This window comes from Leiobunum rupestre, chromosome 3, assembly GCF_980474605.1.
Source record: "Leiobunum rupestre chromosome 3, qqLeiRupe1.1.hap1, whole genome shotgun sequence".
NCBI lineage: Eukaryota > Metazoa > Arthropoda > Arachnida > Opiliones > Sclerosomatidae > Leiobunum > Leiobunum rupestre.
Genome location: NC_143386.1, coordinates 16,280,685 through 16,424,863, shown reverse-complemented (window position 1 = coordinate 16,424,863; position 144,179 = coordinate 16,280,685). Strand labels below are relative to the sequence as shown.

The 144,179-nt window shown below is 35.4% G+C and overlaps 2 protein-coding genes and 1 pseudogene across 8 annotated transcripts; 2 read left to right on the top strand and 1 right to left on the bottom strand.

Moving 5' to 3' along the window:
• Positions 1–25,873: 25,873 nt before the first annotated feature.
• On the top strand, positions 25,874–56,652 carry LOC149949688 (uncharacterized). The gene is made up of 44 exons (XM_090167874.1): positions 25,874–26,191; positions 33,042–33,233; positions 41,676–41,710; positions 42,128–42,190; positions 43,100–43,144; positions 43,223–43,291; positions 43,438–43,533; positions 43,597–43,641; positions 43,709–43,762; positions 44,331–44,384; positions 44,449–44,502; positions 44,581–44,634; positions 45,126–45,179; positions 45,239–45,283; positions 45,350–45,403; positions 45,692–45,790; positions 45,846–45,944; positions 46,366–46,410; positions 46,477–46,575; positions 46,646–46,753; positions 46,885–46,938; positions 46,998–47,105; positions 47,315–47,359; positions 47,434–47,487; positions 47,553–47,651; positions 47,788–47,949; positions 48,012–48,209; positions 48,269–48,322; positions 48,400–48,561; positions 48,807–48,914; positions 49,088–49,141; positions 49,198–49,251; positions 49,392–49,499; positions 49,558–49,611; positions 50,088–50,195; positions 50,958–51,065; positions 51,137–51,244; positions 51,307–51,414; positions 51,561–51,830; positions 52,169–52,586; positions 53,202–53,305; positions 53,460–53,531; positions 55,006–55,227; positions 56,432–56,652. The coding sequence occupies exons 1-44, from the start codon at positions 26,092–26,094 to the stop codon at positions 56,576–56,578; spliced, it is 4,443 nt and encodes a 1,480-aa protein (XP_090024000.1). The 5' UTR covers positions 25,874–26,091; the 3' UTR covers positions 56,579–56,652.
• A 4,543-nt stretch (positions 56,653–61,195) lies between these two features.
• On the top strand, positions 61,196–63,329 carry LOC149949687 (cytochrome P450 3A41-like; annotated as a pseudogene).
• A 29,212-nt stretch (positions 63,330–92,541) lies between these two features.
• On the bottom strand, positions 92,542–109,281 carry LOC149949686 (uncharacterized). Of its 7 annotated transcripts, none has more exons than XM_090167871.1 (3): positions 105,574–106,527; positions 98,431–98,500; positions 92,543–92,960 (listed from the first exon to the last, which is right to left on the bottom strand). In XM_090167871.1, the coding sequence occupies exons 2-3, from the start codon at positions 98,454–98,456 to the stop codon at positions 92,597–92,599; spliced, it is 390 nt and encodes a 129-aa protein (XP_090023997.1). In that variant the 5' UTR covers positions 98,457–98,500; positions 105,574–106,527; the 3' UTR covers positions 92,543–92,596. The 7 variants fall into 7 exon arrangements, 4 of the variants coding, with proteins under 4 accessions (XP_090023997.1, XP_090023996.1, XP_090023999.1 ...); XM_090167873.1 differs by lacking the exon at positions 105,574–106,527 and having other exon boundaries at positions 92,545–92,667; positions 92,731–92,960; positions 98,431–98,817; XR_016479828.1 differs by lacking the exons at positions 98,431–98,500; positions 105,574–106,527 and adding an exon at positions 109,207–109,281 and having other exon boundaries at positions 92,542–92,960.
• Positions 109,282–144,179: the final 34,898 nt, after the last annotated feature.

The window sequence follows — 144,179 nt, the reverse complement described above, 5'->3', positions numbered from 1 at the left end:
GTCGATGAAGAAATAAAGGCTCTTTCACCACTAGAATGTTTTTTTAAAACAGATAAAAATTTATCGGTCGAATATGATTTAGCCTTTACTATCATTGATGAAAAGGTATTGAGCATCGTCACCGGAACGAAATCTCAACAATCGTGTCCCATTTGTGGAGCTACCCCATCTCAATTCAACAACATTTCTAACTACACGTTCACCCCTAAACCTGAAAACCTCAAATACGGAATAAGTCCACTTCACGCGTGGATACGATGTCTAGAATTCTGCCTTCACCTTGGCTATCGAAACTGCAACGGTTTAAGATGTTGGCGCGTAGACGGGGACGAGAAAAAGCAAACCTTTCAGAAGCGTAAAAGAGAAATTCAAGAGAAACTGTTGTCCCAATTGGAAGTGGGTCTTCCAATGATGGCAACACAGCACGAAGAGCGTTCAACGAAAGGAACCGTCGAATATTTGCCGACATTTTAGGATTGGAGCACTGGCTAATAGAACAGCTGCACGTAATTCTCGTCGCAATATCATGCGAATTACCAGTAGACGAAGATAAATTTGGAGAGTATTGTAGAGGTTTACTTCACACATACCTTGAAAGTTACGGCTGGTACTACATGCCTGTAAGCGTGCATAAGCTTCTGGTTCATGGAAAAGACATAATAAAGTCTTCTACTCTACCATTGCGATTGCTCAGCGAACAGGCTGCAGAATCAAAAAACAAGATGTATCGCCAGTATAGAGAGTTCCATGCTAAAAAAACTAGCAGAAGAGATAACCTACTTGACATCTTCAACCGATCTCTAGATTCCTCTGACCCGGTAATCTCAGATTTTTCGCTTGTTGAAAGAAAGAGAAAAAATAAAAACAAACCACTACCTTTGGCTGTTATTCTTTTGTTGAAAGAAAGTGATCAAGTAGAATTTTTGCAACCGCCATGCGCTAATGCTGGTGAAGAGTTCGACATCGATTTGGAAGATTCATTGGATTTACATGCGGATATGCAAGGTCTTGGTCTTATTTTGGAAAATGAGGAACATTTTTAAATAATATTTACTTAATTTTACTTATATCACTTAAAAACTTAACTCGTGCAAATAATGAAAGTGTATTTTTATTTATTATTAATTTTACTTGTTACACGAGTATTTTTTGTTTCCAAAAATGAAGTATTCATTTCATTACTTATTTCAACGTAATTTGTTCAAAATGCACAATACAAGATAATAAATGTGTGTTTTTTCAATTATATTGATTCTTTATATAATAATCGGCAAATGGTACTTTCAATTTATTGTAGGTTTCTGTTCTAAACTTGCTAAACAAAGGAAAAGCAAAAATTAAAATGATTTAGTTTTGTTTAATTTAATTTATTTTTTGCCTTCATGAAACGACTGTATCTAAAATTTTAAATTGTATGAAATTACATAGGAACCAGACATGTGAGACAATCTAAATCAATTTCTGCGAGAGCATGCGCACAGCAAAATCCTACTAACAGGAGGATGAAATAGAAGTTTATCAGGCGTAGAATATTTTGTAGTGGAAAGAAGGAAAACAAGATGAACAGAGACCTGGCGAAATTGCGTTTTCAAAAAATGTTTTTTGGAGTTATAAAAATGTATATATCTTGAAAACTTCGCGCAACTTCACACTCGGACTTTTTGCAAGTTATAATGCGGACCTTATTCTACTAAATTATGATGATTTTTTCTGTAACTACTTGCAACATTTTGGAAAAAGGCCGTTTGAATATGCCATATTTTGATCAAATTTGAACCTTTGAGCGCATTTTACAGAACTTCTGTACAACCGATTTTCACCGAATTTTAAATTTACGTTTAGCAGAAGCCTTTACACACATTGACTAAAGAAATTCCAAAAAAATCCCAAAGGGGAACGTTTGGCCCCCTGGTGGCAGTTACCAGAATATAAGTTATATTTTCGGACTGAGCTAAAAACAGTGATCAATAATATATACACATTCATTATATTTTGTTGAAATTTAATTTTGGCACAAAAAAGTCGATTTTGAAACACTGTGCGATGGTTCCAATTTCACTCGTGTAGCGAAGGTATACGACCGCCGCGAAACTCTTTTCGCTCGTGTCACAGAAGCACACTAATTCCCGTTTAATTATTTTCCCAGAGGTTTCGTCAAAATAGCAGCGAGGTACCTTGATATTTTTCAACTCTGGAAGCTCCCTGCACCATTGCGTGAATTTCGAAATCGTGTTTTCCGCTAGGACGTCATCCCATGAGAGCTTCTTCTCCTTCCAGAGTTCTTGAAAAAGTAATTTACCTCGGATTGTATAAGGCGCTATGAGACCCAATGGGTCGTAGATTTTGGCTACGGTTTGTAATATTCCTCTTTTAGTATTCAGCCCCTGATTTTCCGTAATTGACGAAGTGTTAATACACAGCGTGTATGGCTCTGTCTCCCAAAGTAATCCTAAAACCTTGACTTCCGGTTTGTTTTCCCCTTGATGAACACCGTCACCCACCCAGGCTATTCTTAATTCTCCTGAATTGGTTTGAAACTTTCGAAGATTCATCTTCGCCCCTTTAAATATATCTCGTGACTGTAGGGACAGTTTTCTCGCTTCTTCTACCGTGTTTCCACCTCCTAGAAGGTCGTCTACGTATTCATTCCTAATCATATTGCAAGCATCTGGGTATTCATTCTCATTTATCTTTAAATGATAATCCAATGTCGCGTTCAGCAAGAATGGGGAACACTGAGAGAAAAAAGCCCTGTTCAAATTACATTAAAGTGTTGGAAGCAGGGGATGCCAAGACGTTTCTGTCAATATAACAGCTTATTCCGTATTATAATATTACAAGTAATTTTATGTTAATTTAACATGATGAAATAGCTGTAAATAACCCAGTAATAAAGTCTGGCAAATCAACATGAATAACAGTCTGGAGTACGTGAACCTTATACGTAGTTTTATTGGCATATTAAAGTTGGTTTTACACATCCGTCGGTAGAAAATACTTTTTACATCTCAGTAAATTCGATAAGTAGCAAATAATTAATTCAACAAACAATATTGTAGAATATACACTGACGCGTTTAGTGAAATTTACGAATATGAAACGGAATTTTTTACGTGGTAGCTAGAAACAAAACAGCTAATATACCGATCTCACATTTATCAATAAAATATAATTACAGGTTATCCGAACAGACAATTCGGGGCTAAACGGGTCAAATCTCTCAGAGAGACCCGATAAGCACAACTTGTTCTTGAATCTTAATGGCTCAGCTTATGTTCAGTCCTTTTGGACTAGTATTTTTTAAAGTTTCATGCTTAAGGTTGATTTCTAGTATATAGCTAAGGTAGCCTACGTAAAGAGACTATATTCCAAAATATAGCACCATTATAATTTACATGCTTACGTAATCACTGATACACAGCTATTTCACTAGTAAAAATGATTTTGTTTAAAAAATAACCATAAAATCAGAAGAATGTTTTACGAGGCAACTGGGTTTTCAAGTTTTCCAGATAGGTACGAATATAATAGTGAGCCTCTCTGGTTCAAGAGAAATCGGGCCAAGACTTTGGCCTCTCTATTAACCAAAGTAAATAATCGCGTAAGTATTTAGTATTTTACCGAATTGTTTATTGCTGTAAATCAATTCGACAAACGACTAATATTAAACGCTCGCTCTTTTCCGAAAGAAACACTCGCTTAGGTTGTATCAAATATCTCATGGTTTTTTATATTTATTAATTTTTCTTACTTATTTCGTACAATTTGTATAACGTTTTAATTAATATTTAATTAAAACCATTTAAGGCCAATATTGGATGGCTATAGCCACAAAACATATCATGACTCTATCATTAATAGATTTCTAAATCGAGCTATTGAAAGTCAAAGTTTAGTCAATGCCTGCCTTGGGCAGTGCACCCAAAAATATAACTTTGGGAAATGTCGGAATTGAAAACATTTCTTTATCACTTCTTGGTCTGCAGGGTGAAGGATTATCCGAGGGGCTAACCACTCTTAGAAAGTCTGTACACCGGATTACGCTTAGATTACCACTGCCAAAGGCAGGGACTTCAAAGATTACGCGTAGTCCCATTCATACAGTCAAAGTTACGGATCTGTACACCGATTACGCGGAGTGATCAGCCCCTCGGGATTATCAAAAAAATTGCCATGAATTATGCCTAATTAAATTTATGGTATTAACTAACCCTTGTAAGTAGATGAAGGGTGATCGTACGCCCCCCCCCCCCCCACAGCAATGAACAAATAAATACAAATGTTTAAAACATTTGTGTGCTTGATGAATTATATGTTTGAAGTTTGTAAATTGAAATTATTGGATTCCAGTATCTACAGCGTCAGATATGCTAAATGTTTTTAAAGAACTTCCATGTTAATCTTACTGAAGCTAGCCGTTTAAGTACATATCTGTTATTCACGTAAACTTTACGTAATGAACTGTTAATTTTACACTCTCGGTGTGTGTAATAAATACAGCTGCAAATATTCTTGAACATTTTTACAATGTCCTTCTGTACATTTTACAAGACCAACCCATTTTTATAGAATACAGGCCATTTATGTGCTTATGTTCCTGTATAAAATAAAGGATACGTGTAATTTGTACAGGATTATTCTGTACAAGTTGTACACACACGTTTAATGTAAATATCTTCTGTTAAATTAAAGGATAACAGTAATTATCACAGGATTATTCTGTGCAAGTGATATACAGACGGTTCAAGTAAAATTATCCTGTTAAAACTAGGGTTTTTTTTTCTCTCAGTGAACAATTAGCCCCGAAAGGGACTCTAGTTATCCGATAAGTATCAAACACTGTTAAAAAAAATTGTTCTAATTTGAACAAATCGCCGTTCAGAAGGTTGTCCCTGGAACAGAACGTCATTTTGTTCTAATTTGAACAAAAAATATTCGTTCGATAAAGAACGATGGTTGATGGTTCATTATTGAACTTAGATGTTCTATTTTGAACAAACCTTCTTTGTTCAAATTAGAACATCATTTTCTCGTTCGACTTGGAATGCTTTATCGTTATCCAATACAAAGGGTACATAATGTTATGGCTTTCAAAATTATAGCTCATGTCTCCTGCCGGCGGTTCATCATGCTAAATTAATAAAAGTAACCTAACCTAACCCATTGTCCACCGAAAAGGAAAACCAGGCCTACACCTAGATTATTTGAATTTAGTTCCAACCTCAACTACAACCACCTTGTTAAGCTTAAAATATCTACTACGAAAGTGATATTCGTAAAATAAATAAAACCTTTTCATAGCGCAAAAGATATTACATTCTATTCTCAGCCGAGAACGGGTAAAAATTGATTTTAGAATTTATTTCTATGCTGAAAACGTCAAACCAAATTGCAGTATATTACGAAATATTTTCTGTAAATTTTCATTTTGGAACTTGGTCAATTACATTTTCGAACGAATTTCGTCTACCTTGCCAATCAAATAAAAATATATATGAAAAAAAAATGGTGCGTGTCCTATAAATTCGGACCTTTCACAACCATTTTTCGTTTTCCACTTCGTTAGGACACGGAGGTTATTTATATCGTTATTTGTCTGAAGTTTCTTTTCAATAGGTGGGGTAGTTTCTGAGAAACAGCGTTACAGACCTAACGCATTTTGAGTCGCTAGTGAAGGAGCTACGCTCCAACAATGAAATTGAATCTTCGGTAAATTTCAAAACACACTGTACATACAACTTCATTACAACATGTTCTAACTCACCCTGTAAATAAATTACTACGAGTAATAGTTTAATCAACCAGTACACTAACTTGAAACCACATATTAATGTACGTAAAAAGTACCTATAACAAAGCGCACTCTAAACCACTCATTTATTACTTTATGGATGTTATACTTGTTTGTTACATTTTGGCCATACGAAGTTTTCCGCAAAAGTGTCACACTTATTTGATACTTTTGGCCTTACGACGTTTTCCACAAAAATAGTGTCACACTTATTGGTTACTTTTGGTCATACGTTGAAAATGTCACTCTTATATGTTAGTACATGTACATGAAACCAACACAAAGAAATCCATATAGGATTGTGTGTAAAACCTGTTCTAAGGGGAACGATCTCCTAGCTATTGGAACGAATCTATTCTATTGTGTAGTTTACAAGCCTTCCTCCAGAGGGCGAAAGAGCATTCGTTCTTATTTGAACGAAATAAAATATCTTGAACACACCGTTCTCTGTTACATACCTTTAGAACACTATCGTTCATTTTTGAACAGACTGTTCTAAGTTGAACGTCTTGTGAACGAATTTTTTTAACAGTGAAGTCATTTTCATTTTCTCCGGACTTCCATAGAAATCTAAAGGCATCTCGGTCTTTCGGATCCAGTAAAATTTGCAGGAAAGCTTTTTCCAAATCCGCGGTGAAAGCGACAGGACTTATCCGGAATCTAACCAAGAGGTTCAATAAATCCTGATTCATATTAGGTCCAAATGCGTGTGACGACGGGTCAAAAACTACTCTAACGCGTGTAGTTTCAACGCCCTTCCGAATTACCTCTTTATGTTTGACTTCCAGGGGAGAGTCACCTGATAACGGCCATCGACAACTTTTACAGTTTCCTCAAATTCTTTTAAAACCTCTACATCACCCTTATCGGGTACCATTTCTCGCTCTTTCACCCCTAGAGTTTCTAATTCCCAAAAAGCTCTGATATTCGAGGAGAGTTCATTTTCTACCGTGGCCATAGTCATCGAAATTGTCTCCTGAATGGCTGTTGATAGAATTAAAGTGGAAGAATTCCCTTGCAAAGTCCACCCAAACATCGTTCTCATGGCTAACAAAGCTGGGCTTAACCTTTTGGTTTCACGCTCAATGACTATAGTCCAATAATAATCGCTGCCAATTAGGAGTCCAATTTTTTCATTTTCTAGACCCATTTCCCAACCTTGGTCAGCTAAATCTATTCCCTGTTTTTCTAATTTCGATTTAACCTCTCCTCCCGGGTTTCGGCACCATTAAATGTGTTGAGAAACGTAGAAATAGTAAACCCAATTAATTTTTATGTCGGGAAATAACTTCGATTTCAAATTGGATAAAATACAAAACGTTTAATAACAATCTCTCGCTATATGAGACTTTCACAAACAAATAAAGCATATGCCTTTTCTTCGAACTATCGTTCGCCTATCCGCCACAGTATTTTTTCTACATTCTTCCGAATTATGATTATTACGCCCACAAAATATGCAAAATTTCCCATTTTTCGTAAATGAAGCCAGAGCCGCAGCCGTCGGTACCGTTTCTCTATTATTCCTATATTCTCTGTCCTTTCCTTTATCGTACTTTGACGAATCCTTTTGCCCAACCGTAGGGTTACTATAAGCGGCTGCTTTTTCCCGATATTTTATCTCCCTTCCCAAGAATTTCATCATGTCAGCAATCTCCCAGTTTTCTTCCTCGTCCTCCCATTTTCTATTAAATTCTAATCTAATTTCGGGGGAAATCAATCTCAACATTAATGGACAGAGAAGTGTTCCGTAACTATCCTGCCCAAACTCCTAGTGGATAGCTATAAAAAATCAAAGTTCCGAAGTAGGCGAAGCGATTCCGTTAGGAGGTCCGCAAAACAAAATACAAGTTTAAAAGAAAAATATAGCATAATGTTTATTTTGGTTTTTTGATTTCCAACACTCTTCAAGGGTCTCAGCCGGAGTGGCGTACACCTTGTCCTTGACGAAGCCCCAAAGAAAGAAATCCAACGGAGTCAGATCGGGCGACCTTGCTGGCCAGTGTACGGGACCATTTCTCCCTATCCATCGTTGCGTAAATTCGTTGTTTAGGTAATCTCTCACGGCTCTGTGGTAATGAGGCGGGGCACCGACTTGCTGAAACCACAGTCTTTCTCGTTGCGCCTACAGCAGTTCGTCAAGTTGTTGTTCTAGCTCATTTCTCCAGAAATCTAAATAACTCTGGCCATTTAGATTTTGCGGTAAGAATACTGGACCAATTAACCGGTGACGGTGCTCATATCCCCAGTGTGGATTTGTGTCTTCCCAAACATGATTATTTTGGTGATTTTAAGGGCCGTCTCTTGCAAACGAGGATTCATCCGAGAATGTTGCGGAGGAATTGTGGGTCGTCGTGCACTGACTTTAGCAGCCAGTTTCAAAAATCCAGCCGTTGTTGAGCGTCTCCATCTCGTAAACCGTGGTGAAACGGTTCGGCACATTGGCCAGCAAGGTCGCCAGATCTTACGTAATTTAAATCGCCATTAATAATTTAATTAATTAATTTAATTTCTTCGCCATTGTCTCTTCGATTTTTCAGCGGTGTTTATTGCATTAAACACCAGATTAACAAATTTCTGACTTTCATAAAGTTACACTACTCCGATCCTAATGGAATTCAAAAAAGTTATTTTAGCTTGTCACTTTTTAAAGTCGTATTTTGTCAGTGAAAAAGACGTCTATTTTATCGCGCCAACGCTACTTGTACGTTTTCGGTGACGCTCTACAATTTTCTCATTGACAATTTTCTTATAGCACCTAGCGGTTAAAATTAAAATTTCAAAAAACGTTAAAATATTTTTCGATTGGATGAAATTTTGGTAGAAAGTGTCCCCCGGCACGTTTAATGTACAATACAAATTTCAACTTTCTAGAAAACATAGTTTTTGAAAAAAAATCACTTTTTCGACCAAAAAAAAACCACCCTGTATAGTAACATTGGCCTTATTGATTTAATGTTGCTGCTGCGAAAAGATTTGGACATGAGGGTAAATTCTACGAGGGAGCCGGTTTTTAAGCAAAAACTGAACTTCTACGTATTTTGTGACATATGGGATACATAAAAACAAGTTCAGCAACCGTAGCTTATTTTATAGAAAGGCCTATAGATTCTTTTACGGAGAATATTCGTGGGGGAATCCATAGCTTGACTACATGGGGAGGGGACCCGTTAGGGGAAAAAATTCAATAGTGGAGGCAGAGGTAGTACGGAGTTTTTCGTTGAAAAAAAATTTGATATTTTTCCAAAAAAAAAAATATTTTAAAATATAATTTTGAAAAAAAAAATAATTTTGAAAAAAAAATTGAAAGAAAAAAAAATAATAATTTTGAAAAAAAAAAATAATTTTGAAAAAAAAAATAATTTTGAAAGAAAAAAAAATAATAATTTTGAAAGAAAAAAATAGTCGTGACACTCTAAACTGAGGGGGAGAGTTCGTAATTTGTAACTTATGATGACCTTGAAACATTAGTTCAAGGTCATTAAAAATTTATCTCGAGAACCATTAGGATTAGGAGAATGGTTCCAATTAGAAAAATGCCCGCCAAGGTTTTTATTTTAAGTCAAATTACCTTTTACCCGAGGTAAATAAACCAATAAGACTCCAAAATAAACGTTAAATAATTGATTTAAGACGTACCAAGTATTTTTATTAACTTTTTTGAGTTTAAATGTTTTAAACACAAAATAATCTAACTAGTAATTGAAATAAATTGAATGACCTTGAAATAATTAAGGTCATCATAAGTTACAAATTACGAACTCTCCCCCTCAGTTTAGAGTGTCACGACTATTTTGATCCGTTAGATCTGGTAGTTTTCGATTTATAAGCCCTTAAATGTCGTGTCATGATTAGAATATCACACACGACCTTATGGTTTTTGGTCTAACATTTCTCGGCTTCCCATTGGTCAAATTAGATCGGGTCAAAGCTGGTTAGACTTAAAATTAAACGTAGAACACATTTCTAATTGGAACCATTCGTCTAATCCTGACGGTTCTCGAGGTACAATTTCAATGACCTTGAAGACCTGGTTCAAGGTCATTGAAATTTTCATTGTCATTTGTCCCCCTGCACCCTCTATGTAACCTGCAAATTTCAAATTCTTAAATAAAACACATTTTGAGTAATTGCCTCTGTATCGATTTTTAGTTAACACCATGTATATTAATATCGAGCTTCTTTAGGTTTCGTCGAAAGGGAGCGGTGTACAAAAATATGCATTGAATTCACAATCAAAATAATCCCATGACAGTATTAGTAGTCCCTGCAAAAAAAAAATTGTTTCAAAATTAATTTTTTTTTCTTTCAAAATTATTATTTTTTTTTTTCAAAATTATTTTTTTTCTTTCAAAATTATATTTTAAAATATTTTTTTTTTGGAAAAATATCCAATTTTTTTTTTCAACGAAAAACTCCGTTTTTTTTCTTTTTAATTTTGACCGGGATGGCGTGCCATAGAGAGGCAACGCGGCTTTTGTGCTAAACACGTTTGTTTCATCTTATAGGTTTTAAAGTGCTTAATAAATATATTTTAATCAGACTATATATAATAACCGTACACCAAACATAGACAGCCGAGGTTAACCAATAATATTAAATTATGTTTTTAATTACCTAAATGCAATAATTACCATAGCAAGTTTATTATTCCAATCGAATAGGACCCTTCGACATTCAAAATCTCATTTTTGACGTTTCATGGTTTTTGGTCACGTGATTAAAATGGGAAAGAAAGTCAGCCAATAAAAGAGGATCTCAATCTCGAAAAATGATCAAGTCAATCAATCAGTAGTAGTGTAGTGTATGTTTGAGCAACAAGGCGAACCATGGGAGCCTTTGAAGGTATATCGGTACTTACAATTGTTAGAGGACAGAGATATGAGCTTTGAAGGTATATCGGTACTTAGAGGACAGAGAACTGAGCTTTAAAGGTATATCGGTTGTTAGAGGACAGAGAACTGAAGATATTTAAGACATATATTTGTTTAATTTAGTTACATTCTGTGATTACATAATGACGTATAAGATTTGCGTGTGATTTGATTTTATGTTATTACACTAACTCATATCTCAAAATGTCATTTAGCGCCCCTTTGAGTTTTTCTGTATCCACCACTGCAGCGAAATCATTAAAAAGCCCACAAACAATGTAAACAAATATAATACAGTAAAGACACCAAGAGAGACCAGAAACTAAAATATATTTCTTTATACTCTTTCATTGAATTTCTGCTAGAAATCATTCATTGAACAATAATTACCCTTGGATTTTTTTAGAAAATAGTAAAATAGTACGGCGTCGCGCCGAAGAAACGTCGGCGGCGGCGTGGCGCGCCGAAAAATCACCTATCGGCGGTGGCGCGCCGAAAATAAGGGAAAAGCCGGCGTGGCGGCGAGAACAGCGGCGGCGTCGGACTCTAGCTCAGGCTCGATCTGGTCAGTTTTAGAATTGAACGTGAGCAAATTCGGACATCTAACTGACGACTTCTCCCACAATGGCATTCTTTCTTATTAGAGCATTGCCTGTATGTCTGTATATAAATCAAAAAGTTATAATCAAAACTAGATAAATATTTACCTTATCTAATTTAACTTTTTATACAACTAGCGTGTCCGTCTGTGGGTGCGTGTGGCCTGCGTTCGCATTTTCGGGGCAAAGGGTTATCACTGCGTACGCAGTCGAACAACCGTTTTAGCAGTTTAAAGGTTGGCAAAACCACCGTGTGACGGTAAGCGTTAACGGATAAATTTGCGACTGCGTTGAGTTTTTTTTTTCGTTAACGGCCACCGTCGCTACGTTCGTTATTGGTGCGCATTCTCCAACTCCTTCTTATTGACTTTTGGGACGACCGAGTGCTGAGTGTTATGTCAACCTCTCAACTTCCAATGGCAGGGTTTCCACCAATTGTTTACGGTATTCGTCTTAGCATCAATTTGCGATCGCATCGGGCGGGATTTGAACCACAGAACCACCGACACCTGGTACACTTCATTGAAAATTAGACCTTCAGCTTTATCGGAAGCGTATTTAATAGAGTACGAAATTTTGGTTTAATTGAAATAGAATTGAAATTGAAATTATTGCATCGAAGAAATTCTAATTTAGCGTTTTCTCTATTGATTAAAAACAAATGCGCCACCCAGGTTTCGAACCCAGGCCAATCGGCTTGGCAGTCGAGCGCTCTACCACAGAACCACCGATAGCTGCTCAGCTTCACTGAACATAAGACACTCATCGTAGGCATAATAAGTAATAAAGTCTTGAATTTTATTATGAATGAATTTATGAAGGCCTAATCTGAATTTATGAAGGCCTAATCTGGTTTTTTTACGAATGAAATTATGTTGATTTAATCTTGTAAATATTTATGAACTAAGTTTATATTAAACTTTATAACTAATTTATGAATTAATAATTTAATTGTAAAATACGATCGTGACGAAGAATCGAACCCAGGTTGTCGTTTTACCGCCGAGCTACTGACTTCCCTGAAAACAAAACACATCACAGGCAAAATATTGAAGTAAAGGAACCGTTATGATACGGCAATTTTTTTATTTTGGTGAACTTGTTTATATTATTATAAATGAATTAAACTCAGTGGTTTCGTCTCAATTATTTTAGTTAAAATTAATATTTTATACCGGGCGGGATTGAACCGGGATTACGTTTTAAGTAAATAACTCTGAATTGCGGTCGTTTCGAGAAATTAATACCACTAGGGACAATTCTTCCGATTAGAGGTATATTTTGGCTTGCCAACTTGTTCATTTACGTACTTATGATTCTCAAAAAGCAGTTTTCTACCACCTCGTTTACTATCAATCATGATTAAATCAGATTTACTCAAAGAAGGTACCATAAAGCGTTCGCACGTGCATAAGTTCTCGGAACTGGACTTCCCGTAATCCGTCAATTGTTCGCACCGAAGAAAATTATTAGTATCTCACCCCCGACCCCCCTAGGTGATCAGAAAACCGGAGGCGAACATCTTCGAGGTCCGCCTCCGGTTTTTTCGTCCGTCTTTTCGCCGAGCGTTCGGACTGACAAATTGCTCAACTAGGAGGGTTATTTGACAATCCTAGGTGAGCATTTTTACAGTCCGTATTTTAAGGGATTATTTTGATTAGATCTTGATCTTGATTGAATGATTAAATCGCGATTATCTTGATTTAATTAGTTTACTTTGATTATATAACGTATCCAAACCAGTAATTATAATAAAATGGTAATAAATAATACAGTATTATCTTTCAATAGTGAATCTATTGACATAAGCAATGGTTCCAGGGAATTTCACTTCCTTGATCAACGACGCACCCCTCAGATGATTAAATCCAATTTATTCATGATTATATTGATTAAATCCGATTTAATTAAGATTATATTTATTAAATCCGATTTAATCATGATTATATTGATTAAATCCGATTTAATCATGATTATATTTCAATTTTCTTGCTTTCAATTAGTTGGTTTCAATTAAGTGGCCCAATTAATTGTATAGTGTGAACTGGGCTTTATACGCGATGCTTACAACGTATGGCCTGAAGTAACAAATAAGTGTGACACGAAGTAACAAATAAGTGTGACACGAAGTAACAAATAAGTGTTACACGAAGTAACAAATAAGTGTGACACGAAGTAACAAATAAGTGTGACACGAAGTAACAAATAAGTGTGACACGAAGTAAAAAATAAGTAAATAAGTGTGACACTTATCGGAGGCCGTTCTATTCGCGGCTTGGGCGTGGGGATTACACAGCGTGGGCTTCTGGCATTCAGAAGGTCGCGGGCTTTAATTTAAAAACACTCTATAGTAAAAACGTTTGTACTATAGAGTGTTGTTAAATTACATTTTAAAGAAACCAATTTAACACTGTTCAACCTGTATCATAGGTCGGGGGGCTCTGGGCTTCAAAGATCGCCAATGCCCTAGGTTAGGCTGGGGCTCGCGAGTGCAGTCGCTCTCTTTTGTAAATTAGAATGCCGATCTCTCCTTGATATATAACGGTTCGATTGATAGCCGGGCAATGAAATAATATTATCGCCTTCTTGGCGAACTTGTTTATTATTTTATTGCAGACTTTTTTAATTATATATTGCTCTATTTATTGATTATTTTATTGGAGGCACCGAAACATCCTAGACACCGAAACGTCCGTATACCTATTAAATGGTCCAGTTTGAAGAAATAAGTTAATGAAGGATCTCATACATAAATCATTCTTTAAAGGGATCCCTCACTCACAACAGGGGAAGGCATAGGGGTCACACAAAAACTGGTTTTGAAGGACACCGCCAATCTGGATTTTATTTTACCCCTCTGCCTCCCCCTGTTGTGAGTGATGGATCCCTTTAAGTTTGGAGTTAGGGGTTTCTGGGGAATACACGTACCGTCAACGTATAAAGCAATATTGTTTGCGCCAAAGATGTGAAAATTAAAAGGGGATTTCGAATAATCTCCCAAATAAGCGCTTTGTTCTATTAATCCAATTGCGACTTTCTTGGGAATTTGAGAATTAAATAAATTGTCGCGTGTAGACCGAATAGAGTAGGTATTACACTCACTAATAATTTAATAAGTGGATACTTCATAGAGCCACGTTCCAACGCTTTTGCGTGTGCGAGAATAATTTCCAGAACGACGCTGTTTATATTTAACGTCGCCTGACGAGTGAATGCAAACCTCGTTCGGATTTTTGATAAACCTTAATCTGAGATTAAGCATATTCGGTAGAAAGCGCTATTGTTGACACATATCGATATGAATGGTTCCAATCATATATCAATTGTATCTTTTTTTCGAAAAGGTCATTCTTTTCCGAAACCCTTAGTTGCTTGTCAGCACGTCAAATTTCCCGGCGTTGTCTTTGTAGAAGAGAGAACTAGTCAAAAAGCTTTCTTTAGCCGGCCCTCCAAACGTTAGTAGAGTTTGAATCATAATTTTGTACGAGTAATTCTGGGCAGATGGGGTGACCGATCTCTCATTCATAATTAAATGAACTTCGCTGAATAAGCTGTGAAGGAACATGTTTACGGGACCAACGGTTTCTTTATTGTAGCCGGGATCAGCACCACCAGATTTCACTACTCTCACTTGCACGTGGAGGAGTGACTTGGACAGATCTAAATAAGTCTTGGAGTTTCCGGGAATATCGAAAATAATGTTCGAATTTTCGTGCGCGTTCGAGACTGGATTGAATTCCAGCCATTCTCCACTGACGAGTTTGTGCATTTACCAGACTGATGATGAATTGAAGCCATTATTTTGAGAATATATCGGAATGTTTAGTTGCGCGTCTCGCTCGCTTCTTAGCCGTGACTGAACTGACGAGTTGAATCTATCTTCGATTTATCTTTAAACCGTTTCCAGACTTTTCTTGTTTCACCATATTCTTTAACTCGGAAAACGTTTCCTTCCCGATAGTGGTACCGTGATTGTTCAATGAACTTCTTATCGGAACACCACTAGCAACATCGTCCGCGACTCTAGCACCGTTTTTCAGAAACTTTTCCCCAAGAATATAGCATCCCTTTTTAAAATTTCGAAAAGCAGACACCAGTATATTTCCGAGTCCATAACCGCCTTGCGTTGACGAGCCTCAATAGAATTGGTATGAACCGTTCTCAACTTGCCATCGGTAATAGTTGTCAAAGCCGATGGTATTATTCGAACCAAACCTTACTTTATTTAAATAATACTTTTCGTAATCAGAATTGCCTTCTCTGAATGCGGTTTTCATGGTGCACATGGGTCAATATCTAACTGAGAAACTAAGCACTCGGGTTTCCTATTATAACGGTGTCCACGTTCGTCTCGGTCTAAAATGTAGAGTAATATCAGAAGTATATAAATTAAACAAGAAGGGTACTACTTAGCTTAATTTTTAGCCTTCCCCGTGCATTCCACGAAATTTTTAAGCAGACGTTTGGCAGATGACGGTAAAAATAGAGGTCACCAATGAGAATAGAGTAAACACGTATGGCGTCACCTGATACGAATTTTCACGCTTTCCGGGTTTTAAACATTTTGTAATAATTTTAAATGTCGTGTTACTTAATTTTAATAGCAATTTATATTTTAAAGGTTTTATTGTCATGGTGTTTTATTTATAATTGAATTTAACCGGGAATTTAGTGTTATTTCTAGGTAATCTCTATATCGTGGTCAAAACCTTGGTGGTACCGTGGTAGTTTATAACCGGTTGAAACTAGTTGTTAGTTATCATGAAAATTACGTCTAAATTAATTATGTCGTGTGAATATCTTTCAGTGAAAAATATCTTTCACCTAGCAGATTGCTTAAGTCTTCTAACTTATTTTCAGCCTTTAACCTATCTATTAAACCACGACGAAGACCAAAGACATCAGTTGTAAAAAATTCATTATTATAATTGACTAAGTCTACAAAAAATGTAGAGCCTAATTTGTTTTGTCAGCTATATATATCTATAAAAATATTACAATTACTTTAATATCTTGACCAAATAACTATAAATAAGAAAAAAATACCTTTACATATCTTTTTCCAAGTTCTAACATATCTCCAAGGCCTACTACGACTTTTCTAAATTCCATGGGGGGGGGGGGGTCCGCTAAAAAAACGATCCATCGACAAATCGCCTTTGATCTTATGTACCTAGTAAAGTAACCAATAAAGTCACATAATAAAACTAATATAATCAGCCCAAGGCACCACCTTAGGCCCAAGTCATCTAGCGACTTATAATGCCTTTAAACAGGTGGCCGGGTTACAATGCATAGGAGGGTGGTGGCAAGCCCTTCATGCAACGCGAGCCAACAGCTCCTGAAACTAACTATTACCGTTAACCTCGCTTGATCATTGTAGTCGCGTTACTGAACTATTTCCATCCGCGCGAAAATGGGAAGGCAAACCAAATTACATGGCGCACGAAAATTCCAAGTAGTACACTTCTTGTTTCATTTACATACTTCTGGTAATATGAACCTTTCCTCTATCGAACTGAGCTGGTACACCCATTTCTGACAAAATGTGAATTTCCATGGTTTGAAATCTGTTGCCACCAAATGTAATGCGGTGTCGCCGTCTTTACCCTAAACGCTCACAATTCTTAAAAGTGGTGCGTTACAGTCGCCCACAGCACGAATTTCGACTATGTCGGATTATACGAACAAGGAATGAAGACCCACATCCATATCGACGGTATATTTAGATAGCGTATCCTTTTTTCATAATTGTGAAATCCTCTACGGTATTTCTTGTAAATCCAATTATTGTCGCTAGGTCCCCGTCATTTTTAAAAATACCTTATTTTCCTATTTGACGTGAACCTTTCTCAAGTGTTTCACGTATTTAAACTTAAAGCTTATAACAGTAGCGGGTTTATTATGAAATTCAAATTTCAATAGATCTAGAGGATCCGTAACGCATTCGTAATAGCCTTTAGGCACGTCGATATGGAGAGTTACGATACCATTGTCTCTTAGATTGTTCCATTTTCTCGGAAAACTAATCTCGGCTAGACCAACCTCGTAAGAACCGTCGAGTTGAACCCATTCCGGGAGATACGTATGGAACATGCTCATGGTATTACCCTCAAAGAGCTTCGTAGATGAATCCGATGGTCTCGTAATGTAGAAACTCATACTACTATAATTTATTTGACCCAACTGTCGAATGAGGGTGGATATCCTTTCCAGCTCACTAATTAATTTCTCAACTTGACCATTGGGAGTCCGTCTGCTTCTCAAAACCTTCTGAATTATAATTGAACATTTTTCCATCTCTTTTCCGACTCTCTGTATTTCCTCCTTGTAGAAAACGCCCGAAATGAGCTCGGAATTGAGATCACTCAGCTTATATACCGGCGGATGTCTTGGAATTCTTTCCACTACACGGAATAATTCTTCCGTCCAATATTCCAAATACCCCTTTTCGAATGTTTTCTTATTTGTACTCATTCTAACAATATCTCCGATATCAAAAGGAAACGAAATAGGTGGAGAAAAATTAATCCTCCACCGATTGCCGTTTAATGTAATGCCCGTGAGCGCGTTTTAAATGTCCGAATAGCCTTGAAAGTTGGTGGAATGCTTTGGAACTCTGTTCGAATGCCCATCAAAGTAGCCCGAATAGCCTTGTCGGCAGTCAGAATTGTAAATTCTCTACTCTGTTCTGCCAGTGTTCCGTTTACAAAACATTAATGAGAGCAGCACTGCACGCTATTAAAATAAATTAGCTATCAATTAAATTGTTTTCAATTGACTTTTTATTACAATAATGAAGGTTGGAATTTTGTTTTAGGCTAGGTATTGCACGGAAAATGGTTTCTTGTTCCTTACCACTTAGCACTTACTACAATCTAGGAGCAGCAAACACAGCACCCCACACAAGGAGAATGCAACCCGTCAAACGTCGTACATTTTATTGTGTACAGTTTTCATTGGTTGGACGCTTTAGCGCCTTCAGCCGTTGGAAGGGGAAAATCCCGAAGATGCCTTCCCCCTTTCCGTAAAACGCTCAGCGTAAAGGCTCGTACAATGACATTTGTACACAACACTGCGATAGCGTGTTTAAAGGTTAGCTTCGTTCTCTTTATGTTTGCTGCTCCTAGCTACAATGTAGAAATGTTCGTTATTTCCTTAGATACAGTAATTTACTAAATATTTATCGATATGTATGAAATTTTGTAGATAACTGACACAATCAAAGGAAGTAGAGTCAATATTACTTGTCACTACGAGCAATAAAGTACGGGTTTGTTTCTATAAATTAGTAATGGTAACAGGTATTGGTGGAGGAAATCAAGCCAGCGCTAAGCGAAATGTAAAACAAATACCACATGACGCCCAATTTAAAACTTGTTAAATCATCCAGTATCACGCTTTTAAAATTTAAAACACCTTTTAATTAAGTTAAAACACTTCTATTTTATGAACTTTTTCAAATGTTATATTGGTTGATACACTTAATTTCATCATACCGATAACAGTATTTGCTATAAAAATGTAAGAAAAATGGGGTTCCTTATATTTATATTGAATTTTATCAGAACAATAGTTAACAAGTTACGACGGTTTAAAACTTAGATAACATATATTATCCATGTATGATTAATAGAAATTAAAAGAGGTGATTAATTATGTGGGATTTAACCTTTGGATTAAAATCAGGTTGCTAGAGACCACTTATGTCAATTAAAAAATATGGTTACAATTAAAACATTAGGTAAATAAATGTATTAATTTAAAAAAAGTTAATATTTAATATTTAACTTTATTTCATTCTGTTTTGATTTGAGGTATATGTTTTGCTTACTGTAAACTGGTGTAACTAAAGTCCTTGGCACCCGACTGCCAATTGGTTTTTGAGGCCCATGTTGATTATGGAAATAATCTTTTGGGGGACCCTTAACCTTCGTGGCCCGCCTTCTCTGATGACCCGTTATTTACGCCACTGACAGGAAGAACATAAAGAATGCTTAAGTCTATCGATCAAGCACAGAAACAACACTACATAGTAGTACATAGTAATTAGGTTAAAAAATATGATTAAAAAGTGTGAAAAGTCATATTTGTCCCAAGGGGGTGGAAATGGGAAAAGCACTACTCAGATAATTTTTAACTTTTTGGATTTAGATTAGACCATCCTCCACTAGCTTTTTGCAAAAATTCAGTTTTCTTCGAATATACGCAAGATGCAAATCGAGATTTTCCTTGATAATATTTTATATAAACTCTGTGTTGGGGGTGATTTCCAAAATTTATTACTGGCACAATAATAACGGGATTTTGAAGATTGATGGCTTAAAAATGGCGGATAGTTTATGTACACTGGGAAGCAAAATTTTAAAAGATTTTAAAATCATTTTATAGTCTATTATTTTAAAAATAATCAAATATTTTTTAATTTTCTATTTAAACGCGAAATTTCTGATATTATTAGCCTTCATATAAAATATCAGTTATCGAAATTGGTAGAGTGGCTCAAGCGCCAAATTAGCCGCCTACCTCCGCCCACCCTCGCCCACTGAACCACGATAGAATCAAATTCAAATCAAATTAATTTTTTTTATTTATTTAAAAGTTCCATTAGTTGTAAATAGAAAGTCATGTTTTTGCTAAGCCTTAATATTTCAGAAAAAGCTACTTGGTTAAAAGGAAACATTCGTTGCATACCGTACAAGTTAAATGTTTCCATTACTCCAACAAGCACTATATAAGCACTAACTGGCAGGTCCTAGCTCTCGGAAGTATTATTTCTTGGCAATTTCCTTGAAGATGTTTTATATATCTAAAAACTATTTTTTCACAGATATTATTAAAATTTGCCAAAACACCTCTAATGATGTATCTAGTAGGTTTTAAATGTCTTATCGTTTGACCTAATAAATAAATTATTCTTTGCTACATTGAGTAGTGCAACCTTATAACTTAATTTAGAAATGGCTCCGCAAAGGCTATTTTAGATAGTACAAACTGGTTTTAGTTAATTACGTGAAAATTTACCTTTTTCGGTAGAACACATTTTATTTGAAGGCTCTAGAGAACGCTCTACAACTTTCTCATGGAAACGTTTTGTCTGATACTTATCGGTAAAAAATTATTTTTAGAAAACTACGAAATCTTTTTTGAACTTAACGAATGAAAAAGTTTTCTTGCAAATAAATATACGCTGAACATTTCAGAACTATTTTATATCATATTGCGATATTTTGAAAAACATTTTGATCACGTAGGTCATATTTGCTGTATAAGAAATAGCAATCTTCTGCAATTTAGAAAATGCCAAATTAAAGAAGGAAATTATATTTTATTTTCTGTTTTTGTAGGGGAATAAAATTTATACTATCGTTAGACGCGGCTGAAGAAGGACCATGGTCTGAAAGCTCCCGATAATTTTATTCAAAATTAATTGTACCATGAAGTAGCTGAACTTTTATTTCAAAACTTTTAAATAATTTCAGTAAACCATATTAAAGAAAGAAAATATATAAGATATTAAAGGATTTTGGCGCCTATTTCTTATATCTAGCAATTCTTATAATATCAATAAACAGATAAAGGTTGCTTTAGAAAACGTATAAGATAAAGTTGTAGGAGTGTAGATTGCAAATAATAAAGCAGGAATCCATACCTCTACTTGGAATGCTTATCCTGCCGTATCGCGTATTGTAAGATAACTCGGCTTTGGCCCCACCTACGAGAGAAAAATCCTCTTTGCGCTCACTCCCCTCTCACGTTGTTGTTTGTTAAGATAACATAGTGACGTCAAAAAAACCGTCAGTCACATCGAGACGAAAACCCGAGCGAAAACCTGCGGCGACAAGCATTCCAAGTAGAGGTATGGATTCCTGAATAAAGATACGCCCACACTCCTACAATTTTCCCCTACACGTTTTCTAGCGCTAAAGAAATTTAAAACTTAACCTACAAATGTTTTTCAATGTTCAAAATTATTTGCTCCCCCTGGTAGTATTTGGAGGTCCCAGAACAGGGCAAATCCCCTAGGCCGCTAAAAATTGTATGTACATGTAGGTACTTTAATTTAAAATCTTTTTAAAAAACTCGTTGAACAAATTTACTCGATATACAAGGTGTTTTTTTTCTCGGAAAACATTATTTTCAAAAACTATAATCGCTAGAATATTGAAATTTTCGTGGTTCATATTCATGCCGGGGGCCACTGTTTTCTGAAACTCATCGATTTCTGAAAATATTAACACAATTTTAAAAATATTATTTTGCACCACTAGGTGCTAGATCAAACTTGGGAATGAGGCAGTTGTAGAGCGTCATCGAAAACGTACAAATATCGTTAGTTCAATGAAAAATGAAAAAAAAAAATGTCCGAAAAACACGACTTGAAAAATTGACAAGTTGAGCAAGCCAAAATACACTTTCAATTTTTTTCTATTACACAATCATTGTTTCAAATTGCTTTTCGGATATCAGTTAGCTATTTGTTTTACAAAAAATTATTTGTATTTTCATTGGTTTTGTGGTTTTATTTCCCTTGAAACAACACTTCCTTAAAAATAAGTGTTGAAAAGTTAGTTCATGAAATAATTAAGGAAAATGGAAATGATATTTAATTTGATCGTATATTGGAAAATCGTTTATTTAAAATTTTTATAAGTACGGTTCAATTATATCCCCCCTCGGGCTCCCACACAGGCTTGGGCTCGAACTATCATGTTATCAAACGCACGTTCCATCATTTCTAGGCCGGGAAACTTCACGGTAAGCATTTATTATTCGTTGACGAAATTCCTCTTGACTTTGAACCGGAGTTCCGTAAACCCTTTCTTTGTTAAATCCCCAAAGGAAACGATCCCACGGCGCAAGATCTGCGGACCTTGGTGGCCTATGAACAGCACCGTTGTTCCCGATCCAATGTTGAGGGAACTCGTGGTTTAGGAAATTGGTCAAGTCCTTTTGATAATAAGGCGGGACACCATCTTGTTGAGAGCAAAGTCTTCACTGTTGAGCTAAAGGAAGGTCGTTGATTTCTTCTGCAAGTTTGTTCTCAAAAACAAAAGTAGGTAGCTCTGACTGTTGAGGTTTCGAGGTAAAAACACTTGACCAATGAGGCGATTTCCCAAGAGTCTAACCAATACGTTAAAGCGTTCAAACTGCACTCGGGGATGCTGTGGAAATTCCCAGTAAGGGTTTTTGTCCTGCCACAGGTGATTATTTTCAAGATTCAAAGGTTTAAAATGAACATTCATCTATATTGAGGACAAATTTGGGATTGTTGTCAACAGCATTGAGTAACCAGTTGCAGAAGTCGACTTGTCTTTCGAGTTCTCCATCTCTTAATTATCACTTGCTGTGGAACAGCTACTGCGAGTACAGTGTTCTCAAAGTCAAAAAAATGTGGTTCCAAACCACGAAACCTAGGTTTTACATTATCATAACGCTCAAAGTCATTGACCGCTCATATTACTGTGCTAACCGATAGTCTCCTATTTTCATTTTCGTTCTGCACAATCTCGCACACCGTGGTTATATTTCTTCGACTCTCTCCATAACACAAACAGGGTTGACGAAAACATGCTTTAATTAAACTAAACCACCTATAAACTTTTGAAATAAAGCAACGTTTAAACCATGGGTTAAGCCACCCTACCGTGCTAAATTTTTAGTAAAAGTGTGCAACCGCATAAAATTGAAAGTGTATTTTGGCTTGCCTAACTTGTCAATTTTTCAAGTCGTGTTTTTCAGTTAAAAATTGGCATTTTTTCATTGAACTAACGATATTCATACGTTTTCGATGATGCTCTACAACTTTCTCATTGGAAAATTTGATCTAGCACCTATAGTGGTAAAATAATATTTTGAAAATTGTGAAATTTATTTCAGAAATCTATGAGTTTTCAGAAAACAGTGTCCCCAGGCATGAATAACAAACCATACAAATTACAATATTCTAGCGATTATAGTTTTTGAAAAAACTATTTTTCGAGCCAAAAAACTACCCTGTATATTTTCCCCGTACAGTATATTTCAGATTTATATCTAATATCTATGTATAAGACTTCAATAAACAGTGTATATGTATGGTCGTACTCTACGTAAATATGGATCAGAAATTCGATTCATTAGATATTCTATTTTATGTAATTTGAAACTACGATTTTAATCCCATTAATTAAATCGTATGCTCAATAGGCACTTCAATAAAACATATTCAAGGAAATTGCCAAGAAGTAATATTTACGAGAACAAGTCATATTTTATATAGTGTTTGTGGAAATAATGGAAACTTTTCACATGTGTTCCCTTTTAACGAGGTAGCTTTTTTTGACATATTAAGGCTTAAACAACTTTCCCTGATTTTTCAGGTAAAGTTTTTTAATGCGCCTGAACAGACGCGAAACTAGTCGTCGGTAAATATTTTTATTATTCTTTTCTTACCCTATATATTATTATACTATTAGTACTTAAAATATTAAGGCCAAGCTAAAAGACGACGTTCAATTCAAAGGACAGTGAAAAGTTTCCATTATATCAACAAGAACTATATAAACAGTGACTTACGGGTCTTCACTCTCGGAAATATTACTTCTTGGCAATTTCTTTAAAAATATATTTTATTGAAGTCTATAATTATTAAAATAATTAAATTATTTCCACCCTGGGCCCCTGACGAGGTAAGCATGGCCCTGGACATGGCATACCTCGCCTACACCGCTACTGTTTCTAGCTTTAAATAGATGTAAAGAAAATATCCTGCCTACTAACAAACAACCATGTGTAGCAGTGTTACTGGTTATGTTTTGTATAAAATGTTGCCAGCCACAATTTGTCGCGAAACAAAGCCAATACGGAACTATAGGATTTTAATAAAACGGTAGATAAATATTTGGGGATAGCTATAATGTTAACGACGCATCCAGCTCTAATAAGGATGTGAGAATTTTATAATTCACAGTACGTACATGTTGAAGCGTAGAGCCTTCACAGTACACTCGAAATGTAAAAAAATACCGTTGATAATTGATTGCCTACTTAACGGAGCAGTCTTCGGATTGAAAAAAAAATTCGGCAGAGACGTTGGAGTGCGTCAACCGAAAATTCCCATAAGCGTCTTTCAATCTGGGCCCTTCTTTTCGCCCGCAACGACCCTCGAGATCCGTGAAAAAATAAACATAAGGAATCGCCTGTAATCTCTGCGAGAACAATTTTAATTTCTGTACAGACACGCACGTCTTAAGAAGAAAAAATCAAGGTTTTTTTCAACTCCCTCACATACGTTGGAATTCGAATGGTAAAGAAATTAACCACTACGACGTCAAAATACCAAAATGGAAAAGCGAACTAGCAATATTCCACGCGAAAAAGTCATAATCGAGCTATCTTGATAGCTCTCGTAAGAAAATATATATTTTTTTAAATTTGATATCGGCCACTTTAATTATATATTTTCAAAAATCTTAATTATAAATATATATATAATATATAATTTTGAAATAATAAAGTCTGATTTTCGTGCTGATTAAGGTTTTTTATGGTGATATTTGATATTTTAGTATTGAATTTCGTGCTAATTTAGTTTTATATTAATTTAAAATTGATATTATAAAGTATGATTTTTATGCTGATTTCTATTTTTTATTTTTATTTTCGATATTTTAAAGTATTCGATATTTTTAAGTATTTCAGCTTTTTATTTAGATTTTTGGATACATTACTGAGTTTTTTACTGATTTGGTATTTTAGTCGATTATTGAGATTTTAGGGTAAATTTTAGTGTTGATTTAATTTTTGATTCATATTTGAAATTTTAGTACTGAGTTTTTTACTGATTTGGTATTTTAGTGGATTATTGAGATTTTAGGGTACATTTTAGTGTTTATTTCGTTTTTTCTATGTTGATTATTGAAAGTTGGGAACTGACTTTCTTACTGATTTGGTTTTGGATGTTGATTTTTAAAATTTTACGTCTAATTTTTGTGATTAATTTGTTTTAATTAATTAATTTTCCTTAAGAGTTTGAGAATTTCAAAGTGATTTCAAGATTTCTTGGTTTTGTAAAGTGTATGGAATTTTAACGAATTTTCCAACCAATAGTAATTAGGACATTTCGTTTTGAAGTAATCTTGTTTTTCATTCAATGAATGTTTGCAAATTTCGCAAACAGGAAAAACCTTCGCAAACCATCCATGAAGAACGCGATAGCCGAAAAACATATATCTTGAACTATTCCACATGTCGATATCATAGGCGTTTAAGCGATGCAAATTTTTCTTAAGCTTTGCCTTCTGGTAGCGCGCGCGCGCGAGAGAGAGAGAGAGAGAGAGAGAGAGAGAGAGTTCGGCGCGTCCAGGGAATGTGGCGCTCGTATTAGATTTCTTTTTACAGTAGAAACGAAAACGTTTGAAGGCTGACGCAGAAGGAAAGCAGAACGGAGGGGCCCCATCTTTAAAACCCTGTGATGTTATTAATATAATTTTTTTGTCACAATCTGGAGTGCGCGAAATGAGGGGTGATATCTTAACGCGGCCATTTTTTTTTCGCTTCGCTCTTAAACGAAATCTGCGTGGGCCGCCACTATGTGCCCTCTTCCAACAAAAGTCAAAGATCTTTTCTCAAAGTGTCCAAACGACTGGGAAGAGTTGTGCTGGGTCGGCGCGGCTCTTCCGACTGTAGGTCACTAATGCGAGACAATAACGCGTCGCGACTCTGAGTGCGTTGCTTCCCGGGCATGTCCTCCTGAACGACAGGCCGAACCATTCGCGTCATCGTCGATCCGTTGATTTTGTTACAAGTACTTGAACTTTCGTCAGCGCGCAAATACCGGATTGATATGTCCGGTGTTGAGGTTTTCGCGCCTTTCTTGTGCCTGCATGTTTTGTTTGTGGTGCCCTTCGTGATAGCCCAGGATTATCCAGAACCGAATGGATTTGGTAAGATATTTTATGGTGACTACATTGATTTGGTGATAACCAGTAACGGTTCCCCATTCTTAGTATCATTATTCAGTCCCTTAAGGCTTGGTACAAAAATAAAAAAGGAGGTATAAAAATAACTATTTTTTAAATTTGCAATTCTGACCATAATAAATTAAAAATGAAAGAAAAGAAGTTTAAAAAATTAAGTATCGAGTGAGCCTAATGAAAAATACTCAAGAATTTGTTTCAACTTGCTTAACTCTTGCTCTTGGGTATTCGCGACCGAAACGAGTCTAGGTGGCATAGCGGCGCTAGCTTCTCCGAGGTTGCCGCCTATGATCTAGCGTCTGCACAATTTATTCATCAAATAGCCGAATTAGTGTTTTCGAGCACACCTCGAAGACAGTCGGAGGTGGTCAGGCAGCCCTGAGCCCGGAATTCCAGACGGCGCTAGCTTCTAACGCTTTTTTTGGCAAAATAAATTTGGAAGATGGGCTTAGGGCTAAACAATATCGCGAGTTAGAAGGAGGTCGAGATCATCCTCAGATACGAAAACAGTATTCAAATCGGTCTCGGGCTCGGGCTCACCTCAGATATGAAAACTACCAAAATTAGTCTCGAGCTCGACCTCAAGTTTTATGTCGAGCTCAAGGTTGAGCTCTTAGTACGTTAGTTTTTTATACGGGCTCGGGCTCGACCTCACGTGTTGTGAATCATGAAATGGGTTCAGGCTCGAGCTCGAAAGTAATTTGTATTTTATCAGGGGCTCAAACCTTATAGTTTTGGTCAATAATTTGACTCACGAAGGGATTTGACTGGGAAGGTTCATGTTTCATAGATGGATGTGATATATTGTAAACTTCTTATTATAGTAACGTTAGATCAACGACATTATCAAGTATTTTGGAATTTGCCCATTGCACCAATTCACATTGCAGTCGAATCGAATTATTTCCATAAAAAGTTTCTGGTGTTTATTGAAAATTTTAGCTATAGTATTGTCTATGTTATAAATATAGATCTGTATCTCACACATGTATTTTAAATAAATACTGTGAGCCTCAGACGAGACCGATAAGTTTTCAAGTTAAAGCCGAGCCCGAGAGGAGGTATTGTGGATCGCATATTGTAACTAGTGAGCCGAGTCTGAGCCCCTGATAAAATACAAATTACTTTCGAGCTCGAGCCTGAACCCATTTCATGATTCACAACACGTGAGGTCGAGCCCGAGCCCGTATAAAAAACTAACGTACTAAGAGCTCAACCTTGAGCTCGACATAAAACTTGAGGTCGAGCTCGAGACTAATTTTGGTAGTTTTCATATCTGAGGTGAGCCCGAGCCCGAGACCGATTTGAATACTGTTTTCGTATCTGAGGATGATCTCGACCTCCTTCTAACTCTCGATATTGTTTAGCCCTAAGCCCACCTTCCAAATTTATTTTGCCAAAAAAAAAGCGTTAGAAGCTAGCGCCGTCTGGAATTCCGGGCTCAGGGCTGCCTGACCAACTCCGACTGTCTTCGAGGTGTGCCAGTGATGCCAGAATGGAGCTCGAAAACACTAATTCGGCTATTTGATAAATAAAATGTGCAGACGCTAGATCATAGGCGGCAACCTCGGAGAAGCTAGCGCCGCTACGCCACCTAGACTCGTTTCGGTCGCGAATAGGTGTATAAACACTTCTCTAGTAAGAGATGTATGCTTCTGGTATAGTTTTTGCCATTCCCATGCATGGGTATATAGTAAGAAGTAACATTTTACAACATTCTTTCAAGTAGTTCGTTATTCCGCGTGGTTTTACTTCAGAGAATAATAAAATTTGTAGGCCCACAATGACTGAAATGGGTGGAAAGGGATTTCTAGGCCCCGGGGTGAATCTAATCTACGTTGAGCGCCCTTATATGAGGGGTGCTAGGGGATGTTCAATGTCCCCAAACGGGTACTTAGCTAATCCCATTGACTAAAGAGCTACTACAAAAGAAAAAATATCGATTTCGGATTGAACAATATAATAAAAAGTGTAAAAACACTATACCCACTCCAAAATAATTAAAGAATACCTTATAGTTTTGGTCACACATTTGACTCACGACGAACAGGTTCTAAGGTTAATTAAAAATCTCTAATTAACCAGGATGTCAAAAGGGACTTTTAATTTTGTGTTCAAGCTTAATTTTGTAGAAATCCAGCGAGTCTTTCTTAAAAATTCAATACGAATTTTTGGGAAGCTATTACTTGTTAGCTGTGAAATGTGACGTGACGTCAAGGGTCTCTAAAGATATTCGCCATTTTGGGTGGTTCATTAGGACCATGTACTCTTAAGCCTAGTTTTTTAAGATGAAGAATACCTTGAATTACTAAATCAAAAAATCTTCTGCTAACATGCGCTATGCCTAGTGTTAAGGCTGATGGTAGAAATGCGAAATTCGTTGATGTAAGTTTATTTCATACTCCCTTTAACAGTTTTCCACAAATGTAAAAAAATCCAAGTCGATACTACGCTACATAATATTTATCTTCTACTCAACATAGGTGGGAAAACGAAATTCGATATTTTCTGTGTATTACAAAAAAGAAATAATCGAAATCTAGAAATTGGGTTCTGAAAACGTGTATCTACTAGCACGGAAATATTATAAACCTTTTTCATAACTTCTATGAAACGAAAATTTAAGAAATATTAGGGCCTAGTGTCGTGCCTTGGCTATTAGCTTAACTGATTATTATTATTAAAGAAAGGGGTAAGGGATAAATTTTCTTTATAAAGACCCAAAAAATTGGCCATACGTGGGGGTTCGTCAACGACTTAAGGGCACTTCATGAACCATCAAACATAAATGTAAAAAATTGTGTAGGGAATCAAAACTATGGCAAATGTAATACAAATTCTATGAACTAGAAAATTAATACAACGCATTAATTGGTTGTTTCTAACAACTCGACTGTGAAGCGTGTCTCAAACTTTCACCTCAAATACAGTATGTCTGAGCACATATGGAAATTTAATATTTCGGCCCCGTTACAACTTACGTTAGTAAGTCGGTTATTAAGTTTAAAGTTTAATTCAAATTCGATAACGATGACAAACATTTCGCCATTTGAATCTGCAATAAGGAAGCTTCACCTCGAAAATCTCAATTAACGCAAGAGCCTGTGTTCTATTAGAAATAAATTGAGATAAAAGTGAAGTTAGATCGAGTAGACGAAGAATAAATTGCCGAATTTCAATAATCACACCGCCATCTACCGACTTTAAATGAACTAATTAATATGATGGTGCATATAAGTGATTTCCTGTATTACCAAATATACTCGTGTATGACCCTGGTGATGTATCAAGTATTTTCTTCAATACTTTCGCCTCGCAGCAAGAAGAGCCGGGTTCGATCCCAGCTTGTGGTACTGGGTGAAAACTCGGAACAACTCCTTCTGCGTTGAGTTTGCAAGTTCTCTCCCCACTGGTCTAAGTGGTTTTCCTCCGAGTCCTTCGGTTTCCCCTTCCATAAAAACTTGTTGAGGTTAACGATAATAGTGAGTGTAGGTAGTTGTTGACTCGCCTGGCATGAAGGGCTTGCTACCACCCTCCTACGCATTGTAACCCGAGTTAATGCTTTTAAATGTCGCTTGATGACTTAGGCCTAAGGTGGTGCCTTGGATATTAGCCTAGCTGCTTATTATTACTATTATCTTTTGTTATATGAGAACAAGGTAATAATTGATAATTCACGAGAAATGTTGGTAATAAAAGGGTCATATTTGCATACTTACACGTGATATCTCTAAAAGCTTATTATGATTATTTGATATTACACCAGAATACGCGAGTAGGTCTCAACAGGGCTGCTTACGTTGTTCACCCTTTTCGATGCTATATAAAGAAACTATTACGTAACAAATAGGTCTTTCTATAAAATACGGGAGGTCTTTTGTAAATGTTTTTTTCTACGTCACTAGCTATAGTTATTGACAGGAATCCATAACGCTACATGGAATGAGTATCTCCCCATATCCCCTGTGGTATTTTGTGGCGGAACATTGTGGGAGGGGCTAAAAACGCTTATACCGCCTTAAATGACGTCAAATTCAGTTACAAACAAAGGCTTATAAGCTCCGCCTACTATGTTCCGCCACAACGGCGGGGAATCGAAGCCGTTATTCATTCCAAGTAGCGTTATGGATTCCTGTTATTGAAGATAGAGAGCACGCGCTCGAGTCGATAAAGATTTTGAAATTTGAAGTCCACGTGCGAAACGCGCGTGCCAATAAAGTACTAATAATCTTACGCTCGTGACACAGAGAAAAACATTTTATACTTCTAACTTTTTTATTGATTTATTTTATAGAAACACCCATTTATAAACTGATACTAAAATTTGCCAGATTCCTAGCTACGACCAGGTTTCGAGTTAATATGAATCATTTACAATTCTTACGCCAATGCCTCGTGATAAATTAAGTCGCAATTTTATTAGCACCTGGTTTCTTAATTTGACATTTCGATCCATTTATCAATTAAATTCCTCGTTCAAAATGGTTTCAGCGTAGCGGTGCGGCGCCAGTAATAGGCAGAGTAGGGCTTATACTACTTTAGTGATAGAAATAGCCTTTAAAATTTCAAATAAGGGGCCCAAAAAAGATCTAATATGGGGCTGTATGGGGCTTCCAAAATCAAACCAAACTCCTAAAATATCTTGTTTAGATTACCGGATATTCTTATCTATAATCTCCTGATGTCTGCTGCTGCAACAGCTTGTGGGCTTGATTTAATTTATTATAAAGCAGAGTATATGACGACGTAATACGCTGTGTGGACCAAAGTACAGTGTGTCAGAATTTATAGCCTGGTGTACCTAGTAGCAGAGACCATACCACCGGAGGCCTATCATCATAGTGCCCTACGCCAGCGTCCACCTAGCCCGGACAGGTTACAAATCCAGCATGGGTAGCAGAACCCTACTACTGATGGTCGCACCTTTGACGCAAGCCACTTTGCCCAAGTAACCCGGCACAGCTGGCACCGGAGAACCCGGTGGGCCCCAAAAGGCCGGGAAACAGGGCCGCCGTGCCCGCATATGGAGGCCCGCCGCCCCACAGCAGGCTACCCAATCCGCCGAGGCAGCCAGTTTGCCTGTTCCCTCTCCGTTAGCCTGAACCGAAGTTCAGTATCCAGCCCAAACCTGACCAAAGTCGGAGGTGGAGATAGGACCATTTGATCAGAGCTAACATCTCCCAGTGCGCCACCACCCTTATGGGTTACAAGAGCCGGACCCCGACTCCCCGGTAAAGCCACCAGTTATTGCACACTCTAACCCATTTAGGGCCTGGACCATAGTACAGCGGTCTTTATAATTGCATCGATAACAAAACAAACGTGCAACTAAACTATTGTCCATGAAGGTATTTCGTCGTCTTTTAAATAAGGCCTCTTTGCCTACCTCAAAAATTATTCGTGAGCCGCCACTGTTTCCTAGATATCAAATGCATAAACTTGCTTGTAGCTGAAGTGTAGTTTGAATTCCTTTAATGACATTTAAATGAAAATCATAGTTCCATTACTAAAAACATATGGGGAATACCTATGGTATAAAGGTTTTGTGCTCTCAAAGCAGGTAAATATTTTAATTTCGATCGTCCTTAGTCGTAAGGCCGTATTTTTGGCGTACATTTCCACCTTCGGATCATACATCGTAGCGAAAGTTCTAATTATCAAATTATTCAAATAGGATCGAGATCATACATCTTGTAACTCTGCTAATATTTATATCAGGTAAATATTGTTGTTCTGGAACTAAAAGTGTAAACCTTAAATTAAATTATTATGGTTGTGATAATCATTCCATACAATAAACTAGTGCCCAGCTAAAATTTGGGCATCACTTTCTATACCTTTTCAAAACAAAATGAAAACAGGAGTAATAGGTTTTGGTCGTCTGTAAATTCATAATCGTCTGCTTGGTAGTCGCGTTTCTGCGGCGTTGGTCGATTGGCCCAGACAAATGGTTTGATTTAGAATAAAAGGTGTACCTTTATATTACCAGAATACGTGAAAAGTATCTAATTGATTTATTACCCCGGCTATGTTGCACTAATTATTCGCCAGTGCAAAATAGTCTTAGTCGATAGCTACGCAGAAAAATTTTCGTTTTGAAAACGGAAACATTTGAGAGAGTTGGCCGTTTTCGGGGTTTTTTCTGTCACCGACCCCGACCCCGACTCAAATGTCACCCCGTACGATCACTACACTAGCTACCCTACTTCGAAATCCTAGATTAGGCGAAAAGTATTCACCTAAATATGAGAAAGTCACAATGCATAAATTTTCATTTATATACTCTGAATATTCCGACCGTCATAAATATGTCAAGGCCAAATATTTTATATCTATGAAATCAGGACCATTTGCTAGTGTCATTCGTTTCGGAGTTTTATCATTCCTATAGGGACTTGGTAGCATAACGTCACGCCGTAACTTTGACTATGGCCACCATGCTGGTATGCTTTTTTCCAATTGGAAAAAGTATTTGTGAACTATTATATACGTCATGATGCCAAGTAAATATAAGCAGAAAGTGCACTGTATGACAATATTAGCCATCTGGTTGGCTTTGTAGTCGGAGAAAAAAATAGCTTTCAGTAAATAATTCAAAAGGCGCAAAGGAAGGGCTGACACAATTTTGGGTCTTATGTAACTTTTGGTCGTAGGTTTACATCGAATGTTTTGAAATTTTCCCAATTTTTTAAACAATTTGGTATCAAATTTGATCTACCATTTTCGTAGTTTTCACTGAGCTCGTTTCGCTTTATAATTGCATCGCATATTCAACTACATCTTCGTTTTAATATAACCACTTTTACTTTTTTGTTAGGCTCCGAAGACCCGACAAATTGTTTGTTCGAAGGAATAAAATATTTGGACGGCGAAGAGTGGAGCCCGGACGCTTGCACGTCTTGCAAATGTCTGCTGGGAAACACCATTTGCGACACCGAAGAATGTCCCGACGTGGCCTGCCAAACTCAAAAATATGTTCCTCTAGGAAAATGTTGTCCTGTCTGTGCTGGTAAGTTCAAAATGCCTTATATACAACCCAACCATAACGATACCGTTGTTCCAAAACCAGGTATCTTAAAGTATGGAATTGAGTAAAACCAGAAGTTTATAATAAACCCTTTCGGGGGAAGTATTCAACTTCACTTTATTTGTGATACATCATTCCGCGGCACTTCAGGGGTTTTGCTTAAACGTGGCGGAATACAAACAGAGCCTACTCGCGGTTGGTTATAATCCTACGCCACGAGCGTTTGCCGCCGTTATCCATTCCGTCGTCCGCTTTAATAAACTAGACTTAGTAAGGAACGTTTACAGTACAGTGAGGGTTTGACGGGGTTTTTTTGGTTGCAGTAAACTTTTTAAGGTATGTTATTGCGATTTTGTAGAATTTTTTAATACTAAATGAGATATTTTTTTTTATTCAAGATTATGGAGGAATCAAACAATATAGAGAACTTTATGGAATGTTTTGAGTATATATTATTTAGCTGTAAAAGCCAAACCTTCATGTTTAATATTGATGTTCAAGGAACTACTATTCTGGAATTGCATATAAATTTATAGATACTCTGTGTTTCAAAGCTCTTTTGCAAGCTTTAAAGGGCCCGGTGCAGAGACGTTTTGTGATTCCTGTTAATTTTAACAGGATCGCAATTTAGCGATTCAGATTGCGAGCTGTTTATTTTGCGATCCTAGCAATCCAAATCGCGGTGCAGAGACGTTTTAGCGATTCCTGTTAATCGGCGACGCTGTTATTTTTCCGAATTTTTATACCCAAGTCACGGACCAATAGGAGAGCTTAATTTTTGAAGCAAAAAGCTATCACGTGGTTATGGTTGGCTTGCATTTTGATAATGGAAGATTGGCTCTTCTAATTAATTAGAACAAAAACAGTTCTTCGAACTGAAAAAACAGTTTAGAGCTCGTTAAATGTGCAGCCTTAAAGGGACATATATTATTTTTATTGTTGATTAATATATCAAATTCATTTAAAGTATTAAAAAATATTCCTGTGAACAACAGAATGACGTCATTCCGCCTTTCAAATCACAGTCCACTGCTCCTCCAATTTTTAACACAAAATCTTTGATCCAATTTTGCCCACAAAGGTATCCATATTTATATTTATTTTCTTCCCTACACATTTAACATAAAAAATTTAAAATTTATTCTTATTATTATTTTATTTTTGTTGCAGATTATTGCAATAAATAAATAATAAATAATAATAAATTTTAAAATTTTTATGTTAAATGTGTAGGGAAGAAAATAAATATAAATATGGATACCTTTGTGGGCAAAATTGGATCAAAGATTTTGTGTTAAAAATTGGAGGAGCAGTGAACTGTGATTTGAAAGGCGGAATGACGTCATTCTGTTGTTCACAGGAATATTTTTTAATACTTTAAATGAATTTGACATATTAATCAACAATAAAAATAATATATGTCCCTTTAAGGCTGCACATTTAACGAGCTCTAAACTGTTTTTTCAGTTCGAAGAACTGTTTTTGTTCTAATATATGCCCATTTATGAGACGTGGTGCTTTACAAGAATTACATCCCAATTTTATAATTTGTTAAAAAATTAGTGCTTTCTATAATTAAAAATTAAATGTTTGTAGTGTCTCTAATAAAAGTGCCGAACTAAAATTTTTAAAAAACTAAATTTAATTCAAATTAATATTGAAAATATACAAAATGTGTACAATTAAGTATATTTCAATATCATTCATCAAATATTATGTTATAATATTATTTGGGGAAATAATAAGGGGTGATCACACTTACCCCCTGATCACACTTACCTCCATTGACCCTATATTAGTTCAACCACATAAAACTTATTACCTTTGCTGCGCAAATACTCTGCCCGTTGTTTTGCCTCCTTGGCATTTCAAATTTTAAAGCTCGAAAATTATTAGTTGTCAAACTTAACAGCCGTCAAAAAATTAAACATTCAAAAATACTGATAGTTTAGTTTAACCAAAGATAATACGTATCGTGTATTCGATATCACGGTGCTTTTACATTGACTATACGCACGGCCAACTTTGATCACGCGCTGTTCGCGCTACTACGGCCAACACATTCGTCGAAATTCCGCGAGCAAGGATTTTCCCCCTATAAACTGTACTATAATGTGTAGGAGTTCAGCGCCACGCTCGGTGGTTATATTGTCTTCAATGTAAAAACTATACTAAAAATAATAATCCGCTAGGGGCGCTGACGTCATACACATCTTTTTCTCATAGGTTAACACAGAAACGTCAACGAATGAGATGGCCGCTGTAGCGCGAGAGATCAAAGTTGGCCGTGCTATACGCCATGAAGCTGTTACCGAATTCCAGGCGAAATGGCGAAAAGTCGGGCTGCTAAATTATGGCAGTGACAATACCCAAGGCCCAAAATTTTTATTTCAATCGATTTAGAATTACCAAATACCGTAAAGTGACAAAACTTAGGTTGAAATGAAATCCAACTATATTATTTACCTTTTATCATCGAAGATTTGTTCGTTTTAAATCATTATGTTTAAACATGTTAGAATATGAAAATTAACATTTCACGCGGGCAGCCGGGCACGCGGCATTAAAACACCCGTCAAAACCAAGCCGTGTCGGCAAGTTGGCAACCAGCGTTGCCAGATCGAAAATCTGAAATTATCGTATCTAGGCCAAAAAATTATCGATTTTCCTGATAATTATCGTACATTTCTTTTTGGCGATAAATTTTAATTCATACATAAATGCGTTGAATTTAGATGATTTTTAATGCACTACAGGAGTTTTATTTCAGGGAAATAAACAAAATGTCTATTATCATTATTAACTGAACTTAATATGTTAAAAAATGTTTTAAATGTTGAGGTAATAGCTAGGAGTAATAAACTCACACTCTGGACTACGCGTACAGAAAATGTATATCATTCATTTTTAAGTAGAAAAGTTATATAAATTAATAATAAAATAAAAATCGTTCGTAGGTTTTTAAAAAAATCTAAAGATTATCGTACATTATAGTACGTTGAGGCAGAATTATCGAAACAATGGTACGATATCGTACGCCATGAAGATTATAGCACGCCCTTAAAATTTTGATTAAATTATCGCACTGTGCGATAATTATCGTACGTCTGGCAACGCTGTTGGCAACATTTTTCTGACTTCCACCCGTTCCCGTTGCGCATGCGCGCCAATCTGAAACTTAAGAGGGAAAATGGATGCCTCGAAACCGTAATTTCCTGGCTTCAAAAACTCAGGGGCGTAGGAACCGGGAGGGGCAGGGGGGGGCAATGCCCCTCCCTAGAATTTTGCTGGGAGGGGCAACTAATGTTATTGCCCCCTCCAACCTTTGGTCAGTTGAAATCTTCAAAAGGCTCAAATTATCATTTTAAAAGCATATACAGTTTATAGAACCTCAACTGTCAGTCTTTTCCCGCCAATTTACATAGTAGTAACAAGTACACATGCATTCGGAGAAGCTACACTCCATTAAAAATTAAAAACCATTCTCCAGACCCCTTTTCGTTTATCTTTGCCCCCTCCTACTTCTAGAACGTTCCTACGCCCCTGCAAAAACTTATATTTTCTCGGCGTTATTGATTAAATTATAAATCGTGAAAAGACGGGCCTTTGAAGTGAAACACACTGATTTTAAATCCGTTTACAGAATTAAAATACGAGAAGTGGTTGAGGTTAGAGCGCGACCCAAAAAAGGCCTAAAAGTCACTCAAGCTGACTTGACGTCTTCCACGACCAAACCGGTAAATTGCCAATATACGCGCAGCAGAGGTGGAAACGGGGAAAAAAGATGAGCTCTAAATATACTCCGCGGCCGCGGAGTATAATAATTTCCTTACTCAAATTATATTATTAGGTTTTATAATTTTTATAGTTAAATCCGTTATTTTATTAAAATATATTTATATAATATAGCCACGAAGGGAAAGCAAATCAGTTTCTGAAGAATGAAATGTTATCCAATATCTTTTTTAAAGCCATAAAATAGTGCATGAAAATTAGTTTCTTCTGATTATATAATTTTCTTACTCTTATTAATGCATTTATTACACAGTTTAATGGTTTTGTTATTTAAGAAATATATTTTTATAATATGGTTTGTACACCAATAAAATAACGAATGAAAATAAGATTAATTAAGCCAACATTTTCCGAAAAGAATTCCGTTAGAAAATGAGCCATATCATATGGTTTTTGGTAAAATATTTATTTCAAAACTTAGCTGATAGCAATTAAAATAAATCTAGTTATAAAATAAATAAAAAAACAGCAATTTCACGAGTGTACAAAAATTGGTAATTGTCTAAAACAATTAATTGATCACACGTAAAAAAAAATTATTTTTGATATAAGTTGTTGTACTACCTAATTATCTGGCATTTACATAGCCTAGTCAAGGTATAAATTGTAACAAATGATATAAGCGTGTAAAATTAACTGACAAACACTTTTGCGGTACTACACCAAATTGGCTCGGTAAGCTCTTGATGCATGCCAAATAAACTTGACTATTCCAATACATCTTTTATCGCAACTCCTAGTCTACCTGAGGAAAGGTTTCTTCTTAGTAGATGAATTGGTATAAACGCTGGTTGATAGTTAAAGATCTTTGATACACTGAACCAATTCACCATAACATTACTGACTCATTAGTTAAAACCCAGTGCATACACTACCAGCAAATAAGGATCTATAAATAAACCAAGCATTAGAATACACCCAAAGAAGTAATGTATAAGATTCCCTATTATAATTTATTGTAAGAGTGGCTGGCTTATTTTAGTGTTTCGTAAATAGTGATTGTGGTTAGGCCTTGGCTCTGACAATAATTAATCCTTTTTGGTTGATGTATCTAGGAATATAATACTGCGTACCTGGAACAGAAATTTGTATTCCCCCACCACTGACTCCCCGTTTTAGCTTCGGCAACGCGAGAACTATATAATTTCGGACATACGACGTTAGCGCCATCCTAAAAATAGACGGAATATTTTGTCCCAACAAGTTTCGTCTGCTTTGCATTCAAGCTAAGCATAGAAACTACATGAGCTAAGTTATAACGATTTTTCTTTTTGAAAAACGGATATTCTACCAAGGATCGTATATGTTAGAAGGATAGGTAGCCCTCAGGCCAGCCCGTGTTTTCAAAACGCCGGCAGCGTCGTCCATATTAAGAGAGCCTCTAAACGTGGGACATCTTGTTTCTATTCCCTCAAGGACAAATTTTGGCGATGCTTCCTCCATGTTTTGTCCTTGACGGAATCTAAAGACGGATTCTCTATCGCGCATGACCCACCGACGGCGCTGCCATTTTTCGTCCCTCGCCTCATATCCTTCTAACATATAGGGTCCTTGATTCTACGAAGCTTTATTTCAGAGATGCTTATTTAATTTGAAGCCAAACTAAATACATCTTTACGTTTAAACATGGGAAAATATTGTAGTTTTGACAATTGTCGCAGTGATTCCCGACTGGCAGTAATGATAATCCAAACGTGTTGAATTATCAGCAAAGTTTCCCCAGAATTCAATGCTTAAAAAAGGTCATAATGAGCCCCAAAAATGGAAACGTAACAGTGAAAACTGAAAAAATTAAGCGCTTTAGAAGATTAATAATTGAAAATGAAATGGAATGATTAATTTTTCACTAAAATTTTAATTGGTATTAAAAATATCTCAAATAAAATCACTTCTTTAGTAACAAATTTTTTGGTTTGTGCACTTTAGGAACTTTTCTCTTGACTATTTTGGGCTGCTCTTTACATTTTTTGCAAGATGACTGGCTTTTCATTTGTTTTCTTAATGCTGCGGCTTTGAGACCAGTTTCTGTACTTCAGATTTCAATTTCCCTACAAATGCTTTTCAATGTGTCTCTGGAAAGTTCGCATTGCGTTCCCCACAATTCAAACCAGGTATTCAGCAGGTTTTCATCCTCCTAGGATGTATAGGTTCTTCTATATTTTTAGTTCGCTTGCCACTAACTGATTTCTTAATTGTTGATTCACGAATCTGAAATGACTAATTTAAATTATCTTTTATATAAAAATTACATTGTGTTTCCTTATTAACACCACTGCCAACTCCGTAGATTCCCGCCATTTTACTTTTAAGAAAAAAATCCTTCAATTTCGACCTCTGGTACTACTTTTATTTTAAAAAAACGTCATGATTTTAAGAACGAACGACCGTAGTGATGCGCGGTTTTTGAACTGTCGCGGAATGATGTATCATTAAAATAACATGGGCTCAATGGGAAGTTGAATACTTCCCCCGAAGGGGTTTATTATAAACTTCTGGTAAAACATTATCTCGATATTGTAATGTAGTATATGGCTTGAGTGTAGTTCAGTTACTATATGCGTTCATATTAAGTGAAGAATAAAAGAACGTCGTTATATTTGCATATATAAAAATATTTTATTTAATAATAAAAGCAATTAAATACCGTCTGACTGGTTTCGTCGGGCTTAGCCCTTCATTGTCGGAGACAAAATCTTCCAATTTAATTACAACCTATATATATAGCCCGACATTGTACTAGAAAAGTTTTTTACAGTTGACCTTTATGGCTTTGAGATCTCGGGGGTAAGTTTTTTTATATAAAATATATATATTTAATAATTGTGATTAAGCGCCATCTGATTTTTTTTGTTTTTAGTGGTTTTTTTATGTACTTAAAAGAAAGATTTATGAGGGGAATTTAAGTCCTAGGAGCAGGGTGTGTTTCAAATTTTGTCAGTTTATAATTACGTTCCACACAACGGTGTCAGAGGGTCTCTCTTCCACATGTTCAACTTTTTTCCTCGAGCCAGTTCTAGAACGCCAAACTTTTTATTGAACTTCTGACTAATGTATTAGACCTAATCATTTGCCCTTTGCCTCGTCGCCATAAGCCACTGTTATATTTTCACAAGTTGATCTATAGTATTCAAACTGACTATAACTGAGTTTCAAGGTTTGGTCTGACCGTTGCTCTAGTTAAACTGCCGAGGAGTATAGGACCGCTGCGTGATCATTTTTTCTTTAGTTCTTATATCGCCTACTTTCAGTGGCAGATTATCCAATAGGCACACTAGGGCCTTTTGGTCTCTGGGGTCATTGAAAACTACATAGCAATAAAATTTACAAAAAACCACTTTAAAGCGCCGAGGGCCTCAAAGGAACATAATCTGTCCCTGTGTATTTTTCTCGTTAGCGGCGCTATCTGTTCAGGTATGACGTCAATTCTACCTCCCTTAGAAGCTATTAGAAACTATTGCGAAAGGCAGTTATAAACTTAATTATGATCAAATGTATACTAAAAATTCCATGCTTGTCGGCGATTCAGAGTGTACCCAACCAAAACCTATGTAGAATAACCATTATGCGGAAAATTAATTAGCGGATATTACATAATAGGAAAAAAAGATATATATTCAAGAATAAGGGTTTGCTTAAATAATAAAAATATTGATAAAAATGTTTTTCTATCCACCACGAGCTCAAGCTCAGTTTCTGTCGTATAAAAAACCACTATTTTATAGAAATGTCAATAAGCCCTTCAATAAAACATTTTCAAGGAAATTGACAAGAAGTAATGTTTACGAGAACAAGGACCTGTAAGTTAGTGTTTAAAAAGTGCTTTTTGAAATAATGGAAACTTTTCACCAGTACGATATGCAACAAGTTTGAACCAGGTAGCTTTTTTTTTGACATATTAAGGCTTAGAGTTCTGTTTAGAGGTGAAAAGGTTCCATTATTTTAACCAGAACAAAAACGGTAACTTGCAGGTGCTGGCTCTCGGATATATTACTTCTTGGCAATTACCTTGTAGATGTTTTATTGAAGCGCCTATTAAAAGGATCCCTCACTCACAACAGGGGGAGGCATAGGGGTAACATAAAATCCAGATTTGCAGTGTGATTCAAAACCAGTTCTTTTTTGACGCCTATGCCTTCCCCTGTTGTGAGTGAGGGATCCCTTTAAGTGGTTCTGAAAAAGAAATTAACGTAATACTCATGGAGGTTTGTGGTTTTCAGCGGGCGGCCCAGCACCGAGGGGAGGTCACGCCCATAGCTCAAGATGTCTTTTAACGCCCCCCCCCCTGAGTTTTTTCTGTATCCGCCACTGTTTAAAGCACGCTAGTTGCAGATTTGGCTATAGCTACAATCTTTTTCTAAATGTTTCTTTAACATAATCAGAGAGATAATAACTATGTTGGGACGATTTTTAGCAAACCAACTCACGCTCTATAAGTAAGTTTCTTCCCCCTTAAAATAAATTTAACGCGGTATATCATTGGTTCCCTAAAACTGACGTCTTTAAGACGTCATTCAAGCGCATGCCGGTGACGGTTTTCCTGAAAAATCTCTACTTAGTTGAATTAAATAAGTTCATTCTTGGTGGTACTGAGGCTAATTTAGATTTAAAAAATTTTCTTAAATATTTCAGACGACGAGAGAATTACTCCAATCAATAGACCATCTGTAAGTACACGTTTCTATCTTTCCTATTTATAATTGTAACGTGAAGAACTTTAAATTTAAAGGTGTTTTGTCTACATAAGAAAATTTCGTGCCATCTACATTTATAAAATCGAACTAGAGATGCTTTTGAATTCGTCTGCTTGACTTAGTATTATTCTATCAGTTACTAATCTATTGAAAGAAATGAAAGCATACGAAAAAAGAGCGGCTTGTTACATTTTTCAGTACTATAACCAATATTTGTATCTATGCACTGCACCAATATTTAAGTTCTTATCTTTTAAGTGACATATATTATGAATATCTAGTTAAAGTTGGTAACAATTCTTCATTATTCTTTGAAGAATAGCTAGAATTCCTACCTTTGGTCTTTGCTTTCATTATGCCTTTTTAAGTGTTTTCTTAAAATAAATACAGATCCCACCGGACGTAGCATCGGCAGAACCAGGATACACCGTCGTTTCTGTTCCCGGTGAAAGAGTTCGTAACACTTTTTTTTAATTTAAACCGAATTTGAAGAAGAAAATGCTCTAGTTTATGAATTTATCGCGTTGACCGCTACGTGAATCTATGTAAACTAAAAAAGGCTAATTTAGAAAGTGACAAATAAGAAAAGAAAATTGTACATTTCTTGCTGTAACTAACAATGTAAGTGGGGCCCTAAATGGGTTAGAGTGTGCAATAACTGGTGGCTTTACCGGGGAGTCGAGGTTCGGCTCTTGTAACCCATAAGGGCGGTGGGGCACTGTGAGACGTTAGCTATGATGAAATGGTCGTATCTCCACCTCCGAGGGTCCGTGCAAACTGGTCACCCCGGCGGATTGGGTAGCCTGCTATGGGGCGGCAGGCCTCCGTATTAGGGCACGGTGGTCCTGTTTCCCGGCCTTTTGGGGCTCACCGGGATCTCCAGTGCCAGCTGTGCCGGGTTATGTGTGTGCCCGTCGTTCCATTTTAGGAGCTCTCTCCAAAGGGTATGACTCTTTACCTACGTAGGTAGGGTGTCGGCTGGAGATTCTACAGCATCCACTCTTACTCCCACTGCTGTGTGCGAAGTGGGAATTGGTCCACCCATTGCTGCACCTTCTGCTGGGTTGAGTGGCTTGCGTCAAAGGTACGACCATCAGTATCACTAACCGTGCTGGATTTGTCACCTGTCCGGGCTTGGGGACGCTGGCGTAGGGCACTATGATGATAGGCCTCCGGTGGTATGGCCACTGTTGCTAGGTACACCGGGCTTTAAATTCTGGCACACTGTAACGTGGAAATAAAATTCACTACCTACAAACAAACAATGTGCTGCTGGTCATGGTTTGTTAAAAATTGTGAAGCCCATATTTTGACTCGAAAAAGTCTATATTTTAGTTTGAAACTGATCGTTCTATTTTGAAGGGAGGTGACGGAGATCCAGGGCCACGAGGGAGACCAGGGTTACGGGTGAGCTCTCACTGGATGAAAAGAGTTTTTCTTACAGTGAAGCTCTGGTTTTTTAATTTTAATTTCTCTGATTTTAAGGGTGCAACTGGCGAAACTGGATTTCATGGAGTTCCGGGAAACCCCGGACCACCTGGACCACCAGGAGATGTAAGTTAATGCTAGATCTGTTAACATTATGTTGTGCTTAAGGGTCATGATGTTTCTCTATGATATAAATTAAGACTACACGTTATATTTATTATTATGTTAAAACTATAATTCAGCTTGTTAATATTATTATTAATTGTTGTCAGATGTCATCTTGGTTTCAGCAACTGGCTTTGCAACAAGGCGTTGGCAGTGATAAAGGCCCTCCACCTGATTCCTTTCAGTTTATGCAAGCTTCTGTGGTAAGGAAATCATGTATTATCCATAGCAGTATTGGTATCACCTCAATGTTACCGTCAATTTAGGGGCCCGTCGGGCCAAGAGGATCACCAGGAACTCCAGGAGTCGCCGTAAGGATTTATCTTTAATTGTACTTTCAATGAAAAGAGGCACTTTACCGAATGCATTATTTTTTAGGGACCTCAAGGCTTTCAAGGTGTCAGAGGAGAGTCAGGAGAACAAGGTCCACCGGTAATTAATTATGAATTTAACAATTATTAATATTAATTACTAATCAAATAGCAATATTGAAATTGAAATTTTAAGAGCTCGCAGTCGCAATAACAAATTGGGCAATAGGTATCGAATAAAACTGGGCCTTTGACATCTCTATCACTGTTAGAACAAGAGTTTTTTTTGATAGACCGGAAATATCGAGAAGTGGCTGTTACAATATTAATTTTGGTAATCGGTGACCGTAAAACAATGTGTATTTGACTTCTTTGAATCAGTTTGATACTTTAATACAGAAATATTTAAAACTGGAGCTGTGCTTAACTTGTGATTTAGAGATGCAGTGTATTACGGGCTTACATATCTGATTTTTCAGTCCGTTAAATCTTTATATATTTGATAGAGCACCATAATTCTGAATATGACCATTGATAGGCCAATCGGTTCGTATCAAATTTGTTGGTGACGCTCACGTCAGGTTGGGTCATCCAATGGGAGAGGGTCGGCAGGAAAACTACTGTTATGACCTATGACATCTTGATTAATTATATTCTATTGTCTAATTGATATATGATTAATTTTTCAGGGAGCTCCAGGACCGCAAGGTGAAAGAGGTTTAACTGGACCGCCAGGAAGAGACGTAAGTGTGTTATAATTTTCCTGGATAAGAAGTGACACAAAGAGTAATTATATTGATAATTCAGGGTGAACCCGGTGAAGATGGAAGAGCTGGAGGGCCCGGAGCAGCCGGACCACCAGTAAAATCTCATCTTATTTCTGTTATTTCAAATTTGAACACTTCATTTAAATTTGCTCCGAATTTGTTTTCAAAATAGGGTCCCCGAGGACTTCCAGGAATGCCAGGCATACCTGGACCTAAAGGACACAGAGTAAGATTAAATCTTTTTACATTAGACATATAGCATAATATTGCAATTGAGGGACTAATGGCTTCGTAATCGGTGAACAAGCCGACCACTTTGACGTTACAAAAGGGATTACCTAACTGGTTGGAGATTTAGCAACATCGACATATTCTTTCATTTTCAACATTTTCAACATTTTCAATCTTTTAATAGTTATGTAGAGCTTTAAGGTATTAGTAGTTTTAGTTTTGCTATCCTTTTAGCATTATAACCGATAAATATATTAATTGTTGCAAAAGCATTTGGAAGGTATAACTATTTTATGGTCGCTAGTTTCACAAAGGATAAATTCTTCTACGGGGTAAAGATGTTAGGCATAACGTCTTTCACTTTTGTGAAAATATCGGAAATTATCGCGATACAATCGGCGTTTTCTAAAAGAAGGAAGCGATCAATCTAAGCTCGGATCCAATAGTTTAGTTATCGGAAATTTAAATATATAACGACTATTTCAGGGTTTTCCCGGTCTCGATGGAGCTAAGGGTGAACAAGGACCCACTGGAGAAAAAGTGAGCATTTTGACATTCATTGGAGTGGATGATTTTACAAACCTGTTTTGTTTCATCAGGGATCACAAGGGTTAATTGGAAAGCAAGGACCTATCGGACCACCGGTAATGAAAATAACATTATCTTTTAATACCACGTAAATATATTTAAACATTTGGCTAATGTTGTAGGGGGCTGTTGGACCAAGAGGCGAGAGAGGACGAGAGGGACCACCTGGCCCACCGGTGAGTGGCCAATATAACTGACTAAATGTAGAAACGGTTACCAATTTTCATTGCTTCAAAATCATCTGCCAAATAACAAAATTTAACATAACCACATATCACCGTATCTTCATATCAAAACTTACATTTCCTAAATTTTTAAAAACACTAGGCAAATTTCAGAGACTCTGGATAAGAAACCAGATGACGTATTTTACCGCCAATAAAATTGAAAACAGTGACTACGTTTAGTCGCTTCTTTCAATATTACCTTATGTTAGTCAAGTAATTTTTACAAACTTTTTTTAGGGTCTAAGAGGAATTGACGGTTTGTCTGGTTCCCCGGGATCGCCAGGACCAATCGGCAGACCAGGACCACCTGGATTTCCTGGTTCTCCAGGAGCGAAGGTTAGATCAACCTCAATTTTATTTAAATTCAAATTCTTATCTAAATCCATTGCAGGGCGACCAAGGGGGCTCAGGACCGAAAGGTAGTCAGGGTATGCAAGGACCACGTGGTGAAGCGGGCAAACCTGGAATTCCAGGAGATGTTGGCATTCAGGCAAGTATTGATTAAGTGAACCATATAGTTTTATGAAGAATGTAATCCGGTACTAAAAATATGGGAGTATATCATTAGCCTCTGGTACTATCATCGAATTCTTGGTAGAGAAAGTTCGTCTGCTTTCGAAAATGACTTAATCCAATCCTGTTTAGTCCAATTAATTATTATTAAATCGGAATAAAGTTGAATTTCTTACATTATAATCGGAGCAAGTACGTATATATAACACATTTTGGATTATAATTTTTGATCAAAGTCGAATATGGATCTGCCGAATTTTGATATAATATGGACTTAAATTTGATCTACCATTCCCGTAATACAATCGCCGTCTACCAATATTATTGATGCCTAAATACATTCTTTCTTTTGTTCAACAATCGTAATTACTTGGTTACGGTGTTGTATTTTCGCTCAGGGACCACCTGGAAAGGACGGTGCATCGGGAGAAAAGGGATCGGCGGTAAGAAATACAGTTACTGACTTGACTTGTTTTTAAAACGATTTAAACATTACCGAACGTAATTAGGGAGAGCGTGGACCAGTTGGAATGCCAGGGTTCCCGGGAGCCAGAGGGCCTCCTGGTTTATCTGGTAGCCCTGGACCAGCTGGACCGAAAGGAGCGCCAGTAAGTAGTTATCAAATAATTACTTTATTGGTCCCATAATTAAAGGTCTTCTATTTGTGCTATTATCTAGGGAGTTCCCGGTGAAGCCGGAATCAAAGGTGAAGCTGGTAGAAAAGGAGATACAGGTGCTATGGGTCCCAGAGGTCTTGCTGGAGTCGCGGGAAGTGCAGGAAAAAGGGTAAAGAATATGCTGCTTTTGTCATTCTTTAGTAAATCTTACGTAGATATTTTGGATAATTGGAAACGTTGTAAAGAAAAAGAAGAAGGTCTAGTGGCTACAGGTTTTAATAATAAAATATAATTATTTAGGGTAAAACAGGAGCAGTTGGACCTGCTGGACCACCAGGAGCGCCAGGCGAACGGGTAAAATTAGAGTAATTAAATTAATAGCTTAATTGAATTAAAATATCACATCATGATAGGGTGTTATGGGACCAAGAGGTTTGCCTGGACCAGATGGACCAGCTGGAATGAAAGGTATGCAAGGAGATAGAGGATCTCTTGGGCCAAGTGGACCTAAAGGATCTTCAGTGAGTATAATAATAATAATTATAGAATTACTACTGGAGTGAGATTTAGATGTCGCAACCTTTCACATCTGGTTAAATTGTACCTTCCGTTAATTTCCATATAAAGCATAATTATACGTATTTCGTGAAAAACTAATTAATTAGTACTGAATCTTAGAAAAATATAATTCGTGTACATTGGTGAAGAGCGTTATATTACTCTTTTAAAGGGAGAACCAGGAAGACCAGGACCGCCAGGTCTGCAAGGACTCAGAGTAAGTTTGTAAATTAAGGAATACATATACATATTTCAACAATTGTGGCATTTGTATTATACTTGTTATATTAGGGCGTACCAGGTAGACCCGGTCTCAACGGTAAAGACGGTATACCAGGAGAAAGGGTAATTAAAATAATGCTTGAAAAAAAATTAATAAAATTTTTCAAAGCCATTTGTAAATTTCACAGGGATTGCCTGGTGCAGATGGTAAACCGGGTGAACAAGGAGCTCAAGGAATACAAGGCTTACCAGGACTTATTGGGTCTCCCGGAAGTAAAGGCGAAAGAGTAAGTATTATTTCTGTTTTATCAATCATTATTTTCAAATTCAAATATTGAAATTACATAATAATTAAAAAAATACGCAAAAAAACTAAAGCGAATGTTTAGATAGTTTCTTTATTTCTGAATAACTTAATTTCAGGGTGAAGCAGGCAACGATGGTCAACCCGGGACCTCGGGTCCCCCAGGGCCCAGGGGAGATTCAGGAAAAGAAGGCGCTACTGGTCCTCAGGGAATACCTGGTTCACCAGGAGAAGCTGGAGAACGTGGACCACCCGGAGCAGTTGGAGCGAGAGGCTTTCAAGTATAGGAAACCACCATAAACATTATTTTAATGGATTAATAGAAGTGTCTTACTCTGTATAGGGATTACCCGGACTACCAGGCAATGCAGGTCAACCTGGAAAGGATGGCGAACCAGGTGTTCCCGGTCCACCAGGTCTTCCAGGACCAGCTGGTGAACGAGGAGAACGTGGATTTCCTGGAGGTCGAGGTGAAATAGGACCTCAAGGTCTTGCTGGACTCAGAGGAGAGCCTGGACCGGCGGGACCTGATGGACTAAGAGTATGAGAAAAACACTTTTTTTCTTCATCAAAATACATGAAATTATATGAATTTTTCAGGGTTTACCGGGTGAAAAAGGATCCAAGGGACATCAAGGACCAGCTGGACTTGTGGTTTGTTCATCTCCAATAAGTTGTTAATAATGAAAGTTCTAGAGTCTACCAATACAATAATAATATAAATATTTCAGGGTTTACCAGGGCGCAGAGGGGAAGCTGGAAGACCGGGACCTAAGGGCGACCGAGGTGATCACGGACCAATTGGTCCTGAAGGACCACAAGGGCGACCCGGTGACCAGGGCGTACAAGGACCGGTTGGAAACTTGGGACCTCCAGGAGAATCCGGAGAAAAGGTACTGATATATTTGTGAGACTAAGCACTCGAGGTTATGATTACGTACGCTAAGGCGTTTACAGCTCTTTGAAGACGTTTCCTTTCAATTACAACTACATTTTTTTAAAGAAAAAAGGCTTAAGAAATATTTTATGAAGCCTAATATCGTAGGCGAATTCTCAAAACACATTTTGTGTTCTAAACCACTTTTTAAAAATAATACTATCGAAAACATGATTTCTCTTAACTATTGTTTTTTTACAGGGAGAAGGTGGACCTCCAGGACCAATTGGACAACCAGGAGCTCCAGGTTCACCAGGTGAAAGGGGTCCACCGGGTCCACAAGGAACACAAGGATTTCCTGGACCTATGGTATTTTTTTTCAAATAACATAGTTAATTTCAATCTTATTAAAACGCCATATCCATGTAATTTATTGTCTTTAGTAAATTACTAGGAAAATGAAAAATTTCAGTATAATACAATATCCAATTAATATCGCAATTTTTAAATTATCATGTCCTTAATTTATGTAATTTTGACAGGGCGTACCCGGTTCTCAAGGTGTCAAAGGTGCTCAAGGTTTATCGGGACATAAGGTTTGTCTTGTAATATTTGGAAATCTGGTGAACTCTTACGAAATATTTATGAACAGGGGAAACAAGGAGACGTTGGAGTAGCTGGTCCACCTGGAGAAGCCGGCCCTATGGTAAGATACATGTTTAAAAATTCGGTTTTAGATACAATTGGCATTAACTCGTAAATTTCACTAACTATTTCTATTTTGAAGCAAACGCATCAATAACCTGGCGCAAGTTTTATTAATTCAAAGTTAATTTTCCAAATTAGGGTGCACGAGGGCTTCCTGGTTCGAAAGGCCCCAGAGGAGAAATTGGAAAGAAGGGAGACACTGGTTTTCCAGGAGTACCGGGTCGACCCGGAGATGCCGGTTTACCGGTAGGATGTTCACTGTAACAATGTAGCAGTTTTGTAATTATGATAAATACATCTAAAGGGAACACCTGGAAGTAGTGGACCACCTGGAAGCCCTGGAACGCCGGGAATAAAGGTAATTTAACGAAGGCCCTAGAGGGGTTTGACGGAATTGTTATGCTGTACCACGGGGGCATGTAGTAAATTAGGTTTCTAGACGACTAGGCGTGCAGCTGACTTAGTCGAGTTAACATAAGTTAATTGCATTTAACCTGTAGAATTAAATTGATTTATTTTCGAGGAGCTCAAAACCAGGCAGGTACGAAATTTAAAAATGTTTTACAAGTTTATAAGAAGCTACTGATAGTGAGGTTACGGGATTTTAAAGAGAGTTAGTCAGTATTTACCTCTAGAGTTAAATTTATTTCTTTTCGAGGAGTTCAAAATAATGCCATGACGTAGTTTCACTTTGTTGATAAGAAGTGGGATTACGGCAGTTTAAAAATAGTTCGTCAATATTCTGGAAATAATGGAATTAGTTCGAGTAACTCCACCACACCTAGTTTCATAAATTTCTACCTCCTCTACATTTTTCATTCGTATTAACTTTAGGGTGCACCTGGAGACACTGGAAAAAGTGGATCACCAGGCTCACAAGGAAATTCAGGAATTCCTGGAGCACCAGGAATAAAAGGAGAATCTGGATCCGAAGGTCCCCCGGTAAGAGGCCTCTTTTCACTCTTTATGTCGTCTTTATCCCCCTGTTCCTTTACAACAATAGCTATTTGATTTTATATCTAGAGTTGTAAATTCAAACCTAGGGCGTGGCTGAACTATTATTTAGCAATGCTTTCTAGATTCTATTCTAGAACCTTTCATGTGCGAAATAGTGGTCCTGCAACGACTCTAGAGGTAGTGGTAGTGTAAATAGCCCCATATCTACCATTGTGCTAGGTAGGGCTAAAGGCCCAAACACACATACGGTTCGCAAGCGATTTCGCCTGCGAATTTTCGCACACGCGCCCATGCGCCATGACTTCCATTCTATTTAAGTCACGCGACGCGACGCGATTTGCCAGCGAAATTTCGCGCGCGAAGGCTATGTGTGCATCTACCTTTAGCCCTACGGCACCGCGTTTCGGTGGGGCACCGTCTGGTCCTTTATATTTTTTATAATTTATTTGTAAAATATTCAATAAAGAACCGGTCATAAGAAAAAGGGTGCCAGATATTATAAGCCCAGGGGCGCCTGAAAGGTAAAGCGACCCTGAGTGTAATTACAAAATTTACGCAACAGCTTTTTAGGTATAACCACTTGGGGTACCGCTACTGTATCAGTCAGATGAACCACATAGGGTACAGTGCTATATTTTTGGTTCAAATGAATACTTTCTTTGAGTGCGATTACCGTCTTTCTAGTCACTCTTTTCAGTCGGAATATATTTGTATTATATTACATATTAAACTTACCAATTATCCTAGGGACCTCAAGGTCCAGCGGGACCTGTTGGTCCAGCAGGTGAAAGAGGACTCTCAGGACTACCAGGAATACAAGGCGCAACCGGTCCAATGGGCTCCAGAGGGCCACAAGTAAGGAGCTATATTTAAAATGTATACATTACACGTAGGTATATCAAACGTACTTTTTTCTATCAATATAGGGCGAGCGTGGACAAGAAGGAAAAAGAGGATCAGATGGACCCCCTGGGTCACAGGGCTTACAGGGCACACCTGGTCCAGTTGGTCAACCAGGAGAGCCAGGACCTCAAGTAATTATATATTTAATCTTGTTAGGGTAATATTTTAATGTATTTCTATTGCGTATATCCAGGGACAAACAGGTAAAGAGGGGCAACCTGGCATTCCGGGCAGGCCTGGCGACAAAGGACCATCTGGAAGTGCAGGACCACCAGGACAACCCGGAATACAAGGAATTCAGGTATTTATAAAAATTTAAAGTTGATAAAATTATATTTAAATAATTAAATACTAAATAGTTTGGACTTAAATCTTTGGCACAGTAGCTTTGGATGTTAATGTTTATTTAAAAAAAGTTACTACAAATTGAGATATTACCATTTTCAGGGACCACCGGGAGCAGCGGGACCACCTGGACTGTCTGGAGAAAGAGGAGAAAGAGGTGAAACTGGTCCAAGGGGAATTGCCGGCACACAAGGTCCCAGGGGTCTTTTAGGCCCGATTGGAGCTCAAGGTCCGAAGGGTGACCGAGGTCTGATTGGTGAGCAAGGTCCCAAAGGACACCGTGGTCTAATTGGATTGCAAGGTTTACCTGGCCCAGCTGGCCTACCTGGAGACAAGGGAAATACTGGACAACCAGGAGTTCAAGGAATCGAGGTTTGAATGATTGAACGACCAGATTGATTTATAGTTGTAGTAACTAACAAATAGGTTTCAAAGGTTTTGATTGAGCATAATTACGAATAGAAGGCGGGATTTATTTCAAAGTTAATCAGACTTTTACATAATTGTTTATACCTTTTCAAATTTAAATTAAATAGTGTAGTATGATCTCTGTATGAATATTTTTGAAGTCCCCTATTTCATATTCGGTAATCTTGAAAGTAGTCTTGCAAACTTTATAAAATTTGTAGCGCTAAATACATCGTATTTTTTATTTTAGATTAGTTATTTAGTAGGCCGCTTTAATATTTATTTTTATTAATTTTTTAAAGGGCTCTCCTGGACCTAAGGGACCGCAAGGACGAGATGGAAATCCAGGAACGCCAGGCATTCAAGGACCTCAGGGTCCAAGAGGTCCAAGTGGTGACAGTGGTAAAAGTGGTCCAGTAGGTCCAGCCGGTAACCCAGGTCCACCAGGTCCACCAGGTGAGCCCTTCGGATACGACGCAGCTGCCCTGGCGGCGTTACTCGGTCAGGGTCAAACTAAAGGGCCGGATCCCTTGCTTGGAGATGAAGCCCAAAAACTCTTTTCATCGGATACGCCTTTGGTCGAGAAGAAACGACTAGTGTTTGAATATTACGATAAGTTAATTGAAGAATATCAGAAATTACGTGTTCCAACTGGAGAAAAAGATGCCCCAGCAAGAACATGCAGAGACCTGGCTGCGGATAAACCGGAACTGCCCAGTGGTAAGTTGAAATGCGAACATCTTTCGAATTATTTGTATTTATACTTAGGGATAATAAATATGTTGAGACTGATTTTAGCGTTACTCCCAATCTCCCTTATTCTCGAGGAATAAGCTCCTTCCCCTTAAAAGATGAGATCAGCCGGGTGTCTCATTGTTTCCTTAATCTTAAGTCTTCCGACGTGATTGAAGCACACTGTGACGTTTTTCATTCCCCAACACGGGCCGGCGGAAATTTCGACAATGATGCCCACTGATCGTCTCAACAAAGTCATTCTCCCTAAGTATAATAAAATACATTCTTGGTATTAGCAAATACATATTCCAGAAGTGTATATAAAATGTGCCAAATTCAAGTTTATCCAATACGAAATTTCAATCGTGTCATTTCCGTCTAGTTCAAAAACTACGTTGAACATTTTAATATATGTCGCACAACTCAGCTTTTAAACCGAAATGTTTTCGACCGGCATAGTATTAATTAATTATTTAATTTTTCAATCAACCACTCTGCTTTAGCAAATAAATAAATTTGACTTACGCTAAGGTTCATGGGACTCAAATTAAATTCCTGTGAAGTCACGCTGAAAGTTTAAAAGGAAATATCTCTTTTCAGGAAATTATTGGATTGATCCAAATCAAGGAGATCACAAAGATGCCATAGAGGTATATTGCGATATGGATACGAGGTCAACGTGTGTTTATTCCAAACCAGAAAGAGTAAGTTTTACACTTCAAACATTTCAAAGTTAATCAAGATAGCTCTAATCCTTGTGCATAAATGTCTTTTAATTTTAATAATTTTCGACGAATTCTTCTAAACATTAATGGTTTACAATTATAACAATATATAATATTTTCATGGGGAAACTAGGTACCAAAACGAAACTATCAAAGTGGAAGCAAATCTAATTCCTGGTTTAGTGAGATGAATGGCGGATTCACTGTAAGTACATTTTTCAGAACATTATTATTTTTTTTAATCGGGTTTTTGGTTTTTTCATTAGTTTGAAATTATCTTAAAACCAAGGTAGGGTACCTTTTAGAATAGAATTCCGATTTTTTACCGATATGTCAAATCGTTACCGATACCGACTTTTTTACCGTCATTTTTATCCATATGGCAAATTAATTCAAATACCGATTTTTACACTCAATCCTAAGGGATTTGTGTGTACTGGTTCCACGTACTGTGTAGCCGATGCCGCCGTATTCGACATAACTCTCAAAGAGTTAGGCTTAAAAAGGCCCGGGATATCTTTATCGAAAGGAAATATCATGCCCTCTGTAGCCCGTTATAAATTTTTGAAATCGGAGCCCAAAACGTTAATAATTTTCCCATTTAAGGCGGAAGAATACAGTAAAAGCCTCTTTTTCGTTCAAGCTGAACGTTTCTGTTTAAACAATTAAATAATTGAATTATATTTTTCTTATTTGGCTGAATCTTCCTTTAGTGCTTAAAATAATTTTGATAATTCTAATATTAATAGTTAACGAGATATAAGGTCCTAACTAAAGGGTAGTTTGGGCGCTTGCCCAACTTGTTTAGCTCCGGGGGTTCGAATTAAAACGTAATAACTTAATTACTTTTAAATTTAAAATTGTAAAAATTATTTTAGGCACTAAAAAGAGGCTATTCTACACTAAAATATTAATTTTAAAAAGTTAAAATACAAAATTAAAAGAGTTCAGCTTGAAATAGCGCGAAAGTAGACAATGGCCACAGTAGTCTTCCCCCTTAAGTGGTTTTTCGCGATTTTTACCTTAAACGGTTTTTATAAATTAAGAGCGACTTGGTTGAATATTGTATTTTTAGTTGGTACCGATCATTTCTGAACTTCGTTTTCGGTTGCATTAATAAATTTTAATTTTAAGTGAGATTTCTGGCCAATTCGCGGGACACCACAATCCGCGTACGCACTATGGTCATATTTCAATTTCCTACCAATTGTTACACGTGACATCTAACTCGTTCGCGTTTCGCTACCTTATTTCCAAAACCAGGTAACTCAAAAATTCGGTTTGTCTAAAAATTAATATGAATTAACATGTTCGCGTTTCGCTACCTTATTACCAAAACCAGGTACCTCGAAAAATTCATTTTAGATAAAATTCCTCCCAGGTTTATTAAGTTAATTTACAAGATGATTGAAAAAAATTTCAAATTTATATTTAATATTGAAAATATATTTCACATATCGGGGGGATTGTGTGTACTAAAATGTCCGTGACATCTTGTTATACTGAAATTTTTATCCATCAGACAAATTGGTACCAATATCACTTTTTTTACCGACATTTTTAACCATAAGGCAAATGGGTACCGATACCGCCTTTTTTACCGGTATGGTAAATCGATACTGATACCAATTTTTCTGACTGGCAAAATAGTGTACCGATAATATTTATTTGGTTTTCAGTTCACGTACAAAACGGACAGAGTGCAGCTCAGTTTTCTGCAGCTTTTGAGCACAAATGCCGTCCAAAACATAACTTACCACTGCCGCAACACAGTTGCCGTTCAAGACGCGGTTCGCAAAAACAACCGTCGAGCCTTGAAGCTGATGGCTTACAACGACTTGGAGCTAGCCGTAGACGGAAACCCAATGTTCACGTACAAAGTACTAGAGGATGGCTGCCAGGTACAGAAAATTTTCGCTTATAACCTCCCTATCATACCAGATCGTTACAAATTATCTCATAAGCGCCTATTGTTGGGAAATCGTTAGTAATTATATCATAGCTTTGTATCATTGTTAAATCGTTCCAAATTATCTCATACGGCTTCTTATTATTGGTAAATAGTTCCAAATTATCCAGGGTTGTCTGGATTAAACCACACTGGTTTTAACCATGGTTTAAAAGTGGGGTGGCGGAGTGGTTAGCACTTTCGCTAAAAATTTAATCATGATTGAATCATTTTTAATCTTTGTACAGCCTAAGCTTCAGAGTTAATTTAAATCTAATCTAATCACGATTTAAACACACGAGGGTGTCCTGATAACCATTGGAGTGATCTGCCCTTCGGTTTCAATCGTACATAAAGTTTGATCCAAACCCGAGACAAAAATCCGTATATTGTCGCCTAGAAGTCGGTTTTAGCATAACGAATTAACATACTTACTATGTAAGATTTCGGCTAAAATTTATATATTACAAAAGATTTTTTTTATATTTGGGGAAAAATGACTATGTGATCCCTCTCACACCCGAAGAGTAACCTTGGTTCCCCTAAAACAAACAAATAACCGGGTACAGGGGCGTAGAAACTGGGGGGGGGGGGAGGGGGCAGGGGCAGTGCCCCTCCCTATAATTTTGCTGGGAGGGGCAACTAATGTTATTGCCCCCTCCAACTTTTTGGTCAGTTGAAATCTTCAAAAGGCTCAAATTCTCATTTTAAAAGCATATAAAGCTTATAGAACCTCAACTTTGTTTAAATTTCAGTCTTTTACCGCCAATTTTCATAGTAGTAACAAGTACAAATGCATTCGGAGAAGCTACACTCCATTAAAAATTCAAAACCATTCTTCATACCCCTTTTCGTTTCTCTTTGCCCCCTCCAACTTCTAGAACGTTCCTACGCCCCTGACTGGGTATTTCATTGGTTCCCGAAATCTTACGTCTTCCGACGCCAATGAAGCGCACGCCGGAAACGTTTTTCTTCCCCCTTCTCATGCCCGGTAAAACTTCGAGCATGATGACTGCGGATGGTATGAACATAGTAATTCTCCCGAAAGTATAAATAAATACATTCCTGGCATTATATAAGTCATTGATTTCTTGATAATATATTTATACCTGTATGAGTTTAATGTAACATAATATAAATGATATTTACTGTTGCAGGAACGAAATAACAAGTGGGGTCAAACGAAACTGGAATACAAGACGGACAAAGCCATTAGGTTGCCATTGACCGATATCTCGCCAAGAGACAGTGGATTCAAGAACCAAGAATTTGGACTTGACATCGGGCCTGTCTGTTTCTCATAACTGGCTCATTCCTACTTAGACCAAAAATTAATATAAGTCTCGGGGTTTTTTAAATAAAAATGCATTGGACCAACTGAGGTTCGTGTTATTCCTGCCTTATTACATGACAAATTAGCCAATGCTTGAACAAATTTTCCAAAAGCAGAAGTCCCTAATAATTACCAACCATAAAAGTGCTAGTTAGCCGACAAAAATATATCTATAGATTTAAGAAGATTTTAATCCATACTAAAAGACGTTAAGTTCCTATAGCGAGGTAAATACAAATTAAAAACAAGTTATACACACTTACCACTAACTGTCAAAACGACGGCACTTATTATTGTTTATGTGAAAGAAGGTTGCAATTTTTTCGTAATAAACCGCATTAGCACGTGGTATATACAAAAACCTGCTGTTTTTCTAAATAACATCAGATTGCATTCATAATTATCTTTAATTACTGTTTATTTTAGGTTATGGAATTTTTAAAAACCGTGAGGAATTGTTTATCGCAATCCATTGCAACTTAAACAAAATTTACAAATGTATTTACCAGTATTATACCAAATGAGATGAGGTTCAATAATTCCACCATCGGTTCGTGCTCGATACCGCATATTTTGACCGAGCACTTAGGGTTGTCTTAGCATCCAAATGGCAGGGTTTCACGGTATACGTCTTATTATCAATTTGCGAAAGCGTCGGGTGGGTTTTGAATCCTGGTCTTCCTACTTGGCAGACGACCGTTCTATTACAGAACCACCGGCACATTTTAAGCGTAATTGAAAGTTAGAAATTAGTCTTAGTATATTAACAGTTAAAATAAATTTACATTTTGGTTCTTATTTAAATATAAGGAGATTTCGTGTTCGATTTAAATTATTTCGTAGAGGAATTCAAATGTTGTCACTTGTCTATTGAATAACAATAAATTCGGGACCTTCTGCTTGTCAAGCGAGTACTCTACCACCGAACCACCTACACATATTTGGGGAAAGTCCGTCTTCCTGAACAACAGTCAATTTATTCTGTAAGATTTTTATTATTAATAGATTAAATTAAAATTAATTGATTTAATTTAAAATACGGCTGTGGCCAGAAATCGAACCCGAGTGACTCGGGTTCGATTTCTGGCCACATTTTTAACAGGCGGATATTTTACCGCTAAGCTTTACACCAGGGGGTTGAGCGATGTTTAGACAACCAGCCTTGGAGAAAGTCCGTGTTCCTTTACGCTTTTTTAAACTTATTTACGTCATTTTATTCTATAATTTCTTTAATATTTATAAATTAAATTCATATTAAAAAAATATTTTAATTTAAAATACCGTTGTGGCCAGGAATCAAACCCGGGTTATATTCTTAGCAGGTGGATCTTTTACAGCTGAGCCATTGACTTCCACGTCTTTAAGTAAATAATATCATAGACAAACCATGGAAGAATAACGGGATAAGTTGAAATTTGCCGCGCTATTTAGTACAGTACGACAGCCAGGTGACGCTAGCATCTACTTTCAAAATAAACTTACATGGCCCAAAGGCTGAGTCGGCCCTCCTGTTATTTCTCCATGGACAAACTCTTCCGAGGAGAGGTATATTTTGGCTTGTCAACTTGTTATTTTTTATTTTTAAGTCGTCAACGAAGAGATCTACAGTCACTGGCGTTGTAATCTGACATCAAGCTGGCGAGAGTAATAAAACCTGTTCATTACTCAAATGGTGATATCTTGCCATTTCTGTCACTGTATATATTTGGGAGCTTGGTAACCCAGAAATAAGGCATAGACAGGAAATATAAACATTAATCAAATGGTTATAAAGTGCCCTTACTGTTGCTTGTAGATTACTTGGAACAAAGTACCTCAATAACGTTAATAACGCTTTGAAGACTTCTTTTTAGCCTAGGATAGCTTTATTAGAACACTCATTAAGAAATACAATCGGAAAAAATTTCATTATGTTTTGAAATATAATATTTAAGCTACATTTGTAATTTAAATATCGTAGGGTTTTCTTGAATCCATACTGATTTGTTAATGCTGTAGCTTCCATGGGAGTTCGATTCAACAGTGTATTACTTCAGAAATTTTTTATAGTGTTTTTAATCTAAGCAAATTTGTAAATTTTTCAAACGTTGTTTTTCCGATAAACATTTTTTCATTGATACAACGATATTATTAAGCTTTTGATTGGGTTTCTCGGATCGGTTCTGATGTGTCACAGTTGTAATTGAATAAAGAAATAACTTTCATAATACAGTGTACCAAATATATTTTCTGTAAAACCTCAAAGTTATCTTGTGCTGGTCCTACTTGCCCAAAAATTTAAAACATTTTGTATTTCAGTAAAGTTTTCTATGACACCGTACAAAGTTCTATCTGAGAAAACATATCTAACGCGTAATAGAACAAATTTTTTTAAGAAAATTGAGAATAAAACCATTTAAATTCTAAGATTTTATCAAATATAGTGTTTGAAAAAATTCATTTCTTCGAGTGTTAAAAACGTCCATACAATCCGTATTAGGTATACCGTTGACAATGATGCGATATAAAAATCATCTATTTGGTCACTAATTAAAAAAAAATATGTATATATTTTTGGAATACTGATAACCACAATCGATACAAATTAAGCTTTAACATAGTCAAGTACCCATTTCAAGAGGATCTATAGGCAGGCACTGCAAGGCTAGCTCAGAATCAGAATTTAATTATTTTAAGTTGTTCAAAAAAATGACATTAGCGGGCCAAGTCTTCTCCCCTCGCGAATGCAACGTGCCATCAAATATTTAACGGGGAAAACAAAATGATTATACAATCAAAGTCTGCGATTTTGCGCTAGATAAAGTTAAGTAATATTAAATTGAAGTTGGGTTTAATCAAGAACGTATTCAAGTAAGCAGAGAGTATGCAACCATAAATATAGACTTTGTTTTCATGATTCCCGAGGAGGCGGCGATCGTACCTTAGAGTCGTCCACCCGTTACTAGCAGGTAAGGGGGAAGATTACTCGAGGAAAGGCAGATTGGCGTGGTTTTCCGACCGACAATCACGAGACGATTAGAATACTAATCACATATTTTCTTTTCACCCGAATAGGTTTTAAGCTAAGTGGCCTAAAAAATATTATTATTCTAATATAAATATTTTCGAACTTCAAATTATTTTTTAAATAACGCATTGCCTTAACTATTTCTGACTATGGACTTTCATAATAACTTTTACGATTTAAATAGCATAGTTTTAATAGAATATGAAACTACGTGTAAGCACAAAAGATAGGACTAAAACCACGGTAGATGATTAACGCCATCTACTGAGCATATAATAAAGTTACGCAGATGTTTATTCATTTGAAATCTCAAGTAACATTGATTTCGAGCATAGACAGCATTGCCAAGTTAGCTTCAAGAAACATCAATGAAGCTTAAACGTTAAAAACGTCGGTTGCTTAAGCTATTCGCTGTGCTTTATATCTGCATAATTCACACTGACGAAATTACTTCTAGCATAAGTAACATAAAATTCATGAGTATTATATATAAATATTTCCTTCAATGATACTTTGTCGCTGAACGATTGCTTAATCGGAGAATTTTCGTAACAGGAAACTCTTTACTTTCTGCTACCTTGGTTTACAAATTCACTGCCACGTTAATTTGAAGGCGATAAATACGAGATAAAAAGCATTTTGGTCTCAAATTTGAAAATAACTACATTGACTAAAGAAAGTGATACTAATAAATTTTATGTTCTGATTCAATAAATTATAATTTTGCCCAAATAAGTCTTATTTTTTCTTTTAAAAACGTTAAATTTCCACTAAGCATTGGTTAACTAACTTTTAGTTAGTCGTTACCTAATACTAAAAACTAGTAACGACTGGTGGAGCGTTGTCAGTCGTTAACCAGATAATAAATTTAGCGGAAAATACTATCATTAAAAAGAATAGCTTTAGGAGATAGGAAGTGCCGTACTTATGTTTATTATGTTACTTATGCTTCTAGATTTGGATATCAAGATCAGTGTTCTTTTACGCTCTGCCGTATCATCGAGATAAGAGGCGATTGTCGGAATAAAGCGTTATATGGAAACTACGATTAAGTACATCTATATTTTGAAACGTGTAATTTGATCAACTGCTCGGTTCTAAGCCGAGACCGTAACAAATAATTAGAAGAATATTTTAAATAGTTTTGGTCCTTTTAAAATTTATTATACAGTATAATCAGTAAGACAGCAAAAACAAGAGGTCTTCTATCGAAACGCAGGTAGAGGAAATGTGATCAGGCTCGTTGGCTCGTTATACAGTGATTCCTAGTCTTCGTGACAAGAATTGCACCGAGCCCAGCTAACCCGTAAAAATCTAAATGTAGAGTTAACAAAGTCGAAAGTATATGCTAAAAAAGGTAAAATTTCATTTTTACATTTTGTTGAAAGTCACAGACCTAAAGATTTATCTTTTTATATACTATTTTGTGAAATTAATAACTTAGTTTCCCAAGCCAACTAATTAATTTAATGTTGAATAAATATTATTTGAAATATTTTAATTTGATTTTCTTGATATACTACGGTGACAATGAACGAACATTTTACCGTTGCTTTATATATTGATAATTTGCAAAAGAAAATGGATTTATTTAGTAGCTGCTTCCAATTACCATTCGGACAAGTGGTTTTCACTTTGTTCTTGGGGTTGATTCTGTATTTGTGCATAAAGCACCATTTATTGTTGCAATATTTCAAGAAACGCGGAATAAGTGGTCCTAAGCCAACCATGTTCGTTGGAAACTTATTCCAACTCAGGGCCAGTGGCCGAATGCTTCACGAAACCATGGCGAATTGGACTAAAGAGTACGGAAATGTCTTCGGTATGTTTTTCGGTCCACAGCCTGGATTAGTAGTAAGCGACCCTGACATTCTGAAGGACATTATGATTCGACACTTTAATAATTTTACCAATCGCACGAGATTTACTGTAAGCTTACCAACGGTGTCCGATAGTATACTCCTTGCAATGGGCAATAGATGGCGTACCACTCGACACTTGTTAACTCCGGCATTTAGTAGCAGCAAACTTAAACTATTGACCAAAGCCATGAATGAACAAACGGATGCATTGGTGGAAGTACTCGTGAAATGCATTGAACAGAACATAAACGTCGTTGAGGTGTTTCAAGCATTAACCTTCGATGTCATCGGAGAGTGCGCTTTGGCTCTCAATGTCAATTGTCAAAGGAACTTTCGCGACGAGTTCCTGATATCCGTGAGAAATTACATTCAAAATAGTGGAAATCCAGTTGTTAGAGTCGCAGTGGCCCTTCCCGTGTTTGGAAAACTTTTGATCTTGCTCAACAAATTTTTACCAGCTGGAAAGCTAACGGATATGATCGTAAGTAACTTGAAACACGTCATTGCGTTACGTAGGAGAGACCGCACTAAACGCAGAATGGATCTACTTCAATTTCTACTCGATGCTGAAGATGTTGAACTAAAAGACAATGACAATAAAAAGACTTTAACGGACAAAGAGATTATTGGCAATGCATTTGTCTTTCTAATTGCCGGTTTTGAAACTACGGCTACTACTCTGGGATTAGCTTTCTACTTGTTGGCATTACATCCCGATATACAAGACAAACTCTATAAAAGCATAATGCATAAGTTGAAAGACGTCGACAGTCCTACTTACGAAGAGGTGTTCGAGGTGACGTACCACGGTACCTAGATCAAGTATTGAACGAAACGTTGAGGTAAGCTGCTTAAGAAATATTTAAGTTTAAAAGTAGAAATTTCAGGGTTAGACTACGCAGAGTAACGACTACTTTTAATTTCACTGATAACCAGGGTTGTATAACAACAATACAACGAAATTGTACTTTTGAGAAGAAAATCTAAAATTTTGAAATATCATAAACTTAGAAGAGATAAGTGAAACATTTCACTCTTAAAACTGTTGAGCGCCTTAAATTAAAATTATACCCAGAGCGGCTTTGGAATTTAAATATTTATAATTGTTGAACATCTGATTTCGACTTCAATTAAGAATTAATATCGTAGGCTTCTGAGGCTGAAATTAATGTTATTGCCTACATTATAGTGAATGATTACGTAACTGATTAGATATTTAACACTGTAATTTAAAAGACTGTACTCAGTTTCTGTCCGATGGTTTTTAAGAAAAACGCGCTTTCGACAAGTTAGTTTTAGATTTGAGTATACTTTAACTATATTTAATTTTGTTTATTTGGGTTTCTTTAGATTGTACCCTCCAGTGCCGCATTTCATACTACGTAAACCGGAGAATGACATCCAAATAGGAGAGGTCTTCATACCGAAAGGGGTCGTGGTCTTAGCGCCGGCTTGGAAACTTCACCACGACCCAAAACACTGGACGAACCCTGAAGTGTTCGATCCCGATAGATTCAGCCAATATCAAGACTGGTTCATTCTTGCCATTCGGAATTGGACCGAGGAATTGCATCGGATTCAGGTTCGCGCAGCTCGAGATGAAGTTCGCTGTCATCAAAGTACTCAAATCGTTTGAAATCATTCCATCGTCGAGAACCAATAATCCAATAGAATTAATATGCCCATCTATATTATTAAGTGCCAAAACTGGAATAACTCTTAAACTCTTGCCAAGAAACAAAATAAAATTAAGTTTCTTGTATTACTGTTCCCAAATTCGGATTTTCGCTCAGGTTATTCGAATGTACCTTAAACTTTCAAGTATAGTGTACGCCACTATTGCGAACAGTTAATTTTTTATAAATAAAAGTGTTATTTTAATCCAACTTGAACTCTCGTTTTCTGTAATTTCTGCTAGAAATTCTGAAAGTAACGAAAATGTAAATTAAAGTATAGTGTAATTAACGAAGCCAGCCCCTAGTAACACCCCCCCTTTTTTTATTTGCAATTTACGATCAATAACAAATAAATTAGGAGGAGTGCTATAGCTTTAATCTCTTCAATTTTGATTTTATTAACATTACCCTTAAGTTGAAGAAAATTTCTGGGGCTTCAATTCTTACCCCTTAAACCAAATTCTATTTTGAGCTTATTTAGTCTTAGTAGTTCTTTTAATATGAATTGGGGCTTCTGCAACTAAAGAATCTTAGCTAAATTTAGGACAAATTTTCACAAAATTATACTTTTCATACTTCTTATTGAACCTTCTTATAATAATGATTCAAGATAAAAGACTAAACTAATCATTTATATAAATAAAGCAATTTGTTTTGAAAGAAAAACATAGGTAAAACTAATGATTTATTAATTTTACATCAAATCTTAGAACCCCTAATCAAAAGAGATAATGAGATAGAGAGAAATAATCTCTTATTAACCTTCTATCATAAAATATTGCCTGGCCTGAACCCCATTTAAATTCTTAATTTAACTCGATCCTTCTGATAAAGTAATTAAAGCATTAGCTAAATTATATCCCCATATAAAAGTCCAAAATAACCCAAAACTAAGGATAAAATAGACTTTCTAGCCAACATCATTAATTTGTCCAAAATAATAATAAATAAAAAAGCAAAAAATCTAGCCTAAAAAACAAATAACAACTTAATAAGCCTATGAAAATAATATTACCATATTCTGCAATAAAAATTAAAGCAAAACGTCCTACGCCATATTCAATATTAAAACCAGAGACCAACTCAGACTCACCTTCAGCAAAATCCAAAGAGCTACCATTAGTCTCCGCGAAGCAAGATAAAAGTCATACACCTAATAAGTTCAATAAAACACCCAATTTCGTGAAAGATAAATCCTAACTTGATATCAAGTTGTAATCCCAACTAATTGAACTACGCTTAGTAAAATCAGAGCCAAACTCACTTCTTAAAGGGATCCCTCACTCACAACAGGGGAAGGCATAGGGGTCACAAAAAAATTTGTTTTCAAGCACACTGCAAGTCTGGATTTTATGTTACCCCTATGCCTCCCCCTGTTTTGAGTGAGGGATCCCTTTAAGAAATAGTTTGAGCTACAGCTCGATAACAACCTAATATTTTCGAAATAGAACTAGAACTTCAACCAGCCCTACACTTACTAAAAGACACTAATATCAAAGTTTAACTTACAAAAAAAAGATAATTCTTATAAACAAGTTGGCAAGCTTGCCAAAATATACCTCTCCCAGAGGCGGATCTTGATTTTGTGGGGCCCCAGGTGCATCCGGATCTGGAGGCCCCGGGGCCTGGCCCCTAATTGACCCTAGTAAGAATGGGATGATTCACTAAAATGAATAATTCAGAAAATTGTTTTCTATTAAAAAATATGGCATTCTCAATTAAAAAAATCACAGTAAAGCTCTGCATCATATTTTTAGAAAATAAGTATTACTAATTAATAAAGATGAGAGTGGTGCTCGTCTAAAGTGGAACTTTTCTTGCCTTAATTCTTGAGAACTTATCAATAATAGATTCATTATCTAAGAATTGAACAAAATCATTTTCTATAAACATGAGTGACTCAAGGAATTACGTAAATAATTCTTAACCCGTTTAAGCACGGAGAACGAACGTTCAGCGCTTGCATTGCAGATAGGCATTGTCAAATATTGTTTCTACGTTAGGAAATGTGGACTGCAGTCCGTCAATTAATAGTTTATACATATCCACCGGATCGGTTACGTTTTCTTCCTTAGTATATTTGATGAAATGGAGAACTTCATCTTTAAAATTTTCGATGTCGATATCATTGCCGTATTTCAACGATAATCTATCCACACATTCAATAGTTTCATCGCTACTCATTTTCTCATTGAAATAAACTTGGAAATCATTCAAACATCGCTGCAAATAGTGGATCTCCTGGATATCTCTGATTCGAGTACATCACATATCACATTATGTATGTTAACGATAAATGATTGCCTACCATCGAAACGTGTGCCATTATTGGATGTTTCTCAAAACTGGAATTTCCTTTTCCTTATTCTGCCATCACCATCTTTATAGTTTCTATTCTCGGTTAGTAAATTTGCTTCGTTCTCAATATCTTCAAATTTGTCTCCTACATCCTTTATAAAATCGGAAAGAGACTTGTTAAGATTAGCCCCATGAAGTAAATTCGATTGCACGTCTTGTAAAGATTTGCTTGTAGTATTTATCCGCTGCAACAGTTTGTCCCACAGCACAGTTATTAAGGCTATTTCATAATCATCAAATTTTTTTGCTAACTTTTTTGCCTCTAATGTACTGATTGTTTTCTCCGTTTCGCTGACACTAATTTGAATCAATGATTCCTTTATATTTTTATAATTTAATATTAAGGCTGAAACGGCGTCTGCTTTAGCCGACCACCTAGTGTCGCTTATTCTCTTCACATTTTTCTTTTTTAGTATTAGTATCCGGTAAACTATCCTTCAGGATATTCTATCGTCGAGTGAATGAAGAAAAATACACATATATATTCTGAACCAAGTTCAAGAAGTGCAATGCCCTGAACATGATTCGGCAGCAGAATTCACAATTAAATTTAGGGTATGACTGGCACATGGTATATATGTATCTGTTCCAACATACTATTTCAATCTTGATTGTAATCCGTTGTATTTACCAGACATGTTAGCCGCATTATCGTAAGTTCGGCCTCTACAATATCTTATATCAATACCTAGATTTTGCAATAATTCCAATACTACTTTTTCTAAATATGCTGCATCATGCTTCTCAATTTGAAAGAATCCAAAAAATCTTTCTTGGATATCTCCTTGCTTATTGACGAACCATAAGATTAGAGTCAATTGGTCTATGTGGGTTGTATCGGGAGTCGAATCAACAATTATCGAAAAATACAATGCTTCTTGTACTTCAGAGTTCAGCAACTAAAAACTTTTCGACTTCGCTCCCCATCATATTTGTAAACTCGTCACACACAGTGTGCGACAATTAATTAACGTTACCTCTACCAGGATTACTGAATTTTTGCAAATGATTACTCAAAAAAGTGAAAAACTATCAAATTCAACGAGATAGTCTATGCAACTTAGGAAATTTCCTCTTCGATTCGAATCTGTCTTCTCTGTGGCCACGAAATGATATTCCCAAATTTGCTAAAAGTTTAACTGTCGCAATAATTCGCTTTAAAACTTCTCGCCAATATTTATGTTCCACGTCTATTTGCTGTGCCATGCGTGAGTTGATACGTCCAGAAATTGATAACCGTTTTTTTAGACAAAATATTGATTTAAAATGACCTTTGGAAGATTCATGCTCTTTTAAATTTCTTACTAAATTTCTGCAGTCGCTGAATACTGTTATCATCTTTATTTGAGATTTGGAAAAAAATTTACATACATAACAATAAATAGATTTTTTCGTTTCTGAGAATAGTAACCATTCTCGAAATTCTTTGGTGCCGTTTGCTTTCAAGCAATAAAAGTGAGACTCAGACAGATTTCTATAGTATGTTCGGTTTTTTTCGATATATTCAACTTTGAGTTTTGTGATATCACCAGTGTTGCAAGGTTTATATATTAAATAATATTCTACCATCTCGTATAGGCCAGGTCCATTGGGGTGATAGCTGTTTTATCGTCTTTTAGTCCAAAGTCTTCAAGCATGTACTGAATTTTCGTGGACTGATGGATTTGGAATCTTCCATCCTCCCTCCGCTCGATTTGAACGCCAAGATAATGTGACACCTCTCCAACGTCCTTGATCTCGAAGAACTTGTTGAGAGTTTGATCAAGTTGATCTATCGTAGTGGTGCGTTGACTTGCTACTAGAAGATCGTTCACCTAGAGTAGAATGTACGTCCAATGATCTTCGTCCTCGTGCTGGGAGTAAAGTCCAGGATCTGCCTTGCTCCTTATGAAGCCTTGCTTCAAGAGTGCTTCATTAGCTTTCTGGTTCCAGGCTCTGGCTGACTGCTTGAGACCGTAAATAGTATGATTCAGTTTGAAGACTTTTCCTTCTTCCCCAGATTTGATAAAACTGGGCGGCTGTTCCATGCAAATTGTCTTCTGAGAGATCCCCATACAAAAATGCGGTTTTAACGTCGAAATGTCTGACTCTCAATTTCTTACTTGCAGAAATACTCAAGGGAATTCGGATCGTCTCGAACTTGACCACTGGCGCAAACGTCTCATCGTATTCCTCCCCGTACTTCTGGGAAAACCCCTTCGCTACGAGGTGAGCTTTGTATCTTAGAAGATTTCTGATTTTATCCATCTTGACTTTGAATACCCATTTGCACCCAATGGCTTTCTTGTTAACTGGGAGTGAAGTTATATCCCAAGTATTTATTTCTTCTAGTGAAGTTATTTCCTCCTTCATTGCCGTAACCCAGTTAAATTGCTGAGTTGCATCCCAGTTTGATCGGCGGAACGCCCTTATTTACTCTCTGAGACAACCTTCTTTCAGGTTTTGACGACAAACTAATTATAGAATAATACTTATCTCCCTAATTTCTTCAGAAACTAGATAACCTAGAACTCGAATAGCATCTCACAACTACACACCTATTTAATTAATTTTGTTACAATTAGTACCTAAGTATTTAACTAAAACAAATTAGAAATTTTAAAAGTTACAAAGTTAATTTTTATAAAACCCTCACAGCTATTACCGATCTAACTAATTAAAAAATTCTAATAAATAACAAAAGATAATTATTATTATTTTAACAAAAATTATACTTATAATATAAATAACAAAATATTTATTAGGGTACTTTGGTTGTACAAAGAACTATGTAATGTAAATAAATCGCGTTAAGCTATACCCTATATAATTGAGACTAAACAACCGAGTTTAATTTATTCAGAATATTATAAATTAATTAGTTACAACAGTGAGTTAGACGTACTGAACAACAAAAAAATAACCAATCGAAAAATATAAAAGAATATTCAACCAAGAAACAAGTTAATCCAAATACTTTGAAACCAAGAATAAATAAACCCAAATACCGAAAGTTGAAAAAATTATCTGAAAGGAAAAACTAAAAACACCTTACCGTTAGCAATACACGGCTTACAACGTAAAATAAATGACCGTAGACGGAATAGTTAGGGCTCTTCATAAATAAAAACAAACAAAGCCAATTGATGAACTGCATTAAACATCTTAATCCGTCGAGAAAACGTTTAAAATAAATTACGAAGTAATGACTACCCAGTTAAAAACCAGACCAACATAAATGTAAGAGCACGATGTATACAACTCGAAATTTTCTTAATAAATGAACTATTACGCTTGAAAACTAAATACGCTAAACACACAATAGATAAAAATATACGACTGAAAAAACCAAAGAAATTACAAAAAACTAACTAGGTGGACCACCCACGGGTTTTACCCTTTACCCATCTTCACCTGTATTCTGCGCTTAAGGTAAGTTGAACGTCATCTTGACTAAGAGCTTTCATTGGGCGGGACGCTGACGACCCCGCGTTTCAACCCTCTTCACTAAGCGACCTGATTAGCGGGATCAGAATGAGTCAAAGTCACATGTTACACGGTTGCCAGAAGAAATATTTAATTGCCATCTATTTGAGCATAACTCAAAGCTCATAATGAAGTGCCATCTATTTGAAGAAAAAACCCAAAATCAAAAACTGCCATCTACAGCGTGACCTCCAAACGTAATTTGAACTTGATTTACTGCCATCTACAGCGTGACCTACAAACGTAATTTGACTGCCATCTATGCAAATCATCTCGAACTTTAATATTTTCCGCCACCTGTTACGCAAGTCTCTAAACACAAGAAATTTCTTCTTTAAATAGTTTTGCTGATTTAGTTCAGCTGTGATAATAAATAAATCTTGTTTTATTACTATTTCCCATGGGCCTAAGTCAAGAAATAAAAAAATACAATCATGAAGAAATAGAAGTACTTGCATCCAGGGCCGTACAGAGGGGGAAAAATCCCCAGGGCCCGGCTGAAAAGGGCCCATGAGGTACGACAACATCAAGGGGGGAAGACCTGCGAAAATAAATTTAGAGATCTACAGAAAAAAATCCGGGCTCAAGGGGGATGCAAATAAAAGGGCCAGGCAGTATCTTTTGCCCCGGGCCTCAGCAAACCTCGGCACGACCCTGCTGGTATCGAAGATGGAGGATGATGGGCTTGCTGCATTGAGAAGCCATAAAGGAGGGGCTCTGACATCCGCTCAATCTGAATTATGGGACATCACCACCAACTGTGATAATGAAGTTAGACATAACAACAGACAGCCTGAAGAAATTAGGACAAAGCTGCTAATGTCACTGTGAAGTTGCGAGAAACAGGTGGAGGATCTTCATCGGATGTGCCTGAATTGAATCCAGGGTGTATCGATTCCACTCTTCCCCAAGAGACACCAGCTCCTTTTGGAAGTAACGAGTATGACAATTAAAATCTAATATACTAATTAACAAAAGGTTACCAACATGCAATTCATGCTTAGCAATACATAGTTCCAATGAAATAGCTAGCTACTTAGATAGCCCAAAATGTAACAATGAGTACCGAAATTAAAGCATATGTTAAAACCAATAGGTTAAATCATTGAAAAAGCGAACCAAAAACATAACAGATGTGAAAAAAACAGTGTACATGCACAATATTCCAAAATCAAAATATGATAAAATTCCAAATAAAAATGAAATGGTATAAATTAAAGAAAATAACAAACACGCGAGAAATTAATATAGAAACATTTTTGTAACACATACACCCACAAAACCCATTCTTTCAATGAATAACGCAGAGCAATGACTAGAAATATCTTTCTCAAAAAGATCTGCACACCTTGTAATATTAGAATCTCTTTCACAGGAGTACCACCATCCCTGCACAGTTTGGGGATTTCGCAACTCGATACGTATTCGAGTTGAAGTTTTTCCCTGCACTTCGAATGTATAGTACTTAATTGACAAAACATCTTTATCCGGGGGCAGCGATGGTTATTCAGTCACCAACTTCCTGGATTTGTTTAATGCTGTGGCCCATGACATAAGTTGCCAATCCGGGTACAGTGATGTTGTTCCTTCCACTGATACGGCTTTGAACGAACAAGGTGAAGAAAGTCATTAGAGCTCCATTGCATCTATTTTCTTTGATCACGATGGAGAGACGATTCCAAGTCCTCTTCCAATCAACAAAGAAGCAGCGTCTACTGTTAAGTCGAAATCCATTAGTAACGAATATCTATTGCCATTTGTTCATGAGAACTACCTGCTAAGATGAAACGATATTGATAACCACTACAAGACTGATTTTATAACCCTTTTCTCAAATCAGTTTCTGGCTGCTTGGCCTTCATCAGTAGGAGTTAGGAAAACTTCCACTTGAAGCATAACCATTTCCTACTTCCAGAGCCACCATCAAAGAAACTTTCCCTGAAACAAATGCTGGGCAGTGTGATGGACGACTTCGTGGAAGTCGATAAGCATATTTGTCGAGATGTTGGAGAAATCAAGAATTTGCTTGCTACGATGGCATACAGCTCGAGCCAGGATTCACCTCAACTTGCTCACATTTCACAGCACTCGGTGGAAACTAATGCTCCACGCGAACGGTTGATGCTTTTGAGAGATTTCTTGATAACGACACTAGGAAGACAGATGCCTTCTGCCAACTAGTTGCCGCAATTACTGGTGTTCCGGTGCAACCTTCTCAGCAACCTGCTCCATAAAAATGTTTTCAGGTTTTCATGCCCGGGGACTTAGGCCTGAACCCAATTGTGTCATTTCATGCAATTGGTGGGATGGATTACCCGTTATCAAAATCGCGCCATTATTTCTACCTACGGGGTGGTGTGGAAATGAAATAACTCAAATGGATTTTGCTTTGAAAGGCGGTAAGTTACCCTTGGTAATTAACCCATATCCAGGTAATTATTGCCTTCTGCTCTCTCAACCAATTCTTGTGGCATTACATGTGCAGCCGCAATCCTTCGTACATCAGCATTGACATAGTTACCGGTGGAAAAAAATAATTCACTTAATTAATTGTGTTTTTTTTACCAGGTGCGACTGGATGTTGGACGTTGTTGCTGCTTATGCAATAATAATGCAAATAGCAGCAAGCTGTAATGATACGGCCGGCTTTTCGAGGCTCATAGCACAGATACCCTCTGCTCTCATCTAGGCACCTAAATCTGGATTTCAGGACACCATTCAAACGTTCAATGACGTTCCTCCCTTTAATAAATTACATAAATGATTGGGAACTATTTTGGCAAAAGATATGGAATACCTCGCTTGTCGCGTATGTTAAATTCAAAATCGTTTGGTGTGTTAGGGTTTAGAAATGGAGTTATAACACAGGGTCGCAAGCCATACCCGTTATCACCCAGCAGATATCCCACAGGTATTCTATTGTGCACGAAATCTCGGAACATACCCGAGTGACGCCAAATAAATGAGTCATGGATGCAGCCTGGCCAGCCATCAACAAGGTTGGTAATTTTCAGATGATTATCGCAGACTATTTGCACATTGATGGAATAATTGTTATTGCGGTCAAAGTACTCAGATGCATTTTCCTTCGGTGCTTTTATATTAACATGTGTACAGTTCAACACTCCAAGAACATGTGGTAACACGCACCTACTCAAGAATAACCGCTGAAAAGTAAAACTCAGAATTAGTGTATTATATGTTGAATAAAATCATTTGCATGTACCTTGGTTTCTTCAGCGTACTCTGGTTGTATGGGAAATGCACACATTCTAGCTATAAGAATAAATAAGATTTGACCTTTAAATTTTCATACGTAAAGAAATTTAGACTTTAAAAACTATTAATATACTCTTCCGCTTAAACTGAGCTTATAATTTTAAATGAAGCGTAACATGTATCGGTGGTTCTGTGGTAGAACACTCACCTGTCGTACACGAGGGTTCGGATTCGAATCCTACGAGATGCGATCACAAATTGATGCTAAGACGAATACAGTAAGCAAATGGTGGAAACCCTGCCCTTTGGACGTTGAGACGTTTACCGTTACGCTCAGCACTCAGTCCACCCGAAAAGTCAATAAGATGAAGTTGGAGAGAAAACACCCATACATACAAAACGCAACCGCCATAACACAAACTCATAATTCCCCCAATACACATAAACATTAGCATAATAACAAAATTTCCTATAAAACTGAATTAAAAACGTCGCGACGGTGAGCGTTAACGAAAAAAAAACAACCGAATCTATCCCAACCGCAAATTTATCCGTTAACGCTTACCGTCACACGGTGGTTTTGCTTCCCTTTAAACTGCAAACACGGTTTTTCAATTTTGTCCCGGTAACGCGTTCGCAACACATACACACAGACAGAGACGGTGATTGTAAAACCCTTCCTAGGGGACATAGTAAAAATTATTTATAACATAAATAATATTTCTACCCCAAATTTTTTCAAAAATCGCATTAAGCCTCAAAGCAACCATAAGAGATTTAACTTAAATTAATCTATTCTAGTAACATCAACAGAGCAATAGACCTAAATAAGAATATTTAACTAAACTACTTAACAATAAATATAGTATAATATACCTATAAAATATAAAGTAGAAGTAACCTAATTTTACTTTTTTCTTTCGCAGTGCAAAAAATGAAAAAATAAAATTAAGTTTAATAAACAATTTATCACCTGCGTCTTCAAAGGGCATGGTGTAACTACACCAGAAATTAAAAGTAAGCTAAATTAGGCTTTTATGCCCATAACTTAACGACGATAAAACTCCTTTTATAATCATTAAGCCTGCCAACCTAATTTTTATAATAATAGTTTTACTCAGGCCAACAATACAAGGGCGTAGGAACGTTCTAGAAGTTGGAGGGGGCAAAGATAAACGAAAAGGGGTCTAAAGAATGGTTTTGAATTTTTAATGGAGTGTAGCTTCTCCGAGTGCATGTGTAATTTTTACTTCTATGTGAATTGGTGGGAAAAGACAAAATTAAACACAGTTGTGGTTCTATAAGCTTTATATGCGTTTAAAATGAGCATTTGAGCTTTTTGAAGATTTCAACAGAACAAAAAGTTCGAGGGGGCAATAACATTAGTTGCCCCTCCCAGCAAAATTCTAGGGAGGGCATTGCCCCCCCCTGCCCCCCCCTGGTTCCCACGCCCCTGCAACAATATCCCATTATTATTATTATTATTGATGAAGGGGTGAAGGGCTTTGGGAATGCCCTTTCGCGCACGTCGACCAGAGGTCCATTGTGCAAAACCCGAACCTTAAGACTTAAAAAGTCCAATATCCGACACAAAACGGAGAATCCTCTTGGCCGGCATATTATAGAAATCAGAAGTTTCCAGTTGATGCATACCAAGATGCTCGAATCTTTGGGCCGCGTAGTAATCGCACCTACAAAGCACATGAGAGGCGGTTTCCTCCTCAGCCTGACATGCCCTACAGATTGGATCATCACTGATTCCAATCAGGTGAAGATGTCTGTTAAGGAGACAGTGACCTGTTAGTAGGCCAATGACCAACCTGATATTAGATTTGGAAAGCGAGAGCAGCTCCTTAGCTCTCTGCCTAGAGGGGCCCGAGATAAACTCTTTAGCCTGCCTTTGGCCATCCATCTCAAGCCAAAGCTTGAGTTGACGGTCAGTCATGGAGTTAGAGATAAGGCCGCGAACTATGCTAGAGGGGATAGGAACGGCAGGTTCAGGACCAAAGAACCCAGCCTCTGCCCCCTTCTTGGCTAAGACATCGGCCCTCTCATTACCATAGTACCCCCGATGGCCAGGAACCCAATAGAGCTGAACTTTATTATTGGTGCCTAGCTCCGAGAGGAGGTTCAAACAGCTGTAAACCAGTTTTGAAGAGACCTGAAACTGGTTGAGAGCCTTGAGGGCTGCTTGACTATCCGAATAAATTTGGATAACCTTGCCATGAAGCTTATTCTTAAGACAAAAATCAACACAGAAGCAGATAGCGGCAATTTCCGCCTGGAAAACACTAGCATAGACACCAAGGCTTTCAAAGAAGCCGAGATTGCTAGTAAGGCAATACATCCCCGAACCTGAGCCAGAGCGGGTCTTAGACCCATCGGTAAACCAGACGATTTCTCCTCTGGCCCCGAGGGTACTATGATTGGCCCACTCTGTACGGCTCGGAAAATAAGTATTGAAGGACTTACTAAAATGCAGCTTCGTAGTCATCAAATCAGAACCCATGAGATATACAGGTAACTGACATGAAATTTCCCGAAAGATCTTGGTGTGGCTATTATCCCAAGTATTCGCCTTCCACCAACCATTCTGGTTGAGCCTATAGGCTCCCATAGCAGCAGCTTCTTCTATAAAAAGATGAAGAGGAAGAATGTTCAGGAGAATTTCTAGAGAAGCACTTGGGGCTGTTCTCATAGCTCCTGTGATGCTGACACAAGCCAGCCTTTGTAGGGTGCGCAGATCGCTCTGCACAGTCTTAATTCGGACTCTTGGCCACCAGACCACTGCAGCATAAGAGAGCAGTGGTCTGATGATCATGGTGTACAGCCAGAAGGCCACTTTAGGGCTAAGCCCCCATGACCTGCTAACTGCACTCCTAGTCCTCCAAAGTAACATCTTGGCCTTCTTAACTACACAGTCAAGGTGAGGCTTCCACGTTAGTTTGTTGTCAAGAATAACACCAAGGTACTTCACCTCCGTGCTTTCCCTCAAAATAGTCCCAAATAAGGAGATATCATTAAAAGAGTTTTGCAGCCTTTTACGAGTAAAAGGAACAAGTACCGTTTTACTAGGATTAACCGTAAGACCAACTTCCCTGCACCATTTTTCCACTGATGCAAGAGCCCTTCTCACTAAATCGCTAGTAGTGTTGGGGAATTTTCCCGTAAAGATGATGGCGATATCGTCGGCATAGCCGAAGCAGCGGCACCCATCCCTGTCTAGCCTCACCAAAAGCTCATCCACAACCAGGCACCACAGCAGAGGTGATAGAACACCACCTTGCGGGCAACCACGGCTGGTGGAGATCATAAGGGATTCACCGAGCAGGGAGGATACCACCACACGATTCGTCAGCATAGCTTTGAGCCAGAGACACAGAGTGTCATTAATGCCAAAGCGCTTAGCAGCCTTCATGATGACTGCGCTGGACACCTTATCAAAGGCGCCCTCAATATCAAGGAACACAGCTAATGCTATTTCCTTAAAGTTAATAGCCCTTTCAATGCAATTGGTTATGCCATGAAGGGCAGTCTCAGTAGATTTGCCTTTTTGGTAGGCATACTGAGCCGTCGAGAGAGGTGTATGAGAAATAACCTCTCCCCTAATATAGTTGTCTACCAATTTCTCCAAAATCTTTAGAAAAAAAGAAGTCAAACTGATTGGTCTAAAAGCCTTAGCCTCGAGATAGTTAGATTTCCCTGGCTTCGGAATAAAGATCACCCTAGAAAGCTTCCAGGTACTAGGAATATATCCAAGGGCAATACAAGCCCTATAGATTCTACTCAGCATTGGGCAGACAACGTCAATGCCCTCCTGCAACAGAATGGGAAGTATCCCATCCGGCCCCGGAGACTTATAGGGCTTAAAAGACTTTATAGCCCAAATAAGTCTCGAGTGCGTGACAATTTTATTCGCCACCGCCCAGTCCTCCCTTTTGGTACGTGCAATCCTAATAGGAAGGGGGTCAGAATCAGTACTGTTTGTAATTCTGGAGTCGGGAAAGTGTACATCTAACATATGAGTTAGTGTCTCCTTACCCGACGAAGAATGACTGCCATCTTTCAACTTGATAGTGTCAAGATGTTTAGTCTTATCGTTGGCCATAATTTTCATTAACTTTGCCGTACTAGGAATATCAGAGATATTCTCACAGAAATTCCTCCACGAGTCCCTCTTGGCCTCGCGGATGGCCTTATGGTACGCAGTGAGGGTTTGCTTGTAGGCAACCCAGTCACCCGACCTCTTAGCATTGTTAAAGAGCCTCCTAGACTCTTTGCGAAGCCTGCCAATCTCAAGGTTCCACCAAGGAACTAGCCTTGGCTGGTTGGCAGACTTCACCGGACAGTTACGGTGGTAGGAGTCGATAATGGCATGTTGCATGCGATCAACAGCCAAATCAAAATCCAGCACCGATGACAGCCTAGGCTTATCATCCTGCAGATGAAGATTTAGATCATCCCTAAAACCAGGCCAATTAGTTCGCCTGGGATTACGAAGTTCGGTACAAACCTGAACCACTTTCATCCTGACTGTATAGCAAATGTGTCTGTGATCCGACAGTGATGGTTCACTAGACACATGCCAGTCATTAATAAGAGCTGCGACATTTTCTGTGCACAGCGTGAGATCAATGACCTCACTTCTGTTACGAGTAACAAAAGTTGGTTCATTGTTCCTATTAAGAATATGGAGTTTCGTACTAACCACATATTCCATTAGTTTATCACCACGATCGTTGCAGTTACTGCTGCCCCAGATAACATGGTGAGCATTTGCATCACAACCTATAATGAGTTTCTTTCCCGACCGCTCACAGTGGTTGACCAGATTGGTCACCTCCTGTGATGGTGGGGGCAGAGCATCATCGTAGGGAAAGTAAGCAGAAGCCAGCGTGAGTTCATCATTCCCATCAGCAGAAGGGGAAATGATTTTAACCACTGCAGTGTCCCTAGAGTGATAGATTGAGAGCGGAAGGGCATGAATGTCCTTGCGTACCAAAATACAAGCTCTAGGAGAAACGGAATTATGGTCATAATAGATATTACCTGCACTATTAAGACCAAGGATTTTACCCCTGGCAATCCAAGGCTCCTGAATGAGAGCAACATCAATTTGCTCCTTAGCAAGCCTTCGACAAAGTACAGCGGAGGCTGCCTTGCAGTGATGAAGATTTATCTGCACCACCTTAATGCTCATGGCGACGGGCCTAGATTGGAGGTTGACCAGTGACACCGCCCCCTCCAGTGGGGGGTGTGGAAACCACACCACTCCCGCTGGTTAGGTTAGTACCACCAGTCTCCCCCACCACTGCTCCATCTGGCTGAGCCACCATGCCTTGGACCTCTTCACCGTCCGAGACACTGAGGTTCTTGATGTCCTCTGTCAGCGTATCCCCTTCCGAGTAATCGCTGAGCAGAGGCTCTAGGTCCTCTAGTCCTGAAATTACCGAGTCGTTAGACTTGGAATCATTAATAGGTGTAGGATTATCCACACCCTCTACAGCACTTACGACTGAGGTTTGATTTGGTTGACTGAGTATCTTAAAGATACCCCTATCCAAACCTGTCTGAGCGGCAAATCCTGCCGCTTTGATGGCGTTGACCGACTCACCATCCATTAGAAAAATCCAACGGATGGCAGCCGGTTCCTCGGATTTGCCCAGCACCTTCCAGCGGCTGGTGTTCAGCGCACCGTTGAAGGCTTGAAGACGCCTGAGGAGCACTTTAGGGTCCTTCGTCCAGACGTCCCTTGTACGGAGAGCGACCTTAAAAGGTTTCGGCAGGTCACTGGCTTTTGTTACCAAAAGCTTCGTTCCCTGGAGAACCTGTTCGTTGCGGTCGAACTCCTGGCTTAACCATTTACCTGTGAAGTCATCCTTACACAGGTAAACCAGGGCACCTCCTTTCAGCTGGAATTGCAGGAATTGAGGAAGAGGGTTACCCGAAGGTATCCCGTCAATCCTCTCCAGAACTCCACGCTGGATGGTGCCCATTTCTGCCTCGGTTAAGCCGTTCGAGGGAAAGCCTTCTTTAATGATGGCCATCCGCATCGAACCCACAGCTTCACTGAAGGTTAGTGGTTTGGACTTCTTGGCAGCCTGTTGTTGAGAGCTAGGAGAGTCTTGATCTGACTCCCTTGTTCTCTTGTTAGAAGAGGAGTTACCCTTTGGAGAGTCGTCTGCCACCTTCTTGTTTGTCTTACGACGCCTGTTCCGCTTGCGAGTACGAGCATTAGAAGCACTTACCTTGCTTCCCTCCGTCGGGGTACTGTCTTTGGTAGACTCCGGCTTCTGATGCTGGGTACTGCCAGAGGCAGACCCTAGCACCATGGGCTCGGTATCCTCCACGACAGACCCACGACCTGAACTTGTGGAAGGGAGGGTAGTATCCTGAGATACACCCTTCCCCTGGCTAGAGCAGGGTGCTGTCAAAGACAGACCCTTGCCCGATGGTTTTTTGTTTTGTTTTTTGTTGTTGGAATTCATAAAAGATCCCACGAGAAAAGAGGAAAGTAGAAGGTCACCGCCCTTAATCCTCTGTCCGGGCGGAAGGCTAAAATACAACGGGGTGTCGCCTGGTTCCCCGAGGGGATCGTTCACGATACCGTAATTTCGCTTCCCCGGTACCACTCAGCCCTCAGCACGATACCACCCACCTTAGCTTAAGGAAGAAGCAGAGCCTTAGTTGGCCAGCATGAAGGGTTGCCCCTCCACCTGTTACTCCCTTCCACCACGAAGAGGTACAAGGTTGCAGTTTATGGAAGGGAACAATATCCCATAAAGCAACATCCTGTTTTTAGTCTGATTGGGTCTAGAAATACACTTAATTGGACTCCTCCCCTTAATCATGAATAAAAATAATATTGAGAGATCAGAATTAAGCAGCTATATTTTTTTTTTATCCCAGGGGTACAAAACAATTAGAAAAACATTTTTCCTTCGCACCACTTACACTACTAGCCTTAATGGCTGAAATAGAGGCCGCGCCACTGCACTTTTGGGTCCCTACCCTCCTAGAAAGAGTAGACTGATTGAGCACATTTAAAATCCTAACATGACAAAAACCTCGACAAAAACTAACCCATTTGCTGCGAATTACTTTAATTGCTAGAAAATATATTTTATTTCATATTGTGCTATCATTAGCTTTTGGGACCTTAAGAGGGTTTAATAAAACATAAATAACACAATTCTGGGGTTTTCGTCCATCTCTCACTTAGCTAGGCTTCTTGTTGCCATTAAACAAAACCTAAAAAGGTTTTTAACTTATTTCTTAATTTACGCAATCACGCTAGCAATTCTATTAAATCTTTTAAATAAACATAACGTTGATACACTTAACAAAACTATTCTATTGAAAAAGGGCTCAAGACTCCCCTTATATTTATTACTACTAAGACTAGGGGGATACCACCTATAATTGGATTCTTCCCAAAAATCTTAGTCCTATCCTTACTACTTAAAAATTAATAGCGCTTTTAATAATGCTAAGATCAGTAGTTAACTTTTATTTATATTTCCGAGTGACTTACAATATATTAGCTATCTTTACTCGAAGCCCTTTTAAACTCTATAAAAGACAAAATTTTCTTTCATCAATATTTATCATACTTGGGCTCCTTATCGTTTTAGGCTATTAACGTCTTAAGTTAAAAAAACTATAAACCTTCAAAGTTTAAATTGATTAAAAATCAAGCTTTAATTATAAATATCTGAAAATTGGCAATTTTAAATTTTCCTAGTAAAAGGACTAGTCCATTAATAAATTTACAATTTACCTTTTTATATTCAGACATTTTACCGCGATGACTATGTTCAACTAACCATGTAAAGATATCCGGACACTATACATAATTTTTGGATGTATGAACCGCAATAGTAGGGTCAGCAATAAGAATCCTAATTCGTGTTGAATTAGGTCGACCAGACTTTATAATAGAGAATGAACAAATTTAAAATGTAATTGTTACTTTCCATGCTATTGCTATAATTTTCTTTATAGTTATACCTATTATACTAGGAAGTTTTGGAAACTGGTTAGTCCCCTTAATACTGGGGGCACCAGACTTAGTTTTTCCCCGTTTGAACAATATAAGATACTGGTTGCTACCAGTGGCGTATACCGAAAAACTCAAGGCGGGGGGGGGGGGGCGCTAAAAGACATCTTGAGCTATGGGTGTAATAACAAATCATCAAGTCACATGCAAAGCTTAAGCCACTGGTTGCTAACCCCTTCCTTTCTACCACTTTCGAGCTCTACTATAGTGGAAAGCGGGGCAGGTACAGGCTTATCAAGAAATTTAGCTCATAGAGGACCATCTGTAGATTTTACTATTTTTTATCTTCATTTAGCAGATGTCTCCTCAATTTTAGGGGCTGTCAAATTCGTTACCACTGCTATCAACATACGAACTTCAGGAATAATTTTTGAACGAGTCCCTTTATTCGTTTGATCAATTAAAATTACGGCTGTTCTTCTTCTTCTTTCTTTACCAGTCTTGGCAGTGGCTATTACGATACTTCTAACAGATCGAAACTTTGACACCTTTCTTCGACCTCGCGGGTGGAGGGGACCCAATTTTGTACCAGCATATCTTTTGATTCTTCGGACACCCAGAAGTAAATATTTTAATTTTACCGGGATTTAGCATGGTATCCCACATCATTAGACATCAAACAAAAATAAAAGAACCATTTCGTACTTTAGGGATAATACATGCAATATTAGCTATTGGAATTTTAGGGTTTGTGGTATGAGCCTATCATATATTTACTGTAGGGATAGATGTTGACACTCGTGCTTCCTTTACTGCAGCAACAATAATTATCACAGTTCCAACAAGAATTAAATTTTTTAGTTGGCTAGCAACAATACACGGATTAAAATTAATTTTAGATCCCTCCCTCAATTGAAGTTTACGGTTTGCCTTTACTATAGGGGGACTAACAGGTGTAATTTTAGAAAAATCTTCGCTGGATATTATCTTTCATGAAACCTACTACGTAGTCGCGCATTTTCGTTATGTATTATCAATAGGGGCTGTCTTCGCGATCATAGGCGGTATTGTGCATTGAATACCATTATTTTCGGGCCTAGTAATAAACCCAAAATGATTAAAGACACATTTAATTCGAATATTTGTTTCTAAACTTTCTTTCCCCCCACACTTTTTAGGTTAAGGGGGGGTATCACGACGTTATTTAGACTACCCAGACGCTTACACCTTATGAAATGTTTTATCCTCATTTGGTTCTACTTTATTAATAATTGAAATAATTTTTTTAATTTTTATAATAAGAGAAAGAGTAGTGTCCCAATGGGCTGTAGTATTCTCATCACATGTACCTACTTCCGTAGAACGAACCCATCCACACTAATACTCAATTCAATTTAGTATTCAATTATGGCAACTAGAAACAAAATTATTTTCCCAGACGCGGCATATCCTATTACAGAACAAATAATATTTTTCCATGACCACACCCTAATTATTTTAATTTTAATCACCATTTTAGCCTCTTATATAATAATTAACTTGTTAGAAAATAGATACTCAAATCGACTCTTACTAGAGGGTCAAGAAATTGAAACCTTTTGACAATTATGCCCGGATTAATTTAATTTAGAAACAGAATTGGTATTAAATTAATTGTAAAATTTTACTTGTAAAAGATTATTTACATATCGCGACCAATGCGGAATATTTTTCACATTTTCTGGTAACGTCCACGGGAGAAGTTCCTGGCTGTAAAATTTAAATCAATGAAATTATAAACTTCCAAGTACAATTGTTTCAAAACTTAAAAAGGTATTTACTTCAAAATGAGGAAAAACGTCATAAGCATCTTCCTTAAAATGGTTCATTATCATTAGCATTATTAGGCCAATAACTTGTTCTTCGGTATTCTCTTCATTTTTAAGCTTTTCGACAACGCTTTGACAAAATATATTTTTACTTTGGGAAAAGAAGTTTAAGAACAGCTCCTTTTTTTCTCGAAAAAAAATATTAAATTTTGCAATAATATCTTGACCCAAGAGCAGTTCTACATGCACTTTTACTCCAGCTTTTTCAAATAAGAATGGCGAACGAGACTTTAGTTCGGCCATTTCCTTGTTGTTATTAATATCTGCCCTTTGCAAATTGTAGGAACACCACATTTTCTCTTCAATAACTTTAGTGTCAGGGTTTAGTTCCAAGTGAAGCGATAACAGTCGTTTTCTCTGCGTTTCACAAATTAGAGCATCTTCATCACTAGTTTCTGGATTGTATCTGAAGGTTTCTGTATGTTTCAATTCGAGCCTGGGTGATTCCTCTTCTTTCTTCTTTTTTTGATCGGTGGCATTGCCCCTACTGATTCGCGAGATAGATTTTATAATTTATTGTACAATTGTTTAATAAAACATTTGTTCTTAGTGTCGATTGGCTTTCCATTAACCGAGTCCGTGATGGCCATAGGAAACCGCTTTATGAAGTGCCCAGCTATCTTTCGCATATCACTCCATGATGGTCGGTTGCACTTTTTCAAGCAGTCATCAAGAAGTTGTCGGACAACTAAACAAGGGTTTAAAGTTTTATTTGCCAGCAAGCGGCGCTGAAGAGGCTTAGTAAATATATTCTCAACTATTTGGTATTTATCCGCCCAATAATTAATTCGTCCGGTGCTTTTCTAAATAAAAGGAAGATTAAAGCTTAAGTTATTATAAACAACAGTTTGCGGTGTAAACAAAGCTATAACGACCATTGTGCAAATATATTTCCGACCTAAACCTTATCGCTACCTTAATTCAAAAAACAGTTAGTCATGACTTTCAAGAAAAAGGTAAATATTTCCATCAACTAGTACAAATTAATAATAATCTGTCAGTCTATCTTATCAAATTGAGGGAGTCTGACGGGTGTTTTTTTTTTCAATATCGAAAATACGCGTATTCATGATTTAAAAAAGGCAAAAGAAATTAATTTATAGTGCATGACTCTACAATAGGCGTTTCCATATAATAAAACAAAAAATCTCTGCGTCACGAGCTAGTTTTTTAGTACATATTTGACACACTCGTTTTGCGTAGCTGAATGGCTAGTATTTTATTTAAATACCTGGTAGACTCTTCTACTCCAAGAATATTCCCTGAAGCTCCCGTTCCTGTTGAACTATTAATGATCCTACTCGGTCCAGGTTGTGGGTCATCAGAAACATGTTTCGATAGTTGATTAATTCCTGGTACTATAAGGTGTTAATAATTAATTCTTTTTTATATACATATTAAGTCTATTTTATTTAGACACTTCATTTAATTTGTAACTTATCGGTACTTGTATATAAAAATCAGGTCTCATAATAGTTGAATATGTATATTTCAGATGAATAAATGCTTTAAAACCCATAGCTCATTTCTTCACACTTATGTGAGAAAGGCTAAAGGTTCACTGCCATAATTTTTTAAACCAGCTATAGTTTTCTGAATAAGACTATTTAAAAGAAATTTTTCCTTGAGCAACTTGTTAAAAAGGTGCCAAAGATTATGAAATCATACCAAAGTATGAGGTACAAGCTTGGATTAATAATAGTAGTTCCTACCTGGATATATCACTTGAAAAAAAACCTGACCAGGAAATGGTTTTTGCGACAGCAGCACCGCTTCGGCGAAGTTAACGGAGAATTTCCGAAACTCCCGTAACACGTAGCCTTCTACAAGGCAGAACTCATAACAAACCTTTAGCAAATACATGCGGGACGCTAGAGTGATATATCATTTTACAAGATTTTTGCAACCGTAATTAAGACTCTCATTAGTCTCAGAATAAGTATGAATTAAATCTGATTTGAGGCTGTATTTGGAACTGTAACAGCTTTAAATAAAACCTTTTTAAGCTTAAAAGTGACAGTCACGATTTTGGTAAGGGTTAACTCTAGCAATAATTGGAAATCTGCCGATATCAATAAAACTAAGATACATCCAGGTGCCCTGTATGTGAGCAGTCCACTGCAATCTATAGCGAAATTCTTCACCAATTATTGCATGGCGATCGCTATATAGCAGGTTGTTTTTACGCTCGGGTATCCTTAGAAAAAACAAAATTATATTCTAAATATCTAATTTTATAATGACCCTCTAGCTGGCTACTCAAATACTGAATCAAAAATGACTACTTTGTTCAGCTGCCATGCTGGATTGCAAGTTTTAAAATCTCCAGACTTCAAGGATGGCGCTAGATGCTGGGCTATTTTTGACCCAGTTCAGTTGATTTACACACTCGTACTTAGAATTAATTTTACTTGAAATGAAATATCCTATTTTAAGAATTTCAAGTATATTATTTAGTAAAAAGACTTTTTTAAACTGTTATTTTTTAAACTGTTATTTTATAACAAAAATTTTAAATGTAAGTATGTGAGGGTTTCAAGTAAGTTTAGCTTAACCAAATATAGCCAGCCAATCCCGTATGACCATTTTGTAACCAAGCTTGAAGATTCAAGTTGCAAATCCATTACCATTAATCTTAAGGGGTCATTATAGTTGAACTCATGATGAGTTCCATTGTTTGGACTTTACTACAATATAATTTTAAAAGTATAATTTAAAAGTATAGTACAGTAGAACATATGAAATATTTGGTGTATTGTTTGGACTAATGTACATATATTTAAATCAATTGCGCGGCACGAGAGCGAAACTCATTTTAGATAACACTACCAAAATAGCTAGATAAGAGGATCCAGTCGAAAGTTTAACTTCAAATTGTTACCTCTAAGCAACTCTCAATTATGTATCTTTCAAGTCCCCAGAAATGAATCTCCCCATATGAGACTTAAGTGAAGTCTTAAATGACTCTTATTTTTATATAATATTGTAACCCATAATCAACTCTCAAATAAGCCTCTTTCAAGTCCCCAAAAATTAGTCTCCCCATATGATACTAAATTGAAGTATTAAATAACTCTTATTTTAATATAATATTGTAACTCATAATCAACTCTCAATTAAGCTTCTTTCAAGTCTATAGAAATGAGTGTTCCTAACTGAGACTAAAATGAGTTTCATTTAAATATATAATAATAAAACTCTTTTATTGAGACTAAAATAGATTTTATTTAGGACCCACAATTCTGGTATCAGTTTTTTATGCTTACATAATACTTAAAAATCCTTAATCCTACATTGAGACTAATTGGCGACTAAAGTAAGACTCCCATTTTGGTAAGGGAGGCTCCGAAATGACTGACAAATCGAAGTTTTAAATTAGTTAAGCCTAAAGAAGAGAACCAACGAAACTTATATTGTGTGAATGATACTTCAGGTCATACGTTGTAAGCATCGCCTATTACTCCGATAAGTGTCACACCTTATTTTTTTTACGTTACCGGACTTAATTTTTAACAAAATATCTACCACACAAAGCCAAGCTCCCGAAAACGGTAAGTTGGGCAAATATTACATGGTATTTCGCGCCACCTAACAATTAGGTCTTCCCAACGGGGGCGCATTCAGAACTTACGCTGGGGAAAATTCGCGTAAAGCTTTTCTCCCGCGCCAGTGACGTCATTGGGTTCCAGTAACTCGAGCAGACGGGCGAGAAAGATGGCTTATATTTATTTTAGAGTTGTCTGTCTTTAAAGAATTTATAGACACATAATATAAATGGGTTATTACCAGATTCCATATTTTAAAACTTTCATGAATAAAATAAGAGATAAATATTTTTTAAACAAAATAATATAGATAACTTCTATTAATTTTCTTAGGTGTTGTAGTTTATGTAAAATATAAACAGGAACAATATAGTTTTAATTTCAAGTTTTATTGATACTTAGAAAAAGTAACAAACATTTCAAAAGTCAGATCTTTGAGATTATTATTAGAAACATTTTAAATCCGAACTCTTTGCACAGTTATAAATTCCTGTGTTATAATAACAAGAGAAATGAAGTTAAATATTAAAAATTTTACCAGTAGTTTTGATTTTGATATCACAATATCAAATTATACATTCAAAAAGCCTTTATACATATTAAAATTATGTAGCGTACTTTAGAAATGGCACTCGTGTAATTTTGACAGAAATGAACTTTCGTTGTCCAAGGATGAATTTATTGTTTTCTCAATTAGTTTCTCTATAGAGTAATGGCAGTTCTACGTCACACGACGTCACCCATGCTTTTCCCTATTCATAAAAAATTCGCGCCCACAATGGCGCCATGGCCAAAGCTACGGAGTGCTACTACTCTATATTGTGAACAATTAGATTTGATTGGTGTCAAAATATTTGGGTTTTTATCACGGATTATAATATCCTAGCATTAGAGCTGGAATTTAATTTTTTGGAACATTTTTTGTTTTAAATTTAACAGTTAGGCTTTTAAATCTGAATTAAAATGAAAGGAACAAATTATTGCCTTTTTAAGGTTAATCTTGTTCAGCTCTAACCATATCTGTCAGAGACTCCTAGATCGCTTTCCACAGGAAACCTATGAAATTTTTTCCCTTGATTTTGGTTTTCTGGACGTTGTTTATAAATCCGGAAACTGCACATGTGTAACCCAGCATTTTGGAGAACTAGAACTAAAATATTTAGTTCCACATATAGTTAATTATAGAGCAATATATAAAAAAATTTATTTTGTACTTACCAAAGATAAGCCTTGCCAGTTTATATCTTGGTAACGTAGCAGCCGCATGGGTTAAATTTATCCGTCTGGACAAATGGGGCTCCTTTCGATAGCAGGAATTTTACAGCTCCACCAATAGAAAAAACTAAAAAAATTAAAATTAATGTTGGCACATATATCCTTTAATTGACTTAATATTACCCGTGGTATGTAAACCTTATAAAGTTTCTCGGCTGAGTTGCATTTTTGATTTTCCTTCTGCTGAAAAATCTTGGCTTTCGGCTTCTTCCTTCCATTCCTTAAGATAGTTAATGAAGTCTGCTTCTAACCACTAGTTGCCTGCTGTGGGGCTGCGGGCCTCCGTATGAGGGCACGGCGGACCCATCTCCCGGCCTTTTGGGTCACACCGGGATCTGCGGTGCCAGCTGTGCCGGGTTATGCGGGTTGCTGTGTGCCTGCCGTTTCCCTTTAGGCGCTCTCTCCAAAGGGCTTGGCTCCCTGCCTCTATAGGTGGGGTGTCGGCCGGAGTTGCTAGAGCATCCGTTCTCTATCCCACTGCTGTGTGCGAAGTGGCGGGCTGGTCGTCCCATTGCTGCACCTTCTGCTGGGTTGAGCAGCTTGCGTCGAGGGTGCGACCATCAGTAGTAGGGTTCTACTACCCATGCTGGTTTTGTCACCTGTCCGGGCTTGTGGACGCTGGCGTAGGGCATTCTGATGATAGGCCTCCGGTGGTGTGGTTTCTTGATTTTACCGGTACACCGGGCTATAAATTCTGACAACATGCTTCTAACCACTGCAAAGATAAAATGCATTGAGTTTTTATTAAAAAAATACATTTTCACTTGTGTACCAAGTATCTTTAATCGGTCATCTGATTTAGATGTAAATGCATCTAAATTTGGGTTTTTTTAGTCGGGCTTGGTTGAGGTTTCTTGTGTTTAAAATATCAAAAAACTTATTGAATGTTCTTACGAATTTAACAGTTTCTGAAGCGTCCTCTCCGACTAATTGCTCGACAGCGGATGCTACTCTAACACTAAAAATTTTGGTTGCCAGTGCTACCCTCATTGCACTATACATGTATGGGCCTAGTGTAATATGATCTAATGTCAATTTAGGGCACATTCTTAACTGTGTAGTAGAGTCTTTTTTGAACATTGTTTCTATATGGGACCATAAGATATGTTTTCCCTGTTTTCTTAGCAAGCGTGTTTTATTGAAGCCAATGTTAGAAAAGCAATTTCTAACAGTTTTGATAATGTGCGGCGCATCTGGGGTGTGATTCTACTCTTATCGTTAGCTACTTAACGAAAATAATTTTTCGTTAGCTAATATAATTCAATGGAGCCAACGAAAATTTTATTTCGTTAACTTCTAACGATAAGAGTAGAATCACGCCCCTGATACGTAGAAAATATCACGAGGGTCTTTTCTTGAGGCATAAGGGTTTCTTGACTTATTACGTGAGACCCTTTTCTGTATCCATGTAGGTACTCATTCTTATAAATTTTTGATTAATGGAGGATTTATCACACAACGGATAATATTTTAAAACCACTATTTTCACAAATTTCTATGGCTTCTTGCATAATATATTACAATTCTTCAGCTTCCATTTCGTGACATGGAAAGTGAGCCAAAATAGGTTTAAAATGGGTAGTAAGTCCTCTGATGAGAGAAAAATATTTCTGATGCTCCTCAACAACACCTAGATCTATTTTGGCTTTCTTTTGAATTACTTTTTTAACAAACCCACTATTATTAGATAATACTGAGATATACGAGTATAAAGTTCTAGGTGCTGTTAGCGGAATTACTTCTCTAAAAGATTCGTAGGCTGTTGTTGATATTGTTTTTACGTAAGAACACCATTGAATTATTGCAGGGTACCATTTATTGAGTCTCTTCTGGTTTTTTTTAATAATAATAATCAACTATTATTTTCATCTGTTGTTTCATCAGTATTTTAAAAAAGTTAATCTTACTAGAGAATGGGTCTTCATAAGAAATTCCCCTAAAAATGCCTCCAAATGGCTCAGTTATCTGCTTACGCATCAATGTTTTCACTTTTCTTTCAAGTTTATTAATTCTAAATCTTAGAGATTTTTTCTCATTTCTCAGTTTATCGAAAGTATTTTGTTATTTTCTTTCTTTTTTCTCTTCCTTTGTTTCGCTTTTGATATTTTCTTCCCAATCAGAGCTCTTAGTTCTATGCATTTTGGGCATTTTCGCTGTGTATTATTACAACCAATGAGACCCAGACAATTTGACGAATGTAACGCATTAGTGTAAGGATTCATGAAGGCAGATTTTAAAGCTGTTTTAGAATAATCCACAAACGCTTCTTCGTAATTCCCAGCACATGATTTGTACGAATCCAAAAAAGTAGAAATTCAATTAGTTTTTTCAAACTAATTGAGAACTGGAAAGTTTTCAGAAAGTTGTATTTGGCAATCAGTATTAATAATTTTGCGAAATATTTTAATTTCAACGCTAAATCCAACTTCGTTAAATTTATCTGTGCTAGATGCAATTTTACCAAGACCATTTGGCTTTCGGGAGACAGCCCAAAACAAGTCTAGATTTTTTCTCAACTGATATTGCCAAAATTCAGAAAACAGTTCTTCCAATGAGGAAAATTGCACCTCAGGTTGATTTAGTAAACACATATTTGTGCCTAATGGTTCTTCGCAATTCATAGTTACAGTACTTTGTCCTATGGAAGGTTCATCAGATGCGGAATTATTTTCCATTTTCTCATCCTCATTCGAGTTATTGGGTTTATTATCAATGTTTTCAACGAGCTCATTGACTTCACGAAGAACAGTATCGCCTCTAGGATTTCCATCAGGTACCTCTCTTGGATCCTATAGTAATTTTTACAATCTAATGAACTACAGGCGTAAAATGCTTAGATATATATTTGACCATAGGATCTGGATAATTGGGGGTGGGACCCTGACTACCCACAAAATGCTCCGAGCTTTTAAAATGATGCGGTTTTATGCTTTCAACTGTAAGAAAATCTGGTCTTCCGCACGCGTTTATCCAACGTTTACATTTTTCTAGCCGTCTTTTAGGCTTGGGGAATGGAATAGAAAATATTCCTTCCATATACTCGAGAAATGAAATGTTCCGAAAATCAGACCCTAACCATGATTACAATTTTGTATTGTGGAAGCTGTGGAGGGGTAAAGGATTTCGAATGGATTTTGTTTGTCTGCAGAGTTCGTCGTAAGTGTCGTCTGCTATTTTATTTTAAAGCGGCCTACGACGTTTTCTTAGCATTGTAGGATTTTATAACCTATTTTCAAGCGTAATATTTAATCTAATTAATCTTAGAAAGGGAATGTTATTATAAATCATGTATTTTTATAATAATTGACCATATTTAAGTGATAAATTCGTTTAATTTTGGTAATATTTCGTCGCTTAAGTCAGCGCCATGTGTAAAAGGCCAAGGCCCAAAATAATATTTGCCTACTGTTATCTTGGATAAATTATTTGAGCGTTTTATTTAAATATTAGTTTGAATTAACAAATTTAGATTGTATAATTTCTTACTAAAAAGGTAACATGGCTCACCTGAATATTTTAAGAACACTTCCAGAAATTACCGACCCAACCCTTCTTTCAGTGGCTATAGACCCATTTTGGTGTTTTTGCAAACACTGTTCATATTTTAAATTAATCATGATTTTCTGTTTGCGTAAACATAAAACAAGGGAAATGCCTGTAGGTTAAATATTAGGTTACACCTATTATCCACGTATGTGTATTTTTTGGGGTTATCATTTTTGACTGCGTGTACCTCCTAAGCTCAGATTTGTATTGTATTCCTTTCTCAGGAGAGTTCTAAAGGTAAATTTTGTTTACTAGCCCGATGTTAACACCAAACCCTTCATTTGCATGGAAGCAGCCTTAGTGAGCAGTTTTAAAGAGGGTCTTTTTAAATAATTTTTTCATTGACATTTCTGTCAAATATATGTAAATGCATTTATAGGTACTTGGCAGCAGGACATCATGCAACGTCACCTATGCTTTTTGCTATAGATATAAATTTTCACTCAAAATGATGGCCATCGCCAAACTTACTTAGTTAAATAACTAAATTCATATTAACACGTTAATAGGAATTTGATTCTTAATATACGTAATATTGGTTTCAAATTTTGCAAATGTGATAGAGACCGCTATTATTTGTTGAACTCTACCTGACAAGGTTTATGATTGAAAATCGTTAATAGATTTTCAATCCTATTTATACACACATAAACATATAGTAGGAATATCCAATAAAGCTTATTTTATTATTATTACTATTATTACTAATATTATTATTATTACTATACAAACATACACGCATCTATGCGGCTTAAAGGTTTGAGCATGTTGGTATGCATCGGCTGGAGACGCATGACTTCTTCAAACAGATTCTTACCTTTGTGTCGAAAATAGGAAAAGCCGCATTCACACCTACCCTCTGAAAAGATGCGAGCGCTCCCGCAATGTTTGGATGCTGTTGCGCGTCCCAATGTTTCAGATCGCTTCGGCTGAACCACTTCTTCAACCAGTTTGGCAGCGATTCATGACATCATGTTTTTTAATCTTTAAGAAAATCAACAATCGTGGATTTTTTGCGCCTAATAAAATATTAATATTTTACAAGAAAATTATCTTCCAGCTTTTGGCATAATTAAATTAAAAAAAATTTTCTTTGTGCATTCGTCTTTAATTAGATGGTTTTAAAACGTGACAGAACTGCATGAGCATACGTACTCCTAATTACATGGCTATACTACACATGCCCAATTTTCTTCAAAACTCACTGGAAATTAACGTGTGAACAAACAGATTTCCAAACTCTATTAACCGCAGATAAATCAAAACGAGGGTATGTGTGAACGTGGCTAATGTGAATATATGTTCATACGTATATACACTTATTCATGTAAACATACACATTTATACATACACGTGTGTGTATGTTTGTATGTATATACATAAATATATACATGTGTAATAAACTCCTTTCAAATACTGAAACTACAGAGAGATTACACGTCTTATATTTATTTTTGAGGGAAGACGCCAATATAATGATTTAATAATACTTTTATTTGTTCATACCTCCACCTTAGCTCACTGTTCTTCGGTTCCGGCAACGGGCACGTCTAGCTACACTTACAAGGAGACATCCCGAAGTGTAACCCACCGATTTTGTTCAAACTCGGGGGATTGGTAGACCTTCATGTAACTTGAAAAATCCTAAAGGGAATATATTCAATGGGCAACCGTTTTGCCATGGCAACGAAAAATGTTTTTGACAACAACAAATTTAAATTTTCCCATTGAAAATAACATGGGATTTTGACCTCAAATTGATCAAAAGTTGATCAGTTTTGATGTTTTTTTTATCAATTTATATCTATTTTTTCTATTTTAACCAATTTCAAAATTTCGAAAATACTGGGGAGTATGGGAAAAATTGGTGGACGGTTTGGACGCACAGCTTTCCCCCCCAAAAGGGGGAAAATTCAAATTTCACAAACCTTTGAAAGCTTATAGCTCTGCTACCGCTCATCCTAGTTACTTGTGTAATAGTGCATTCGAAAGCGTGACTCAAGCCCAATAACTAATGTCTAGTACAGGTATAGGCTATCTCGCTTAGTTCCGAAGATATAGCTCAGCGACTATTGGAAAAACCTCAATATGTTCAATGAGAAAAATATGCTTTGAAAATCAATTTTATTTTATTATACAACATTTACACATTACGCTTATTTTTAAGCGTTATTCTTCGTCATCAGAGTCGATAATCACCATGTGCTCTATCATATTGGCACAATCTTCAAGAATACATGCTGAAGAATAGCGAATGTTATTTACCATACACTTGCATGTAGGCAACTTGCATTCTTTCTTACATTTACAAGCCATTAGTTCCAAAACTGAATTAGGCGCAGACTGTGCTTTCATCCAATTTACTTTTATTTCGTTGTCATCAATTATCTGGCCATCTGGACTAGGTATAGCTGGTTGTTTTTCCAAACTTCTTCGCCAAATAGCCGCTTGATAGTTTGCGCGCCTCGAATGTCGGTAAAGTGCATCCTTGCTCGGAGGTAGCTGACTAGAATCTACTTGACCTCTCTTCAGCCTAAAAAGGTCATAGTGAAGATTGTTTACTGAACTTGATTTTGAGGTGGTTAATTGCGTACATTTTGCAAGTAAACTCTAAGTTTATCGAAAAGATGGTCTTCTATAGTCCAAGATTTCCCTAATTCTGACATCGCTTTCTGCACGGCGCCATCTATCACTTTAAACTAGACATTTTCCAAAGGCCACTGAAAGCGCTGGTCGTATCACAAACGGTGAAAGCATGCATTCCTAGTAAAGCCTCACACGCTTCTTTCCAAGGGATTCTGCGACACGTTTAACTGGTAAGGTCGAAATTATAACGTTTTTAAATCGGCTTTGTCATGGCATATCATACACACAATTGGAAGAAATCAATACGGCTCTTTGTCTTGAAAAAATTGAGGCCTGTGACGAATCGGATCTACTATTACTTAAGACGTTTTACCCAAATGTTCCGACAACTTTAGCCTACGACATAGATGAAACTCTTAGCGGCTTGGGCACGTCTCACCGAGATAATGGAATAATTGTTCAGCATAAAGTTTATATCGTTGAACTACCTGATCAACGCTTGATGAGGTCTCGAGATAACCGAAGAAGCAATGGTTGTGATACGACCAGCGCTTTCAGTGGCCTTTGGAAAATGTCTAGTTAAAAGTGATAGATGGCGCCATGAAACCAACCACTCGCTTGGCTCACGGACTAGTGACCTAGCCCTTACCAAAAAATAAGTGGTCTTGTAACTTTTTAAGTTGGTTTTAAGTTCGTATTTGGAACAAATGCCAACTAAATACCAACTAAAAACCTACTTAAAAACCACTTTACACCAACTTAAAACCAACTAAAAGCTTTCTTAATAAAGACCACTTAAAACCAACTTAAAACTTACTTAAAAAGACCTCTTAATAAAGACCACTTAAAGCCAACTTATAACCTACTTAAAAATTATAAGTAATTATCTGACCACTAAAAACCAACTTAAAACCAACTTCAAAAAATGAGTATTTTCCAGCCAACTTAAAAACAACTTAAAAACAACTTATTACCTCTTTAAATAGTTTATTAAAATATGCTGGCAACTTGAACCTACTTAAAACCAACTTAAATGTGAAAACCTACTAAATACCAACTAAAAACCAACTTAAATGTGAAAACCAACTAAATACCAACTAAAAACCAACTTATTTTTTGGTAAGGGAGGTCCTGGTGTTGATAACATAAAAAAATTGAATGTATTACTTTTTAAGAAACTACTAGGTTATAGATATGGACCAGTGTGTGTAAACTGATTAGACCCCTGATGACAGATCAATCGTGTATCTGAAACTAGTCGGGTTCATTTTAATTAATTAATTTATCTTGTGCACTTTTAAATATATAATTGTTGGCCTTTTTTATCTCGTATTATTTGCACTAGTCGCTACTTTTAATTTATGCTATAGAATATTTCAATTTTGAAATGCAAAAGTAATTAATAATCTCGTTACCTTTGTTTTTATCAGAAACAAAGTTTTTAAAGAACTGTGCAAAACTGAGTAAAATTTGTCACGCCAGAGCCAACATTTAAGCCCGGGTCCTCCAACTGATAAACCCATACATTACCAATAGAAAAAACCGGGCAACATTACTGTATGAGAACTAGACTGTACTCATCCAACACGGCTATATAGTTTCATGGTGAATATTCTAAGCTTTTTCCACTCCCCCCCAGGTGGTTAATTATAGATTTGTTCTAATTCATTTGTGAGAAAATGGCACTGCAATGGATTTTCCCGTCATTTAACATTGGCTTAAGAAGCTTGTCTACATGTACATCTAGATAGCTGTAAAAAGTGGTTTAAGTTATATTTCATTGTCTAAGCTAACCAGTAAGAAGATTCAAATACTTTGCATTTATATCGTTATTATGAATGAGGTCGTTGAAGGTTCCATACGAATCTCTTTCTTTTTTCATAACTGAAAATGTATATTGTCATAAAATTACTCTAAATATTTATAATACTCTTATGTAAAGTTTATTATTATTTTCATAGTTCATTTTACATTTTGTTTTTTCTTTGTTAACCACATATATAACTTTGCATGTGAAATAAAATTTGTCTCAGTCATGTAGGAAATTGAGTTTTAAATTTTTTTGTGAACTTGAATTCATTTGCTTATATTATGGATATTTTTCCAAGAAATATCTAGTGGGACAACCTGTGATAAAAAAATTGAGTTAACAATATTAGTTTAAAGTAATTAATTAGATTTGTTTTACTTTCTGTAAATGGAAAGAGCAAAATATCAGTTTATAGGTAGGGTGGCAGAGTGGTTAGGAGCTGGGTTTGATCCCAACTTATGGCACTGGGTGAAAACTGGGAACTACTCCTGCGTTGAGTTCGCAAGTTCTCTCCCCACTGGTTAAAGAGGTTTTCCCCCGAGTTCTTCGTTTTGCCTTCCCATACACACTTGTCAAGGTTAACGGTAATAGTTAGTGTAGGGAGCTGTTGGCTCGCGTGGCATGAAGGGCTTGCCACCACCCTCCTACGCGTCGTAACCCGGCCACCTGTTTAAAGGCATTATAAGTCGCTAGATGACTTGGGCCTAAGGTGGTGCCTTGGGTATTAGACTGAGTATTATTCTTAAGAGGATCAAGCCGGGTTTTTTCTCAGCTTGTGGCACTGCTTTAAAAATTCAAGATCACTCTTGTGTTGATTTTGCAAGTTCTCATGTGGCATAAAGGGCTTGCCACTACCCTTATAAACAATTTAAACCAGCCCACTGAAATAATGGCAACACTATTGTCGATGACTTAGCTGAGCTAATAATTATTATTACTTTTGATTGAATTGAACATGAAAAAAACTTGCAGAATAGAAGCATTGAAATAACTTCGAAGTGTATTATTTTCATTCTTTCATTATTATGACAAATGTTTTGGTTTTTTCTAACAACTAGGTCCCACTGTCAGTAAAGTTCACTTTATCACTTTGGTGAAGAATACACTGAATTATTAGTGCAAAAGCCACCGAGAGCACTCCCGGGCCCCAATAAAGCTATTGCTATTAAAGATAGTGTTCGTACAGGGTTGGGCTATCCACGGAAAAACAAAATTGGGGTTGTTGATTCTACATGTAGCTTCGACTAACAAATAAGAATTAAAGATTGACCTAGGCTTTACAGGTCTAAAATTTCAAGGTAACTCAGACACTTTACACCAAGGCTTTTGATTTAAGTATTTATTTTTATAAACTTCCAATAAAACTAAATTCCATGTTCTCTCTCGTTTTCATTATCGTAAAAGAGTCAAGTAAAATAATGGTTTTTTGGAAATCCAACAATGGCAATCTAGTGAACACTATTTGCTAGTCAGTGTGAAGAGGACATTTTTAATTTAGTACACTCCATTACCTAATTTTTTCTAAATGCCATTATAATAGGCGTTTAGTTTTAAAATAAATCTGCTATCAAACTGAAATTATGAAATTAGAAGTATTGCAGATCCTGCTAACAATTGTGTAGTCGTAAAAGTTTAGCATGAGTTTTGCACTTTTAAAAGCCCCAATTATTTTTACAAATAATTGATTACATGTACTACTTTGTAGCCAGATATTTTTCTAAGTAACAATGAACTTTAATCATTATGCGAATTAATTTATGATCCAGGTTGTGACCCTTTTCATTGCAATGTAACATTTCCAGAATAAGCCTATAGCTATTTTCTTGGAAATTGTACATAGTCAATAACATATTATAAAAATTTACCAGTATGATTTTTCCAGTGAAGTCTGTCAACAAGGAACCTTGTGTTGTTAAAAAGTTGTGGCTCTGTTCAGGCAATGTTTGAAGAGCACAAGCATTATTATACATAAACAATGCAGTTTGGAAATATATAAAATCTATTTAGTACAGATAGCCAACCATGCAACATGGCTGTATGCATACAATTATAATATAAAACTATAATAGCTATATAAAGTCACAAAATGATTGCAAGCCAAAACTATTTTTCTTCTAATTTTTTATTGGAAAAATGCAGTGGTAGCCTGTGCAGGTACATATTTGAAGCTTATAACATTTGTAGTAAATAAAGGGTTACCACAAAATTTTCAGATTCAATTTACGCAAGTAAATTCAAAGTACCAGCCTTTTTTAAATCGTGTTGTCAAAATTGATTAATGAAATTAAAAACGACTTCCCTGAAGATGTCATGCTAGGCACGACGAAACTAGTCGGACTTTCATTGTAAATATCATAAATATTTTATTAAATATGCAAATATAACGAAGTCGTTTTTAATTTCATTAATCATCAACTACGCATATTGAACTTGCAAACCTCCTAAGCCTGTTGTCAAAATTGTAAAGGTTATATTTAGATTCACAACATAACATATATCTTAAGTAAATAGAACTTTACATCGTATGTTTTGTTGTATAACATAGTTGCTTCCATACTATTAAATAACATTGCAAAAGAAACCCATAAAAACCCCTTTCCCTGATCTAACCTTAATGATTAGTGGTAAATTTTTTACACTCATATCAATTCTATGTAGCTAATAAGACTTAAAACCAGAAATATATAATATACCTCTTAGAGAGAAGTATTAATCTCCTTATACTGCTAATGTTATTCTTTTTAAACATGTATCTTCGCAGAGGCTTACTGATTTTATTAAAAATATGGCTTATAAATAAATATTCCTAATTAAGAGTAAATTTTTGCGTTTTAAATCATTAGCCAGCAAAGGTACATGTTTCATTTATACTTCAGATGGATACTTCCCTTGTAAGACATACTAATTTTTATCTTGGTAAATATTTTGAGAAGATAATTGTAACTGAGGTTTTAATGTAGCTAGTAATTGATGCACATGTTGAAAGACGCTGAATCAGATAAAAGGGTCCACCAGCCCCATATTAGGATGAACAAGTGGCCCCTCAAAAATATTTGTTGCTTTTAATTTGATAACTCCCCAACTTATGGAAAATTGCTACTAACAAATGATTCTATAATCCTTTACCATGTTCACAATAGAGAGTAAACACTCCTGGTAGTAGAACTGGGTGGCTGTTGAAAGATTTCCTACAAGCCGAACTTGCTCGTTTTTTAGTCAGATTTATTTTTGCCAGATAATTTCATCCCCCTGTGTCGAAAAAGGGTTCAAACATCTTTTTGCTTTTCCCTTCGCTGTCGCTCTATTGATAGCGACGGTCCCCTCGTAATTCGGACTTCGCGGTTCTCAAGGGCATTGTAACTGCTGACAATTTTGACAGCGCTAACAATGCCGGACTTAATCCTTCCACATGGAGAGGTCGGGAGAGCGAGCTGACCCGTCGCTATCAATGGTAGGGTTTCAAACCCTAAATTTCGAAATGACGGGGAGTCGAACAACAAAAAACGGGAGGTTGCGCGGCGTAAAAACTCCTAAAGAGGGGAGACACGTGCGAGGGGGCGATTTTTTTTCTCATTCACGTCACTGAAAACGGTCCCCGAGATCTTACCATAGGGAATACGGCCGGATAACCATTCCAAGTTCGAGGTATGAATTCCTGGTGAAACCTGTAGTGTACCCTACATACAATAAAGATAAAAAATGTATTATCTTTGGTAAGATAACAAAGGGCCCACTTTGGCAAAACCAAATTTTACTTTATGAAAGAAACAAAACAATTAAATTATCTTATGAAGAACTGGTAATACCTTAGATGAAAACAAATAAGCACTCTTTCCATTACAAAAGTAGACCGATAAATTTGGTTTCAAACAATTAAAATTTTCGATCATTTTTGAATTTTCAAGCGAAGGTGTCAAGAATATTTTTCTCAGGCATACAGTTCAGGTAATTATTGTACACCTAATTCAAAAAAAGGTTTAATTTACGTACTAGCAGAAGTATATAATATATTTCTTACGAGAGAAGTACCTATATACCTAAGCAGTTATTCATTGGAAACATTAATAATGTGTGATGTTTTATGTATCAAAAAAGGGTCTCTTTTACTAAATATTAGAATATAAGCAAAGACCTAAGACTTACTAAGTTAAAAAAAAGTAAATATTGGGTAAATTTTTAATAAAAAAGGTTCTGTCATCCCAATTAAATACTATATGTTTCATAAAAAAAATTAATAGCACTCTGATAAAACTGACGTAATAAGTTTTTAGTAATTGTGTTAAGGTTGCTCCTGGTATAAAGGGTGTCATATTTCTAGAGTTTAATGCTGAATATTGCCACAACAGTATTCCTATTTTCATTTCTTTGTCTATATATTTGGGTAGAGAGAGTGTAACCTAAACTTTCAGAAATTAAAAACAATTTTAGAGTTACGTTAGAAACCAGTAATGTTTCTATGGCAGTATAGTGTTAAACATTTCGTCAATTTTCAAACGTTGCGCCCATTGGAAGAGAGACTTGAAGCAAAAAATTGCCTCGCCGACAATGTTGAAAATCCTTAGTATATTTTCCGTGTACAAAATGGCTTAATATATTTTCTGTGTACAAAATGGCTTATGCAGAATGGTCCCATATTCAAAATGGCTAGTCCTCCATCATCAAACTTATTTGAATATCCACATTCACAAGTCAATACAAGTACTTCTTGAGGAAAAAAGTTAATATTAGAATAAATCAATATGTATATAGTAAGGTATGAGGAAGCTATGAAACAGTATAATTCAGATTAAAATGTAAACATAATAAAGAGTTTAAACCAGCATCGAGTGATTTTCATTAATTTTTGGCACAGTATTTTTAAATACTTTAAATGGTAGAAATATGTACTGTTATTTCATCCCCTTTCATCAAGGTGTCTGAAGATGGGTCTGGATCGAACTATGAGGAGTCAAATGAAGGGTGAAAATGTCCAAAAATAAGAGATACCTTCCAATTGACCCGAAACCAGGCCCTATGGACTACTCTCAAGCTTTCACATCTGTTATTTTGTAATTAAGTACAAATGTTTCAAAAAAATTTAATAAAAATATTTTCCAAATTAGTAAGGTTATTCCTATAGACAGAATGGGAGGTTTACAAGATAGTCTTGCTCTAGTTTGCACATTGGGAAAGTGTTATTACAACCACTCCCAAAAGTAGTGGTTTCCTGTCCAAAATAAATACTTTCCCTACACAAAAACTTCACTAAATCATTAATTGTTTTCCAAATTAATCAGTTTAATTTCCAAATGATTATAACTCGAGGACAGTTCAGCATTTTTATTTGCTAGAAATTTCTGTGTCCTAGTTCTGATCAAATTTGTGCTTAGTTATGCAACTTTAGATCGTCCATAAGTATGTATATATATACAGTAAGTTTCAATATATTTATTATTTTTAAAGCTCCACAAAACGAGAAAGCAGGGTCTGCGCATGGGCAAAAGCATGGTTGGTTTTCAAAAGAGGTACAATTACGCAAAAGAAATAAGAAGTTCACAACGATTAAATATAAATAAATTATGCAATCTCATTGTATTAAAAGAAGACTTTCACAAAAACATTTTCATGTGTTTTACACAATTGTTTCTTACTTTATGCTACTTACTCGAACTTTGGGTGAGGTCCAAACCACAATCAAAAATTGCAGACGGTTTGGGGACGGAAATACCAATACTCCATCTTTTGAAGTTAAATCTTTACAGTAAAAGTTTTTCCCTTCCATGTATATTTGCTTATGATTATGACTATGGAATTCTTTTCACAAATATAGGTTTATGTGTGTATTTTATAGGTTATTGAATAGCTAACTCTACGACTTCAGCAAGATTCACACATATATCATTGTCAAACTGCATTTGATTTTACAGAAGAAACATGAATGTTTGCCATGATGACAAACTAAACATGTTAATCTATTGTTTTTTAGAATTACTACTGAATACTTCTTATTTGGTGCTGTAATGCATACACCAAATGTTGCAAAACTACTGAGACAATAAATGGTTCAACGGTTTCTTCATAAATATCTAGTCATGCAAAATAAATAAGAAAGAACTATGAACATAAAAAACCATAGCCAATGAACTAAAGGGTTCCAACATCTCAATAATTTGGTATTAAATATTGCACAAAAATACATAATTACACAGGGCAAAGCAAAATGTTAAAACTTGTCTGGTTGAGGTGATATTTTGTCTCTCATATAGGATGATGGACAATACATATAATAATATAAATAGGAGTGAGGTCATGTATCAGCTTAATTTACTGTTAAGCTGCAAAAATTTTTAATCCCACTTTACGCATCTATTTTGTTTAAGATATACCAGAATGCTAGGTTACTCTAAAATTGACATTTTTAAGAGCTTGGATTTATCAAAAACAAAGTTGTTTTGTTTCTTTCATTGGATTAATTTATTTAGATAGAAACTGAATTCAGACTATAGTAATTAGTACTTCATTCTTTGGCTAGATCAAATATTTTACTTGCATGTCTTATCAAAACATTGGTTGAGCTCAACAAAGTTTTAAAAGATTTATCTTAATTTTTTTCATGTTATAATTGGCTGAATTGATATGAAAGTTAGGAAAATAACAAAATCATTTAAACACAGACTATTTAAATCTTAGTCATAGTCAAAAATAATAAGAATTAATACCAGCGGATCATTCAACTAGGGTGAAGATATGGTAAAATATTATAAGTTATCTATATATCTCACTAACTACAATTATTTCTGGTAGCAATACATCATAGTAGCACTGCTATTAAAATTGAAAACTGAAGTTCAATTGTAGATTCAGCTAAAATTAATGCTAGTCTTTTTGCACTGTTGAACATTATTGAGTGTTATTAGTCATAAATAATGCGTTGTGGAAGACCAATAACATAAACTACACTAATTCTCTGAATACAGTCACTACTTTTGAAGAACACTATGTTCTTATATCAACAGGCTACATGAAAAATAGACTAACTTTAAGCCATGAAACTAATGTTACAACTAATAGCGAATTTGGCCAAATACCGAATATTCGGGACTGGTATCGCGGATTTTTCGTTTCATGGTTCACACGACTCCTGCGAGACTCTTTTCCAATTCGAACCAGTGGTGTAGTCCTAAAATAAAAAGAACCGGGGCGCTACCTATATACGGCCAACTTCGATTTCGCGCGTAACCGAAGTTGGCTGTACCGGCTGCTATAATAGTAGGTCCAACTTCGATTTTTAGTGTGATCGAAGTTGGCCGTACCTAGGTAGCAATTTGAAATTGTTAATAGTATTTTTCTGCGGGCAAAATGTATCATACATTCACACACCCTCTATTCGAGAAAAATGATTTACGAAATACAAGCAAAATATTACTGAATATTCGTTGCAACACTAATTGAAAATAAATGAGACCACTGTTGTGTTGTGAATCAGTATTTTAATAAATATTCACAACGGAATTTGTTTTGAAATCGTTCAAATGGTTCTGTAGCTATTAATTATCATGTATTTTTATTAAAATATACTCTTGCTGTTTCACAACCAGAGTTGCCACATGTCAGGGAATTTAAAAATGGGTCTAATTGAGAATTTGTAAAAGGTCAGGGAGAAGTCAGGAGATTCAATTTTATTTGGACACTGAATTTAATTTTACTCTAGATCTATGACAAATTATGTGATTATTATTTAGTTCCTTGAATGTTTTGCTAATTTTTTTAACGTTGCAATAACCTTTATACTGAAATAAGTTTATTTAAATTTACCAACTTCTGATAAAAGTAAAATATAAAGTTAAATCTAGTCTAATTTTGCCCTTAAAAAGTCAGGGAAAATCTCTTAAAATCTATGCCGAAAAAAACCGATGCGATTTTTCTGATGTCCATCGTGATGTTAGTGTCAATTGTACGGAATTTTGGTCTCCCACGATTTCACCTGTGAACTGTACATTCTTTTTTAAAATCAATGCCATCAAATGATAGCGACAAAATTTTAGTTATCGTATTTGCTTTAAAAAAAAAGATGCCATCGATGAGCATTACGAAGTATTGACATCTACATTTCCAACGTGCTTTCCAACTGCGTGCTCAGAGAAAACAACAAAAACGACTCCTCTAGTCTATGCGTCATCGATGGGCATGGTGATGTCGAAATCGGAAACGTGAAAAGTCATACAGTAGATTTTTTTCCCCGATGCACATTTGTCTTTTTTTAAGAGCCCTTATAATATCAGGGAAAAGTCTGGGAATTTGAATCTGGAAGTATTGTGGCAACCCTGACTAGTAAAAGTTGTCTCTTTTTTTCAGTATTACGTTGAAAAAAATTAGATTCTTATTTTGGTTTTCTTGAAATATTTAGTTTTTCTGAAAATTACTTAAAGAGCATCAACATAGAAGGGCCAATAACAAAATAAAAAGATTAATGCGTACAAAATATCTGCTAAAGTTATTTCTATAATAGAAGTAATATTTTAATAGAAGCACAACAGTGGAGCTTAGTTACCAAATTTAATATTCAAAAGTGAGGATAGAAAATATTTGGCATTTTATATAATTTCTGAACTGGTTGAATAATAATAATAATTTCCTAGATTGTGGAATTTCACGGCCTTTAGTTTTAGTCTTTCTATCTGATCAACTGTTAGAATGATATATAAGTTCATAAAAAAATTGTAACATAAATAAACGGCTTCATTTTAAGTTTTTATTACACAATTTGAAAACTATTTGGTAAACAAGAATGAACACAAATTGCTGTGGTACGATTAGAAATTCAATATATCTTCTAACATTATTCGACCCTTTAAACATTCAATTTGGTATTTGACTTTTCTAATGTCTATAAAAAATTTTATTAGACAATAAAGACTTGTTTTCTGAAAAAATAATGAAAATTAAACAATAGGAAAAACAGATTAAAATTAAATCCGAGAAAACCAATTTCTTAAAGAATTAAACTGAAATTGTTACAGAACTATTTTAACAATTAATCTCTGTGTAATTTATGAATACTTAACTTCTTTTGGTATTGTAAAAAAAGCAAATGGAATAAATTATAAAAAACAATATTAAAACTATTTAGTTATACACTTCATGTTGTTGAGATCTTCAATTGTCACCTAAATTGTTTAAATCAATTTCAAGTAATGTAATGCACGGTATTAAGAAAAGATTTTTGAATAATGAAAATGGAAAAGAACCAGTGCAACTATCCTTAGTTGCTATATCCTCGACTAGAAATTTAACAAAAGTATTTTTGCAAAATGCATCACGAATGTCCACAATCCAAGCGTGAACATAAAATAAACACTCACTCGCTCAATAACTTTAACAGTGCATCAAAAAACAGTGAAAACCACCAATATGTTTCGAAAGCTTATTACATCAAAGTTGGTTTTCGAAATAAGGTATTTATTTCTGATTATTGGTAATTAATTTCCTTATACGTAAAACAATTATAAATTTATTAAAGGTATAATTTTTATTCTGATGTCATATTAATGTTCACCATAAGAGTTAAAATGATTTTGGAAAATCCCAAAGTTAGGATTAAGGTCTTGAGAAATTTTTCTCTTACAATTTTCTCTCTGGTTTCCCTCTGAAACATTATCTCTCAGCTCGCTCTAGTAGCAACCAATATAAAAACCTGCCCGCAAATGACATCAATAACAGGCACCCAAGAAATTAAGTGAAGCCTACCCTTCCATTTAAAAACTTCAATTTGCTAGTGAATATTTATTTTTCAAGTAAAATCATCATTACCATTATTATTATCATTATATATTTATATACCTTATGCAAAAATCTAATAGATCAAAAACATTCTGACTCTTTAACGCGAAGCAAACTATTAGTAAAATGAAACAGAACAGTGATACAAAACTTTACTGCATAATATGCCATATGAGAGTTATTTCTCCAGTTTGATTTTTATATTTGCCTGATTAAAGTTTCCTCCAAGTTCATTTCAAATATCTTGTTTGGTTGTTGTATTTATTGAATATATAACGCATCATATCAATATAAATCCTTTGTTCATAAGGTGGATGACTTAATTGTGTATCAAAGTGAACTAACACGTTTAAAACCAATATAGTCTTGCTCCGCTCAGCATAATGTCTTTCTGCTCTTTGATTTTGAGCCAAATCTAACTGAATCCAGGTAGATGAGGCTCAAATTATTTTTACACTAATAGTAATTACTAATTTTAAATAATGAATAGTAATCTATGCGATTTTAAAAGTATTATTCAATGGCGCAAATATTGCCCTTTCAAATTCTGGAAAACGAGTTTAGTATACATTTGGATTACACTAACCTTGATGCTACCTTGATCATCATTCTAAGTTGGTTTTATTTTACTATTCTTTTCATACGAAAAAAAACCGTGTTCATTCAATTGGTTTCCAAAATCATCTGGGGTAGGGTATTTCTAGTATTTACCTGCTTATGTCAGGATAAGATTGAATTAATCAGAAGCACATCTACAGTTATAGATAGCAAATTCAAAGGTAGTTTTAATTAAAATTTGTCATTTTCATAATATAAAAATATATTTAATTTTTACAGTAAACGAACACATTGAATGTATTCATTTTGTACCACAAACATCAGCCCCTTTTCTATTATGAGGGTCCAAACGGAACAAGCCTTTCTGCATTTCACATAATTTTGAAACTTGCATGCATTTTTTTAATTACTTACCTATTTTGATTTCGCTTACCAATGTTGAGCAAAGGCTGCCCCTATATGTTCAATATATGGTTTTTTGTGTTTCAAATTGTCTTTGTTTATAATTGACTAGGCATAAAGGAATATTAAATATTCAAAATGGAATTGTGAGCTTCCAAAATAGTGTGTCTAGTGATGTTCGGGCATTCTTATTTAACTAAAAAATATGAAATCATTACAATCTTTTATTATCAGGTTTCATTCCTTATATATTAAACGGTAGAAGGGCAAATGACTGGGCATAGTAAAATGTTTGGAGAGCAAATTTGTTTGCTTTTTACACCATTCAGCTCGCAAATCATATTATGGATAGTCTCCCCATAATTATAACATGTGGTATGATGACTTAACAAATAATTTACGGCTGATAATAGTGATGTCTTGGCTCAGCTTATGAAGACAACCAACATTAAAAAAGAGACAAATACCCTAAAGCTTTTTTTGGAATTTAAGTGTTCACATCCATAAAGAGTATAAACTCTCACGGCGTCAGTAACAAAACTCAATTAAGTGCTCCATAAGTTTATAATACGTTTTTTTAGTTTTGTGATACATTGAAGAATACTACAAAACTTCTATGATTTTTGTGCGATAAACTTCCGGTTAATAAGTTTTCAATAGGCAAGGCTTAGTAATAACTTTATTTTACCAAGTCCGAAAGGGAGTAGGCCTAACCATAGGCCAAATAATGATAAATCTAGAACATTACTTTAAGTAACTTTATTCGAAAAACCCGTCCAATAGCGCTAACACCCGATCGCAGACCTACGTCATTTTGGTAGTAAATTTTTTAAGGGACAGTTTAAAAAAATAATTCACGTGGTCGTCGTTGTAAATATCCGGTATTTATCATTACTTGGCCAAATAGAAAATATGGTAAACAAAATCAAATCTAGAATCTATTACTTTGGTAGAAGACTGCTTACCTACCAATATTTGACTATAGGGTAATTACTTCTGAAATCATCAGACTTTGCTGCATGATAGTAACAGATTTTAACAAAACTTTTTATGTGCGTTCATCTACCTCTACAATGAAGATTTCCGAAGTTTACCGGAAGTATTTCAAAAAATTTATGATTTTCTGAAATTTGAGATTTTTGGCTTAATTTTGGTGTATGTTATTGACATTAATTTTAATATCGCGTTCCCTAAAGGTTGGGAAAACATAAAAAAGGGTATCCTAAGGTAAAACTGTACGCTGAAACAGACTTTGAAATCTATTTCATTGTATCTGCTATAAATTGTGATATACGAGCCAAAACGCGGGGTGAAACTTAATATTTTACTCACTAGGCGGCACACCTCCAACATCAAAAAGCCTTTTTTCAGTGCATCATCTTATACACAGAAACGCTCTTGTAAAATATCGTTTTGGTCTAAGCATTATTTCTATATAAAAATTATATTAAATTTTTCTAATTTTTGACCAATTATTTATTGCAATTTTAAAATATAAAAAAAACCACTAATGGCTATACTAAACAATTTCCATGCAATTTATTCCATTTTCAAGAACCGTGCTTTGGTCTTATTCAAACATTCGTTCGCAAAGTAGTAATGTGGGACTTTTAACTACACAAAGAATTTCAAATTCCGAAATCCAGTGTTCATCTTTTCTATTTGGCCAGTTGTAAGAGCTCAATATTCCGTGCGGGTCCAAAATTGTGGCAACGTATTGGTCAGGCAAGAAGTCGGACCGTGGATGCAACGTTTCATCGCAGATGATTCTTCACCCGAGAGTCTGTTTAATATTATCACAATGTAAATCTATGTAGATTTACATCGTGATAATATTAAAAAACAGACTCGAAAAGACTAAAACCGAACAAGGAACACGCAGTCACCAATCTTTTATCACAATTACGCATTTTTGAAAGTTTAAATCTGCGATGAAACGTTGCATCCACGGTCCGACTTCTTGCCTGGCCAAGTTATATTTCCGAGTAGTTAGAGAAACAAATGAAGAATGCAGAGAATCACTTATTAGTTTACTCACCCGCACGGAATATTGAGCTCTTACAACTGGCCAAATAGAAAAGATGAACACTGGATTTCGGAATTTGAAATTCTTTGTGTAGTTAAAAGTCCCACATCACCAAGGTGAAGACATTACTACTTTGCGAACGAATGTTTGAAAAAGACCAAAGCACGGTTCTTAAAAATGGAATAAATTGCATTGAAATTGTTTAGCATAACCATTAGTGGTTTTTTTATATTACTTCAAAAAAATTGCAATAAATAATTGGTCAAAATAAGAAAAATTTAATATTATTTTTATATAGAAATAATGCTAAGACCAAAACGATATTTTACAAGAACGTTTCTGTGTATAAGATGATGCAATGAATACAGGCTTCTTGATATTGGAGGTGTGCCGCCTAGTGAGTAAAATATTAAGTGTCACCCCACGTTTTGGCTCGTATATCAAAATATATAGCAGATATAATTAAATAGATTTCAAATTCGGTTTCAGCGTACAGTTTTACCTTAGGATACCCTTTTTTATGTTTTCCCAACCTTTAGCGAACGCGATATTAAAATTAATGTCAATAACATACACCAAAATTAAGCCAAAAAACTCCAATTTCAGAAAATCATAACTTATAAATTTTTTGAAATATTTCCGGTAAACTTCGGAAATCTTCATTGTAGAGGTAGATGAACGCACCAAAAAAGTTTTGTTAAAATCTGTTACTATCATGCAGCAAAGTCTGATGATTTCAGAAATAATTACCCTATAGTCAAATATTGGTAGGTAAGCAGTCTTGTACCAAAGTAATAGAATATTTGTTGTAGTGAAGTAAACAGATTCTAGATTTGATTTTGTTTACCATATTTTCTATTTGAGGTTAACTACTTTTCACTACAAAGACGATAGATCCCTTAGTACAAAGTAACTCTAATTTAATGCTGTAAAAATTACTACTAATTGGATTTATAGGCTTCTGGTTTTATTCCGTATGGTAACTTTATAAGTGGTCTAGCTTAGAAACATTTTTGTGCCACTTCTAAACAAAACGGTGAGTTACTTACATTTTAGTTTTATTAGCCACCATACAATTTTAACAATTAATAATTTTTATGAATAAATGTCAAGTCTGACCGGGTTGATTCCTTTAGTGAATGAGTCGGGCCTGGGATTTTCTTAGGTATAGTAAAATCATAATGCGGAATTATTCAAAGTTAACAGAAAAATGGGGATACGTGGATACGTTAGGCCATGGGCCAAGTAATGATAAATACCGGATATTTACTACGACGACCCCGTGAATAATTTTTTTAAACTGTCCCTTAAAAATTTACTCCCAAAATGACGTAGGTCTGCGATCGGGTGTTAGCGCTATTGGAGCGGTTTTTCGAATAAAGTTACTAAAAGTAATGTTCTAGATTTATCATTATTTGGCCAATGGTTAGGCCTACTCACTTTCGGACTTCGGTAAAATAAAGTTATTACTAAGCCTTGCCTATTGAAAACTTATTAACCGGAAGTTTATCGCACAAAAATCATAGCTTTAAATCTTCAAGATAATTTTAACCCTAAACTATTCCTCTCTTATATTTCCTTTGGATTATTTCCACGCATTAAAACAATATGTTAAAGACAGACCGGATTAGTAAGTACCTCAGCTACTGTCAGTCTGCCACTCGTTAAATAAAAAATAATTGTCTGCTTTACTGGACCATGGCCCGACTGGACTATTGGAAAGAAAAAGAAAAAAAAAACCAAAGACTATATAACGCTTTGATTTGGTAGCAATGATGCTAGGGATAAACAAATTAAATAATTTAAGTGTTTGAAAATGTAATTTATCTGAAGCTAGTCTAAAGTATTTGACCACAATTAAACTGCTAAAAATAATTAATTTGCATTTTTGAAGCCATATATAGGAAAAATCGAAACGTGAAAGTCTTATTATTTTCACTATTTCCCTTTACCGCTCTCAGAGCGCTACGAACCCTCTGAACTACACTATTTATAAAAAGGAAAATTAGTGGATAACAAAGAGTGGACCTCAGAGCGCTCTGAGATAATAAAAAGGAATTACCCATTTTTAAGAAAAGGTATTTAATTAAAGAAAACCGACGGGCGCTTACTTAAAAAGTAGTTAAATATTAATTAAATAATCTAATCTTAAATTTAAGGCATTCAAACTAAATTTTAATTGTCTCCTTGGCGTTTTCTTAAAACTAATCTTTCAGAGCGCCAAATTAGACTTATAATCATTAAATATCCGCATATATTATTTATTATGAAATACTTGGTATGATAGCATTATAATATCATAAAATTACAATATAAAACTATAAAAAAAATAAAAATTAATAGTTATTAAATTTATTTTGTTTCAAAATAATTGAAATTTATTTAATTTTGATAAAAATTTAAGTTTTGATAAAAAATTTGGAATTCAGTCACTAATTTTGAGAAATAAACAATATTTATATTAATTACTCTAATTAAGTAACCTGACATTAAAAGCCTACTTTTTGTGTATACTCGCAGCGTTTAACAGCATTGTTAGGTGATAGCATCATCAAAACATATTTGGACAATCGTTTTCCAAGATTTTCAAGTCGTACACATTTTCTATAAGTTTCAAAGCTTTTGCGATGAAAGTTTAGTTATACTATGAAGACTTGTGATCTGGAAATCAGAGGCATGGGTAGTACACCGTACTCATGGCCTTGGCTATAATAGCAGATGAGTTTGTCAAAATAGATAAATATCGTATTTAGCGTTTAAACAATAGTTAACCAATATATGTACAATTTTATTGTTTTATACGTCTAAGTACTGTTTAATTTTCGAGTACGCAACTTTTTTACTTGAAAAGATGCTTAATTATTAAAGTTTTTGATGTTTAAACATTTTTCCAATTTAAAAGTTTGTTCGCACTGGGAAGCTTCGCGAACCTATTAGGAAATTGTAGGTTTCTAAGGCTTTGAAGCGCAAAGTGTGAACTTGGATAAATAGGCCTAAACAACCGCGGGAAAGCTAACAAATTGGATTCGTCTAAAGTAAATAGACATGTAGTTCATGTTTAAGTTGATACAAATTGTGAAATTTAATAAGTAATTATACAATTAATGAACTATTATCTTAAGAATATTTTTTTTTATTTGGAGTTATTTGTTTTTTGTCTTTCCCTATATGGTCAAAGCAATAGTAATATCTTGGTTTAATTATAGTAGGAACTTGGATTAATTTTAGTCCTAGTTCTATATTGCAAGGTATATATATTTTTATATCTAAGATATTACCATATTACGACTTTTGATATTAATAATTAGTTAGTCCAAGGTACTACAATTAATCCCATGTAAATTTAAACTGATCAAATTATGCAATATGTTATGATGTGATGTGATAAATCAGTTAATTTTCTAATTTTAATACCACTACAGGTCTTGTATAACAATATTCTGATACTGCCAACCAAAATATGTTCAATATTTAGAAAGTTTTAAAATATACTGTAATAATCTGCAAAGCTAATTAATGGGGTAAGCTTTGGTCACATATCATACTGTACGTTGCCTCCGCTATACAATGTTGGCCATTTATCTGTTAATATTTGTTTTTGGGAACCGAAACCCATAAGTGACATGAATTTTAGCTTGCGTTCCTTATTATTCTATTTTAATGTAAGCAGTAACTCGGCGCTGGAGAAACAATCATTGTTTGTGGTTGAGATTTTCTTACTTAAGCGGATAAACTTGGTGTCTTAAACTACTTTGAAATTAGGTGTAACAGGACCATTTTAGTGAAATTAAAATAAATTCTACCAAGAGAACGAATCAGAGTTTCTAAAATCCATTTACGGGTAAGATTTTTTTGAGTTAGTGACTTCCATTTTTTGAGCGCAGTGGACATTTGAAACGTGCAAGAAGACTTTTTACCAGCTGAAGCAGCAGGGTGGGGGGGGATTTGGACCAGTGTCTGCTATTGTGTGCCAATTGGGCAATTGAACATGCCTGTCTAGTAAGCGTATGTATTGTCTTTGTTTTGAAATACTCCCAACGGTTCAAGAGTATAGATCAACACATGTGGTTAAGAAGGTATTATCTTAGTTTCTAAGAAAAATGCAAAGCAATATAGCTGAACCACGTACCGTGATTTAACTTCTAGGAGATTTAATTAAGGCGCAACTGAAAAGAGTGTGATATCATTGTGTCATGCACTATTTATTTAAAAACCTACCTTTTGAAGGTTGCCGCTGCCATTTTCATTCTATGAATTTGAAAATTTGTGTAACAAACTTAAGTGAAAGTGCCTGTGATGACTGGTGTCAGGTATTACATACTTACTTCCTTATGAAGATGTCAAACTATGGTAAACTACTAACGTTAATTTAAAAGAGTACTGTAAAATGGCCTTTTTCGTTCAAGTTCTTTCATTTCAAAATTTCACCTACAAGCTATTCTTCTATGTAAAAATCAAACATTCCTCTAGTACAAGGATGGCCAACACATGGCTGGTCAAGATTTATATTGCGGCCCGCGAACCTAAATTCTAGTAGCTAGTGCTACTCATTTAAATTTTCTACATATGCACCTATTTTAAAGAGATATTTCAGATACGTCCGGTATTTTGTGCAATTGAATTGAATTAAAAGGGTAGCTTTGTTCCTAATTTCATTAATGTCAAACTTTGAATTTTAGAATTTGGCCCTCGACTGGAAAAGGTTGCCCCCCCCCCCCTTCTCTAGTACTTGAAATATCTTTGGTGACTTATTTATTCTTTAATTAGATATAATATTAAGTTGTGAGGCTAGTTTTGTGCTAATCCAGCATCTTTCGCTTTATTATGTTATAACTAATAAACAATGCAGTCAAAAATATCCCAATTTATTTCAAGTACTAGAGGAGAGACTCTAGTTGAACTTAAACGAAATAAGGCAAAGGCAACAGTACTCTTTCCCCTATAACTATATCCCTTTTAATCAGGATAAAACATTAATCATTTCATAAATTTCTTATTTTAAGTTTTATTACTCAAGAGAAAGTATACATGTAAAGTTTTGGTAGAATTTTTATAGACATCAGTTTTTAATGTTTACGAACAAATTTTTCATTTGTTGTATAATCAGTTTAATAATAAACGTAGTATTATATAATCTTGCTTCAATTAATTTAAATCATGATTTCTTTGAGAGTATGGATTAACTAACTAACATGATTCCTCCATATATAAGAAAAAACATGAATATCTATCAACTAAATCACCTGCTATAAAACTATATTAATAGTTAATTATGAATAATTTTGTTTAGGATTGTAGAAAGTTAAAACAATAGGGGATATTGTTAATATAGAAAGCCCAATTGAAACTTCTAAATTTTTTGTAGTCCTCACAAGATCAATAGATAACATTACTTAAGTTAAACTATGGCTTCCTAATTTATTAATATAAGCAGTATCACGTTTCTTGTAATACTACAAATATAATACGCAGTGTTTCATAAATTTTTCTTGAGGCACGTAAGAGGGGAAGTGCCAATTTTTTTTAAGATTGGCGTTTACTTGCGTATTTAATGATGCTAATTCAGATAATTTATAACCAACAGAGCAGTTAATGGAATAATCAATATAGAAAGACAAATTGAGTTGCTACCACTTTTCTGTTGCCTTGAGTGAGAGAAGGGAACAGATAAGAAAGGGAAAAGTTTATTTGGAGGTGTCTTTGCTGTAATAAAGGTCAGGTTGGTCTCCATGCAAAATCCATGGTAGCAACCCTGCGTGTAGCCCAAGGGCATTGCCCTATTTCCCCCATACAAAACGACAGCTCTGAGTTTCATCTCATCTCTACTTTTGTGAATTATAATGGGAGATACTCTAATTTAATCCACCCTATTAATCCCTCTAGTAAAGAAGTAAAAACTTTTCCAATCTAAAATCTTGTGTTTTTAAACTGATTTGGGCTTCTGTTTAAACAGAATTGATGCAGCTTGGAAGTGTGGTCATAACCAACAATATCTGGCACAATAATTAAATCTATAATTGAAAACTAAAGAAAACGCAAGCATTTATTTAGGGTCTATTCATAGGACAAGAATGACTGAACTACTGCCTTAAAGTTGCATCAATAATATGTAATTATACTTAGGAATAATAATTATGTGGAGACAAACTGCAGGCACCATAGTCATATTATTATGCTCAGATGGGGAAGGAAAAAAGTAACCTAAGTCTGTTTCAATAATTTTAGGGTACGTAAAATATACCAAACCAATGATAAACAGGGGAGTTAATTCATCCTAAGGGATGGAGACTAGCTTGGGGAACTTGGTGGATTGAGAGAAACGCTAAAAATTGTCTGAACTATACATTCTTTGTTGCATATAATATTAAAATTATTAACTGAACCAACTGACCAACCAAGAAAAAATTCAATCGATCTTAAAATACCTAGGAAGTTTTCCGTAAAATTATCTCCAGGCACATTGCTAATCACATTATATAGCAGAGGGCTCTTCGATCTCATTAAGTAAGACATTATAACTGAATGGTACTATTTTTCCGTGGCTGGCCTCCACTGTGATTTTGCGCTGAGCATTTCATTTAACCTCAATTGTTTTATTAGATAATTTTAATACCTGTTCAGTAGTTTAGTTTGAATATACCTTCATATAAAATTAGACTTCGAGACTTGTTTGGGGAATGTGTATTAGTTATTTTAGAACAGGCTATGAGCAGTCAGTCTTAAGTAATAGTTGAGGCTTTGGTTTTTCAACATTATTTTCCATTGTATCTCCCTCTCAATGTAGCATATGGTTTTTCACAGAAGTTTTTCTAAACAATGGATTGTGTAAGAAACTAAATATACGATCTGACTTCAGAACGATGAAAAAAAAATCAGTATTATATAGGATCATAGTATATAGGCAATTATCGTAAGCATATTCATGGGCAGTACTTTTCTACATACATGAATATTAGCAGTATAAATATTGAATAATAGGGACCCTAACACACTGCCTTGCGGCACCTCATTTTTTATATTTAATGGTGGTGATATAAAGACATCAAGGGCCACACATTGAGTTAAATTACCCATTTTAAATAAAATACAGTTGGTTTAGCAAAGCCATGTTCATTTCTCTTGCACTTAAAGGGCAATGCAAATTGTGATGCAGATGAAATAATATCTTATAGATAAAAATAACACCTGCCCAATACCGTGTTCATTCCACTTCCAAAAAATTTTAGGGTTCCGCTCTCTCCTCCAGGGCTGTAGCTAGCGAAAATTAAGCCCGGGGCGAGTTTAAATTTGGCGGCCCTTAAGATAATAATGTTATAGAAAAATGATATTTTGGCGCCCCAGACCCTGCTCTCCTCACTCCATCATGATTTCTGTTCCCACCGAGTCATTTATGTTTCTGCCACTGAAAGGTTTTTGGTTTTTATTAATTACTTTTTACAATTTAGAATTAGTTTCCCTTTCAAAAAACATTTTCTTAACACTTCTACTGACTCGCATCAAACATATGGACTAATTATAGTACTTCGTACGAAGTACTATAATTAGTCCATGCATCAAATAACCACTATGCTATGATGGGAAGTATGGCTAGTTTATGTCCTCAAATTTTTTCCAAAAATTAATTGTGAGTATGCAAAATCTTTATTTAATTAACATTGTTGTACACTATCTTTCAAATTTTTTAGATAAAGGTACAAGCATTTCAGAAACTGCAAAGGAAGCATTTGCCAAAGAATTTATGGTTGGTGTCTGCACCAGGGTTCAATCCGCATAAGTCATTTAATTTTTTTAACTTTCCAACAGTATTAAGAAATATCAATTAATTACTAAGTTATGCAAAGTCTTATATAATCCTAATATTTTCCACTTATTCAATATAATAATTGTGAAAAATTTTCACACTTCTTTAATAATTCAAAATTAAATCTAATATTATTGGCTATGTTTGAGAATCATTAAGCTAAACTAAAATAATGCTAAAGGACATTGAAACGAAACTGGCTGGTCACCTTTGGTGAAATTAAAATAAATAACATTGAGATATTTTTTATTTTTGTTCAAAAGCATGTAAATGATTCAAACACCCAAACATGGTTTGGCCAAATTTAATATGAAATATGTCTGTAGAATGAGCAGTGGCATAGCTAGGGGGTGGGGGCGGCCTGCCCTGGGTACCACCCGTCTGGGCGTGATTTGGGGGTGACACTGCAGGCCGTGAAAAAAATAAAAACTTCCACAAACTAGAGACTAGTAGCCTCACCATGATATCCACCCCGGGTGTCACCCATGCTAGTTATGCCACTGAGAATGAGGTTAATATACTTCCATGGATATACATGGGAATAGGAACTTTTCTTCAAAATTTTTTTGAGAGGCAGAGCTACATTGTCTGCTTGTTTCTCACAAAACCATTATGTATGAATAGCGTGTACTCCAATGCACAGGAATAATTTGTAAACAATTAATGCTATCATGAACAATATTTATTAAATAACTTTCAAGTAAATAGGTGTGTATTAATTTAGACCTCAAATATGAATTGGAAACTATAGACTATGTATATTACTTGAAAAATCCAAATTGAAATTTAATTCTACTAGAACACTCAAAGGGGGTGAGAAATTAAGTTAAGAGGCTTACTGGATTAAAGACATTTAAAAAATTTATACATCATTGGGCTGAATATGTAGCTATAGGGTATATGTTTATAGATTCTTGGTATTGTGTAAAAACAGTAAACTTTTAGAAAAAAACAACAAAGTTGTGCGGATTCGTTAAAAGTGGAGCAAATTAAAGAAATTGTAACTTTAATTATCAAACCTTATAGTAAGTTTTTGAAATCTTAATTCTTTGTTTTCAAACTTTATCTTCATTTAATGTTATCATAAGTAACAGAATTTCAATAAGTATGACACTTCCTATTGCTTTAATGCTAATTTTCTAAACGAACCTTTTTTCGCCACTGAAACGTACTCTCTTCAAGCTGTGATCGCTACTTACAGTTTTGGATGACTACTTTATGATAAAAATTTAAGCCTAATATCGGAGAGCACAGTCTGGAGTTGCAAGGGGCTTTGGCTTTGAAGCCCGGGTGTGAATCACACGTGATAAAAAAATGAGCTCGTGGCACCGAGAAACACTATTGGAAACCAGATATTTCGACTTAGCGGAAGTCTCGCATATTTTAGACACTAGAGGGCTCTGTGCTGAGAAAACATCTTGATTACGCAATAAATATGAAAATCACTTCGGTTGTAAATCTTGTTAATTGTAATACTTATTGTTATTATGTTACGGATGATGTTATTCCTAGGTAATTCTGTACTTGCTTATTTCTTTTGCCATGCAAATGTTTTGGATAAAAATCTTAAATATTAGTTTATTATTTTCGGAATACCTAGTTCTTTTTTTTCAACTTAAATTCAGACATTGAAATTATTTTTTAGTTTTAAAAAATTTATTTGAAATTTCATTATTTTATTTGGCAAATTTTTGTCTAGGTTAAATTCACATTTAACTACCTTCTTTTTTCAAAATATTTTCCATTGATGAGCTCAAGTTCCTGTATTAATGAGTTAATTTCTTGATTGATTACTTCTCATAGAAATATGGCAGCCAGTTACTTCTATAAGGAAGTTTCCACCCCTGACTGGGGCCTGAAGACTTACCTTTTTAGCTCAGTGAATAACCAATGTAAGTGGATTTTTAGGCATATGGCTTAACCTTGAAGAATCCAATTTCAATTGCGGTTTATATTTTTTTGCATTTAAAAACATAGGCCTAAATGTTGGTCTCTTCTTACTTTTTCGCGTTTAACTCAAAATATTTGTTTTTTTGCAAGATTAATTTCTGGTTAAATCAAAAAGCCCACTTTTCTTTGGATAAACTGTAAAATCCTCCTCATGATGATATTTGTTAAGGTGAATTAGTCTTTTTAGCACCTTTTGCTCTGCAATTATAGAAAAGCCGAAGTTGGATCCACAAATTGGGTTAGCCCCAACCTCACCATGCAGATATAGCTATCAAATGTCGCAGCATGTCATAAACAAGTAGTATATAATACCTCAATTAATAGTGACAATTATTCTCTAGGTCAGGATTTTTCCGTAAAAGAACTAAATAGGAATAGAGTGGAATTTGAAAAAGTTTATGAATCAGAAGGTTTTTCAAAGAAACTAAATGTCAAGTAAAATACATTTAGATCGAGGAACGTAACTTATTACTAACACACATTTCTTTAGCACCATTTAGGTTAAAGTTGGCGCTAACATTTCAAATTATAATTTTTTTTATCAAAAGTCAAAATTTAGGCCAGAGATTCCATGGGGCTCATCAGTACTGTGTAGGAACTCTGGCTATCCTCGGAAATCTGCCAATATCAGTAAAACTAATAAACATTCAAGAGTGCAATATATGTGTGCAATGGACTGCTCACATATAGGGCACACTGAATGTTTATTATAACAATTTTGCATTTCAATAAATTTTCCAGCTAATATTAAAAAATCCTGATAGCAAAAAAATAAAATACAAAATTTAGCTTATTTCTATAATTTTGTATCTATTGTACAATGTATGAGAAATTGAAAATAAAACCGTATCCAAAGATATGAAATCTACATTTTATTTCGAAAGACAGTTTGTATCAATAATTTTTACAAAAACCATGGATTTTGAATACAATTTCAACTGAGATTATTAGGTTCTTCCAAGGGCAAAAAACATTGCTTTAGGGAAGGGTCAAAATAACGATACAATTTAGTTTAAAAGGAGTGTACAGTCTCATTTGCATGTTAAGCCAAAATTATGCCTTATATATACAGAATTTAATTGTGGAAGCACAATTTGCTTTGGTTAAAAAAAACATTACTTCCAATTCATGATAGCATCATCTTTCTCATGAATTTTGTAAATCAACCTAAAAACAAACGGAATTTTAGGAAATATAGCAAGTACAGTTGGAGAAAAAGGGCAAGGCTTAAACTAAGTTGAATGAAAAACATTATGGTTCTTTTGTGTGACATGGGGATCATGTGTGGTGCCAAGTTTACATATTGATAAATAATCCATGCCTGTTTCTATTGTAATAATTTGAGCCACACTAGCTTCCTTTAGAGATTATAAGTGTGTACATATAATTTACTGCTATTGTAAATAGTGTACGCTATATACTGAGGGAAAAATGAGCCAGTCCATGCATAGCCGATTCACAATATTTAGGTGCAGTAGAACATTTGTAGTTACCAAAAGTAATTATATATAGTTTTTACTTTGCTTAGAGACTTGCTAATATTTTTAAATGTAAAAGCTTATAACAATAAACTTACTAAACAAAAAACTTTTGTTCCCCCAATTGATAAATGAAGAAGTACAACTCAAGAAATTGACCTATAATATTAATATGACGATCTTAAAAATATTGAGACTAGCAGAAGATATATCCTAGTCATTAGATGGTATGTCTAATAATATTGTTTAATATAATCAACAATGAAAGGAAAAGGATTTTTTAGAGGTCATGCATTTTAACAAACTCTTCTAGAATTATCTAATATATTATTGCTTAATCGTTTGAAGCTATTTTTTTCCATGTTTTAGTTTGTGTAGTCAGTTTAATTGTTAATAATTAGGCCTAGGTAGAATGCTATCAATGCTAGCTCTTAGCTAAAATTTAGACTAATGTGGAACTATTCCACAACTCAAAAAAAATTCAGCTTAAAACTTGAATCCTTAGTTTCATTGCTATATCTAATGATGTGTTAAAGTAAAAAAAGGTTGGACCATTATGACATCAGTTAACAAAACCATATGGAAAGAGCCTGGCCCCTTCTGGTTATGGCCATCCTGGAAAGAAAAATAAAATTGAAAGAGGGAAGTCCCTCCTTGGATGCTTTTGGTTATTTACTTCTGGTAATGATAAGACTGAAATATTATTAAATTCATGCAAAAATTGTAAATACCTAGAGATTTTTCAATAGTTTAAATTTCTCTATTTTCCTTGGAAAACCTTCTCACCCATTTCACGTGTTCCTATGGCTCAATTTCAAACAAACTACCTCACTAAGTGTATTGCTGACAATGACCCTAAAGGCTCTTGATATGAATGCTCAGTTTACGGCCTTTCCACTACCTAAGGTATTGATCAAGACCTGTGCTTGCTCAAAAATGTTTTCCTGGTGCTCATTCCTGCACAAACATACCTAAGTCTATCACTTGATCAGTTGAAGGGTGTTGCTGGTGCAGCAATGATTCCTTGCAGATTATCTTTAACTGGAAATACTAGTTGACATGTATCTGTAGTTTAATATTTACAAGATTTTTACCTACTACTAAACCTAATTGGCTTCAAGAAAACTAACTGAAGTACTAGTTGCCAAGATGAAAGAAGGCGGTTTTACCTTATTCCATATGCTATAAAAAAAATTATCCTCTTAATGGCAAGCCCTCTAAAGTCATTTAATTGAAAACATTTAAGTTCCAAGCTATAACTAATAGCACAAATATTCATGAGATTAATGAAATAGCTATACAATCTAAATTGATATATGACTGAATTCTTCATTCATTTTATGGTTCAATGAGTACATCTCTAGACGTAAGTAGTGAGAAAAAGTTATAAAAACATACCTGCATCTTTCAAGTTATAGCCATAAATTTTTTTTCAGTGGATATTCTAACAAAAAATATTCTTTCAGGTATAATGAGAGCGCAAGATTTGTAGTATTAGTTGTTTTTCAGCTGGCTGCTGATAACTCAACTTCTTTTGACCTTGAATTGGAAATTTTGCGCGCTCCTAGGTCGAAAAAAAAGTTTTTGTTTTTATGAAACCATTTTATATACATAGAAATAGCTATACCCACAATTCTCAAGCGTAATTTATCGCGTCAAAAGACTGGTATGGAAATTAGCTTTTATTTGACTCGATTTTCTCATTTTCATTAAGAAAACGCCCTCCGATTCCGAGCGCTTTTTTGATAACTTTGGTTCATTTACTTCTGCTACTACATTATTTGTATAAAAATAATTTAACCACAAAATATTTTGCATAAGTAAATTTTAATTTTTTAAAACATACATGTTTTTAAAGTCGGTTGCCATAAGAAGTAAGAAATCCAATTTATTAATTCACACAAAGAACATGTAATACATTAAAAAACAAAAAAACAAACAAACTTAAGGCAGGGAGAACAAACAATCTCCTAGCGAAGTGCCCAGAGTTTGTGTTGAACACAGAATGAGTTGCCTCTGCACTGTGATGGCAAGGCATTGCTAAAGGAAACACACCACCCGATTTGACGACCTATGGAATGTATCAAGGCAAGACTATCCAGCCCAAAAGATCAGATATTTTAAATGGTGACCGCAGTGAAAATAAACTGATTAATTAAGATCAATTTACTTTCATAGCTGTTTGAAAGTAGATAGTTTTTCCTGCAAAACCTAGAGGCTAAATTTCTTTTCAGTTTCACTACAAATGTATATTGTACCAGTTTCCAAAAAGTAAAAAACCATTACATTTAAGGGGAGTTAATATAAATTATTAAAAATAGTATTACAGCATTAGCTTCAAAACTAAAAAAGAAAACAAATTTAAACAATTTTTTGCTACAAAAAACAACTTAAAACAGATAAATTGAGTTAGTGGGTTTAGAAAAAGATGAAATTTCAGAACTTACAACATCATCAAAAGCTATTTATTTATCTTACGTCTTATCACCAATTTTATTTTTCAAAATTATTTAACACTGCATTTAGGAAAGGTATTTGGAAACTGAAAGATATTTCTATCCTACAAGGTTATTAATATTTGGTCAAATGAAAAGAGACTTAAAACTTCTAATATTTGGTCTGCTACTTTCCTCCTATTTTTTTATTATTGGCAGTATAAGTTTTGATTACTTTTTTGAAATGAATTGAAAAGTTCTGCACATAATAAAATCTATTAAGATGCCCTAGATTAATTTTGTACATCAAGTGGAGTGTAAGAGAAAATCTACCAGTTACTAACACTATACATTCCATTCTTAAAGAAAACACACTACTAACATTATAAAGATCGTTTCCATTTTATCTTTCTTTATATTCAACAAATATGCTTTAAAACAATACTGTGAAATAATAAAAAATTATTAATTATTGAAATATGGCTTTAATTTTCCATAATTACTATTTATGGAAGAAAACATTTTTGGGCTATTGCGATTGGTGAAAGCAAAGTTTTTTTTTAAATAATTTTTCACTATCTTATTAAACACCTTCCATTTAAAAAAAATTAATTTATTAAGCTTTAAAATTATTCAATTTTTTAATCAGTTAAGCTAATACCCAAGGCACCAACTAGGCCCAAGTCATCAAGGAACTTATAATGCCTTTAAATCAGGTGGCTGGGTTACAATGCGTAGGAGGGTGGTGGCAAGCCCTTCATACCACGCGAGCCAACAGCTCCCTACACTTACTATTACCATTATCCTCTAAAAGTTTTTACGGAAGGGGAAACCAGAAAACTTGGCATAAGCTTAAGCATTTCAAATTGATTACCACCTGATTAGCTCTGTTATAAAAATATTACATATATTACACATCAAAAGTTAATGAAAAACGGCATTTAGTACCCAATATAATGACGATTTACTTTTACTGGCAAATAATTATTAATAAATAGAGGCTAAGAATGTAGAAGTTTCCAGGAACACAAAAAATTACATGATAATTCAAGTTTTACTATGCCAGTTGACCTTGGCACACATAATACACTTAAGTAAAACAATTAGCCTAGCTGATTAATATTATTATTATTATTATTATTATTATAGCCATACTAGCAATGACACATTTTTGTACTGCTTGGTATTTTATCTTAATAATAATGAAGACTTTATTGTCAGGAATTATTACAACAGACAAGGATCTCCCCTGCAGCATAGCTGATGATTTCCAAGGGATCCAAGATAATTTAATTTAAGCACTGAAATTGATATATTTTACATATTTGCAAGAAACACATTACTGAGAGTAATAAGAAGAATAAATTAGTTATTGCATTACAAATTGCACGTTTGAAGAGACATATCCATAATGTCCCGAATTTCATTTGGTAGGCTGTTACACATATTAATTCCCCTACAGTTCAGGGAGCTATCCGGAAAATTATAATTTAGTGTTTCAACAAAGAAATTTCGTTAGCTGGCTCTTTTTTATATTATAGTTATGGATGATAGTTGGCATGCGAAAGAATTCTAGAATATAATCCCGTGCGAGTTCCTTAAAGATAAGATGCATAAATATTGCTAGGTGCCTGTTATGTTTAACTTAGAGCTTTTGATTGAAAGAGTGTTTACCCTTACCAAAAATAAGTTGTCTAGGAACTACTTAAAAGTTGATTTTAAGTTGGTATTTACTAAATATGAACTAAAAACCAACTAATTAATTACCAACTTAAAGAAAAAAGTATTTTCCCACCAACTTAATAACAACTTATTATTTTGAAGTATGCTGACAACTTAAGCCTACTTAAAAAACCAACTTAATATTAAGTAAATGTGTATACCAAATAAAATCCAACATATTTTTTGGTAAGGGTTGTTTATTGAAATATGTTGAGAACTTAAGCCTACTTAAAACCCACTTTATATCAAACTAAATGTGTATACCAACTAAATACAAACTAAAATACAACTTATTTTTTGGTAAGGGTCTGCAGTTGATGACCTCCGTGAACATCCAAGTATAGTTTTACAGATTGCATTTAATTGATTTTGTAGTATATTAAGTTTAGTAGTCTTTGCGGAGCAATAAAGTAAGTCTCTGTAGTAGTCATACAGAGGTGGAATTATTGAGCTAACTAAAATTGTTAGGGTAGCAGTATCTAGACTTGCAATAAAAATTTGCAGAGGTTAACGGTAATAGTGAGTGTAGGGAGCTGTTGGCTCGCGTGGCATGAAGGGCTTGCGACCACTCTCCTAAGCATTCTAACTCGGACACCTGTTTAAATCCCTTACCAAAAAATAAGTGGTCTAGTAACTTGAAATATGCTGACAACTTGAGCCTACCTAATACCAAGTTAATATCAATAATAATGTGTATACAAACTGAAATAAAACTTATTTTTTGGTAAGGGTTGGAATAAGACAGTTTTTTTGTGATCATAGTGCCAATTTTTTTTCCTGCCTGCAATTTCAAAACTCGTTATTTTACGCTTTCGTGTTGGTGCAATAATGAGTTAATGTCGCGATTTAAGTGCGAGTTGTTGAAAGCATACCACACATTACCAAAGATGAGCCAACGTGACACCGCCGCGTCTTCTGATCTCTCAGCCTTGTTGAACAAATTTTTTAGAGACGTTCACTATTATAGTTACGAAGATTATATTAAGACTATTTTAAAAGATCGTAATTCAAATGTCAATAATATGCGCATAAAAACAGAACTACATGTACATGTATTTAAAGTGGTTTTTTTGGAACCGGCGTAGTGTTAACACTTTTACATGGTCCCACCCTTACCAAAAAATAAGTTGGATTTCAGTTTGTATTTAGTTTGTATACACATTATTAGTTGATATTAACTTGGTATTAAGTAGGCTCAAGTTGTCAGCATATTTCAAGTTACTAGTTGAAGGGGTAATGAGTTGTTATTCAGTTGGTAGGAAAATACTTCTTTTGCTAAGTTTGTAATTAGTTGCTTTTTAGTAGTCAGGAAGTTACATATATTATTTTTAAGTTGGTTTTAAGTAGTTGAATGTAAATGTCGATTCTGGTAGTTTAGTTTGGGTTAAAGATACATGGAATAAATGAGTTCAAACAGTGGTTAGGTTGAGAAAACTATACAATCAAATGTAAGCCTTTGTTATTTATCTTTGATAAATTTGTGCTTAGTTTCAAAAACTTAGTTTAGTTTTAATGCATATAAAATATTAAAAAAAATTTAGTTGTTCATAAAAAATTTACAAATTCCATTGAACATCCCTTACCAAAAAATAAGTTGGCTAAAACCACTTACAACAACTTGTATTTCAACTTGGTTTTCAGTTTGTATATGGGACAAATGCCTACTAAAAAATAACTTAAATCGTCTTTATTAATCAACTTATTTCCAACTAAACCAGAATCGACATTTACATTTAACTACTTAAAACAAACTTAAAAATAATATATGTAACTTCCTGACTACTAAAAACCAACTAATTACAAACTTAGCAAAAGAAGTATTTTCCTACCAACTGAATAACAACTCATTACCCCTTCAACTAGTAACTTGAAATATGCTGACAACTTGAGCCTACTTAATACCAAGTTAATATCAACTAATAATGTGTATACAAATTGAAATCCAACTTATTTTTTGGTAAGGGCAAAGAGATAACTAATGTAATGATGTGACTAAAATCGAAACGAATGATATGGTACAGATAATAAAGGATTAATATTGATTTTATACATGATTTGGTTCCATCATTAGTCATTAAAGATTTATAACTCCTAAATTTTTTGCACTTTTAATCTACATGGTTGTCCAGGTTGTTTTTGAGACTCAAAAAAAGAGAGTAACACAACTTCCATACCATAAAGAAACCTTTAAAACTTGCCACTTTCTATGATTACCCATACCAAAAAATAAGTTGGCTTTTAGTTTGTATTTAGTTGGTATACACATTTTAGTTGGTATTAAGTTGGTTTTAAGTTGTCAGCATTTTTCAATAAACTAGTTAAAGGGGTAATAAGTGGATATTAAGTTGGCAGTATGGTTTTAGTTGGTAATAAGTGGTTTTTATGTATGGTTTTAGTTGGTATTTGTCCCAAATACAAACTTAAAACCAAGTTCCTAGACCACTTAATTTTTGGTAAGGGTATGCTAGCGGATGACAAAGTGCACAGGATACCTCATTTCATTGTAAAAACGTGTATCACTACATCAAATGCATGGGTCCAAGGCAAAATGTTTTAATTTTTTCTAGTTCATTTTAAACTTTTGATTTTATCTAGCTCAATTAAAGAAAATATCTTTATTAACTAATAAACCAAACCATTGACATGTAAAAAAGTCATAATTGGGCTCTTATTTTATTCTTATCATATTTCTTAAGTAAAAATAATAGCTAATAAGAGCTCAAATCGCTAAACCACGCAATTTTTAAAGAAAAGTAGTACAGTCAGAAAGTCAACCCAGTCCTGGAATGAAAAATGCAGCCCAGTTAGCAGTGGTATTAACTACATAATCAACAAAGTGTAAAAAGCACAACTGAAAAGTCAGTTCCGTCAAGTCTTGGCCCATTATTGCATTACAAGATCAAATTGTTATTATTAAATACAAATTAAACTAATAATTATGTACATAATAAATAAAACTGAATTATTGAAATAATTTATTTTAGAAAGCAAATTTTAAAGATATCGCAAACTTTTGACTGAAATAATCACGGCGGAACCTCTAAAAGGTTGTATGTACCTGTGAAAGTCTGCTTCAACTCTGGCGGTAAAATAGTATTCATCCACCTACGAAGGGAGAGCCATAGAAATAACACGTTTTTTGGCCAAGAGCAAGACTTTTGGTATTACGTCATATCCACTTTTGGTTGCATCAATTCGTGTCACTCTTAAATAAGAGTTTATTTTAATTATTTCTCATGGATATACGTCAAAAAAGTTAAACATTTCTCATATTCTTAAATGCAACTTAAAACAATGAAAGCTAAATACCAATGACTAAAAAAGGCTAAGTCTTCAACATCATAACCATAGGCGTATTCACACAACCAACAATTTTTGTCCAACATTTTGGGTGACAACAGCTTTAGAGTTCAAATTCTCAACCAACTTTACAAATTCCATAAAAAGCTGATGAGATTTCATGTGTTAACCTCCAAAGAAAATTACTCACAATTCTCAAATAAACACCTTAACTGCAAAAAAAATACATCAATTTACATTAATACAAGTATAACTGGTTATCATTTAGTGTTGTTCCTTCCAAAATTTATTAATTAAAAGACAAAGCCAAACAATATTAAAAAGTGAACAAGAAAAGTGTATTAAAAAGTAAAATTTATTTGTTTTAAATAAGTGTATTAGCACAATTAAGTAGCTAGTTTTATTTTAATTAATATCATTAGATTTAAATACTAAAACCCAAGCATCAACTACAAAAATCTGTCCATTCTTCAAGACATGGCCAACCAAAGCCTTTGTGAGGAGCTTAGATTGCAATCTATACTAAACTCATAACTTATACTCTAACAAATAAATATCAAATCAAACAAAAAATCTTATACTTCATCAATATTCACTAAAGAATTCAAAGTTCATAATGTATATTCTTTAATTCTACGCTCTATAAGCTCACATTTAATAAAATTAGTGATTTAAAATTTTATATCATAAAATGACTTCTACATTCAGCCAAGTTAAAATTCTGTTTTCCCGGTTCTTACAGAATTCCATAAAATCGGAGCACAATTGTTTAAGTAAATAGTAAAAATAAAAGGAATTGGATGAAGATGGAATTGGATGAAGACGGAATTTGTTTAAAATAAGAAAACGTAATTGAAGACAAACAGATGATCAGAGGATTTGAATATGAATTTAAGCAGCAGATAGTCTGAAATATTTTAGGCCCGCCAAATCCTTTTAGATCTTGTAAGCAAAAGAAAAAATTAAAAGTCCATCATCCATTTTTTTGCACAGTTTTTGGGACTTTGGGTACCGTTTTAGTTTTGAAAGTCAAATTATTATTCCATACTTTTATAAAATTTAATAATGAAAGAAATTTTAGATAAATTAAATATGTTTTGTTCTAGAAAGTTTTTCATAGCTCTAAATAGCATAGACTTGTGGGGTGGCGGAGTAGTTAGCACTTTCGCCTCGCAGCAAGAGGATCCGGGTTTGATACCAGTTTGTGGCTCTGGGTGAAAATTCAGAACAGCTCCTGCGTTGAGCTTGCAAGTTCTCTCCCCACTGGTTTAAGGGGTTTCCCCCCCGAGCTCTTCCGTTTCCCCTTCCATTAGAACTTGTTGAGGTTAACGGTAATAGTTAGTGCAGGGAGCTGTTGGCTCGTGTGGTATGAAGGGCTTGTCACCACCCTCCTACACATTGTAACATGGCCTTGGGCATTAGCCTAGTTGATGATGATTATTAAATTGGAGCAGAAGCTAAATTGTCAGGGTTGTTTAAATAGTGCTAAATTTCACAGTGAAATTCTTTAAAATAGTGCTAAATATGAGATAGAAATAGTTTAAATAGTGCTAAATATCACAGGGGAATTGTAAGGGTTGTTTTAACAGCGCTATATTTCGGAACGGAATAAGAAGTCCACTTTCTTTGCTCATGGAAACAAAAGAGATAAAGAGAGCTAAGAAGTTCTCGGAAATTAGAAAAAGACTTCATTATTTATTTGATAAACAAAATAAATAAATACCAATATAAATTTGAAATTGGCCATTTATAACTTTCAGAAAAGGATGGAAACCATGAAAGTAATCTGGTCTGTTGCCTGCTCTCTAGTATGAAGGACACATTTTCAGTATAATTTCCAATATCTACTATGTGTCAAAAATTAACACACCCCGATGTTATATGTTTGTATCCATACATTATAATATGGGTGATTATATACATGTAAGTTTACATGTATCAGTGTGTAGATAAAACTAGATATGTATGTAACTTCACATAATGATTATAATATTGGTGAATATATCAGAGGGGACGGTAGTCCCCATAGCAAGGTCCGGGAAAGTGACTAGCTTTTCGAGACCGAGCTAGTATTATCCCAAAGCAACTAAGTGCTGATTTCAGCCCCTTGAATCTCCTCAACCACTCAAGAGTAGCGAGACAAGAAATATACCATTGGAAAGACCAGGCGCATACGACAAACATACAATAAAACAATAAATGTAGCGCTGTTATGCTAATAATGCGACGTAGTTCAAAGATAGCCAAAATGTCAAAAAAAAAAAACTTTCATCTTCTTCTTGCAGATCGCTCTAGAGCAAAAAGTACTTATTTGATTTGCATAGAAATTGGTGACCACCTTCCACCTGCTTTCCCATTGTGGCATTCCAAAGGATAAGTCTCAGTGTCTAAGTGTCGTTGAGTTAATGAGGAAAAACTTTAGCCCTACCACAATATTTTATCAAATGTTTGAATTGCGTCCAATCAGAACCTGTTTGTTTCCGTGGTTTCGTGTCTCCGCTATATCTACAAATGTATTATCTAACGATTTAGATCTATAGAAGGCTTCATCACTTTTCAATTTAATATACATTTTGATATAATAAGAACAGCTTGTCATAACTCCCACTATATTTATTTAGCTGAATAATTTGAATACATATTCAATATTATTTTTATTTAGCTGAATAATTTGAATACATATTCAATATTATTTTTATTTAGCTGAATAATTTGAATACATATTCAATATTATTTTTATTTAGCTGAATAATTTGAATATTCAATATTATTATTAAGACGTGCCAGGTAAGAAATTGTAAAATGGTTAGCATACTTTTGAATCTAAAATCATACAATTTTCCCCTACACGTTTTTTTAGGAGGGGGGCGGGTTAGCTTAAACTATCTATTGTCTCAAAATTATTTAATTTGGGATGTGAAAAATTTAGGATCAGATTTCCAAACCACAAAAAAAATTATCTCGCATTGTCTAATTCTTTTCTAGAGGTGCCAATTATGTTTTTGAGAGGTCTAGGTCCCAATTTCTCAAAGTGTTGGGATGATTGTTTGTAGTTTTAATGGGAATTTGTGTTTTTTACAAATAAATTTCCTGACACAAATATGCCTATAACTTTAGTATAATTTTAACTATAAATCTACCTGAGTGGTATAGTGGTTAAGGTGGGGTGGCAGCAGTGACGGCGATCCCGTGGGGGCTCTAGGGCTCAAGCCCCCAAAGGGAAAAACAAACAGGGCAGAGCCCCCACAGAAATAAAATTGAGAAGAATAGCAATCAGGGAAAAATTTATAATCTCACTGCCTTTATTTACTTCCGAAATCAGTCTTTTTACAGAAGTTAATTTGAGATTGCAGATGCGAGTAGCATTAAGATGATATAACCGTAAAATTGATTTCGATAGATTCGTCCAAACAAAATTACCTAAAATACCTTCGTAATGTATTTGCCCCAGAAAGGCTTCATTATCTATCCATGCACACAGATATTTTTCTAAAGATATTGACTTAACTTTTATTATCAATGTATTCATTGACGGATGAGATATTAGAAAGACTTTATTAAATATATATATATAGTACGAAAAAGTTTGAGCTGTACATTTTCTTGCTTAAGTTTTAAGTATATGGATTTTTAGATAAAAAATTAATTGCTTGTGCCTCCACAGAAATGTTTTCCGATCGCTGCCACTGGGTGGCAGAGTGGTTAATAGTTCTGGAACTACAAAAATGTATTAAATCTGGCCAAAAACCTTAAGGTTAAAATTCGCAAGGTCCTCTATTCTATTATTATATATGGGCCTGTTCATAACTCTTGGTAAAGGAAAGCCCACATATCACGCTACTTGACATCACATATGCTAGACCTTGCGCGACCTTTTTTTTCATGATTTGCAAGATCTATTTTAATCATGAAAAAAAAAGGACGCACAAGGTCTAGCGTATTTGATGACAAGTAGCGTGATATGCAGGCTTTTATTTACCAAGAGTAATAAATAAACAGGCCCATATAGAACTTGTCCATATGTCTAATTTAAGACCTTGCCCATGGTTTGATTTCAGTACGTTCATGGGCTGAGACATTAGGATGTAGTGTTGGGCAGAGGACCTTGCGAATTTTAACCTTAAGGTTTTTGGCCAGATATATATATATATATATATATATCTGGCCAAAAACCGTAAAGTTAAAATTCGCAAGGTCCTCTGCCCAACACTACATCCTAACATATATATATATATATATATTAATTATGTCAGCAGGCAAGCAGATATTTAGTATAATTTCTGCAGCCTCTCATATTTTGTTTATCATGGTAGCAAGAGATAATGCAGAGTTTGGAGCTACCTAAATTCGCAAGGTCCTCTGCCCAACACTACATCCTAATATATATATATATTAATTATGTCAGCAGGCAAGCAGATATTTAGTATAATTTCTGCAGCCTCTCATATTTTGTTTATCATGGTAGCAAGAGATAATGCAGAGTTTGGAGCTACCTAAATTCGCAAAGTCCTCTGCCCAACACTACATCCTAATATATATATATATTAATTATGTCAGCAGGCAAGCAGATATTTAGTATAATTTCTGCAGCCTCTCATATTTTGTTTATCATGGTAGCAAGAGATAATGCAGAGTTTGGAGCTACCTAACTTATTGGTTATGGTAATTTTATATATCTAGTAGTTTTATTTATGTGTATGGGGTTCGAGATCCATCACGTCGAGACACATAATTAGTACCAAAAATTTAAATTACATAGCAATAACGAGAAATACAGAGTTCCTTCCAGAACTGGGAACTGAGGGCGATAGCTTTCAGGTGCTCCGGGAGATAATTTTAATCCAGGACAGATGAAGGGAGAAACGAGTGCTTCCGAGAAGCTAGGTAAAAGCCTGGCAAAACGAGGGATGTTGTCCAGCACCCTCTCGGGGTCTGTGCCGAGAAAAAATATCATGGGATAAGGGGACCAGAGCGCTGCACGTTTTGTGAATAACACTATTCATGGAGGGTGAGCCGCCTAACACGTCTACGAGCAGCAAGGGTAGTCCAGTTGAAATTTGTCAGGACTCGAGTCATGCTGAAGCTCCACGGGAAGCTCACATTTGTTATAATATGAATAAATATGCATGCTCACAAGGCGCAGGGCATGCCATTGGAATATTTCAAAGAATGAATGTCGCATGTATTGTTGGGGGACCATACTGCCGAGCATTAAGTTTAGACCACTAGAGTTTTTTTGGCGAAGGAGCAATGCGCAAGGTGCATAAACCAAAGAGCTCTCGCAGCCTGAGAGGTAACTCAAACCTATGTGGGTGCTCCATTCCAGAGTGTCAGTGATGACCACTCCAAGGTAATGCTGAACGAGGGTCCATCAAGGGTGTAAATGGCATTAGTAACAGGACAGCCTTGTCAACGGAGAGACAGGACTGCACACTGGGAAGCGTTGAGTGGAAGCTTGCAAGCTATGCTCCAATTATGGATGCTATCCAGGTCATCAAAAAGGATAACCCCAAAAAAATACACATAAGTGGATAATAGGTGTAAATGTCGTAACCTGATACTTTTACTTCAGGAATTTCCCTGGTTTTATGTTGAAACACACAGAAAACTATTATTTAAAATATGAATAGTTTTTGCAAAAAATCCCAAATAGGTCTCTAGCCATTGAAAGAAAGGATAGGTGGGTCTTTTCTGGAAGTGTTCTTAAAAAATTAAGTGAGCCATGTTACCTTCTTAGTGTACATAGAGTACACAAAATAGACATTTTACCATCTAAATTAGTCGTTTAAAGTTAACTTTAAAAAAAAAATCGATTAATTACAGTAACAGTAAACAACAATAATTTTGGGCCTTGGCCTTATACACATGGCGCTGACTAAAACGACGAAATAATATCAAAATTAAACGAATTTATCACTGAAATATGGTCAATTATTATTAAAATACATGATTTATAATACCATTCCGTTTCCAAGATTAATTAGATTAAATATTACGCTTGAAAATAGGTTATAAAATCCTACTATGCCAAGAAAACGTCGTAGGCCGCTTTAAAATAAAATAGCAGACAACACTTACGACGAACTCTGCAGCCAAACAAAATCCATTCGTAATCCTTTACCCCTCCACAGCTTCCACAATACAAAATTGTAATCATGGTTAGGGTCTGATTTTCGGAACATTTCATTTCTCATATACTCCTTACCCAATGCACGACTACTGTTTAGACAATCTTTGTAATAGCAACCTTTAAATTTGGGCATTTTGAACTCGATAAACTAGTTAGTTATTCCCTAAAATAACGCGGAAACCTCAATTAGGCAAACGCGCACGCGCATGAAAGTAAAAAGATACTCATCTAGGTCTCGGGCACTAACCCACAAACCGCGGGTATTCTCTCTGACTTTACAGAGCGTATCGACCTCTTCCTCTATAAATCCTCCTAGATTTGAACGACAAATGGAAAATGAAATGATGGGGAATCTTCACAATCAAATGGAATGGACTTCGATACTGACCTTGAAAATTATACCAGCTCATCAGAAAGTAATGAAGGAGAATCAGATTCTGAATGTAATATTTATTCAGATCTTAGAAGATGGGCCATTAATCACAATGTAAATCATGAAACGTTGAATGACCTACTAAGTATTCTTTAAAAAATGGACATGATTTGCCTTCTGACTCCTGAACCCTTCTGAAAACTCCTAGAGAAGCAAAGGTTTTTAACATAGAAGGTGGCAAATATTGGTACGTGGGTTTTGAAGATGGCTTAAATAAATTTACCGAAGAAAATCCCGATTATAGTTGTGAAATATCCTTTTCTATAAATATCGATGGGCTGCCGAGGTATAAAAGCTCAAGCAATAATTTTTGGTCAATACTCTCTGCTGTCTATACTTCCCTCAAGGAACAATTGGAAAGACCTTCATAGTTGGTGTATTTTATGGAGAAAAGAGGCATAGTAATCTTGAAGACTTCTTGAATCCTATGATTTCTGATTTATTAGAACTCAAGAATAATGGATTCACGTGCAACGATAAAATTTACATTTGCAACTTACTAGGCCCATTTATATTGGATACTCTAGCAAAAGCACTCATTAAACAATCAAAAGCACCCACAGTTTATCGCTCTTGCAATAAATGCATAATACACGGTTTTCGCTAAAAGAGACGGACAGTATTCTACAATGATAATAAAATTGTTAACCTTCGAACTAACGAATCATTTAGAAATGAAGTCGACGAATTGCATCATTTAGCTGGAGGTCCCACGCCACTAACGAGACTAGATATTAATATGATAAGCCAATTTCCTTCAGATTATATGCACCTTGTGTGCCAAGGAGTGGTTAAAAATATGATTGTGAACTGGATGACCGGTCGACTGACAGTTAGGCTAAGCAATAAATAAATATATACAATTTCTAAAAAACTTGAATACTGTCGTAATTCGATTCCTTCAGAGTTTGCAAGAAAACCCTAAAACATGTAGTTCGGTGGAAAGCAACCGAACTGAGGAAATGTTTACTGTATACAGGGCCAGTAGTTGCCATTGATTTATTGGAAGAAAACGTATTAAAACACTATAGATTACTGCAGTGTGCTATTATAGCACATCCAGATCTCACAAATTGCACCCGCAATATACCAATGCACTCTTAAATTGATTCATCTCAACATCGAAAAACCTTTATGGTATGGAGTTCATAGTAATGAACGTACATTTACTTAGTCACATGATCAGTGATGTAAGTATTTTTGGAATACTAGACGAATACAGCGCATTTCCTTTCGAGAACCATTTACAATTTTTAAAGAAAATGATACGAACTCCAAAAAAAAACGGATTTCAACACCAACGAATTAAAAATAATTTACGTCACAAAAGTCAACGAGCTCGACAAATTTATCCTCCTAGCCAATATTACGTACAGTTGGATTTTTACGGGAGAAAACTTAATATTGCTTATCTAAAAAAATCGGAATATTGAACTTCAAATAATAGATTATCAATGTGGTATAATATTTTTGGTGTCGCTTCACCAAAACAAGACGAAACAAGCAATCAAAATGATAAGACTAATTAGGATTTTGAAAATGAACAAACGTTTATTTTTCTACCGAATTTAAAGACATTTTTATAAAATGTTATTTATGGTTTGTCTTAACGAAGAAGGCATCTTCTACCCAGTTAAATCATTCCGTTTTTGGGAATTACGAAAAATAAATTTTACAAACAATAACAATTATTAATTGTTATTTTTAAAAACAATATTTGCTTAGGAACTGAGAATGACTGTCTTAAAACCAAAAACAGTTATTTTATATTTAATTTGCCTTATATTTATTAACTTAAGAAACACATTTCTTATAATGTAGATTCATTTTGATCCGATGCACTATCTTGTTAATTTGAAAGCTGGCCCAATCCATATTCCCTGTATAGCAGAATATCATTAACAATGTCCAATGTTAGGTTTTCTCTTCTGGCCCTCTGATAGTTCCCAGCCTTTGAGAACATTATCTCTACATCAGCAGAAGTTACTGGTACTGCTAAATATTTTCTTGCGATGAGAGCTAAGCTGGGAAATTTCTTAATAGAGCCTTTCTAGTATTGAAAAATTTCTTCGGAGAAAGAAACTTCACCGCCGTTATTAGCAGCGCCATCTGACCTTTAAAACCTTAATACCAAAATTACCGACGTCATCCCGACTCTAAATGTACTGTATAATAACGTGGAAACGACGTCGGTCCGACTTACAGTATATACTTATTACCGACCCAAAAACGGAAAATATAATGTTATTTAAAATAGACGATAAATGTTGATTCAAATTGAACGGACCAGCCGCTGAGGATTTTTTTTATTTATCTCAGCACTTAAGAGTTCCTTCAACTTTTTTTGAAATAAATAAGTAAATTGGCATTAATAATGCGTTTTCAACAAATTTTACTTAAAACGTGAACGATATTTTAAAGAACGTTGTTTAAAACATATATATTTAAAAAAATACAAAATGATATTTAAGAATAAATTACAACTTGTATTTAAAGAGTTTTAAATTAAACTTCTAAGACATTTTGAAAGATCGAAAATTTAAAATACAACTCGTATTTTAATAATGAATATCCATATAATAAGGCACATTGGTTGACTGAGGTATCTTTTAAAATGAAAATAATATTAGTAACATAAGTTTAAATATCATCTATAAAAGTATAACTTATGACTATCAGTTAAGAAACTCATCAATATAAATTTATGCATAACACTTTACATACATATATCTCTTTACAAACTTGTGAATTGAAAATTGTGAATATCACTTTAAAAACTTATGAAATATCACGAATGGAAACATGAATATCACAGCTAGTGTTACAAGGAAAATTTGCAGAAATCTATTAATCAGAATCAATATCTTCTACAGCATCTTGCAAATAATCGTTTTCTTTCTGTTGGTTACTCTTTCCGCCTTTTTCGATTCGCCTTTTTCTTCCACCAAATCTATCCGCTTTATGCTTCAGCCACTTTTTAATGATATCTTCAATATCAAAGTTGGTTACTTTTCTATATTTAACAAAGCGAACAGCATCTAAAAAATTTAATAGAATTTCAGTTTGAATTTTAATACATTCTATGTGGAATATTCCAATTTAAATAGATTTACCAAAAATAACATTTTTCAGTTTAAGTTTTGAAAATGCAATGCAATCGACTTTTCCACTCCAGTTCATATTAAGAACTAGCTTGTGCTCAAACGTATGGTTTAGTATCCTTCCAACAGTATCTCCAAGTGAATTCCCTTCCAAAGATTAATAATATTAAACTATTTTGTACCAAGATAATGAAACTGGAATTTTGCATGGTATTGCTTACAGATAAACTTGAATTTTCATTATATTTCCCACAATTTGGAACTTAACAAGGATAATGAAAATTAATTTAATAGAACCTTTTAGTGATAAATTTATTTCGTAATAGCGGTATCCAAAAATATCGACCGCTAGTTAGTGGTTCAATTATGTAAATAAGAAAGTTACACCGAATTATCCATAAACTATTATTGCCGTTAGTTCTTGATAAAAAGAATAATTTTTCACTTAAGTAAATAGTTTTGGCAAAAGCTTATTTGTCCGAGCAAATAAAACACCTTGTATAAATAAATTATGGTCACATCGTTAAAGATTATGGCTTTATTTTGAAAATTAATAAACTGCCTAATAATTTCATTATTTAACAGCCGTAAATGTTGAATGCTGTTATCAATGTAATTTCACGTGTCAAAAATATTAAGGTGGCCCTAAGGTATCATTTACCCTACCATCTTCCGCAGTTTCGAGTGAAGCCAAAGAGCTTTTGGGACTATTAAGACCTTTAAAACTGGCCACTGATAAATTTCAAAGAAGAGACGTCGTATCGGGAGAGGTCATTGCTGAACTTCTAACCGTGTTTGAGGTAGTACAATCAAATATTATCTCCGAAATGATCAGAAGATTTCAAAGCGTTCCTAACGATACGGACTATATCGCTGCTGCAATTCTTGGTCGGCGAATAAAGACGGATTTTTTTCTTTGTATTTTTTTAACTTTCTTCATAAGGTGTAATTTAATCGAATATTGTTTTTTCAGTTCCGTATTGTAAACCATCCCACAAAGATTTTCCAGAATTTAAAAGTCCGATGGTCAAGGCAGGGATAAATTGTATTAAAGATTTTCTATTTGAGGACGTTGACAAAGAGCTCGAAGCGGACGAAACGAAGAATACTCATTAAAGCTTTTTACATATTTAAGAGCCAAGAAAAATAAAAGGCCAGTTTCTCAAGACCTACCAAAGGAATAATTCAATCGCTTCCTTGGAGTACAGTCGATCTACGAAAAAATACATAGGTACCTAGAACAAATTGCAAGATAATTTTTTAATTTTGTTTCTAGCTGAAAAAAATGCGCTGATTTCAATAAAAAAAGTTTGCCACTCTACCTCATTTCCTCCCCCCGTTTTGCCCCCATTTTGGGGCGAAAAGTACTTATTCGCCTGTAGCTCAAGTTCTGTGTAATTTATTTGGTTCCCAAATACATTTTTAGAACGCTCACGTCATTATCTATAATTAAGTTGCTGTAGTAAATATCGCTGCGCTTAGCCGTTAACAAGTTGGGTGAGCCTAAAGGTTCCCCCACACCCATGTTTTTTTTAGAAAATACAATTTTATCTGTTCTAAATAATGACACAAATAAACAGCTTTTCATCAATCATCTAACTAAATACCTTCGCGAAGCTGGATGCACTTACACAATGCAGTCTGACGCCGACTACGACATAGTCATGGCTGCTGTTCAGCAATCGCAGCAACAGGTTACTGAACTAATTGGTGAAGATACCGACCTTCTGATACTACTTCTTGAGCATACAAATGAAGAAAGCAAAGATATACATTTTAGAAGTGAACCAAAAAGTCAAGCTAAGAAAAACAAAGTTTTCAGTATCAAAAGTTTACAGGAAAAGTTAGGTAAAGAAGTTTGCCATAATATACTTTTCGTACCCGCTTTTCTCGGATGTGATACAACTTCTAGATTTTATGGCTTAGGAAAAGCACTTGGTTTAAAGCTACTAACAAAAAGTAAGATATTCCGAGAACACGCTTCAATTTTCTGTGCACCGAAACGAAAACAAGACGATATAAAATTAGCCGGTGAAAAATGTATGTTAGAGGTCTATTGTGGTCGAATGAAGAAAATTGAAAAATGAAATAAACCCTGAATCCTTGCCTCCTACATTAAATGCGCTTAAGTATCATAGCTTCATAGTTTACTTACAAGTCCAGTATTGGCTGGGAAATACGTTAAACCCTTTAGAATGGGCTGGAAACTTGTAAATGATGTATTAACGCCAATAAAATCGAACGAATCCATGGCTCCAAGCTACTCTTAAATGTCATTCGATGCGGCTGTAAAACTGACTGTTCGAATAACAAATGTTCATGTAGAAAAAACAATTTGGAGTGTAATATGGCATGCAACAATTGTAAAAATATGTGTAAGATAGAGCGGCAAACCTTTTTTTTATTGAAATCAGCGAATTTTTTCATATAGAACAAAAATAAAAAAATCTCTTGCAATTTGTTCTAGGTCAAACCTTATATCGACAATTAAGGAGGGGTCTATTGATCAGGTTGGTTTCCTCGTGTTGCCAAGCTTGCAAAGAGATGTGGAACAAACATTTTCAGTTGCAGGTTCTCTTCAACGAGCCCGTCAATCAAGGTTATCCATAGTGCGTGTGTCCGATATTATCATATATCGAGAATATCGATAGGATCTATTCATTCAACCATGTAACTCCAATTATAAAATTTCTCCCGGATTTGTTAACTTACTTATATTTATATATTTTTGTGCAAAGTTTTTGAAGTCAAGGAATAATCAATGTTTAGGTAGAAATCATCAATAAATTATACTACATTAAAATAATATTGTAAAAGAAATAATACGATAAATGACAAATTCGAGTTTAACAATATGCATTGCGAATGGTATGGTTTAAACTAGGTTATTACTAATAAAATAAAATGTCACTACTAAAAATACTAGAATGACAAATTAGGCGGGAAGAGTTCAAGTCAAAAAAAGCAACTTCTTAACCAGAAAGAATCATTTGAAATGTTCAGAAATTCTGAATGTATCAGAAGAATTCGCCGGCGTATTCATCTCATTTTAAGTTACAGAAAAATTTGTTGTTGAAGAATTACTTTCCGTGAAGAACGAATTAAATAAATAAATAATATCACTTTTTAAAATATTTCAGAGTAATAACTTCGTTCATAATAGTTTATTCTTAACAGATACGTTAGACAGATTCACCAAATGACTTTTACTAACGATTGTTCGTCTGAAACCTCTTATGATATAAAGTTTAACTGACGATTGTTCGTCTGAAACCTACACCAAATGAAGTTTTATTGACAATTGTTCGTCTGGAACATTCACGATATCAAGTTGTATTGGCTGTTGTTTGTCAGAAACCTTCACGATATTAATAGGTTCAATAAATATCTCTTTGCTTATAAGCTGTCAAAACGAAATTCATTTTCTTCACTTTCAATACGAGGATATTTGTTTCGTGAGATTGAACGGTTAAAGAATATTGTTATCTTCAGAGGCACTCCATGAACGAAGAATGCCCACCTCTGCACCACTAAAATTTTGATTAAAAATAATGCCATAGTCCAGCATTATTTTGGGGTAGTATTGAAAACGGTGGTGTATTGAGAGGAATTATTATTATTAGTTATTATTTGCGTATTATTATTAAAGATTTGGAAATATAGCTCAATCGAAAGTGTAATCTAATGAATAAATCGGATTTGTCTTTATACCTAATATTGATTTTAATAATAATAATAATAATCAGCTAGGCTAATACCCATGGCACCACCTTAGGCCCAAGTCATCGAGCGACTTATAATGCCTTTAAATAGGTGGCCGGGTTACAATGCGTAGGAGGGTTGTGGCAAGCCATTCATGCCACGCGAGCCAATAGCTCCCTACACGTACTATTACCGTTAACCTAGACAAGTTTTTATGGAAAGAGGAAACCGAAGATCTCGGGGGAAAACCCCTTTAACCAGTGGGGAGGGAACTTGCAAACGCCACGCAGAAGGAGTAGTTTCGAGTTTTCACCCAGTGCCACATGTTGGGATCGAACCCGGCTTCTCTTGCTGCGAGGCGAAAACGCTAACCACTCCGCCAACCCACTTCATGTATACTAATTATAAGAGGCTTGCATTATGTTTAAAATAAAATGAGTGGCATAAGATCCGCGACGTTAAATTTACTGTTTTAAAACGCGCGCTAGTTCGAGCATTATAAAAAGGTTAGTTATAAAATGAGAGTTGAATTTGTAAGCTCCCAGGAAGTGGAGCTCTGCTTTGTTATGTGATAAATGCTATTAAAGGCTTTCTGATATTAACAGAAGATTTTTCGGTTCAAATAGTTAGATTAGAAATAGGAAATTCAAATTATTGGTTCAGTCGGTCATTCGAATTAAAATCTTTTTACACCTACTATTCCGCTTGAAGTATCGACACACCTTAGGCCTAAGTCCTCATAGGAGTAGCCACAAGGAAAAGCTCACGTTATTGTTGAATTTTTGTCTGGTAAGCAAACACTGAGTTTTAAAACGGAAAAATCAAGAACCTAATGGACTTCTTACGTTGCCATTACGTGGCTTTATGTAAACAATGTTCGAGAGGGTTTAACATTCAGCTTCGACCAAGCATCTCTGTCTACATAGCTCTGAACCAATTTTGGAACTAGTCGAGGAATTCCACTGCCCCTCAAAGCATAAGCATCATCCCTCTCTTTCAGGCCAACTTTATGTCTCCAGCCAAAATGGTCTCCAGAGTGGTTGTTTAAGGGTCAGATGCAAATAGTTGGTTTATATGATTTTTCAACGGCAGATATGAATTAAAAACCTCAATCAAACTAAGAAAACCTGTATTTTAAAAATTAATTTACCTGGTGAGAAGGACAAATTATGAAATGGATGTTTCTCCTGAGATTAAAAGGATTTGGGAATGAAGCTTGAAAGCTAAACTTTTTCAGTTAGTTTTTACTTCATAAGGGAAGGTTTCATCAAGGCCCACCATTAAGAGCATCGTAAGCAGCGTGACTTCAGCATGCGACTGCTAAAGCTATTCGATAAGTTATGGCACTCCAACTGTTTCCTCTCTCTCCAGTCACTAATAAAGTTAGCCCTCATTACAAATAGCTACAAATTTAATAACTAAATGCTATTCCATTTTGGTCAATCAAAAAGTAATTTCTTTCGTTTATTGGCACAATCTTCCTCCCAAACGTACCGCAATCTGTTTTCCTTTTTCAATTTGATCACCTTAAACTTTATCCAAGACTGATGAAAAATTATCCCTTATTTTTTCTTTGACTTGATGTTGCTTCTCAATTAAAGTCATTTTCAGTTCTGTCCATTTTGATCTAACTTTATATACAGGGTGTCCACTAAAAAATGAACCAGGGCGAATATCTCAAAATCTGTTTTAGGCACGATTTTGAAATTTTCAAGTCGTATTCAAGATGTAGGGGGAAACCTACTGCGAAAATGTCGATGACCTTGAGCCATGTCTTCAAGGTCATCCAAAACTAACTCGAGAACCGTAAGGGTTAGAAAGTTGGTTCCAATTAGAAAAGTGTTCCAAGTGACTTTATAACCACAAATATTTTTGACCTGATCAGATTTGACCAATAGGAAGCCCAGAAATTCTAGATGAAAAACAATAAGGTCGTTAAGTTGATAACGTGTCGAAAGCGAGGTTCGGGAGCTGATAACTCTAACGATACTCGTGTTAGAGTACTGAAATTTGCTACACACCCTCATCAGGATTGAGTGTCTTTAGTTTAAAAATTTCGATGACCTTGAACCATGTCTTCAAGGTCATCCAAAAACTAAAGCGGGAACCGTAAGTGTTAGAAAGTTGGTTCCATTTAGAAAAGTGTTCCACGTCACATTGTTGGTCTAATTAGCTTTGATTCGATCGAATTTGACCAATAGGAAGTCGAGGAACTGTTTTTCAAAATCACAAAGGTCGTTAAAATGAAATTTGAAAGAAAACGCACATAACTCGAAACCAATTCGTGTTACATCGAAATTTGCTAGACAAACTCATTATGGTGGTCGTCATGACAACAATATTTAAAAATATTTTCAAATGATATTGTATTTTACGCTAAGCCTAATATTCATTCGAAGTTTATTTTTGTAAGCACAAAGATAGTTTTTTCTTTATAGATAATAAAGTTATGTATACTATTCGAGAAAAGGTCGAAATGGTTCGCTTATTTTATGAAAATGGGAGAAATGCGCCCTTAGCAGCGGCAAGTTTTTATTGAAATTTTTAAACTAAAGACCCTTAATCCTGATGAGGATGTGTAGCAAATTTCAGTACTCTAACACGAGTATCTTTAGAGTTATCAGCTCCCGAACCTCGCTTTCGACACGTTATCAACTTAACGACCTTATTGTTTTTCATCTAGCATTTCTGGGCTTCCTATTGGTTAAATCCGATCAGGTCAAAGCTATTTGTACTTAAAAAGTCACGTGGAACACGTTTCTAATTGGAACCAACTTACTAACACTTACGGTTCTCGAGTTAGTTTTTGGATGACCTTGAAGACATGGCTCAAGGTCATCGACATTTTCGCAGTAGGTTTCCCCCTACATCTTGTATACGACTTCAAAATTATCGAATCGTACCTTAAACAAATTTTGAGATATTCGCCCTGGTTCATTTTTTAGTGGACACCCTGTATAACAAGTTGGCAAGCCAAAATATACCTCTCCTCGGAAGAATGGTCCCTAGTGGTATTAATTTCTTGAGACGACCCTTAAAGATATCTCCGCAATTCAGAGTTATTTACTAAAAACGTAATCCCGGTTCTATCCCGCCGGTATAAAAATTTCATTTTAATTTAAATAATTGAGACGAAACAACCGAGTTTAATTTATTCAGAATAATATACATTAAGTAGTTACAACAGCTAGTTAGACGTACTAAAACAATGCACAATTTAATTTAACCCTATTTACAGGACAAGTTTATCAGTTAAATATAATACGAAGCCAATTTCAATGAAAGAAATATCTACAGAGGGTATTTGTATTTTTCTCGCTTACGAAATACTTGCCGCATCTTTAACGCTCATTTTATTTCAACACTCGCCCTTGATTAAGATACCGTAGAATAGCTATATTCGATATCTGGTAGTGGACGACTCGTAGACTTCCTGTTGGCGTTGTGACACATACCGCATGAAAAAGACCATTACTGTCCAATTTCCAATATCATATAATGACTCGCACACCCAGGAAATCAATGACTGCCTTAGGAATCGTAGATGTCCAAATATCCACACCAATAAAAAATGTATTAACAAAAAGCGAAAAACTTACCATCACAAAGCACAGAAAGCCACTTGACTAAACCACAGCTCGTATATCAATAAATGACTATGGAGAAATCGATACCCCGTCAATACCCTATGGAGAAATCAATACCCTATGGAGAAATCGATACCCCGTGAATAACCTATGGATAAATCGATTCCCCGTCAATAACCTATGGAGAAATCGATACCCCGTCAATACCCTATGGGGAAATCGATACCCCGTCAATACCCTATGGAGAAATCGAAACCCCGTCAATACCCTATGGGGAAATCGAAACCCCGTCAATACCCTATGGGGAAATCGAAACCCCGTCAATACCCTATGGGGAAATCGAAACCCCGTCAATACCCTATGGGGAAATTGAAACCCCGTCAATACCGTATGGGGAAATCGAAACCCCGTCAATACCTATGGGGAAATCGAATCCCCGTCAATACCCTATGGGGAAATCGAAACCCCGTCAATACCCTATGGGGAAATCCAAACCCCGTCAATACCCTATGGGGAAATCGAAACCCCGTCAATACCCTATGGGGAAATCGAAACCCCGTATTATCAGTTTCTGATTCTTCCTACTACTAATGGCACACTTATCAAAGTTTTGATATTCAGTAAAATTGTAGGAAAGCGTTAATTTTTTAAACATAAAAACCCAATAGTTCTTGTACGTGCACCAATGCAGATAATTACTCTACATTTAAGTTTAATGAATATTTATAGTTGAAAACCGGTAAAATGTGTTATTTCCTATAAACTGTTCCCTTCTTTCATTCGGAAACAATAGAGAGTTTTTTTCAGGTGCGAGAGGTATGTGGTAGATATTTGCTCTACATTTACATTCGCTTTCAACTAACAAAGCGCTGAACGTGCGTCATACGGTTCATGATCAAACAGAGCAGTCGTTTTTAAATCATCTTTTCTATTAGAGAGTTATAAACACACCACAATTTTTAATTATAATTC

Excerpts from the sequence above, each read along its gene's own strand:
- LOC149949688 (XM_090167874.1), top strand. The coding sequence starts at position 26,092 with ATGTCCGGTGTTGAGGTTTTCGCGCCTTTCTTGTGCCTGCATGTTTTG. Across the intron at positions 47,360-47,433 it reads CAGGTCTGCAAGGACTCAGA|GGCGTACCAGGTAGACCCGG; the intron begins GTAAGTTTGTAA and ends TTGTTATATTAG. Across the intron at positions 49,252-49,391 it reads CTGGAGAAGCCGGCCCTATG|GGTGCACGAGGGCTTCCTGG; the intron begins GTAAGATACATG and ends TTTCCAAATTAG.
- LOC149949686 (XM_090167871.1), bottom strand. The coding sequence starts at position 98,456 with ATGGTTATCCGGCCGTATTCCCTATG. Across the intron at positions 92,961-98,430 it reads ATCCGGCCGTATTCCCTATG|GCTGAAGAGAGGTCAAGTAG; the intron begins GTAAGATCTCGG and ends TGACCTTTTTAG.